This window comes from Petaurus breviceps, unplaced genomic scaffold (assembly GCF_028583685.1).
Source record: "Petaurus breviceps papuanus isolate PSGF00001 unplaced genomic scaffold, PetGlider_PUasm1.0 190, whole genome shotgun sequence".
In the NCBI taxonomy this organism is placed as follows: domain Eukaryota; kingdom Metazoa; phylum Chordata; class Mammalia; order Diprotodontia; family Petauridae; genus Petaurus; species Petaurus breviceps.
In genome coordinates this window covers 2,238,867-2,348,737 of record NW_027185810.1, presented here as the reverse complement: position 1 = coordinate 2,348,737, position 109,871 = coordinate 2,238,867, and the positions used below count along the sequence as shown (strand labels likewise).

Genomic DNA, 109,871 nt, shown 5'->3' with positions numbered 1-109,871 from the left:
GAGAGAGAGAGAGAGAGAGAGAGAGAGAGAGAGAGGAGAGAGACAGAGGAAGACAGAGCATGGGACCTTCTACTTCTGTGTTTTTATTTGTACCTGCTGTCCCTCATGTCTGAAATGCTCTCACTTATAACCACTCTCTTAGGTTCCCAAACTCTCTTAAGTGCTCAGTTTAACTGCCAACTCTAACACGTATTGAGGTCTTAGACAAGGCCTTTCCTCATCTCCCAAGTTGTTAGTGCATCTCATCCTCTGAGATTACTTTGTATTTCTTAATCTTCAATAAACATTTATAAGAGGTTACTATGCACTAGGCACCAGGAATACAAATATAAAAATAAATACAGTCCCTGATCTCAAAGAGTTTATATTCTCTTGGAGGGAAGCAATAAGCATTAATTAGGTACCCACTAGGTGCTGGCTAGGCACTGGGGATGCAAAGACCAGAATGAAACAATCTTTGTTCTATACAGAAAGTAAATGAAAACTGTATAAATGCAAAGTAATTGGGAAAGGGGAGCAGGCTAGATGGGAATCAAGGAAGGCTTCTCATAGGAGATGACGTTTGAGTTGAACCATCATGCGATCCAGAGAGACCAAAAGGTAGAGAATTTAATAGCTTGGGGAAATTTCTCCTTTTTATTAAGCCTAGTTTTTATGTCATGAACAACCTCTTGTTTTATCCCAGGAGAATGAAAGCTCCCTGAAGACAAGACCATTCCTCCTTCCTCCTCTCCTCTCCCCTCCCCCACCCTCCTAGTCTTTATATCCCTAGCGTTTAGCAGAGGTATCTTGCCCACAGTAGATGCTTAATCAATGCATATTAAATCAAATTGCATTGAATGCCTGTTCTCCAAACATCGAATCTCTAAGGTTCTTGGAATTCATAATTTGAGTAAAGTATGCATCTTTATGTTCTACCCTTAACCCAAGTTTTTGCATTTTCTGTCTTGATCAGAAAAAGGTAAAGGATGGATTCCAAGTTTGTTTTGCCTTATTGACACCCATCATTCCTTGCAGTGCAACTTCTTACATTGCGTCCCTGTCAATAGCTGATATAAGCAAGGATAGCATCTGCCCATGTACATATGTACATACACAAACTATGTCTTGAGCTGGAAACATCTTGAAAAGAGGTTCATTTTAATCCAGCACAGTTATAAGTACTTCTGAAAACCTCATAAGGGGCTTTTTGTTGTTGCTTCTAATTCAATGGAGAAAGTGTCAAGGAACTTTCTTCAGAGGAGCAGGGCAGCTGCTTTTGGGGAGGCATGTTGTCCCTTTTTCAGGCCCAGGATCATTGCTAACTGTCTCTCAGAGCCCTCAGAAATGCTTCCTGGGTAAGAAGGATGAGAGCCAACCCATGGCAGTCTTGATGCCACCAGCTGATAAAGCCAGAATGCAGACTAAATCTCCAGATCAATACAAATGCAGACGGCTGCAGGAGGAGACACAGCCCTAGCATCTGCTCTCATTTCACTTCCTCTCCAGGTCACAGCCAATCATTCCAGCCATTTGTGTTGGAGGAAAACTCCCCTGAATTCAGATGCATCGAGCAGCCGCCCCTAAGGAATTGTCCCCAACGTGAACCATTTACGAACAAGTGAAAAAAAAAAAAGTGGGACTGAAGAGAATCAGCCTGGAGCCAGGCAACACTTTCAAAGCAAAGACAAACCAAACAGCCTCCCTTTTGTTGGCATTCAGGCTGCCAAGACACCATACCCTTTTATTCATCACCCCTGAGAGCAGAGCAGGAGTGTTGAGGATTGCTTTCTTAATGCTCAATCAGTGTGTGCCTGAGGCTTTAATGGAGAGAGGAAAAGGGTCCAGGATCTCCACCCCACCTCCCTTCATTCTCATAGCTGCAAGAGGCTCAGACCCTCCCTCTATGCGTCCATCAATAAATGGTATTGGACAAGGGGTCGGGAGGTGCAGAGTTGAGGTCTGTGAGAAATCCTTTAGAGCAAGAGTCCGACTTAAGCTCTCAGACCTTGTTTGTCTTCAGATAGCATCTGCCCTAAGAATCAGTTAAGCTTTCATTTGTGTCCTGGGAGAGGGACATAGGGTAATTTTCCATGGAAGCTTGGGATACTTCCAGCCCCTCTTCCTATAAAATAGACTCCCTTTCACTGGTTTGGAAGATCTGAACTATGTAGTTGGACTTTGGTTTATTATTAAAGTTTACTAAACTTTAAAACAGACAAACCAAAAGTCTCTCACCTTTTGTTTTACAAAGACACCCTGAACTCCAAACTATTCTATATTTAGGCAGAGTGGAAACAAAGGCATCGAGACTCTTATTTACTTATCTTATTCACTGTAATATGCTATTTTTTCTTGGGAAAATGATGACACTTAAATGCCAACATTGTTGACCTTTCTACTTCTGATACTATGAAAGAAATGTCTACTTCAATTGTCTTTACATTTCCAACAATTTTCCATCAGTCCTATAGAGAGCTTGGGGGCAGCAATGGAGGAAAGATGATATATAAGAAGGAAAGGAATAAAAGTAATAATAGCAAATATTTATATTGTATACAGACAGTTGTCTCTTTACTTAGACCTCTAGTAAAGAGATTTTTACGTAATTTAAATTTGTCCCAAGGTGGTGAAGGGTAAAAGGAGGGGACCTGTGGAGGGAGGGTCTGGCACAAGGTTCAAGGACATGTAGGTGTTAGGGACAGAGAAGGGAGAGGGCCAGAACCAAAAGGATGAAGTGTGGGAGGGGATAGAGGTATGGTAGTCAGACATGGAGTAGAACACAGACCGGAGAGGACAGGGGACATGTGAGAACTAGGGACAGACAGATAGAAGACAGAGAAGAGTCAGATATGCAGGCAGGTCTCAAGTCAAGATCCCATCACTAAGTGGTGGGTCTCTCCTTGCATCTGTTATTCTGCCTTCACTTGAAGATTTTTTTTTAAAGTTAAAAAAATTTGTTGTTGGGTGGTGGGAGACTCCTGAGCACCAAGCAGAAGAACAGAAAGAGACACAGAGAGAGAGGGAGGGAAGGAGAGAGAGACAGAGACAGAGAGAGAGAGACACACACACACACACACAGAGGGAGGGACAGAGGGAGGGAGGGAGAGAGCACATAGTATTGTAAAGTTAACATAGGTCTATTTTTGGAATGCAGATTTCTTTCAGAATTCTTTATGCAAAGTCAAATTTTCATAATGTGAATTTTTATGAAGTGAGAACTATTTGAAGTGCTTTAAAGTTTACAAAGCATTATAAATGATAATAATAACTAATACTCATATAGCACTTATTATGTACCAGGGCTAAGTATTTAATAAGTTTTATCTCACTTTACATTCATAACAACTTTGAGAGGTAAGTGTTAATATTATCTCCATTTTACAGATGAGGAAACTGAGGCAAACAGAAGTTAAGTGACTTGACCAGGGTCAAACAACTAGTAGGTATGGGAGACGAGATTTGAACTCAGGTCTTTCTGACTCCTTACCTGCTACTTTGACCACTGGACTACCTTGTTGCCTCTTCCTTTATTAATAGGTCACGTTACCATATCTCTCTAAGGTTTACAAAGCAGTTTTTTTTTTCCCAACTCCAGTGTCATGTAGGTAGGGCAAATATCATCTCTGTCTGGTGACTTGCCTCCTGTCACACAGTTAGGGAATATCTGAGGAAGGATTAAACCCAGCTCTTCCTGACCCCCAGTTCACCTCTGCATCCACTGTGACAGGTTGCTTTCCTCTCAATCCACTCCCTTGGTTCTACTGATGTTTCTTACCATACTACATTTCCCCTTGACTTGGCTTTCTAACTCTCAACTCTATACTCTCTAATGTGGTGTTCCCTAGGGTTGCAATGTCTTCTGTTTTGCCCTACATCTAGTTCCCCAGTATTCTTTTACTTTCTCCAAGGACTACCTGAATTCTGTCTCTTCCATAAAAAACATTTCCCCACAAAGGCTGTGTATGTATCCATAACTTACTGAACTGAATTTTGTTTGAAAAAAATGCAATGAGTGATCAGGAGAACCCTCTCACTTTGATCTTCAGTATTAGGGCTAGAAACCAGTTTTTCCCTGTGGAGCCCACTTAGATGGGAGTCTCCCCAGTCAAGTGGATTAGGGCTTCCCTTGATTACCCATGTTGCATTAAGAGATCTAACAACAGATTTCAATAAAGCAAGATTTTTATTATATCTATATCATGTCAAATAACCCAGTTGACTAAATATTTCAGCGTTATATAGACACAAACTTGAAGAAATGTGAAGTATGATTTATTTCCTTATCTCCAAATATATTTCCTTGATCATTTACCTATGTCTAATATATCCCTTCTTGAGACTTTCTCCAAATATCGTAAAACTTCATTTACTTGGACGGTATAATTCAGAATTAATTCTGATTTGGAAGGGGATAGGTCAGAAGTTTACCTGTTCATCAGAGAAAGGGTTTCCAAATAATCTGAGGGTATAAATAAGATTCTAGATGAAATGTTCTAAGTATTTTAAGAAAATTACTGCCAACCAGCTTATTAAAAATCATCTTTTGCTAAAATTAAATTATTATTTTTTTATGGTTTCAATTCAACAAACATTCCACAAACAACACACAGTTCCAGAGAGGTAGGTCCTTGACGTACACAAACATTGCTCTCCTAGTGTTTACCTTCTATTAGGGAGATACATAGTGTCTAAAAATTAGAGAAGTACCATGAAAATTGAGAGGGAAAGGATACTGACAACTGGGAGGAAGGAAGGCTTCTTAAAGGAGGTTGTCTGTAAGTTAAGCCTTGGCAGGTTCTTACAGCCAGAAATGAGAAAGGGGTGCATTTCAGTTATGGAGAAGGAAGCAGAGCAATATGGTTAGGAAGTGAAAGTCTTGTGGTTGTTCATTCTTTGTCCTGGAAGAGGACCAATGATGTCACTTGTGAGTGAAGTGGATTTAAGTGAGGCAGAGGTACACAAAGATGTCAGCCTCACCCTTTTCTCCAGAGTCGTCCAAGTTTAGTGGCAAGACAAAAGTCAAGGCTGGTGATAGGCTGGGCTGAATGCAGTGGATGACCTTGGCCTGTCTAAATTAAGGTCTTTCCCAGAACTCAGTTTGTCTGAGACAACACCCATTCCATGGTTAAGGGCTAGGTAAGAATTGAGACAAAAGATGACTTAATTTGCCTTCACAAAAGTATCAGTCTGGATGGGGAAGAACAAGATCCTCAAGAGTTTCTGGTTTGAACAGAAAGTTACTGTTTTTTTTTCAAATGCTTTATTAACTTCTGGTATACACCATTCATTTCCTCCAAATTTTGAGTTACAAATTTTCTCCCCATTTTTCCCCTACCCACCACCCCAAAATAGCGGTCCCACATGATATCCTCTCCTCCACTCTGCTCTCTCCCCATATCTTCTCCCATATCCCGTCGACTTTTCCAGTAGGGCATGGTGGATCAAATGTTTAAATATACATATTTAAACATTTGATTTTAAAACTTTGAATTCAGGATTCATTCCCTTCCTCCCTTGTCACCCACCCTTACTGGGAAGATAAGCAATTCAGTATAGGTTGTACATGTGTAGCTAATGCAAAACATTAACATAGTAGAGATATTGTAAAACACTGACTATATTTCCCTCCCTCCTATCCCATCTCCCACTTGTTCTATTCTCTATTTTGATCCTGTCCCTTTTCAAAAGTGGGTGCTTCCAACTTCCCTCCCCCCAGCCTGCCCTCCCTTCTATCATTCCCCCTCTCATCCCCTTCCCCCACCCTACTCTCCTGTAGGGTGAGAGACCCTGTTTAGTGTGTATGTCATTCCCTCCCTGAGACAAATTCAATGAGAATAAGGTTGACCCATTCCCTTTCACCTTCCTGTTCTTCCCCTCCATTGTAACACTTTTCCCTTGCCTCTTCTATATGAGATAGCTTACCCCATTCTGTCTTTCCCCATCTCCTCTCATTATATTCCTCTCTCATCTCTTAATTTCACCTTTTAAGTATTATCCCTTCCTATTAAATTGGTCCTGTGCCTTCTAACTGTGTATACCTATAAACATATATACACACATTCACATATATATTAATACGCCCATATACCCTCCTATATAGACATACATATTTCTATTCCCTTCAACTATTCTAATACTGAGAAAAGATTAATCAGTTTCAATTATCGTTTTTCCATCCATGTAGGAATGTAAATAGTTCAACTTTGATAGGTTCCTTATGATTTCTTTTCCCTGTTTACCTTCTCATGCTTCTTGTATCTCAATGTCAAATTTTCTATTCAACTCTGGTTTTTTCATCAAGAATGCTTGAAAGTCCTCTATTCCACTGAATAACCATATTTTCCCCTGAAACATGATACTCACTTTTGCTGGGTAGGTGATTCTTGATTTTAATCCCAGCTTCTTTGAACTCCAGAAAATCATACTCCAAGCCCTTTGATCCCTGAGTTTAGAAGCTGCCAGATCCTGTGTTATCCTGATTGGGTTTCCACAATATTCAAATTGTTTCTTCCTGGTAGCTTTTAACATTCTCTCCTTGATCTGGAAATTTAGGAACCTGGCTATAATATTCCTAGGAGTTTCCTTTTGGGGATCTTTTTCAGGAGGTGATTGGTAGATTCTTTTAACCTCTATTTTGCCCTCTGGTTCTAAGACATCAGGGTAGTTTTCTTTGAGAATTTCTTGAAGGATGATTTCTAGGTTCTTTCTTTGATCATGGCTTTCAGGTAGTCCAATAATTTTAAAATTATCTCTCCTGGATCTATTATCCAGGTAAGTGGTTTTTCCCATGAGATATTTCACATTGCCTTCTATTCTTTCATTTGTTTGGATCTGTTTAATATCACCTTGATTTCTCATAAAGTCACTAGCTTCCATTTGCTCCAATCTAATTCTGAAGGAATTATTCTCCTTGGTGAGCTTTTGAGATTCTTTTTGCATCTGGTAAATTTGGCTTTTTAAGGCATTCTTCTCCTCATTGCCTTTTTGAGCCTCTTTTGCCATTTGAATCAGTCTATTTTTAAGGTGTTATTTTCCTCAGTCAGGCTGTTGACTCTCATTTAATAATTTTCTTGCATAGTTCTCATTTCTCTTCCCAATTTTTCCTCCACTTCTCTTATATGCTTCTTAAGGTCCTCTATGGCCTATAACCAGCTCATATTTTTCTTTGAAGCTTTTGGTGCAGGAGCTCTGACTTCACTGTCTTCCTCCTGTTCCATGCTTTAATCCTTTTTGTCACCAAAATAGGAGTGTAAAGTTGGGGTGCTCTGTTTATTTTGCTTTCTTTGCCTGCTCATGTCACCTCTCAGTCACTTGACCCCTGGACTTTTCGCCACAGTAGGACTCTGCCACCAGACAGGAGAGTGTCATCCCAAATGCTGGAGTTTTCTCAGCTGCCAAAGGTATTAGTTGGGTGCCTTCTCTGAAGTCTCCACATGCTCTGGCAAGCTGATCGCACACCCCAGGACCTCCACCCTAAACGCAATCCAGATCCAAGCAGGTTAAAGCAAGAGCAGTTACCCCTCAGACTAGTCACTTGGTCCCCCTACACTCTGCAGGCCAGGATCTAAAGCTGCTACATGGCATCAGCTGCACGGCCTCCTCAGCCACTTCTTGCCCCAGGGGAAGAGGCCGATGCTCTCCCAAGTACTGGATCCCAAAGTCCACATTGCACTGACCTCTCACTTTGTCCTTAGCATCTATGTGTTGATAATTCTGCAAACTGCCACAGCTGCTTGCTATCTGAAGTCCCTCCAGCTGGTGGTTGGTCAGGCCACCCTGTGGCTAAAACCCCTGGCTCAAGGGGGGCCAGGGTCGGCTCCCAGAGTGCTGCACTGGCTGCTTGCGGCCAGCCTGCCAGGCTGTCCTCGTAGGGATGTTAGCTTCTCTGTGTCATTTTGTGGGTTCTGTAGCTAGAAACAGTTACTATTTACACTCACTCTGAGCCAATGAATCTCAAACAACAAGCAAGTGAGACTTGCATTAGGACCTATTATTGACCAATTAGTGAAAGCCAGAGCTATTTGTATTTAAAGGCATAGTCAAGTAGCTCCATTTGAATCACAATAGATTTCATCAAAACTTATTTTTTTCAGAGCTATATTTCAAGAGATCATAAATGAAAACTACAAGAGACAAAAGAGTTAATTGTCCCAGTTTCTGAAAAAAATTACTGTAACAAAAATATCAATCTGGGAGGAGAAGTTTCAAGTTGATGGAAATGTTGGAATTCCTGATAGAAAATAGTAGGGCATTTCTTTCATTTCTCAGTAGGATGAACTCCTCTAGACTTTTCCATCATGACCCCCAAAACTTTTTCATTCTGGAAGATCATTTTGGTCCTGGAACTCACTATCTCATTCCTTAGAAGTACTGTTGCCCCACCTTGGCACCCTCTCTCTTCTCAGAGCCTTCATTTAAGGAGGGTTCCCAGGTCAATCATCTCTTCATCTCCCATCAGGCTACACTACCCTGAACTTCATCATGCCACCCCACCTCCACCTCTCCCAAAACACACACACACACACACACACACACACACACACACACACACACACACACAAACCACCCCAAGTAGCTTCTCTGAATCTTTCTTCCCATTTTAGCTTGATATGTTTTGTCTTCATTAGAATGAAACTCCTTGGGGTCAGGGACTATCTTTTTGCTAGTTATCAACAGTGGAGAGAATTAAAGGATTTTGAGCAGGGTAGTGACCTAGTCAACCTTGGGGAAATTATTTTGATAGCATATGGGTGTATAAGATGAATTAGAGAAGAAATATATTTTATCTATGACTATGTAGCAAGTGTTTTTTCCTTTCTGAGACTGACAGATCATGAGGTTGTGGCAAGTACTGAATTCAAAAGTAATATTTTACTAACTTAGTTCTAGATAATATGACTCAATGCAAGAAAACTATAATTCTTTAAAAAAAACTATTTATTATGAGCATGTTTTATCTCTCCCTCTCATCGCCCCCTTCCCCAAGTGAGCAATAATTTAGAAAAAGAATAAACGAAAACCTTCATAACAAACATGAATAGTCCAGCAAAACAAATTCCCACGTTGTCCATGCAAAAAAATGAATGTTTTATTTTCATTTTAAGTCTTTCAAAATGACAGTTCTTTAAGAGATTATACAATTCAGAAGTTCATCTATCAATAAATCAATCAACAAGCATGTTGTAAGTGCTCGCTCCAGGCACTCTGTCAGGCACTGGGATGCACACATGAAGACTGAAACAATTCCAGCTATATTAAAAATATTAAGACTGGCCTTCCCTTCAATTATCCAGATTTGTGTTTGTTTGTTTTTTAATTACTAGGGAATTTAGCTGTAACTGTTTTGCTATCAATGTGTTTTAATTTTGTCTCTCTTCTACCACTGGGGAACAAAGGATATTCTCATATTAATGTTTCAACTTTAGTAGATCCATTAATATGGGTACAATTTTGCTGATGGAAAGTCACCCATGCCTTCTTGTCTTGTGTGATTTTTGTTCATGTTCTCCCACAAATTCTCTGGAAAAGATCTCTGCAATGTGCTTGATGCTTTTCTCTAGTTCTTTTAACCAGTACCACCCTTGGGCTATCCATCTGTTCTTCCCTTGCTTTCACTACACAACCATCAGTCGACCTCTTTTTATGATCATACATTTCCTTGATGAGATCTTCTAGGTCACTTCTTGCATGCCAATCATTATTTGTAATAGTAGGAAGCCTATTACACCCACACCTTGACTCTTCATTCCCTGTTGGATCATCTGCAATATTGATTCCATGAGTTGCTTCTATGTGACACGCTCTATGCATTTGGGTGCCTATATTTGCTTAAAGGGGCACAAATGCTTTTCTGCCAGGAGTGAGGTTTTAGTAAAACTCAACTCTCTCCATCGGTGGACTGTGGTTAGGGAATTTAAGATCTAGCTTTTCCTGGAGAAAAGAGTGAGGGAAGATATCCATAAGCATATGAAAAAATACTCTAAATCATTATTGATTAAAGAAATGCAAATCAAAACAACTCTGAGGCATCATGTCTCACTGGTCAGATTGGCTAAAATAACAAAATGGGAAAATGATAAATGCTGGAGAAGATGTGGAAAAATAGGAACACTAATGCATTGTTGGTGGAGTTATGAACTGATTCAGCCATTCTGGAGAGCAATCTGGAACTCTGCTAAAGGGCTATAAATAATTGCATACCCTGTAACCCAGCAATACCACTTCTAGGGCTATAATCCAAAGAGACCATGGAAGTGGGAAAAGGACTTGTATGTACAAAAATATTTATAGCAGCTTTTTTTGTGGTGTCAAAGAACTGGAAATCAAGAGGATGCCCATCAATTGGGGAATGGCTGAAAAAGTTGTGGTATATGAATGTAATAGAATACTACTGTGTATAAGAAATGAGGAGCAGATGGACTTCATAATAACCTGGAGAGACTTATATAAATTTATGCTGAGTGAGGAGAGCAGAACCAGGAGAACTTTGTACACAATTACATACACATAGTATCTGTGACAACTAATTTTGATAGACTGGGCTTCTCTCAGCAAAGCAAGGTTATAAGATAACTCCAAAAGACTCACGATGGAAAGGGCTATCCACATCCAGAGAAAGAACTACAGAGTCTGAACACAAATTAAAGCAAACTACTTGCTCTCTCTTTTGTGTTTTGTTTCATCCCTTCTTTCTCACTGTTCACTCTATTGGTTATAATCCTTCTTTACAACCTGACTAAATGTTTAATGTGAAGGTATTTGTGGAACCTCTATTTGATTGCATGACACCATGGAGAGGAGGGTAGAGGAAAGGGAGGGAGAAAATTTGGAACTCAAGGGATTGTGGAACTGAATGTTGTAAACTAAAAGTAAATAAATACTTTTTTAAAAAAAGAGTGAGGGAAGATATAATGATAATGATAATTTTGGGGAGAGGGAGGTTATTATGAAAGATGCTAATCACTCATCTTCCATCTCTGTCCCACAAATGGGTCAATTGTAGTTGGAGGGATTTGAGTCTTCATGGACAGCTTACTTGCTGAGGACTCTGTGGTACATAGGATTGGGTTATAGAGGAAGATTTGGGAGTTTGGAGTTAGAGAACCTGGGTTCCATTCCTGGTCTCTAGGACTTGGAGAAAGTCATTTTACCTCTCTTGTCCTTAATCTCTTCATCTGTAAAATGAGAAGGTTGCACTAGATTAACTCCTAAGGTCCCTTCTGGATCTAAATCTAAGTTCCTATGATCTAAGGTGAAGGGACCAGATTTCAAATTACATAGAGATGTCTCTCCTCTTTATATACACACATGGAGTGACTCTAACCTCAGAAAACATCCTGATACTCGCCTGAGCTTTGTGGTGTTGTCAGAACCCTGAGGTATGTGTTTAGCCTTAATCACAGTTTTCCTCAGTAGCATTTAAAAATATATTTGATGAATTTAACAAGAAACACATGTTTTCATTTAAATTACAATTAGCAATTAGAGAGTTAAGCGTGCCCTAGATAGAACACATAATTGTTGTAGAGTTTGTGGTATAACTACTTTCCTGTTGCTGTTCTCCTTTTATGTTTTGCTTTATGATTTTATAGTAAATTTATGCAGGAGCTTTGAGGGAAGCCCAGGCTAAATGAAAGCTGCTAGGTTTGGGGTGAGCTCATTTCTGCTGTGTTCTTGGCCTGGATTCCACAAACCCATTGCTTCATGGGACCTTTTTTGTTTCTGAAACACAGGAAGAGAGTGGAAATCTTTTAGTCAATCTGACAATTCATTAGTGAGCCTACTGTGCAAATATTACTCTCTGAAGTGAGGAGAGATTGACTGGAGCTGTCCAGGGTGCCTGAGATCATTCTCTTGAGGACCCATAAAAAGGACAAGCCAAGATTACTGCTGGAAATTCCAAACCCTTAAAAGCCCAGGTTGTAACTTGGGAGCATGACTACCCTCTTCAAAAAGAAGACAAATAAGAATGTATCAGAAAATTGCTTCCAAAGCTGCCATTAAAAACCTACCCACAGTATTATCAGGAAGTTACAGGTCCCTTCTATTTGCTGGGGACCTGGCTTAGAGAAGAGCCATGGGAAATCCTTCAGGCAAGCCAAATATAGCCTAACTACTTTAGACCCACAAAAGGTCTCTGCTATAGCTGAATGAAACCAGGCTGCCAAAGGTAATGAAGCCATCTAATGAAAAAGTAATCCTAGTGAGGAAATTTTAAAAAGAAGAAGAAAAAGAGAAAAGTGTATGGTCAAATTACTGCTGGGGCTAAGTACAGAACTCAGCCAAGATAAGTAATTGCAGGTAGCTTGGAGAGCCTCATGTATGACTCTTTGGCACAGACTAAGGAACCACAGCAGTTTCTAAACTTTAGCAAAACCAGACACAGAGGTGAGGGGAGATTGATCCTCAGGGATGAAGAAAGGAATCCAGATTTTTGGCTGTTTACTTTAGCTGGCAAACTATCAGGACTAAATTGGTTGCACAGAACTGGTGAAAGCAGCAGAGTTAAATCACTTCTGGGTTTCTCTACAGGGGTTGGAACAGAAGTCATGTGGGGTTGAATACAATGAAACGATCTCTGGATGAGAAAACATGAAAAAAAAAATCCCTTCTGTTTTTCCTACTGACCCATAATCTGAGAAGACATGATTCCCTTATCGAACAATGGAATACAATCTGACAGACTCTTAGTTAACACCTACTGTGTGCTGGACACCACATTCTGTTAGACACTGGGGATACAGAGACAAAAAAAATAGCCCCTGCCTTTAAAGAGCTTGTGCTTTACTCAGGGGATACAACAAGAGCGCTACTAAGTGAATAAAAAGTAATTTGAGGAAGGGGGGAGAGAGAGAGAGAGAGAGAGGGAGAGAGAGAGAGAGAGAGAGAGAGAGAGAGAGAGAGAGAGAGAGAGAATTTATAGCTGGTTTCCTCTTAGCTCCATCCTTTCATCTTAACATCCAGGGTGTGTGTGCACTAACATGTGTGTATGTGCACATGTACATTGTGTACATACACGTGCAAAGAGGCATACATGTACATGCATGCCTACATTACCCAATCAGATCTTGGATCATACCCATGCCAACAGGAAAACTTCTTCCCTTCATTATGACACTGTTTGTATTTATGTTCTTTTCCTTTCACCTCTTCTCTTACAATAAATATGTGTTGGTTGATTGATTCACTCACAAAAAAATGGTATATAAAAACTTGAATCAAAATATTAAAAACATGTAAAATAAATAATACCTCTACACCCAGTACAGGTGTACCCCAAGCCCCTTGCAACCCCCATCATACCAGAAAGCAACCCTTCTGCTTAGAAGGCAGATGAGTATCAAAAAATGCTTCTCCCCTTCCATGTGTTCCCATGGGGAGCTGAGAAAACATTCACCCCTCTCCCCCTTTTCGGCCCCAAGGTCAAAACCTCCCATTAGGTCATTATCCAGTGGCTTTGGTGAGGGTGGTCAATCAGGAGCTCAGAGCATGCTTGCTCTTTTCAGAATGCCAAGCTTGTTAGTAAGGCTCTGTCTTATGTTGAGGTCTCATCTCAATGACAATTGACTCCACTCCTTGGTCCCCAGCCTTTTTCAAGTGCTTTTATTAAGGTTGCATCACTGTGGCTTTTACCTTTCTGAGTGTGCGTTGGAGATTTTCCTCTATGCGGCACCAAGCCTCACTTATCTAGTCTTGCCTTCCAAACAGTGAAAGAGGAAGAATAAACAGGCTAGGAAGAATGGAACCCTTCCTTCAATTGTTCTTCTTCAAATTGCCCTCTAGTCTGTCCCTAAAGCTATTGTCCCCCCTTGACATCCATCCCAGGTATGGGGTTCACATGGCCCAGTCTGGTTATTGTGAATTTGGTGTCCAAGAAAGGAGGGGAGGTGCTGTGGTTTGGTCACCTATATGTTGCTTTGTCCTTTTATCTTCAAAAATCAGTCTTCTTTGAGATGTCTCATGCCTTCAGAGCCTGGCACAGTACCTGGCACATTGTAGGCACTGAATAAATGCTTGTTGATTGGCCAACTAGCCCAAAAGCTTTGTATGGAAGGGTGCAAAGGGCCTCGCATTAATTCAAGGTAACTTGAGGAGGGAAAAGAATATTAACAACCAGATAGATCAGAGAGGAGATGGATGTTGAGCTAAGCCTGAAAGAAGACCATGTATTCATTCCAGGCAGGGGAAACTGCTTGTGCAAAGCCACAGAGCAGGGGATGGAATGCTCACTTCAGAGAATGTCAAGGACAAGTACTATTTTAAGGGAATTTTCTCCCTTTCTCTCATAGCCCCAGCAGCTCACTGGTGCTCCATACCTGTTGAAAACTTCTGAGCATCTACGCAAAGCTAGATTAGACATTTTTATTTCTTGCATTGTTTTTCATCCATTAGAATTGTTTGTCTTGAGCAACAGATACAGAGAGTAAATTTTCATGGATACACTGAAAGTCCTTGTGGAACATCTGCATAATGATGGAATTTATTTTGTTCATTATGACTGCTGGGTAGTGCAGGCCTTTATTTTACTCCTGCAGACTATTTTTGTTTTCATAAATTATCCAGTATGTTTCTCATCATGTAAATGATCGACAGCCCTTGGAGCCCTGGAAAATCACCAAAATAAAGAAACCGAAATGCATCTTTGAGATTATTTTGGCATCTTGAAATTATTTCTGTGTCATATCAGACAGAAGGGATTGTGGAAGCATCTAATAAATACTTTCCAGGGAGTTTGAGATGAACCTAATCATGTAGCTGGAAAGGAAGCTCTGAAAGGTGTGGACACTTCTTTCTTTCTGATAAAGCATGACAGAATGGGGTGCTTGCTGAAAACTATTTCCATCTTCGTGCTGAGGTCTTTGTCTTGTATGTGGTGAGAGAGGCTATTTGGAGAGCTCCCCAGTTACCTTTATGGTTCTTCACTTTGAATCTATTCTCTTGGATAAATTAACTGTTATAATTAGAAGTGTCCTTTGAGGAGGGAGACAGAGAGACACAGAGAGAGACAGAGACAGAGAGACAGACACAGACAGACAGAGACAGAGATAGAGACAGAGACACAGACAAACACAGACACAGAGAGACAGACACAGACACAGACAGAGACAGAGATAGAGACAGAGAGACAGACATAGACAGATGCACACAGTGGGAGAGAGACAAAGAGACAGAGACATGGAGGGAAAGACAGATTTGAACCTAGGTTATCAGACTCCAAGTCCAGTACTCTGTTGTGTTGCCTTACATTTAATAGGGACAAAAGGCAGGTTGAGAGAGTGACAGAAAGGTCACAAAGAAGGTGGCGTTCTGTAAGCTGAAGGTTCTGGAAGGGGGAAAGACATGGACATTATGGGCACTGAACTACTGGGATCTCTCTCTTCCACTTTCCTAATGATTCAACAAGTATTTGTTAAGTGGTAATGATTTATAGATTTAGGGTTGGAAGGGAAGTTAGAGGCCCCTCTCTTCAAAGATCCCATTACATCATCTTGGTCCCCATCATTCTTAGACTGTGCCCCTCTGGGATCTCCTATAGTCTGTCTGTCTGTCTGTATGTATGTAGTCTGGGACCACACTATAGTCCCTTTTTATTCATTCTGTCATGGCATCTTTCCTTTATAATGTACTATGCCTTTCTTTATAGGGCCTCCCTCTCTTAGTATAGTATCATGCTGGTGCAAGGTTACTCCAATCTGCCATTAGAGTCATAGAATCATAGATTTCCAGCTGGAAGAAAGTTTAGACATCATTGAGTCCAACCCCCATCAGGTCTTCCTGATTCCAGATTCATCTCTTCACTACATCATGCTACCTCAAGGTATAACGAAGTTCTTCCCTTTAGCATGATGCTATCTCATAGTTCTCCACTCACCAATAAACTCCATACAGATTCTTTTCCTGCCCCATCTGATATCACTTTGTTGTTGACTCCCTTGTAGGTTTGGTCATTGCCACCCTTATGTGTTTGGGTTACGGGATGCCTCAGCATGGTCTCTGTTCCTATTTTTACATAGGGATAACCACAGAATCACAGTTGTCAAGATAGAAGGGACCTCATCACCCCCCTACTGTAATCTATGCTCCAAAAGAATCTCTATCAGTGGTCATCCATTTTCTGCTTAAAGACTTCCCTTGAAAGGGAATGTACTATCTCCCAAGCCCGTTCCATTTTTCTAATACCTCTATTAGGCAAAACATTTTCCCTTACATCAAATTTAATGCATACAATTTAATTAAGTAACCATTTATTAAGTATGTGCAAGATACTGTACCAGGTGATGTGTATACCAAAACAAAAAAGCAAAAAAGTCCCCAATGGCAAGGATGCTGCCCAAGGCAAATCTAGAAGATGGAAAGAATCATGGAGGCTGTAAAACATAGTAGAAAAAAGCTGCTTTCAGAGCCAGGAGGACCGGCTTTTTTTTTTTGGGGGGGGGGGGTTTGGAGGGAGGAAGGCAGGGCAGTTGGGGTTAAGTGACTTGCCCAAGGTCACATGGCTAGTAAGTGTTAAGTGTCTGAAGTCACATTTGAACTCAGATCCTCCTGACTCCAGGGCTGGTGCTCTACTCACTGTGCCACCTAGCTGTCCCTGGAGGACCTACTTTTAATCCTTGCCTCTAGGACATACTGGCATGGGGAAATGGAGAAAACCTGCACAGGTGAAGTACATGCTCCATCCCTTGCAATAAAAAGATTGCTGGATTTTGAGCCAGAAGACTTTGATGCTAATCCTGGCAGTAGCACTTTCTACCTGTGTGACCGCAAGCAAGTCACGTAACCTCATATTATCATTTGTAAAATGAAGGGATAAACTATATCAGGGTTGGGGAAGCTGCATCCTCTGGGTCACGTGTGGCCCTCTAGGTCCTCAAGTGTGGCTTTTTGACTGAATAAAGATTGAATCAAATAGGGATTCAATTAAAGGGCCATGTTTGAGGACCTAGAGGGCCATGTGTGGCCTCGAGGTCTCAGGTTCCCCACCTCTGGACTAGATGATCTCTGAGATTCCTTTCGGCTACAAATCTGTGTATCTTTCATTTTAACTAGCTACACTGATAACAAGGTGCTTGGTGTAGTTGTTTCTATCCCTTTGAAGGAGTGCAGGACTTATTAGCAGCCCTGAAAGTCCAGAACTCTGGGCTGGAGCCCCAGTTGCCTTGCCCTGGTTATGGTTCTTCAAACCAGAATAGGTATCTGGGAAGCACCAATGTACAATGAGGGAGAGAAAGAGGAAGGCCACTTAAAGGGAGGTAGAGTTATATCATTTTCCTGGCCAAAGTCCAGGCCTACTTTCTGAGCAAAGTAAGTAAGAACTCTGAACTTCCAAAAACTAGAGTTCAAATATCAAACGTACTGCTTAAACTTAGGACTTTGGCAGGCTGCCTTAATACAGGTAAATAACCTTTTTATTTGCCTTGTCTAGCTTAGAATCTTAGAGGCAGAGGCACCTTACTGATCACCTCATTCTGGGCTTCATGACCTTCTTCATGCACCAGCCAAACTGTGCTGGAAATTACAGCAACAATTTTGTCCTGAATGGGAGAAGTCACATTCTATTCTGTTCCATTCCAGTGACATGAGACTTTTTTTTAAAAGTCCTTATTTTTGAAATAGGCAGCAATTCCCAAATTCTTTCTACTTTGTGACTGTCACAGAACCACACTTTTGATCCCCTTTCTTCAGGTAGTATGGGTTCAGTGACAGATAGCATTATTTATAGGTCTGTTATTTGAGACAGGGTGAGAGAATGGAAATAGCTCTGGACATGAAATAAAGAGAAAACCGGATTTAAATTTCACCTACCATACCTCAGCTTTCTCATCTGCAAAAGGTACAGGAACAGTCTGTCAATAAACACTTAAGTACCTACTAAGTGCCATGCAGATACAAAGAAAGGTAAAAGATAGTCCCTGAACTCAAAGAGTTCAGAGTCTAATGAGGGAGACTAGACTCAGACACCACATACATAGATGACATATATGGGATGAATGGGGCATAATCTCAGAAGGGAAGGCAATAACATTAAAGGGGATTGGGAAAGGCTTTTCAAAGGAAGATGGGATTTGAAGTTGGGCTTAAAGGAAGCCAGGTAAGCCAGGAAGTGGGGATGAGGAAGGAGAGTTCCAGGTATGGGGACATTAAGTGAAAATGCCTGAAGTCTGGAAATGGTGTAGGAGGAACGGAGGCTAGTGTTACCGGATCACAGAGTATGTTAGGGAATGGCTAACGGGAAGGGCAATGCTCTACAAAAGCTATTTTAGAATTTCTGGATACTTAGCATCAGAAGGGGAGCCCCTTTGTGATAGGTTTTTAAGATATTTTACTAATGTGAGGAGGGGACTTCATCTGATAAAATCACAAATCCTTGACTACTGGAGTGAAAAAGAAAAAATTGGCATACAGAAAAACAAGGCAGAATGGGAGATAAAACTGCCCGGTGACAAAGACTGGTCTTATAGCCTACCACAGGGTGATTGCTGGGACAGGAAGGGCTTTCTCTTTTACCAAATACTGTTTTTTTTCTTGTTTGATAACCGAAGTTTCTTCTTCTGACAACAAAGTCTTTTATTCCACAATTAGAAAGAAGCAAAGATTAAAAATTAAATATTCCTGGAGAGGTTGCACATTGCCTTAAATTCTCACAAAGGATTGAGAGCAGGGTTTTTTGTTTGTTTGTTTTCCTGAGAAGGAGTTTTGTTAGAGGTGAGAGTGGGTTAGATCACTGGACATGCAAGGGATGGTAAGGGACTTGGGGCTCAATGCCAAACTTCATTTATTTTCCAGTTTTACCCAAGCCCAGCCCTGCCAGACATTATCATTATATGTCATACCGAAGGAGTGAGTGATTGGTCAACAAAGCCAATTTGAAGGGTTTTGGCCCTGTCCCCTAATCTCAGAGTGAGAGCAGAGTCACCCCAGAAAAGCCCTAGTGTGGAAGCCCAAAGCTTTGGTTTCGCCCAAGGTCACACTCTTCTGACCTGCCCCAGGAAGGAGCAAGCTTTTTACAGGTTCTCTGAGCTAGTGTTCCTAGTTTGGTTCTGGCTCAGCCCTAGCACTTTGAAGTTGCTGGGAATGTTGCACCCTTTCTGGGTTCACTCCCCCAACTCACACTGGCATTGGCAGGTTGACTCTCCAAATGTACAGCTGCTTCCTCAGGTTCGAAGGGGAATCCTGCAAGTGCTTGGTCTAACAGAATAGCCCATGAACCCCCACTGGTATGCTTCCCCTTAACAATAAGCCAGTTGATTCACTTTCAGCAAGTGCATTTCCTCGCATGGCATGGTAAGAATGTTAGCTGCAAAGCATTTCACCCCCAAACCTAGAATGTATTCTCCCACAAAACACATGGAATCTGGGGGGAGGGGACAGATGGTTAGAAGCTTACAACACAAAGGTAATAAGGCACACATATGGACGAGGCAGCTCCCAGCTCCTGAACTACAGGGATTTCAAGTTCTTTCCTTCTCAGGGGGGTCATTATGAAATGCACTACAGGGCATAGCACTGATGAGGGACGAACCATTCTGCTGATCATGGGTGTTGCCTCTTCCAAGGGCATAATGTTTCAATTTATTGTTAGACTAGGTGAAGCAGGACACTCAGCTGTGAATCTGACCCCTCAGCAAGCTTGGGCTGCTGCTATATCCAGCCAGACAATTTGCTTGGGCCACTTGTCAACTCCTACAGTATTGGGATTCTTATGGTGAATTGATACTGCCAGACTGGGCTGAAAAGGCTTGGAAGAGACACCGGGGAAAGTGGGATAGTGAATTGATAATGGAGGTATAGCAGGACTGCAAAACCTTTTTAATTTAATGTAAACAAAATTAACTATTTCATATCCTGAAATGCTCTCTGTCTTTTGACTGGTCATAACTTCTTCCCTCATGCATAGATCTGATAGGTAAAATAATTTTCCATGCTCCCCTAATTTGTTTATGTTATCACCCTTTATGTCTAAATAATGTACCCATTTTGACCTTATCTTAGTAAATAGTGTGAGATGTTGGTCTATACTTAGTTTCTAACAAACTGCTTTTCAGTTTTCCCAGTAATTTTTTTTAGATAGTAAATTTTTTTGTACCAAAAGTTGGATCTTTGCATTTTTCAATCACTAGATTACTATGGTCATTTACTATGGTGTATTGTGTACACTGTAGGAGGCAGCTAGGTGACTCAGAGGATGGAACACTGGGTCTGGAGTCAGAGTCAAGAAAACCTGAGTTCAAATTCAGCCTCAACCAGCTGTGTGACCCTAGGCAAGTCACTTAACCTCTGTTTGCCTTAATCCATTGAAGAAGGAAATGGCATGCCAATCTATTATCTCTGGCAAGAAAATGCCATGAACAAAGTTGTTGTCTGTGGGGTCACAAAAAGTCAGAGACAGCTGCATGACTGAACACAACAAAAAGTGGGATTGCCTTGCGGCAGTCAGGGCCCAGTTCAGGCTGTGTAACATAAATTCCTCAACTCCCTCTTCCATAGGTACCCTGTTTCCCCGATAATAAGACCTATCCCGAAAATAAGCCCTCCCCTTACTGTGTAAGATTCCTCTAAAATAAGCCCTCCCCCGAAAATAAGCCCTCTGGTGTTTTTCTGTCCAAAAAAATTAATAAGACAGTGTCTTCTTATCGGGGAAACACGGTAGCTGCAGGCTTCATTACCTTCATCTTCTGGTTTGGATAGATGGATTTGGATGGATTTCTTTTATCTGTTGTGTTAGAGTTTATTCCCTTGCTCTTTTCAACAGATGAAACAACTCTTAACCTTGAATTGGCAGAAACCTTTCCTCTTTGACCTCTTCAGAGCTCTGACTGAAATTTTTGACCTCTAGAAAGGAGGAAGAAAGTACCTAGTCTTTCTAAACAGTCAGTCCTTTTGGTTTAGATCACGGTTGTCTCGGTGTTAGAACTCACCCTTACTTATGGTGAGCAGTTATATTGCCCATATTTCTATAGGGATCTCGTGCAGATGAATGACTTGGGACTAAGATATGGAGTCAGTCTATGATATGACCTGGAGGCCACAGGTTCCCCACCCCTGGACTATGCCCTACAACCAAATCCAGTTGCTTTGCTGGTCTTTTCATATACAGTTGAATTATTTAAGCCTCTGACTTTTTCTAAGGCATAGAATGTGTTCTTTATATCTGAAAGGGTTCTCCCTTTATATTTCTGGAATTCTGTCTTTTTCCCTTCCAATTTTAAACTTTACTGGAGTCCAAGCCTTATAAGAGTAAAGTTATTCCCTTCACCGAGAGACGCAGGCTACTTATAAAAGTATAAAAGGTGTCAAGTAAGAAACCAGACTTCCTGATTCTTAGGTCTCCAGATGCTGAGTGCCCTTACTCTCCCTGTGGCATTGAATCTATATTGATACGAGGAATTAAGGTAGAAAAACATAACTGTCTTTCATCCATCGTCATCAAACACTATTTATCCAGTGTCTTGGGGCATGTGGTGCTGTGCTATTTGGGATAGAAAATTAGCATATGTGCTGATTGACAGATTTATAAAATGTGTGTGTTACTGAGGCTTCTGGATGTCTTCTTGTAAAAACATGAGTTTAAAAAAAATAAATATTTTGGTACTTCTTTACCAACCCACTGGGCTGAGGCCCTTTTGCCTTGCCAACCCCAGGAAAGGCCCAACTGAAAAGATTTCTGCTCTCCCCCATCTGTAACCACACCCCTCCCCCTCTTCATACCCTAAGGCTAGACACACTAGGTTATTTGTCTCCCTAAACCACAGCAGAACTTTTCCAGCAATGACAGAGAAGGGTTTACTCCTATCCCGACTCCCTCCTTAGTCCCCTTCTTCAATTAGTACCAAGGGTTTCAATCATTCTGCAAACCTGAGCAGCAGTATGTTATTAAAACTCAGTTTCAGGAAAACCCATTCCCAAGCCCCCAGATTGTATAGAGATTTTCCAGGAGCTGCTGAAGTATGACTGCTATCTGAGATACTTCTCTGGAGGTGATTTATTTTCTTTCCTTTACTGCAAGATCTCTCCTATGAGGAAAAAAAATTCCTCCTGCGATGGGATGGGGCTGCCTGATAACTTGTGGGTGGAATTTTAGACTTTCCTCATTGTGCTATTAATAACACAGGACCTGGTTAGCTTAGGTCTCACCTGTCACTCTCCCATCTATCTTGACTGGTGAATGTGGTATGATCTTGTGCAATGGAAAGAATTGTGTTTAGGGGGTGAGAGGCCTCTGCCTTGAATTGTGGCTCCATTTCCTATTCCCTGTGGGACCTTAATTTATCATAAGTTACCTTATGTAAAATGAAAGGGTTTAGATGGGCTCTAAAGTCTTTTCCAGTTCTAAATCTATGGTCACTGCTGCCCTACAGTAGGGCTAATGGGCCATGAAACTGCATTGTACTCTTTATTCGCACCCCCATATCATCTGGGATACCTCAAGGGAATGGGTCACATCCCTGTACTCATATTATTTCATTTCATTCTTGGGCATGTAGCTAGGTGGCACAGTGGGTGGAAGGTTGGCCTTTGAGCGGGCAAACCTGATTCAACATCCTGCCTCAGACATTTGCTATCTTCATGACCCTGAGCACATCATTTAACCGTTCAGCCTCAGTTCCCTCATCTGTAAAGTGGGGATGATAATAGCACCTCCTTTATGGGGCTGTATTTAGATAATGTGCAGTTTGCAAGTCTAAAAGCACTTTATAAATGCTAGCTGTGATAATAATATTATTTGTCATATATTCCTAAGTGTAATAATAAAATGACTAAAACAACAATACATTGTTATTGTTCTATCATCCTGGGAAATAGGTGTGCATCCCCGTTGTACAGAGGAAGCACCAGCTTGGAATAATCACATCCATGCGACTTATCTAGACACTCACTTGCCCTGTGCTTCTTTCTACGCCCCATCGCTGTGACTTATAGAGCCAAACACCTCTACCCAATTTATATTGTTTTCGCCGATTAGAATGTGTGCTCCTTGGTGTCAGGCACTATTCCTTTTTTTTTTAGTATTTGTTTATCCAGCTCTTAACACAGTGCCTGGCATGTTCTAAATACTTAATAAATGCCTATTCATTCATTCATTCATTCATGGAATCCCTCTCTTCCCTCAACATGGAAGTTCTACACGAAGTCCTTACTCAGCCCAATGCTGGTGCTCTCCCCCTCAGACTATCTTGTATTTACTTGTATTGATTCTCCTTATGTTTATCTTGCATATGCTGATGTGAGCTACATGTGGAGTAGTGAATAGAAAACTGACCTTGGAGCCAGGAAGACCTCAATTCAAGTCCTGCTTCTAAAACGTATTTGATGTGTGACCCTGGGCAGGTCACTTAAGTTGCTGAGAGGGTACCAACCAGTATTATTAGAAGGTATTTCTTCTTCTAGGAGTTCCCTATGCCAATGAAATCACAGATTCAGGCCCTCTATACTTAAAGATGAACCTCATATCTTTTCGATTACAATGTGAGTTCCTTGCTAGTAGAAGCTGTTTCATTCATTGTATTCTGTATTTTCAGTGCCAGGTACATTAATAAATACCTATGAATTGCTTGATTCAGAGAGGTTTCCTAACTTGTTACTGTCAGAGGTAGGATTTGAACCTAAATCATCCTGCTTCCAGATCTGGGTCTTTTCCCACAACCCTCTGTTGTCTCTGGATGATGAGCATGAATCCTTTGACAATTTATAGATGTATTTACAATAAAAGAAGCCCACATTTGTATATTGCTTTAAGGTTACTGCCATCCTATGAGGTAGGCAATGCAATTATGAGTGTTATTATTTCAATAATGAAGACCCAAGTAAATTCAGTAACTTAAACTGAACCAAATTGTGATCCCCAATCTGGAATGCTAGGCATTGAATTGTTGAACATGGAACTTAGCCCAAACATATTGATTCCTCAGTGAACCATGATCTGAGCCAAAGTTTCACTTGTTACTTTAAAAACAATTGCTGAATGTACTAGTTCAAACTGAAATTGAACCTAGATTTGTTTTTTTTTCCTTCTAAAATGATTAAACCAAAATTATACCAGCACCCTAGCATCTGTCTGAACCAAGACCAAGCAGGTATAACAGTTGAGTGGAAAGACTGTTGTCCTTGGAGACTTGAGGGATGTGGGCTTGATTCCCAGCTCTGGCACTTCCTTAGTTAACCATGGGTGAAAAAGTTAATCTTCCTCACTCTGCTTCTTCATCTGCATGGAACAACGGTCTCCCCCTAAACTCAAACAATCCACAAGTCTCAGCTTCCTCAGCAGCAGGAATTACAGGTATGCACCACCACACTTCACTCATTCCCTCTTCTACCTGCCCAGAGAAAGGTAGAGAATGCCAGAGACCAGATTGATTGGAGTAGGCTGCCACTCTAATTCCTGAACAAAATAAATGCACGTTTTTGGTTCTACTAGATTCCATCCTCCTTTCACTCAATTCTACCAACAATGTCACCAAAATAATCATGCTGGTTACAGGCAAGTCTTTTCTCCTTGGCATTTGACTGGAAGGAACCATTTTCCTCCTCTCTTTTTCTTGTGCCCTTACCCCTATACCACCTGCATACCAGACTTTATGGAGTGGCCAGTGACTGTACTTCATTTTTGATCACAAGAAGCTTATCAGGATTTACATCTTGCTTTGTATGTTTTAAGTTAATGTAATAAGAACATAAGGTCCTTTCAACATGGATTCTAGATAGGCTGATACACCAGACAGCTGTCTTCTCCTTTTCCTACTTCTTGTATTATATATCTACTTCCTTCTTCTTCATCATTCTCTTGCTTCCTCCTGCCCTCCTCCCACTCCATTCCCCTCATCCCAGGTTCTTCAGTCCTGATATGATGGAAGCCATCAGAATTCTTCTCACCTCCACAGCTCACTTCTTTCTTCTCTCCCTTGTGGAATCTTATAATCATCCCCTTGGAAAGACAGATCTTCAGGATTCCCAATAGTATCACACTTTCTCCTCATAGTCCCACTCCCAGGGGAGAAATATGACCATCTGCCTGGCCTCTGAGGACATGTTAGTTTTCCTTGTCAAAGGACACTTGTGTCCTATTGACAAGGGTGAGAAGTAATTGGAAAACTTGATTCCCTGACTTGGCTAGCCTCAGAGCCCCAGAGACTTCCACAGAAGTGCTGATAGGACTATAAACCTCATGTGTAACTGATCACATCTATTATCTCAGACAGTGGAGAGAGAGACAGAGAGAGACAGAGAGACAGAGACAGAGAGAGACAGAGACATAGAGAGACAGACAGACAGAGAAGAGAATAGGGAAAGGGGAAATGGGGAAACATTGGATAAACATCTTTCTTGTTCTTGTCTTAGAGGTCAAATGACTATTTTGGGTTCTGAGAATGGGTCAGACAGGGCATCTCCATTCCAGCAGACCCATATGAGAGTGAGCAGAATGTTGAGAACATTCACCAGGGATTCTCAGCTAGAGGAGCCTCTAATCCATAGCTTACACTTTTTCTACTACGGATCCCTTTCTGAGTTCAGGCAGTGTTTGGCATTGCATGGCCTGAGGGCATGCACAGTGCAAAGTGTGTATGTTTTGTGTTCAGAACAGAGGTTATAGTGAAGCTGCATGATGCAACATGGGCAAATGCTGCCAGAAACACCTTGGATTCATTCTGAATTTGATTTTAAATGAATTTTTGGTCGTTGCACAATCAGAAACCTTTTGCTGTTGCCAAATTTTTCATGACCCCATATGGGGTCACAACCCATAATTTAAGAAGCTCTGCTCAAGAGCAGGAAATCTTAATATTAATTTTGTGGACTTGCTTTTAAAAGTATTTTGATAACTGTATTTTAATATAATTGGTTTCTTTCCTAATCCTAAGTATTTACTTTTTTACATTTTAGATAGTAGTCTGAAAAGTGGACCATAGGTATCACTAGGTTGCCAAATCGATCCCTGACACAATAAAGGTCTAAGAACCCTGGATCTGAGAGGGACACGACAGAGGTTGACCTGGTAGGAGAGATAAGAAAGGACACCTCAAGTTCCCCCACATGTAGCCAAGATGCTCCTTTTCTCTGACGAGACCCTTCTGTTTCAATCCAAAGAATCAAATTCCTTTAAAATTTGCATAGGAAAGCAATGGTGGCTAGCCAAGCTCATAGCCTAACAAATTAACATTTGACATTTTGCTGGATGTGTGATTCCATAAGAGTCGAGACTCCCTGAAGTGAGGCATTTGGAAACCTTTTGGTGACCTCATTTTATTTGGTTTCTATTTAGGTCTTTCCATAAACCTTGCATAGATGATGACTTAGCATTTTAGTAACTTTCCTTAACTTTCTTCAATAACTTGGGGGCACCAACCACTCAGATTGACCAATTGTCCCCTTTCATTCTCTCTATATAACTGACTGATGTCCTACTCCACTTGTAGATATTCTGAAACATCCATTTGATACCACTTCTCACAATAAGTCATCCTTAATAATACTGTATAGTCAACTTATAACCATATTGCATCTTGGCTATTATACTTATTATTTTGATTCTTTTGAAATCATGTTTTAGGACTCAGACACACAGAAAGCATCACAGGGAGGTTTTCTTAAAGAAATGACATGGATGTAATATTAACATTTATCTTTTAGAAATAAAATACAAATTAAAGAAGAATTCATTTTGTTTACTGTTCTCTTGACATTAATTATCATTATCTTTAGATGTAACAGATAACATGTTAGAATCCGTATGTGGAAATCTTGCTATTAATATGTGTTACTTAAGGACCCTCAGATAGCTAACTCAGGTATTAGATGCTTTGTGAGTCAGAATCTTCTCCAAACTATAGCTCACAAGCCCCCATCCATGTGTCTACCTTTACCTGTCAGCCAGATGACACAATTCATAACAAAACATTTAAATGCAGTATAGTAATAACTAAAAGATTCCCCCTATAATCCTTGAGTTCCCTCTCCCACAAATACACACACACATTCCTAATGGAGAGTGACTCTCCATAGAAATCATGTGTGGAAATAGTCACCTACATGAATGAGTGCCCATATCGGGGATATGTATTACTAGGGGACAACTTATATCTCCAATACTTCAAAGCTACAGATGTCTTCAACTGATGTTATCATGTTGCTCTCTGCTGGACCTAATCCCTAGCAAATGTTATTTTCCATCTCTTCTTTTTAGGTGGCATATCTAGCCTGATTTTTGTTGATACCCAATGAGTATCATATCTCTGGTCCAATTGGTTCTTTTAGCTACCACCACCATCTAATGGGAATGTTTCAAAGTTAATAAACTTCTTCCCTGAAGGGAATAGTACAGTTTGCTAAATCTGATGAAAGAAGAGCTGTAACTCTTTCAGTCTGACCTCTCTGCTTTCTGTTTCAGTCTCCTCTGTTTCTTATGTCTCACTTATCTGTACTAGGCATCTGCTTAGATAATTTAAATTACATTTGTTACATGAACTGCTGCCCTGGTCACAGAGCATGGCCTTATACTACACTATAGTGGTTTCAATTGTTTAACTCTAGCCATAGGTAACTTGACATTTTCATTTCTAGTATATTTATATTTTGGTTTATATGACCTCCAATTATTTCCAAAACTAATGCAGAGTTCACTTGGTCATTTATGTACCTATTTCCAGATGTGCTAATTTCTGCAGAAGGATCATTTTGCATGTGAGAAGAAAGAAGGAAAGAGAGTCAGAGTCAGAGCTAGAAAGAGAGGGTGAGGGAGAGGAAGAGGAAAGGGGGGAGGGGAAGGAGGGGAAGAGAGAGACAGAGATAGAGAGAGGGAGAGAGAGAGAGGGAGAGAGAGAGAGAGACAGAGACAGAGACAGAGACAGAGAGACAGAGAGAGAGAAACAGAGAGAGACAGAGACAGAGAAAGAGAGATAGAGACATAGAGAGACAGAGAGCAGACAAAGAGAGACAGAGATAGAGATAGACAGACAGTCAGAGAGACAGACAGAGACAGAGAGAGAATATGAATGATTGGCCTAGGACCTCAGAAGTCATACAGTTCAGTATATACCTGAAGAAGGAATCTTTCCTACAACATCTCTGACAAGTAGCTATAAAATTTTAAGGATTTTAAGGTAGAAAGGGACCTCAATGACCCTCTAGTCCAACACACAGCTAAAAAGAAATCCTCATTGTAACATCTTTGACAAATTATCCTCCATCTTATCTTCCACCCCCAAACACACACACACACACACACACACACACACACACACAAAACCCTGCTTAAAACCCAGATTTTGGAAAGACCATGAGACTCTGCTTTTGTAACCTGTAATCATACTGAATCAAATGACCTTTTTGCCTTTCTATTTCTTGGTAAGTTTCTGTCTTCTCTGGATTCCTCTTAGGACATGTGCATTCAGGTTTGACAGGTAGACAACCCTCGGTCAAACTACCCACTTGGTACCATCTCTGGATCCTTGGCAAAAGAAGTAAGAAGCATTTAGGGCTTGCCTCCTGGTTTCCCTTGGATAAGTGAAAAAAACAATGAGTAGAGAGATTTTTCTGGTGGCCTGCCACTGAATTGTCACGGTTCTGGTCCTATTGGACTGTAGCCTCCCATTTATCCTACAACCCCCATGCCTGTCCTGAACATCATCCAGCCTCTATCTGAGGTCCTCCCATGAGTGGGGAGTCTCCATGTCCTGGGGCAGCCCAGGCTCCTCTGTCCAGCTTTAACTGCCATGCATACCTAATATTGTTCCATTGCATTTCACTTGCTCTCATCGATAAGATGACAGGAGAACTTAGTTCTGGCTCCTTTAGTTTATTAAGTAGTTTTGTGAACTTGGGTGAATCACTTAATTCTTCTTCATTTTGAATGACAAGTAGGACAGAGTTGAACGAGATCATAAGCAAGGTCCTTTGGTGCTAATGTCATAAGAAATGATGATTATGGATATAAAGTTAATTTTTCATGAATATTATTCAAATGTTGGTTCTTTTACAGTGATGGACATCTTGCTTCCATCACTGACCATAAAATTCCATTACTGAATCAACTTGGTATATTTTAGCTGTGCAAGTAAAATGTATCGGGCTAACGTTAGTCCATTTATTGAAACAGCAGGTCCATCTGCTGTCTTCTTGATGGGCTACATGTTCAGCTTCTCTATAGTGGGCAACCTAGAAAACTTAAATAGCATCTGTTATGTGAACTGCTGTGTTTGCGATATAGTCATTAAACTGCTTTGTGCAGCTGTTGCAAAATACATATATCTGAAAAATATGTTCTATATATTTAGGTACTTGTTATACACACACACACACACACACATATAAATCATGTGGAAGGACGCCTGCCTTGTCGATTCAGGAAAATAAATGCATCCTTTCAATGTCACCACATCCACAGGGCGGGAGCATTTAGAAATGGCTAGTGTTATTGTTGGGAAATGCTTAATGCTATAGAGGCCAGAGAATCCAACATTTGCACTGAGGTCCAGTGTTGGGAGTGGATAGAGCTATGGAATCAAGATATATAGTCTCTTTCCTGATGGATGGCTCAGCCCTTGAGATGTACATTCTTCACCTATGAAAGGGGTTAATCATACCTACCCCTCTTTGTGCCTTTGAGGATCAATAAAATAAATGTCTGTGAAGCACACTGAACTCATTGGGGGAAAAGGTGGTATGTTACTACTATTATCACTAGTAGAAAGAGTCATAGTGTATACCTCTCTTCAGCCATGCCCCCCAGGCCTTTTTCTAAAATTAATGCATGTATGCCTGTCCAAGTCCATGAATGATTGTTGAAAAGAATCATTGTTGCTCTTCACTGAGATCAGAACCCAAGGAAAGAGGTAAAGTAGAAGTTAGATGACGAACTGATTTTTAAAATAACAAAAAATTATTTATGCCTGGTGTTTTTACATCATTTATCACATTCCTTTCTTAATATATTCCTCCCCCTCCCCACTCCCACAAGAAGATATGTCTTTTAACAAAGATTTAAAAGGAAAAAAGAAAAACAACAGTTTAATAAAACCAGCCAAGACGTTGATTGGATCTGACAATGTATATGCTATATCATAACTGTATACCCCCACCTCTGAAATAAAGGGAAGGATGTGCATTTTCTCAATTCTTCTCCAGGTTGAATTTAATCATTATAATTACATAGGGCTCAGGTTCATCTTTTTGTTCTTACCATATACCTTGTTGTAGCTGTTGAATCTATTGCTTTCTTGGTTCTGCTTACTGCTGTTTCATCAATTTAAATCTATATAGTTCACATATGCTTATGGGGACAATGCTGGAGTGGCACCTGGCACAGAACTGGGCACACATTCTGGCTTTGTGGGGATGGACTGTCATCCCTGAAGGACATATTTAGGTGGGGATGCACAATCCCTGTTGGTCCCTGTGACTGGAGAGCTGTGTCAAAGAAGACCGGTGACAGAACAGGAAGGACTGTCCCCTCATCAGGCTTTAAGAGCAGTAGAAAAGCTTCCTCTTCCTCTCTTTTTAAGTGCATTGCCTGGGACTCTGGAGGAAGGGAGCATTGTTTCATTTTTTGCTTTGTACCACCAGAGTCTGGCATTGAACCATGCCCCCCAAAAGGCATTTAATAAACATTTATTAAATTGAACTGAATTCTGAGTGAAGCTATATTATGAGATTGGGATTCTTCTTCCCTGAAGATTTTTGAGAAAAATATAGGAAGTCATCTATCTTGGACAGTATGATCCTGCCTTGGAGATGAGGGCCAGATTGGAAAGCCTGAATTTTTTTCCTACAACCAGTATAATTTCAAAATTACACTGCATGCTGGGATGTAGAAGGATAGACTCCACTGGTCCTCTTCTTCCCAGGCCTGGAGAGACTAAGGCTCTGTGGATGTACTGAGTAGGGCGCTTGGTCCTTTGGTCCCATGGGAAGACCCTATGGAATTGTCTGGGCTTCCTGAACATCAGTGTTGACAGACTTTTGGGGGTGGGGAGAGGGGAGATCTGCTGAAGCAGGGGCTAGAAGGGAAAAAAAAATATACTCTGAAGAAGGAAATCTCATTCCCAGACATTGAAGAGAAGCTTGTGGGGCCCCAGAAGAGAAACAATAAATAAAAGAAAATGCACAAGAATCTTGTGCTTTCCCTGTACTTCAGAGAGCAGGTTTTATATATATTTCAACACCCAAACTGCTCTCAAGAATGAAGCAGACATGCACGTGCCTGTAAAACCAAAACACAGCTGGTGGGTCTAATTTTAGGTCTACCAGTGTTGGCAATGTCCCTCTAACCAATGAGGACTGTCTGATTTCCCAGAGCCCATGCCAGGAGGGGAATTCAGCTGCACTCAACATACAGCTATTACGTGTGAGCTCAGAGATTGCACCTTCCTTGGTGCCCAGGCTATTACATATAGGGGCTACTATGGCTGAGGTGTGCCTGCTGAGGTTAGAGGAAAGAGAACCAGGATCCTTACAGGGGAGCTCTTGGCTCTCTCATTTCTAGTGTTTTCAGAGTCTGAACGTGAGACTTTCAATTCAAAATGGATCTGGCTTGTTGGTCCCCAAGTTAGGTCATCCAAAACTCAGAAGTGGTAAGCAGGAATACAGGTCAAAAATGTCCCAGCCAACAAATGATTTTCTTAGTTAATTTTTAGTCTTTGTTCTCTGGCATGGCTGAGGTTCTGCTTAATCAAATCTCTGGTTAATACAAACATTATCATGGATCCTGAAAATAAGTCATAATATTTTAGACTTTTAGAGCTGAAAGAAAATAAAACCATAATCTAAACTAATTTCATTTTACAGATAGGGAAACTGAGGCATAGAGCAGTTGTGACTTCTCCAAGGTCACACAATCAGTTAGTGACAGAGCTACAAACTAGAAACCGGTTCTAGTTCTAAGTTCTTTCTTTACTTTTTAATTTCTTTATTATGATGAACAAGAATTATTACATGGTGAAAAATGCTTCTTAAAATCACCTAAGTTCCAAAAGCAAGAAGACAACTTCCAAGGAAGCTCTCTTTTGGGAGCCTAAAGAATGTTTTCAGTTTTGCTAGTGTCTGAGGCTCAAAGAGGCTGGGGTTCTCCCAAGGTCAAACAGGGAGTGTCAGAAGTAATCTGTGATTACTGTGAGTCGCTGTGAGTCAATCAGAATTTAAGTGTATTGTATTTGGTTGTTTCAGTCATTCCGACTCTTCATGACCCCATTTGGGTTTTTCTTGGCAAAGATACTAGACTGATTTGCCATTTCCTTCTCCAGCTCATTTTACAGATGAGGAAACTCAGGCAAACAGGGTTAGGTGACATGTCCAGGTTCACATAGCTATTAGGTATCTGAGTTTGGATTTGAACTTATAAAGATGAGTTTTCCTGGTTCCAAGTCTAGTGTTCTATCTCCTGGACCACTTAGCTGCTTACTTTATTTGCTAAGCTCTAGGAATTCAGGAAAAGTAGAAACATAGTCCCTACTCTCAAGGAGCTCTCATTCCAATGGGGGAGACAAACACATAAATGAACAGTTACAGGATAAATGGAAGGCGATCTGAGAGAGAAGGCACTAGCAGCAGGGATGAGGTGTCTGGGAATGTCCTTTCGAAGAAGGTGTGATCTGAACTGAGTCCAGAGGGAAGCCAGGAGTCAGGGGCAAGGAAGGACAACACGCCAGGTATGGAGAAAAAGCAGGTGAAGAATCATATGAGAGGCAGTAAGGAGCCCAGTGTAGTTAGATCAGAAAGTACATGGAGAGGAGTCAAGCTCAAGAATACTTGAAAAGTAGAAGGGGCAAGTTGTGGACAACTTTACACACCAACAAAGGTCCTCTGACTTCAGAACCAGCACTCCTGTCTGTTACAACACTCTGCCATATGCCATCACACACCCTACCCCTCCTCCACTGCTGTTCACTTTTTATTATCAGAGGCAACGGGTTAGGGGAGAAGAGGACAGATCTGATAGTGCAATTTATTCGGGCCAGCAGCCTCCTGGGAGACCAGCATGGGAGTCTATGAAAGCCCCTCCTGAGGGATTGTTTCACTCTCTCTATTTATGTCTCTAGCACCTAGCAGAAGTACCCAAAGTCGAGTAGTCCCGTAATAAAGCCTTGTTCATTGTTAATTGATTGAAAGGCAAAGACAGCAGTAAACAAATGGAGGGTACCACCACTCTCCACCAAGAGTTGGTGCCCATATCCAATACCCCACTGCTTTCCCTTTGGCATAACCCCATACCAAGGTTAAGGCAGAAGAAAAAGTTTATAATCCATTTAAGCAGCCTTCTTTTAGGATTCCGACAGGAACCCTGGGAAGAAGTAGTACCTGAGGATGAAAGCCTGTGTTTTTTGCTCCAAAGTCCCCTTTTTCCAGCTTTTCCTCAGCCCCACCCCCACTTCTAAGGCAGTAGCCAGGGTAATGAGGCTTGCCCCTTATTCCTTCCCATTCACCCTCTTCCTCTCAGACCTAGACTTTTATGGCAAAGCTCCTATTTTGGAGAGAGGCTTACACCCCCCATCACCCATACAAAGTGTGAGGGACAGTGAACAAGGGTATGTCTTGCTTGGCACATGGGCGAACAAACTTAGCTCTGTCTACCTTGGGAGTGCACAATAATATGCAGCTGAAGGATTCTGGTTGTTTTTTTTTCTCCTGGTGGTTTTCTTTTCTTTTTTCTTTTTTAATTTTGAGGAAGCATGGTATTGTTCCTGGTTAGGATGTCTATATTCTCCTTCCTCTAATTCCCGTTTTTTCATAGCTTTTCAGAACCCTCAAAAGGGACCAATGGCCTACAGGGGCTTTGAATGTTGAGCAAGAAGGGAAACATTAGAGACAGAAAGACCTGTTAGATTGCTAAGACCATCCTCCTGCTGAAGCAAGGGGAAAGAAAAAAATTGCAAGGCTAGGGGATTGGACTCTTTCTCACTTAATAAAGAGAAGAGGGATAAGTGACCTCTGAGAAATATTCTCCCTCTCACTCATTTCCTTCCTTTGTTGGTTTCAATTTGAGTCAATTAGTACAGAAAACTAGTTTGTGAAGCCCGCCGCCGCCAACGCCTGCGGTTTTTTATTTATCTATTTATTTGTTTGTTTGTTGCGTTGTCTGGATGTTTTTCTCCATCCCCTCCCTCTTCCCGGAGCCTTGTTCTTGAATCTTGTCTGGTTCAGCATTTCACCGGCTTGGTTAAGTATCTTGTAAGGAAATCATTTATAATAAAGCTGGTATGCTTGGGTTTATCATTTATAAGTGTGGGTCAGGATTTAGTTCGCTATGTTAAACTCTCCATGCTGCATGTGATTTGTCAAGCTTTGTCAGGAACAAAAAGTTGTAGAGATGTGCAAAGCACGACTGCTTGGTTTCCATGGAGACACTGCTAGTTAGGCTATGGAAATCCTGAAAAGGCCAGAGGATGAGTGACAATACAAGGATTTAGCGGCTGATCTGAAGAGCCAGACTGAATTAATGAGATTTTTCACAGAGAGTTATTAGCAAGGCTAGCACGGTGTGGCACTAAGGCCTCTTTCGTTTTCTCAGCTGCAGTCTTGGAAAACAGAAATGGAAAGATTTAATTGCTGTTTTTTAAACCCTTTAAGATTATTTTAACCTATAACATTTTAAGGATGTAATGAAAAGCAGGGCTTTTTTTTTTATCATCCAGTTACTGTTATTACTGTGTTTTGGGTGGCAGTTGCCCTTTATCTGTATGGAGATGGGAAATTCAATAGTACTTATTATATTGAGCATTTAATCCCCACATACTGTGAACACGGTACTGTTCAAAGTAGGTTATCTGGAGCTCCATTTAGAGCCAAGGGAGAGATACCATGTCACTGACTTTATATGTCCCAGGGCTATATTAATTATTTATTATAGGCCACTAATACAAACTGTTAACTCTGCCTACTAGTCATTTGTTCATTTACCTACCTACTGTTGCTACTTCTTGGAGTTTGGTGTGGAGTTGTTTTGCTTTTAATTGGTTACTTGTGGCCTTACTACTTGTGTAGTGAGCAGGCCTGAAAATGACTTTCATCTATCAGGTGGCAATGTCCTTGACCTATGAAGTCCGTCAGAAGGAAGGTCCCCATGTCCCATTCCTGTCCACAGATGGAGGCTGGAACTCGTTAGGTCTTGTTCCTTAGCAGCAGCAAGGTTGCCTCTGAGAATGAAAATGGTGGCTGCCATGAAAGGTCCAGATGTCTTTTCATTTTCTCCTGTACATCTCCCCACCTCCTGTACATCTCTTTGGAAAAAAAAAAAAAACAATATCTAGTATCTCTTGAAATCAATCAGTGCCATGCGGGAAAAGTAATGTGCCAGGAGCTGCTCTTTCTTGCTGGTTTGCATAAGGGGCACATGCCCATATGCTTCTGGAAGATGTGAAACCATAATGTTGCCTGCTGAGTAATCCACAACAAAAGCACATGCAGCCTGCATTCCCCAGATTCCTGTACAGTAGGCTAATCCACTTAATCTCACAGTTAGATTCCCTGGCTGGAATTTCACAGTCTCTTTGGACTTAGTGGTTTTTCAAATCTCTGATTAAGCACACTTACCCCTCTGTTATTGTCTCTATTCCCTGAGTGATTTTATGGACAAGAAATCAGAAAAGTTGGAATGATGGGAGGTCGAGATTCCCTCTTTCCTTCTTTTAAAATAATTTTCTTCTGTTAAATTGCCTGCTTTTTTTTTTTTTTGCCAATGAGGCCTAACACATGGCAGCATTCTTATTCCCAAAGTTATAGAGTAATTACTTCCCCTTTCCCCTATCTGACCTCTAGCCCCACTCCCTCAAAAAAGAAAATTACTTATCATAGACTAAGGTTAAATGGAGGGGTCTTATATTAATGGAAGCACAGCAGAGTTGTGAGGTAGAGAACTATCTAAATTTGAGAAGTCTCTCTCTTGAGTCTTAGGTGAATTCTCTCAAGTAACAGAAAGAGCACAGGACATGAGATCAGGAGAAATTTGGGTTTGAAGATAACCTCTGACATTTCCTAGTTATATGTAAGCATCAGAAAATCACTTTTTTTAAAACTACTTTTAACCTCAGTTTTATCATCTATAAGGCAGAGAAGTTGATTCCTTACTCACCAGAGTAGAACCATTCCTAGAAATTCTTTTACTTGGTGAGGGCCTGGAGTGGATATTCTGGCCATGGCACAGAGGACAACCTGGAAGGAGATGGCATGTGTTAGGGGAGACCTAGGACAGTCTAACTCAGGTGCTGTTGCTTTAGGAAAGTGGGTGGCCCATTCACCAGAGAGATCTACCTATCCCCCTCCCCAGCCACCTCTCTAGGAGTTATTATGGGGTTATTCTTGGGAGTGGGAACTTGACAGGCGAGCCTATGGATGGAGCCAGGAGAAAGAACACATTTGTACCACACAGCCCAAGATTTGCAGGGATGGTGGGATCACCTTAGGGAGGAAGTATACCACCTGGATGTCATAGCCCTAGAGCAAACCCCTTGTGGCAATGCATGTGTGTGTGTGCATGTGTGTGCAGACACATGGTGTACACATAAGTATATTAATATATTGCATGTTTTATGTGCCTGTAAACTCATACATGTATGAATACACAACAGCAGAAGTTACCAAATGCTTAGTACATATAATTTACTCAATTCAAATGAATCATGGAAAAAGACAAAAGAGATGATTCATACAAGAAACTTATAATCTTCTAAGAATGAGCTGTAGACTTGACAAACATATAGGAAAAAACACAAGAACAAATGCAAATGCAAACTAGCTTAATGCAAACTATGCACCCAGTTGTTAAAAGGGTGGGAAGCAGTGCAGCCATTAGGGATAGGTGGAATCACCAAGGAAGGGTTTCATAGAATGGGGATTTTAGGATAAAATCACAAGGGCACTAGGACATTTAGTAGAACTGATCATTTTAGTAATAACAGCTGAAATTTATATAATATTTTAAGGTTAACAAAGATAGATAAATAGATAATATACATATGTACTATGCACACTATATAAATCACTTTACACACAAATATATAGCAGTATATATCTTTGTGAATTTTATACATGTATGTATAACATATACGTATATATATCACTGTGTAGCACTTTCATAAGACTATAAGCTTCTTGTGCGTGAGAATCATCTCTCCTATTTCTTTTTCTGTAGCTCTCAGTTGAGTTCAGTAAAACATACATACTTGGCACTCATTAAGTTTTGCTGTCTCCCAACTGACAATAATCCTTACTGAATAGCCTTTTTGCTAATTGAAGGTATAAAAAATAACAGTAACAAGTGCCCAGATGAAAAATTGATTCTATTACTAAGATTTTGACAGAAATGTAGGTGAATTTAATAAACGGCAATTGAGTTTCTATTTATCCAGATAAAACAGAAATGTGACTTAAGAGGACCAGTCTAATTTTTTTTTTAAGCAGTTGGGGTTAAGTAACTTGCTCAAGGTTACATGGCCAGGTGTTTCTGGGCGGGTGCTAAGTGTCTGAGCCCGGATTTGATCCCCAGGTCATCCTGACACTGGGGCCGGTGCTCTTACTCGCTGTGCTACCTGGCCGCCCCGAACCAGTCTAATTTTTAAAACTAAGGGCTAGAATTTTGGCACAGAATCCCCACTCAAAACTCTTGGGTCTGAAGTTATCTCAAGAGGCCATTTTACCAAGTGTCCAGTCTCTGAGCAGGTCTGTGTCTAAATAGTTGTCTCTCCTCTTCTCGAGTGTTTTCAAGGGAGAGGATGTTGAAACTTCTATCAGTAGATGTGTCTTTTGATGAACAGCTCATTGTCGGGGAAATCAAACCATCTCTAACTTCTCTCTCATGTGTGCTCTCGGATATACATTGCCCTTATGCTGCCCCGAAGGGGTCTTCCCTGGGCCTGCATTCCCCATCATGCTCCTGTCTTCCACCTCATCACAATTTCTCTGTCCTGTTTCCCATTTCCTTAGTGTCTTGTTCTCTACTTTCTGAAGTGACTGCTCATTATCTGATAAATTAATCTCTGTTAAGGTGTTAAGGACTAATAATGGTTACTGTACTTTCCCTTCCCCTATGGAGTATTTTTATTTTAACAAGGGACTCTTAGAGAACCTTTTTTTATTCCAAAATAACAGTTTGTCTAAAAGTAGAATCTGAGCTGCTGTAGCAAGGGAGTGGGGGAAATTGTTTTTGGACAGACCATGTCTTAGATGCCAATCAGACAATGCCACAGAAACAATTGCATATTCTGGCTATAGGTAAGGCTGCCTCAACCATCTCTCAGACTGACGTAAGGTGACAGAATAGATTAAGTGTTGTCTAAAGGTTTGGGTTTGGAGTCAGAAGACATGGTTCTGAATCAATGTTTTATCATTTAGCAACTTTGTGTTCTTGGGAAAATCAGTTACCCTCTAGGCCTCAGTTTTGTCAATTGTAAAATAGGGATATAATACTTGCCCCCATAAGAGTTATTGCAAAGAACAAAAGAAATGTTTATAAAGTTCTCTGTAACCATGATGGCGTTTATAATTGTCAATATATTATTATTATATGCCCAGCTATATCACTAACACAAAGATTTGACCTTGTAGCTAACATCTTTATGATTTGGTTTTTTTATCTCTAAAATGAAGGCGATAAGTATCTTCTTTACTTATCTAAGAAGAACTTAGGGCATTAGTTTCCATATTAGCCCTTTCCATGAAAAATGCTTATGTAGATAGTAATGGATGGTGAGATTGGAAAGACAAATAAGGTTCAGGTTATGTTGGGCCTTGAGAATGCCAGGTTAATTAATCAATCAATCAACCAACAACCATCTTTTAAGTACTTACTACCTATCAGGCACTATACTAGATGAAATAGTTTGGATCTTATCCTGTAAGTAATGGGGAGTCCTTGATGTTCTTTGAGCTAGGTAGCGGCATGATGAAAAATATATGCTCCTTCAAGATGCTTCTGCATCTTGACTCAGTGATCACTTTCCTAGGACCATATAAACCAGGGTCCTGTGATTTCCTCAGTATGAGAATGATGGACATCTGTCACTACCCACCTGGGTAATACAGGCTTGTTCTTATTTATTGTCTTAGATAAGAAAACAAGTAAAATAGTTTTGTTATTAGGAAGGTGGGTCCCAGATTATGTTACTTTTGACCACTTAACTTGATAAGAGGGACAGGAGAGATATTATTTAACATTCTCAAAGCCACAGTCCCAAGCTAGGGTCTCAAGTCTATGGGTGATACAAGAACTGAGGGCCAGAGTTTAGCCAGTAAAATACTTTGAATTCTTCCACTTTGGTTGCTGTTTTTTGAAGTGTTATCATAATGAATAGAATCTTAGATTTTCAAGTCAAAAGACCTGATTTCAAATCACAACACCACCATTTATTACCTTAGTGACCTCGGGCAAGTCACTCAACATCTTTGGGCTCCAACTTTCTTTATATAAGTTAGGAGGTAGGACTGAATGATCTCTAATGTCCTTTCTAGCTGATCTATTATCCTATTGCTCATGGCCTTCATAATGTGTAACTGTAGGGCACCATGTGAATATAAGCTATTGTTATTAAGTACTTTCTCATTCCTTACCCTTCTTGGCCTTCACAATAGCTTTGTAAGGCAGAAAAGCCAAGTATTATCCCTATTCTTTGATGTGACTCTGGAGTCTTGAAGGCTATGCCCTTTATCCATTGCCATTCCTCAACATAGTCTCTGTCTGGACCTATCAAACTGAGAAGGGTTGATTATACATAAGCACAGAGAGTTTTTTTTTACCTAAGTTAATGGATTCTCATCACTAAGGGGTTAGCCAGTAAATAATGTTTTTCAACCATAGGTATTTGTCCAAAAAAAATCTACCAATGTAAAATGTGTTTCCATAGAGGATATACCCATGCCAATGAAATTATGAACTATTAGATAAAATTTTTATTAAATACTTACTACAAGAATTTATTAAGCACTTATGTAAGTGCCTAGTGCATACTGTGCTACATATAAGGAGTACCAAAAACAAAAACAAAAATTAAAAAAAAAGGAGAGGGGAGAACAGTCTTTGCTCTCAAGGAGATTATACTCTAATAGAGGATTCAATACAAAAAAATCATACATGTGAGATGTTGTTTGTCCTTTGTTCTCAAAGAGGACTGTGACATCAGGGAGATGATGCCATGATTTTCAAGTAAATTGGACTTGAGTGAGGGAGGGTTGTGTGAAGTCATGTAGTGCCAATGCAATATTCACAGCACCAACGGTCACTATAAATATGCCTGCATAGTGCTCAATAGCAAAATATAACAGACTCTCCATACATAAGACAGAAACAAAACATTTATTCAGACACCAGAAAAAAAGAATCCCCAAACCAGTAAGCCAATTCTATCACCGTAGCAAAGAAGTTAATAAGACATAAAAGCACAGGGAGCCACAGCATCCTTTAGCCTTCTCACAAACCTACATTTACTCACAAGCCTAACTGTTTCCCTCAGATATGTCCTCTCCTCCCTCTGGTCTAGCTGCTCTGACTCCCAGCTTCCTGTGAGCTCTGTTCCACCCTTCAGAAAACTCCTCCCAGCACAGGCTCCATGTGATTATATTCAGCCTATTAGGAGACAGGGTATATCTTCAAAGCAGGGGAGGTCTTCAAATTCCCATTACCACTACAAGTCACCACAAGTCACTTTTTCCTCCAGAACCATCTGGGTTCAGTGGCAGGATCAGGACAACTAGAGATGGTCCCTACATGTAAGATAGAGACAGAGTAAATGGAAGATAACTTCAGAGATGCAAGGCATCAGTGGTAGTGACAGAGTGCAGGGGCATGATATAAACATAGCCAGGAGATAGATGTAAAGACTTGGTCCTAGGCAAGATAAGATATAATATCATTTATCATATCTCTTCATCCTAGGTATGCAGTCCAAGGTCCCCTGTGGCAGGGTAGGAAGGAATGATTAAAATAAGGATAATGGCAAGAGTCTAGGCAACGTGGTATATTGAAGTACAGGCCGAAAAAATGAGAATTAGAGAGGATAAATAATTTGCTTAAAGTTACCTAAAGCTAAGATGGGTCAGACCTGGGAACTGAATCCCCTTCTTTGTACTTTGAATGATAGGCATGCTTTATAAATCTTTACATTATTATTTCTTACTGATATGCCCTGCTGATTTAGGGCAGCTTGATGGTGCAGTGAGTGAATAGAGTGCAGGGCTTGGAAGTCATGAGGACCTGAGTTCAAATCTAATATCAGATACTTACTAGCTATGTGACCCAGGGCCAGTCACTTAACCCTCTTTGTCTCAGTTTCCGCATCCATAAAATGAACTGGAGAAGGAAAAGGCAAACCACTCTAGCATCACTGCCAAGAAAACCCCAAATGGAATCACAAAGAGTTGGGCAAGACTAATTGATTAAACAACAACTGATTAGAATTCTGGGGAAAGAGCCACACTCACTTGCTGCACTAAGTATGACTTATCTCTCAGATGTGGAAGTCTTTCCTGGTCCCCCTTAATTCTAGTGCCTTCCTTCTGTGGATCATTTCCAGTTTGTCCTGTATGCAGGTTGTGCGCAGATAGTTGTTTGCAGGTAGTCTTCCCCATTAGTCTGTGAGCTCCTTGAGGATAGGAGCTGTCTTTTTTTTTCTATCTCTAGTGCTTAGCACAATGCTTGGCACATAATGGGCTCTTAATAAATGTTTATTGATTAACCAACTCTAGCAATGTATGTGTTACTACAGTGCATCTGGAACAATTGAAATCCCTTACATATCTCTATACAGCTGAAATGAAGTGAAGGGTTAAAGAATTACATGGAGTTTTTAGTTAACAAATTTTTAGCTCCTCCAGCACCTTTTGAGCGCCTGAATACAATTTATTTGGAAGACACTGAGAAGATCATGTGGCCAGAATGACACTTAATGGAACATTTCACTTATAAGCAGGATCCCAAAGAGCCTTGATCAAAAGACTGAAAACTCTGAGAGATGAACCAATAATTTGGCTTCTACAAACATAACACCTATAGAAATAACCTTTATGTGGGGCAGCTAGGTGGCGCAGTGAGTAGAGCACTGGCCCTGGAGTCAGGAGGACCTGAGTTCAAATGTGGCCTCAGACACTTAACACAAAAACTAGCCATGTGACCTTGGTCAAGTCACTTAACCCCAATTGCCCTACCCTCCCCCTTTCAAAAAAAAAAGCAAAAAAAGAAATAACCTCTACAGGTGGGGTCCTCCCCCTGCCCCAGACAACCTATGTTGGATTCAAAATATTCCATGGATCTTCATTCACTAAAAAACATGCTCATCACTCATGAGCCCCCACTTATGGGTTATTTTTTACTAGTCAGTCAGAGGACACAATTAGTTCAAGGTGAAAAGATTTAATGAAATCTTATAGAGGAAAAATAGCAATAGGCTATTTTCCCCATAAAACTGACATTAGTGGGAAAAATTAACAAATTTAGGGAACATGCATGAAGGAGTATGCACATGAAGGTACAGCTTATACCTCTAATGCTGCAGGGCCACTGTTGAGGTCATTGCACTGTTTCTCTTGGTCTTATGCCCTGCTGGTCTTCTGTGGCCTATAGTCTCTGCCAAGTATATAGTTTGCTGGCATGTGGTTGTGATATGTGGTACAGCTCCCTGTGGTCTTGTGTGTCAGCTGCTTGACCATTTGCTAGATTGTAGGGGAGTTACAATCTACATTAGTGGAAGAAGCACTCACCTTGAAGAAATCATAGACCTCTGAAGCAAGATCAGAATCACACATCATGTGCTTTAACATGATACCAACAAAATCCATCGTCCTACTGTACTGAGAATTTCAATATTTTCTCTGCTTAGATCATGGCAACACCAAAGATTACTTGCCTTCCTTTTCTTCCCTCTGTGCCTTAGTTAATAAATCTGACCCAAATGGTAGAGAAAGCAACCCTGAATAATTTGAATAGCCCTACCTCATTGGCCCCATGGGGACTAGAAGGAAAAAATTGTAGTGGGGAATGACCCGAAATCAACCTGGCAATGGAGACAGAGACTTCCTTGGAGGCATGTGGAGGGTAGGGTAGAATGGATCCCTCACCATTTGGCAGGCTTCTAAGCAAAGTTTTCCTGGCATAGAGGCCTGCCAAGCCTTCTGTTCTAAAGAGGGAAGACACAGCAATCAAGGGAAGGCTTCAGTGTTGAACCATCTGGGTCTAGAGCTCCATTCTACTTTCTGGGCTCATGATGAAAAACTGGACTCCCTAGGAAAGGGAACTATTGATGCTATTTGGGGAGAAAGTCCAAGAGTTATATAAAAAGCCGTGTAGAATTGTAGAGGAACCACTAGGAGAATCTATGTCCAGGGGTTTCTGCTGGGAACCGAGGAGAATTACAAGTAGAAGTTGAGCAAGGAGGAATACCACCACTCAGAAAGGGCAAAGAATGGATAAACCCCTGCCCTTGGGATATGCTATAGGAATTTATAGCTAATGTAGCTTGCTAGGTAGCTAGGTGGCACAGTGAATAGAATGCCAGCCAGACCTGGGGTCAGGAAGACTCATCTTCCTGAGTTCAAGTCCAGCCTAGGATACTTACTAGCTGTGTAACCTTGGGCAAGTCACTTAACCCTGCTTGCCTCAGTTTCCTCATTTGTAAAATGAACTAGAGAAGGAAATGGCAAACTGCTCTGGTATCTTTGCCAAGAAAACCCCAAATAGGGTCACAAAGAGTAGGACATAACTGAACAGGAACGGTAGGGAGGATCTAGAAGGGACACAATGGGAACATCCATTGGTTTGTCATTGTAGGAGAGATGCAGCTAAAAGTTCTATTTGGTGTTTGACAGTAATTGAGGCCATAGGCTTCAAGAGAAGGTGTTTTTTTCTATGGGAACCTCATATGAATTCTATTTGTTTTCATTGATCTGTAAATAGGTTCATCACAGGATTATAGATTTGGAGTTTCATCTATCAGAAAACATCTAATCTATTTTATAGATGAAAGGAAACAAATCCCAGAGAGGTCAATCGATTTGCTCATGATTGCAGGAGTCAAGATTCAAACCCAAGATCTTTGTCCTTAATTAACATACTATTTCCAAAAGAATCTTGTTCTCCTTTGAATTTTGTGACCTGTGTGCTTAGAGGGAGAGTGAAGGAGCAGAAGGCACTTGAGACAGCTCTGAGCTGGGAGTAAGAAGTCTGAATTAGAATCCCACCTCAGACACTTACTAGTGATGTGACCCTGGGCAAATCACTTAACGTCTTTGGGCCTCAGTTTCTTCATTTGTAAAAAGAGTAGGTTCAACTCAGTAACTTCTAAGTTTTCTTGCAACTCTAAAGCCATTGTCTTATGAGCCTATGAGAGTGCTGCACAGTGTGAAATTGTCCAGGTTAGGATAACAAGTCTGAGAAATGATAAATTGCCCCAAATCCACCAGAGCCCTTGGAGCTATATGAGATCTTCTGACACAAGGTTAGCACTAGTAACCTCTCCTGGTTTTTTCTTCCCTATACCTTTTTGTACCCCACCGCAGTCTATAACATGCATCTTTGCAGGGAGAATGAATCACAGGTTGCTGGGAAACACCACTGAAAACAAACATAAGGCTGAGCCCACAAAGTGAATGGGCCAGGTACAAATACTTTTCCTTAGGGTTTTTAACAAGAGAATTCCAATGGTGGGATTCCATCTTATATTTTTCTATAAACAAAACTCACGCCTTGGCTCGTGGCAAGTTTCACTCTGAGTAGATAACCTGAAACCAATGCAGAAGAGTGTCTTGTAAAATTTACATGATAAGGAAGAATGTAATTTTATTTTCAGTCTCCAGTTAAAAAAAAATATTATCCTTCCAGCAATGGTATGGAAACAGACTATCTGTTAGAGAATTAGAATAAGGAGAAATGAAAAGTCAGCAGCCAGAATTAAAGTCCTCACTGCATTTTTCCAAAGCATGGTGGTCAGGGGAATGCTAACTAGATTCCACTGGGAAAGGGTTGGCTTCAATTCCAATAAACTGAGATGAATGAACTAGAGTAACTCAAAATCGGTAACAATGCTTCGCCAGACTAAATTACCTCGAGATTGACATTGGAAGTCTGGGAGATCATTTGGAAACAGCTTTTGACTGAGAAATTTGAAATCTTCCCACTAATAGGCTGACATTCATAAGGAAAGAGAAGTCTGAGATACTCAAGTTAAGGCTTATGATCATCAGGTTTTGGGTTTTTTTTTTTTTCACCAAGCACTCAATAATCTCTAAGGGTTCTTCCAGACCTATACCCTTATAGTTCTATGAAATAGTGTTTGTTTCAATAGGGAAGCTGTGTTTATCAAGGCGAAAACATTGAGTGGGGACACCAAGGTGTTTGGGGAAAGATTTGGTGACAGTATGTATACCTGCTGGAGTCATATGAGGTAAATGTCACATGTAGAGTTTGTATGTGTGTATATATATATATAGCATGTGCCAATGGATAACAATTTATACATAAAATATTTGTTTTGGGAGATAGGAAGACTGGGGCATGAAAAAACTGACAAGGACTGCTTAGTCTGTCATGTCGCCTAAATTTGGCAGCATAATTTCTGGGCTTAATACACTGAGTCCAGTAGTAAGGGCTATGCCCTTCCCCCAAATACCACTCTCTCTTTGTCTCATACATTTCCAACCAGTTTGCTCTGGTTAAATCTCAGAATATCTCCAGATAAAGGTAACAGGTCCCTAGATCCAAGATAATAATGTACAAGATAGCCTTTATTCCATCCCATAGAAAATCTCTGTTTCGGTGCCAAGCCTGTTCATTGTTACATAGTGTTCAGTTCAGTTTGGGCTTTTGTTATTGTGGTGGTTGTGATTGTTCTTTTTATTTACATTAGGGTAGTCATCAAGTGTATTATTTTCCAGGGTTCTGCTTACTTCACTTTGCATCAATTAGTATGTCTTCTCACGACTCCCTGTGGTCTCCTTAATTTCTTTTTTTTTTTTTTTTGCTTTTTGGAGGGCAATTGGGGTTAAGTGACTTGCCCAACGTCACATGGCTAGTTTTTAGTTAGTTAAGGCCAGATTTTAACTCAGGTCCTCCTGACTCCAGGGCTGGTGCTGTATTCACTGCACCACCTAGCCACCCCATCTCCTTAATTTCTTACAGTAAAATAGTATTCTTTTACATTGATTATAATTTTTTAGCCACTCAAGAATCAATAGGAGCCTACTTTGTGACACCACCTAAAAGTATTGCTATGAACATTTTCATATACATTGGACTTTTTTAGCTTTTTCTTTCTTATCTCTAATGTGATGGGATTGGGCTGGATAGTGTCAGAATCCCCTTGCATCTCTAATCAGCCAATCAGTAAAGATTTATTAAACATCAACTGTGTGCCAGGCTCTGTGCTAAGCACTGGGTATACAAAAAAAGGCAAAAGACCTCCATGCTCCAATGGTCATGTCTATGTATCAGTTTATTCTTCCTCAAAATGAAGGGGATTGGATCGGAGGACCCAAGAAGCAAGGCTACTGAAAAAGAGAGGAGAGGCAGCATGGGTCAGGTAGATAGATATAGGAGCCCTAGGGAGGGCAGTACCCCTACCCCCGCCCCAGACCACCATTCCTGCTTCCAGCCCAGCCCCCGAGCCATCATCCAAGGAAGCACCTCCAGTGAAGAAGGGGTCAGTCATTGCCTTCAACTGCCAACCAGCTGCCACAGACAGAGCAAGCCAGCCAGCCTAGCTGAGACAGTATTCTCACCCTAAGGGAGAGACAGGAGGCAGTGGGTACCAGGGGCTACAGCCCCAGCTACTAAGGACCCAGAAAATAGTAGTTCTTGCCCCCAAATCCTTGGCATTATCAAATCATTCATCAGAAAGTGATATGATTTTGTTGGTGGAAATGAAATTAAAGAAGAGGAATTAACATGTGCTTTCTTGCTACATCCTAAGCATCATGGGACTTTTCCATCTGATTTGCAATTGAAACCTTCTGTATTCTCCCCCACTAGAATGTAAGCTTCCTGAGAGTAGGGGCTTTCATTTCTGTCTGTATTCCCCAGTAAATTCTTGGTAAATTCTTCATTTGCTCATTTATTCACTCCAAATCTCTGTTCCTGCAATTATGAGCCTATTCATGGTTGCTAGTTGGAGGTTACTAACCCTTATGACTTTGAGATTTCTAAAGATTCTGCTATTTGTCACTCTGCTTCCCCACCTTGCAAAGGGCACACTGCCTTTTCAGAAAACTCTCTGGCTCTGACTCTCGCTGTTGTATGGACATCAAGCTTGTTTGTGGACTGCCCTTGCTTCCCAGCATTCCACAGCTCAGTTTCATTGCTTGAGGTCCTGAGCCAATACTAATAAGGTACAGTAGGAAAAACAGCTGGAAAGAGCCTTTTGTCTCTCCTGCAAAACTGAGCAGAAGCCAGCTGGTGTGGCTGCCATGGAGACTCCAGCTTAAGGTGAAAAGGTGGTCAGTCTCTGACTCCCTTTGCAGCCTACATTGCTATCCAGTAGATACTAATGGTAGGAATGTCTTAGAGCAGCAATCATCCTCTGGGTACAATCAGCATACTATTAGGTAATTCAGCTTAAGGAAAATTCAGGAGGGCCCCTGCAGTCTGAAAGTATTTCTCTATGGGAGATTACTTTCTTCTGGAAGTTGGCCAGGGAGCTGAAGGGAAGCTCTAGGAACTAAGATTACTTTGGCTGGGGAAGAATGGAGAAACATACTCCTACATCTCTCATTTCCCTGTTCTTTTTTTGCTAATAAAAAAGAACATTTTAAAGGTATTTCATACTGTTTAAATCAATACGACAAAAATGTACTTCTCAATAAAATCAGGTAACTTTCTGAAAAAAAAAGTGATCACCACTTAAAGGGGCAGAAGATTAAGAAAAAGAAAGCTTTTCTCCCCTGCTCTTGTACCTTATTCCAGAATCGCTTTTTCTGTACTTTCAGCAGTGAACTTAATAAAGATTGATATCAGCAACACATTCTGTCAACTTCCATGCTGCAAAACTTAGTCACTGTGCAAAATGGACCAGGGAAAATAAATAACCCAAGGAATGATGGAGTGTGTAAATATTGATGTGGACAGCCCAGGAAGTTGGATGAAGCAAAGGCAGCTTGGTAAAATTAAGTTCCCACTTCAATGCAGCATACATTTATTAAGTGCCTACTGGGTGCAGAATCCTTAACTAGGTGCTGGGAAAGAACAAAAGTCAAGTCAACAATTATATAAAAGGTTAATTAGCACATGGTTTCTGCCCTCCTGGAGCTCACCATTTATTGAGGAATATGAAACTGTAATGTATTCATCTTGTGTTATATTAGTTATTTATGACTTTGCACAGCTCTTTCTCACTCAAATCCAGTTCACATGTAAACCAAGACATCACACTTGTGATGTCATTGGTCCTTTTCCAGAATAAAGGACAAATGACAACAGGTTATTGAGAAGTATGATCAAAGTACCTCTCGATGAGACCTAAGGGAAATAAAAGGGGAAGAGAGGATAATTACCAACCCAGGGCTTCAGGGAAGGCTTTATGGGGAAAGGGGCATTTAAGTTGGTCTTTAAGGTATAGGAAAGAATTCAACAGATAAAGGAGGGAGAGTGAGAACATTCCAGACATAAAGGACAGTACGAGCAAAGGCATGCAGACAGAAATGTTCCTGTGGTGCTGCCAAACCTAGGGTTCCTGTACGTTTGGGGATCTCAAAAGCTCGAAAGCTCCCAGCATAGTCACTGGTTCTTAATAGTTTGGCAGTGTACTGAATACAAAGGGGGATTTCTCGCTATGATGTAGGCTCTCTGGTAGCTTGGTGTGATGGAGAGAATTCTGGACTTGGAGTGAGGATGATTTGGCTTTTAAGTTCTATCTCTGATGCTTAAGAGCTATGTGGCCACAAGAAAGAAAGAAACAAGCATTTATTAAGTGCCTACTATGGGCCAGACAATCTCATTTGAGTCTAATGACAACTCTGGAAGTAAAGGCTATTATTATCCTCACTTTTTACAGTTGAGGAAACTGAGGCAAACAGCAAATAAATATCTAAGACTGGATTTGAAATCAAATCTTACTGACTCCAGACCCAGTGCTCTATGCACTGTATCACCTGGTTGTCTCCATGGAACTTAATTTAATGGAATGTCACAGACTCAGTTTCCTCATGAGTAAAATGAGGATAAAAATATCTGCATTACCTTGTTATTAAGATCAAATGAGTAAACTCCTTGAGAGCAGAGACTATATTATTTTTGTCTTTCTGTCCCCAGTGCCTAGTTCATTTAAGAAATAAGGGGTAAAGAGAGAATTGAACCTGTGACTTCATTAGTAAAAAGGACTCCTGAGGAGGAAATTCTCTATACCAATAGTTGCTCTGAAACATGGTCTTTTTTAAAAATATATTTTATTTTTTCCAATTACATTTTAACATTCATTTAAAATTTTTCTTGAATTTCAAATTTTTCTTCTTCCTTTCCTCCCCTCAGCCCTTTCCTCTCTCCCGTCCCCCTCCCTAAGATGATAAATAATTTGATATAGGTTATATATGTGCAATAATGTAAAACATATTTCTATATTACTTATTTTGTAAAGAAAAAGCAAACCAAAAGAAAAAAAAACATGAAAAAAAATAAAGCGAAAAGACTATGCTTCAATTTGTATTTTGACTCCATCGGTTCTTTGTTTGGATGTGGAGAGTATTTTTTCTCATGAATCCTTTGGAATTGTCTTGGATCATTGCATTGCTGAGAATAACTAAGATATTTATAGCTGATCATTGAACAATGTTGCTGTTACTGTGTCTAATGTTCTGGTTCTGCTCACTTCACTTTACATGAGTTCATGAAAGTCTTCCCAGGTTTTTCTGAAATCTGCCTGCTCGTCATGAAACATACAGTCTAAAAGAATTGTCTGGAAGATGTAAATGTTCCAGGCAACATAAATGGAAGGTTAACTTTCAGGCAAGTTAATTTCACTTTGTCAGGGTAACCTGGCTAGTATGCAAAAGAAGTGTTTATTGAACTGGGGTCATTCTGACTTTGTGGCCTGCTCTCTAATTATTATGCATTTTTCCTGACACATGAAAGATGTTTAATAATTAGTTGTTGAATGAATGAGTAACCATATAAATTTAACCATACAAATGCTAACTTTTATTATTTTCTCACATTCTTTTTGGTAAACAGATGGGTATACTGACATAAGTCTACATCCTAAAGATCCCCCAAATTTTAGAGAATTAGTTGTCCTCTTGTTTTGTAAAATGAAAAAAATAAACAGATTTCTAATGTAGAATTTCCCATGATAGTATTCTAGTCCCAAAGGGCTACTTGGTTGATATACATATCTATGAGGTATAGAGAAGATGACTACAAATATATTTGATGAAGAGACTAGAAGTCAATGGTATCCTATCAGTCAGCTCCTGTCTTACGTCCTTTGGCTTCACCATCCTCAGAAGATACTTAACTTGGGAATGAAACATTTTAAAATTAATTTTCTTACTTTCTAAACTTCCTGTTACTAGAGGGAATGAAATATAATAACACATAAGTAGATATTTCACCAAATTGTTTCCTTTATCTATTAAGCCTATTGTTCTGAAGAATTCCCATATCCTCCATTTCTGGGTAGAAGTTAAAAGATTTTCCATGAGGTGTGTGGTACTAAATTAATGTATGTTATAAGGCTAAGGCAGCATGGTGTTAATTTTTTTTAATAATTAGCATATATTTTCTATTCCCACTGCCCCCAATCCCATTTTTTAAAAAAGAAAAACAATTCTTGTAACAAACATCCTTGTAGTAAAACAAACTCTCATGTTGGCCATGTCCAAAAATGTATATCTCATTCTACATCTTTAGTTTATCACCTCTCTATCAGGCTATGGGTCACATGCTTCATTATTAATGCCCTGCAATTATGGTTGGTTATTACACTGAGCAGAATTTTTAAGTCTTTCTAAGTTGTTTGTCGTTACAATGTTGCTGTTTTTAGACATATTGTCCTCTTGGTTCTGCTCATTTCAATAGGCCTCAGTTCACACAAGCCTTCCTGGGTCTCTTTGAAAACATCATTTTGATAATTTCTTGCAGAACAATAGCATTACAATCCATTCATATGTTGTAACTTTTTCAGCCATTCCCCAAATGATGAGAATCATCTCAGTTTTTCATTCTTTGCCACCATAGAAAGAACTGCTATAGATATTTTTGAACCTATGGGCCCTTTTCCTCTATCTTTGATTTCTTTGGGTCATAGATCTAGTAGCAATATCACTGGGACAAAGGATCTTTTGTAGCACAGTCCCAAATTGCTTTTCAAAATGGCATTACTAATTCACAGTTCTACCAACTGTGCACCATGATATTGAGGAAAATGCCTGCACCTGATGTCAAGTAGAAGCTCTGCCCACTAATTAGCTGCATGACTTTAGGCAAGTCATTTTTATCTCTTTGAATCTCTCTTTTCTCATCTATAAAATGAGGTTTGACAAATGAAACAGTCCAGTATAATGGAAAACCTACTAGATTTGGAGTCAGAATTCCTGGGTTTGAATTCTAGCTTTTCTAATTATTATCAGTGATCTCGAGACATTCATTCAATGAATCAATAAAAATTTATTAATTATGCCTACTATGTGCCAGGAACTACTTTAATACAAAAAAGGCAAAAGACAGTCCCTGCCCTCAAGGATCTTACAATGGGCTTACAATTGATTTTACTTTTTAGTTTTGCTATTTTCAGTGAGGGGGATAGACTTAATAATCTGAGGTTTCCTTCCAGTTTCATCCTAAAATGCTCCTCAAGCTTTCTGCAAACTTGTTCTTGCTACTATTTCTTGCTGCTTTCAGAGGAAATAATTACCATCATCTTCCACCATCTGTTTGACAGTTATGAGGCAGTTTCTCTTCTTTCTTGATTTACACTGGCTAACCTCTTCAGAAATGGTGATGATCTGTGTTGAAATCTGTTCTTTTATCCATTCCTCATTTTTCTCTGTCCACAGCTTATTTAAATAGGTCAGGTGGGAGCTGCCTCAGTCCCAAATTAGTTTTACTCTTCAAATCAATTAATTTTTGTCTGTTTGCCTATAATAAACTTCATTTTTCGTAAGATTATTTGGAGCTCACCATGTTCAGCACATTTCAACTCTCTTCTTTTAAAAATTTTAATTTTCTTTTTTTATTAGAAACTTAAAAATCACCAACACGGCATGACAATTTCAAAAGAAAAATAAGAAGGAAAATGGCTTGTATATAAACCATGAACTTATGTTACATAATTTTTAAAGTATTCATTTGATTTAACACAATAATAACAGAATTGGCCTACTAGTTTGTGTCCTCTTCTGAGCTCCTTTTTTGTTTTCTTCTAGGTATTTTAAAAACTTTTTTTATTAGTGCTCTTTTCTTTCTTTCATTTTCTTTTATTACTTTAGCTCTTTCTTTCTTTTGCCTCTCTCTGCTCATCAATTCGTTCCTCATCCCCACAAAAGATGCCCTTGCTTTTCAACACACTGATCATTTTAGAAAATGTAGGTCTCATTCTGTACCTCCAGTCCACCATTTTTCTTCCAAAAGGTAAGTGGTATCCTTCATCATCAGTCTTCTGAGGTCCTCATTGATCACTGAATCGATCATAGTTCTTTAGTTTTTCAAACCTCTCTTCCTTAATGTGATTGGGGTTGTAGTATAAATTATTCTTTCTCCAAATATTCCTGGATTTCTCTGAATTTGTCATTTTTGTCATTTCTTACAGAGCAAAGGTATTCCATTCCCTCCATACTTCAATTTGTTCATCCATTTTCTTAAATGAACCTCTCTGTACTTAGATATGCTGATCATAAGAAGAAGACCTAATCTCTTGCTAAGACCCTACTACAAGCCTTTCCAGCTTGATAAAACCTGACAGAGTTTGCCCTTCAGTGACACAGCCTTCAAGAACCCGGTTACCCATACATCCCAATCAAAGTATTAAAACGTGTCAAAAAAAATTATGAGCAATATGGAGTATAGGGTTCTTTTTTTTATAAGCAAAGCTATTCTAATCTTAAAATATAATAATTATTTATAGGGTATTTTTGAGGAATTGCTCCAATAATATATGTTTTTCACTGATATGCCTCAATCCTGCACCATGATATAACAAAAAATATACAAAAATTCGAGGCATATTTCCTTTGTATGATGACAGTAAGCTCCTCAACCTCTCTAAACCTCATTTGCTTTATTTGTTTCTGATGCACCCCCTCCCTCATGTTACATATGAAATAAGAACTATAGCACTAGGGTAACAGGGACTTGATCCGGGAGCTCCTGGTCAAGTGAATCCTATGTGGTCTGCCCCCTTCAACTCCCCCCAGCCCCTTGTCCCAAACCACTTTACTAATTTATTGGATGTAAAGGATAGTGCCAGAAAAAATGAAATGTTCATATTTTGCCCTTTTAGAACTTTAAATGTTTACATTCACAGTTTATATTGGATGTGAAACTGGAGTGGTTGACACCCTGAGTGACTTATTGGAATATTTAAATAGTACAAAATGAGAGTGCAGGGGAGAGAGAACTAGGCTTGGAGCCAGGATGACTTGAGTTCAAATCTGGCCTCAGATATTTCTTAGCTGTGTGGCCTTGGTCAAGTCACTTAACCTTTGTTTTCCTCAGTTTTCTCAACTGTAAAATGGGGATAATAATAGCACCTACCTCCCAGAGTTATTGTGAAGATTAAATGAAATAATGCTTGTAAAGTGCTTAGAGCAGTGCCTGGCACATAGCAGCCTCTATATAAATGCTAGCCATTATTATTATTATTATTATATGCAAAGGAATGTGTGAAGGAACTCCTTAATCAACATTATGGGACTAAAGGACGGCTAGCTGTTGGCTGGTTAAAACATTATCCATGCCTCTTATGACCTAAAAAGGCATCCTAGCTATCTCTGCAGTCATATAATAGAGTTATCACTGGCAGTTGCAAAGACAGTTAGCAATGGAGGGAGAACGCAGCTCTTTAGAGGGAATTGTTTGTTTCTCTCCTGTACTTTTTCCAAGATATCCCAAGTAGGAAGGGATTTCTCTCTCTTCCTTTTCCCAGCCTCACTTTACCAATGGCAATGGCAATCTCATCTGACAGTGGAGCAACTCATTCATAGAAGAGGTTGAACCCAGAAAAAATCAGATCCAGAGAGTCCAGGTGCAGAGTTGAGCAAAGAGGATCCCAGGAGCGTGGCACCATGAGAAAAGACATTGACTCTCTGAAGTCCTGGAGGTAGGAGTTGGCCTGGATATGTTTGTTCCCTACATTTGTCCTTCTCTATTATAATAATTTGTGTGTGTACTCACTCTTCCTACACAGTAGACAACTAGTAAATTGATAAATGGAAGAATGAACAAATATACATACTTGATGTGGTAAGTCAGATTCTTTACCTGTATTTTTTAGAACATATGCCCATAACAATGGATATTCATATAGGTACACACATTTATATGCACATATACATACCTACACATACATATGCATATATGCCCATACTTGCACATCTGCATTGCTGAATTGATATATGTATTATATTTATGAGTACATGTATATTTATATATATTTTTAAAGCCTAGGTTACCTCAAAACTTTCTTTCATTGCTGTTTTGTTTCCTAAATTCATTCCAGAATTTCCCCTAGCTAAGATTAAGAAGTTAAATATAAGTTATTATACCCTTGCAATTTTAACACCTTTGTTCTGGGATGACTTTTTAAAAATTCTTGACAATTCTCTCATTTGAAAGGCAATCCTCTCAACAATTCCCTGGCGGTAGTTATTTTATGGGACCTGAGTAGAAATGTGCAAACTTCATACCGAGTTTCCATAATATTTGTGAGGGAGTATGGATGTATAGATGTGTATGTGTATGTTGCCCTTCTTTCGCACATTAGTTATTTAATCACAGTTACTGAAGGAAACAGTTTCTTGGCTATATCCCCAAGAAAATCTCTTTTGGTAAGATAGTATTCATCTCCCATAACTTGCAGAGTGGTAATTAAGATAAATAAATAAATAACTGGCCTTCTTCCCTCCTTGGTAACCACCCTAACAACACCTATTAATTATGCTAGAATTTTCTAAATACACTTAAATCAATATTGCCAGTAGTATAGTTTTCTGCATTTGTTCAGGCAATGTCAGAAAACAGCAAGATTTTCCCCAAAGTCTTCCTTACCAATGTCTTAAGATTTCAGTAAAAGTCTACAGGTAAGTATCAGATGTACCCATTTCTTCCAATAGAATATGTTCTCTTTGAAAATAGTAACAAATTGGGGTGGCCAGGTGGTGCAGTAAGAGCACCGGCCCCAGAGTCGGGAGACCCGAGATCGGTTCCAGCCTCAGATACTAGGCACCTACACAAAAATAATAACTGGCCATGTAACCTTGAGGAAGTTACTTAACCTCAATGGCTTAAAAAAAAGTGACAAATTTCGTTTTTTGTGGCTTTTTTCCTTCGAATCCCCAGCTCCTATTGCAGCATCTAACACATAGTAAATATTTAATAAACGCTTTTTGAGTTAATGAATGAATGAATGGCTAGAGGGAAATATTCCCAGTAATTTTGAGGGTTTTTTCCTAATTTAAAAAAAATGAGCCTTCTGTATTTTACTCACCTTTTAGAAATATTCTTCTGTTTTCATACACCTCTTCAAATGAAACATGCTAGTATCATCCATTGATCAAAAGTTAGTCAACATTTATTGAGCACTCACTGTATTCTGTTGGGTGTAGAGTGGTAGGAGTTATGTTTCCATCCCTAACATTCTAAACTGGGCATACACGGCACATACATATGAGCCTAAGAGCAGTTATAAAACATAGTAACCACATAGAAACAGCCTCCTACCCCTAGCAAGTTGCCCACCTGTGTGTCTAGGATGAAGTTTCTAAGCTACCCTCAATACTGTCATTTACTAAAATGAAATCAGTAGCTTCCCTGAAGTTGTCAAAGGCAGAAATCTCATGACCTAAGCAGGGATATGGCCCACATTAGCACCTCCATTCCTAAAGCAACCATCATCTTTAGGATGTTACCTAATCAAGACAATTCTGAGTAGAACTCTAGCATATCAAGGCCTTCTGTCTTGGTAACTATACAGATAACTGTATATGTTGAGGTAATGGATAGTAATATTTAACTGTCCTGAAGTCAACTCATGAAGATGAAGAAAAATTCATGAAGTTTTTCTATTCGCTTTCCTAGTTTCTGTCTCCACTCCATTCCTTGACTACTCAAAACCAACCAGTAGAACAACCAAGAGGAAGATGAGGTATAGGGAAGGCAGGTTATGTAACTTGTAGGTCATACCTCCCTTACCAAGATAGTGAATTTGATGCTGTGGGTAAAACCATCTAGGAAAAAAAATCTTCATTGTCTTTGCTCACAGATTTTCTAGAAGCAAGAAAATTCTTCTGAGACCTTCTATAGTATAGATTTTCCACATGATATTTCAGACTGTTAGAGCTGGAAGAGATCATAAAATCAGAGAATCACATAACTTCAGCATTAGAAGGGACCTAGTTGAATCCATACCCAAAAAGGAATCATGTCTAGGGACCATCCAGTCTTTGCTTGAAGACCCCAAGTAAGGGGGGAACCCACTAACTCCTCCTTTTTGAGCATTTTCTACTTTGTGATTGTTCTAGAAGCAGCAGGGTGACCCAGTGTATATAGTGCTAAGCCCTGTCAGATAGGTAGGCAGGAGGAGAACTATGAGAGAAATGTGACCCAAAACTCAAAGTCTGCAGAGAGGTCAAGAAGGATGAAGATTGAGAAAATGTCATTAGACCTGGCAATTAAGAGAGCATAAGTAACTTTGAGGAGAGTAATTCCAATTGAATAACGAGTCCAGAAGTCAGGCTATGGAGAGTTAAGAAGAGAGCAAGAGAAATTGAAGTCAAGATCTTCTCAAGTTCAGTCACAAAAGGGAGGAGAGATATGGCATAATATCTAGTGGGCATGGATGAATCACATGAGGATTTTCTGAGGGTAGGGGAACACAGGATTGTTTGTAGTTAGTAGGGAAGCAGCCAGTAGACAGGGAGAGACTAAAGGGAAGCCAGAGTTAGGGTGACAGAAGGCACAATCTTTTGGAGAAGATGGGATGGAATGGCATGACTTTTGCATGCATGTAGAAAGGTTTGCCTTGGGGAAAAGAAGAGAACTTTATCATGGGAGACAGAGGTGAATATGAAGATCATGGCAGAGGGCATCTGAGAGTTGTGAGTTGAGGATGATGAAAGAAGAAGCTCACAGTGAATGGCCTCAATTTTTTCTTTCAGTGAAATATGAGGCAATGTTTTTACTTGATTGGGTAGAGGAGGAGCAGCTATGGGAGATTTGGGAAGGGATGAAGAAGTCTGGAGAATCCACTCTGGTAAGTGGCATGGTGACTCAATTAGGGAGGGGCAAAAGGATTGCCTTGCTACAGAGGGGGCATAATTGAGATTTCATAACATAAATTTGTAGCAGATCCAGTCAATGGTTCTACGATTTTTTTCCCATTCCACTTGGTAGCATGTGAGTAGATACAAAGGTGGGAGTATGGTGGGAGTAAGGACTAAGGACTGCCAAGATAACATCAGTGATATGATAAAGGGAGGAGGGATTCAAGAGAAGAATGTAGTGTAGAACTGAACTGGATTCCTAAGAGGTCAAAATATGGAAGGAAAGAGAGAGTAGTCAGTGTAGGGGTGATGGTGTGGGAACCAATTATGAAATCTAGGGATTGGAGATGAATCATGCTGAGGATGAAGAACAGGGATTGAGGTTGTAAGGCAGAGGGAAAAATGGAATGACAATAGATTGTGATGAGATAAGAGAATTTCAGAGTTCATAAACATCATTTTTGGATTATTTGTGGGTAATGGCAAGATAAAGAGTATGATCACCTTCATGTGCAGCTATAGTGAGGTAGAGGAGTAGGTCATGGGGAATGAGAAAATTGGGGGACTGGGGGTCAAGGATGTTTGAGAGGGTATCACTATGCTGAAGTACCCTAGTATGAGAGCAGGAATTGGGGAGAAGAGAAAAACTATCACCCAGAGGTTGAACTTGTCAGGGAAAAAAGGGGAATGTTCTGGAGGACTGTAGGAAAGAGCTACCAGAATTTTGATTGAGTAGGTAGGTATGATTAGAGTGAACCTCAAAAAAGGAGGGGTTACTGAATGATGGAGGTGAGCCAGGAGAATGAGTGAAAGCTCATCCAGTGCTAGAGAGAGTGACCACAGAGATTGTGTCATCAGGAGGGAGCCAGGTGTTAGTAGAAATTGGGAGATGAAAGTAGTGGTAAAAGAAAAGTTTTATAATGAAAATGATTTTATTATTTAACAAGCATATATTCCAGAGTGTACGGTGGAAGGTAGGGTAACTTTTGAGTGTGACATTTGTTTTGGAAGAGGGGAGGACATGTGGATTGAAGGGGACAGGAAAAAGTAAGCAGGCAGTGGGGGATGGGGGATGAGGTTTATATAAAGACAGTCAGGGGTTCAAGATTAATGGGATGGGTGAGGGCATGATTGGTTGGGAATTTGCTAGTCATTGTTGAGTGAGATCAGGAGGGTAGCCACAATCACATGTGTCTATAACCTATGTGTTTCTCTGGCATGGGCTTTGGTCCTAGGAGTTCCTTGTATATGATTCCACTGCACACACGTTCTCTGGACATGTGTTGTCTATGCATGTGCCTTCCAAACATTGTCCCTAGTCACACACGCACCCTTCATGTGTATCTTTCCATCTAGATTCCCTGGGTAGATCCATTCTTTCCATTGCTGTTGTATGTAGGTAGAAGATTATACCTCAGTTTATGGGGAGATGTTCCAGAGCCATTTTTTTTTGTTATTTTATTCCATTAAATGCCTTCGCTTTCAACTGGTCATATACTCTAGCTGACTAGAAAGGTGAACACACTGGTGAGTGCTTGTGAGCTATGATTTTGGTTTTTTTTTTTGGCTGTGGATATGCAGTGTACCTTGAACAGAGAGGAGTTTTGGGGGTAGGGCATGCATAAAAGGGGGTGCCCCTAGTGCCACACATAGGAGGTGGTACCAAGTTCTAAAGGAATATAAAACTTTTAAGAGGCTGCAATAAGGATGGAGTACATTCCAGATGGGGAAACAACCTCAGAAAAGTCAAGGATAGCAGGGGTGGAATGTTGAGTTTAGGGAACCAATAGTAGGCCATTTTGCCTGGAATGTATAATGCATGAGGGGTGTGATATGAATTACATCTGGAAAAAAGGTTGGAGCCAGATTGTGGAGGGCTTTAAATGCCAGACTGGGAGATTTTTATTTTATCCTTGGAAGCAATAGGGAGGGTTTCCAAGCAGTGGAATGATGTGCTCAGACCTATGCCTTAGGATGATTATTTTAGTAAATGTGTAGAAGGTGAATTGGAAAGGAAAGAAACTAGAAACAGGAAGACAATTTATAGGAGTATTGCAATAGTCCAAGTGAGATTTAATAAAAGGCCTGAAATAGGGTAGTGAACATGCAAGTGGAGAGAAGGGAATAGATGAGATGTCATGAAGGTAAAATTGACAAGCCTTAGCAACTGATTATGGGGTAGAGGTGAATAGAAGGAAAAGGGAAGAGTCAAGGATGGCTCTGAGGTTGTAAACCAGAATGAATGGAAAGGTCACAGTACCCTGAAAAGATATATGAAAGTTTGGAAAAGGAATGAGTTTGAGGGAATGGCAATGAATCATCTGATTAATTCTTCTGATACATTGAGTTGATGGTTAATTCAGGTAGAGATGCTTGGCAGGGACTTGTTGATGCAAGGCTGACTTTGAGGAAAGGTATTAGTGCTGGCTATGTAGACTTGGGTGCCAGCTTTGTAAAGATGCTAATTCAACCCATGTGAAATGTTAAGATCACCAGGAGAGGGGAGAAAAGAGACTGAGCCTTGGGTGGAGTTTATATTTAGAATCAGGAAAAGGATGATGTTTTATCAAGGAACCTTAGAAAAAGCTATCAGAGAGATTGGTGGGGTACCAGGAGAGAGCAGTATCATGAAAGCTGTGGAAATAAGAAATGAAGAATATGACTGATTCGAAGAAACCTGGGAAGACCTTATGAACTGATGCAGAGTAAGTGAGTAAAAGCAGCAGAATAATTATTCAAGAATGATAACATCATAAAGACAAATCTGAAAGACTTAAAAACTGATCAATGCAGAGTATATACACACATACATATGTATACATATATACAATAGCATACCATATACATATATGTATGTTTATATATATATACATACATATGTACACACAAGCATTTGAACAATGAATCATAGAAGTTGATGGGGGGTTGGGGAAGAGGATGTTTAACTGTGTCAAAAGCTACAGAGTGGTTGAACAGGATAAGAATTGAGAAAAAAAGTTCAGAGATCTTTGTTAAATATGTAGAGAGTAATTCTATTATGTGGTAGAATCAGAAGACAAAAATGAAAGAGATTGACAAGTAGGAAGTCAGGACTTGAAGGCAATGCATGTAGGTGACTTTTTTCTCTATTTTATTTTATTTTTTCCTCAGCTACATGTAGAAAAAAAATCTAATTCATTTTTAAATGTTTTGAGTTCCAAATTATCTCTCTCCCCTCCCCCACTTTGAGAAGGCATTTTTATATAGATTGTACATATAAAGTCCTACAAAATATATTTCCATGTTAACCATGGTGTAAAAGAAAATATAGACAAATAAGAAAAAAAAGAAAGCAAGTAAGAAAAAACATGCTTCAGACTTCATTCGGACTCCATAATTTCTTTCTCTGGAGGTGGATAGTATTCTTCATCACAAATCCTTTAGAGTTATCTTGTATCATTGTATTGCTGAGAATAGCTAAGTAATTCTCAGCTGATCATCTTATAGTATTGCTGTTACTATGTACAATGTTCTCCTATATCTGCTCACTTCACTTAGCATCAATTCATATAAGTCTTCCTAGGTTTTTCTAAAGGTATCTTGCTCATCATTTCTTATAGCACAATTCATCATAGTCATATACCACAACTTGTTCAGCCATTTCCCAATTGATCAGCATGCCCTCAATTTCCAATTCTTTTCTATGTCAAAAAAAGCTGCTATAAATATTTTTGTACATCTATGTCCTCCCCCTCCTCCCCGACACATTTTTTTCGAATCCCTTTGGGATACAGACCTAGTAGTGGTATTGCTTGGTCAAAGGGTATGCACAGTTTTATAGTCCTTTAGGTATAGTTTCAAATTGCTCTACAGAATGGTTGGTTCAGTTCACAACTCCATCAATAGTGCATTAGTGTTCCAATTTTTCTACATATCCTCCAACATTTATCATTTTCCTTTTCTGTCATATTAGCCAATCTAATAAGTATCATAAGGTAATAATGTCCGTGACTTTTTGAAGTAATCTTCTGTGAAAGAGAGAGAAGATATATAATTGTAGTTTAAGAGGAAATAGCAGGATCAAGTAAAAGTTTTTCAAGAATGAGGGTGACCTGGGTCCATCTGTAGTGGCAGAGTAGGAGCTAATAGACAAAGAGAAACAAAATGAGAAAGGGAAAAAAATTGAAGATGTTAAGTCCTGGAGGAGACAGGAAGGAATAGTATCAAAAGCATAAGTAGAGAGGTCAAACTTATCAAAAAGAACAGTTACCTGCACTGCAGAGACTGGAGTTAAGGAAAAGAGAATAGAGATCAATGCAGAGGAATTTTAAGATGTGGAAGAAGGGAGAAAAGGTATCTTATTGAGAATAACTTCAATCAACCACATTTAAGCTCTTGATAGCTATCAAGGACCCAGACTTTGACAGGGTCTGGACCTTCACCACTTGGGCACTCAGACTGAACCTTTGCCACTATAGCCCCTGGCTCAGTCCAGTGCTTTGGGTACTGTTCCCTCCCTGTCTCCTCCAGGAGCTTACACATTCACATTTTATCAAAAGGACAATAAAGGGATCAAGCTTATAAAAAAGAAGGGTTACATGTACTTCAAAAGCTGTAAAGGGTGACAACCAACTTTTACCCTCTGACAAGTGAACTGAATTCTAAAAGTTGGAGTTTAAGGCTACCTAGGTAAAGACTCTCCTCCCCTGCTGTCACTCCATCCATCTCAGCCCTGTCCCTCCTGTAATTGGAGAAGCAAATTTTGGAGTTTAAGATTAGGGAAATATAATGGTTCAGAGTGATAAGGTGTGATAATCTTTATAGGGGTGCTGAGGCAGCACTGATATATAGATTATAGGGCACACTTAATCTTCATAACAACCCCGGGAAGTAGGTGCTATTATCACCATTTTACAGTTAAGGAAACTGAGGCAAACAGAGGTTAAGTGACTTGCCCAAGGTCACATAGCTACTAAACGTCTGAGGTCAGATTTGAACTCAAATCTTCTAGACTCTACTCTAGATACAGCACTCTCTCCACTATACCACCTAGATGCCTCTTAGAGAGAGAAAATGACCTGAAGTCTAGTAGCAGATGGTAACAAGGTAATATAGGTAGATGGAATAAAACTAAAAAGAATGAGTGAATGTACAATGTTGGTGGCAGAGGGATGATGTAGAAGTGGTCATGTGCAATGTTAGTGGAATTTAAGCCCACTAATGGGCTTCCCTGCCCATTAATAGGCCTTAAATGGAGCCCATTAAGGGAAGCTTGCTTAGGGGAGGCTTGCTTGTAGGAAGGCTTTCACACCTTTTGCTAATTTCTAATTAGGCACTGAGTCCCAAGGGTTGTGATGCCTTCTGGCTCTAAGAAGTGTTTATATACTCTGAATTGAGTATATGTGTAATGAGAATATGAGTATATGAGAGTATGAGAAGGAGCTTATGATTCCCTGATCAAGATTCTGAATGACCATATGTTCAGAGCTCCCCAACTGCTCAGACGTAAAGGTTTTCTCGATCCAGCAATGTATGTAAAGTATATAGTTGATTCAGGCAGTCAGACCCCTGTCTGTTGGTCTTTATTTCTCTGCTTGAATTTTCTCTGTGTTTTCTCTGAAGTTCAGGGTGCTGAACTAATGAATGTAATTTTAAAAGATTGTTGACCCCTTAGCTATCTCTAAGAACCTGTGCTAGCAATCATCCTGGGTATACCAGTGTGGTTGCTGCTTCACTACAGAAAACAAGGAGTATGTAAATTTTTACTTTGGGCCCAGTTTGTCAAAAACATGAGAGAAAGAGCAACCAATACCAGAAAGCCAGGTTTCCATGAGCATAAAAAGAATGTCAGAGGAATAGATCTAGTAAAAAGGAAAGTGTGGGGGTGGCTAAGTGGAGCAGTGAACAGAGGACCAGCCCTGGAGTCAGGAGGACCTAAGTTCAAATGGGGCCTCAGATACTTAACACTTACTAGCCGTGTGACCTTGGGCAAGTCACTTAACCCCAATTGCCCTCCAAAAAAAAAGCGAAAAGGAATTGTGTTGATGATAAAGCAGAAGCTCTCAGAGGTTACTAGTGGTTGTTGTTTGTCCTTTCATTTTCTAAGAGGATCAATGAAATCACAGTGAAGTCTTGACCCCTGAGTGAATTAGATTTAAGTAGAAAGGGAAGAGAGAAGAGGATAGGGATTGGAGAGGAAGAGGACTGAATGAATGAATGAAAAGTAATTATTAAGTGGTTACCATGTGCTAAGATGATACTAATAAAAAAGTAAAACACTGTCTTTTCTTAAGGAACTCACATTGTTATCATAAAAAAAAATTCAGCTATAAATTAGATAATAACCCCAAAGTCCTAAAGCTTCAGTGATTGGATATAGGGTAAGGTCTAGGAGGTCCTTATGTTGCATCAGTAGGTCAGATGATAATATCCTCTTTGGGGGAGGACACAGAAGCAGGCACATTGGGGTAAAGAGGGCCTCAGAATTCAGTGACAATGCAGATGATAAGGCCTCATGGTCCTCCATCTGAGGAAGGGTGAGTCTCATCTAAATCCAAGTGATATAATCTATCATGTTGATCTTCTCCCAAGCTGTGCAATGGGATCTAGGTGTACCAGGGTAGGCCAAAGGAGGAGGCAGGGAAAAGGCATATTCCAGGCACAGGGGACAGCCTAGGGAAGGGCAAAGATAAGGATGAAATGTCATGTTAGGAACAGCAAAAAGACCGATTTGTCCAGAGGGTAGAGCACAGGAAAGTGCACATATAATACAATTGGAAAGGTATATCAGAGTCAGATTTCAAAGGGCTTTAAGGGGTTTGTATCTGATTCTAATGGTAATAGAGAGAAACTAGAGTTTTAAGCTTCTAAGTTCTAAGACCTTATTAGCTTGAAGATAGTGGTGTCTGTATATCAAATCCCTAGGTCACTGTTGGTTTAAACCCTAGTTCTATTCAGTTCAGCTTTCCCAGAATTGTTGCCATTGTTGTTGTTCATTTGTTGCAGTTGTGTCTGATTGTTCATGACCCCATTTGGGATTTTCTTGGCAGATGTACTGGAGTGCTTTGCCATTTCCTTCTCCAATTCATTTTGCAGATGAAGAAACTGAGGGAAACAGGGTTAAGTGACTTACGCAGAGTCACACAGCTAGTAAGTGTCAGAGGCCAGATCTGAACTCAGGAAGATGAGTCTTTTTGACTTCAGGCCCAGGACTCTATCCACTGTGCAACACAGCTGCCCCTTAGTCCTGAATTACATCTCTTTTAAAGAGACAAGGACCAAGAATTGGTTGAAAGAACTGGAGATGATTGGCCTAGAAAAAAGAGGTCTTTAATGGAGACATGAAAGTGATCTTCAAGTACTTGAAGGGGTGAATATCAAGTAAAGGAAGGATTAGATTTGTTTTGTTAGACCTCAGAAGTCAAAACTGGTACCAGAGTAGTGGTTTTCAGCTCAAAATGAAGAACAGCCTTCTTAATGAATGACAGTAGTGCAAAGTGTAATGGGAACAGTGAATTTCCTCTCAATGGATGGCTTCAAGCAGGGTTTATATGATCCCGTCTCAGAGATACCTGGTCAGAGAGGACTTCTGAAGTTCTTTAGGAGTCTCATCTTCTTTTAAGATTTTAAGAAGGACCTCTCAGGGGCGGCCAGGTAGCACAGCGAGTAAGAGCACCGGCTCCAGTGTCGGGATGACCTGGGGATAGAATCCGGGCTCAGACACTTAGCACCCACCCAGAAACACCTGGCCGAGTAACCTTGAGCAAGTTACTTAACCCTGCTTGCTTTAAAAAAAAAAAGAAGGACCTCTCAATTTAGTTACACCTAGAATCAAGGTAGGGATGAGAAAACTCACCCAGCAATACCAGAGGACAAGCCAGCTAATCATTTTGGGCATGGAGTATGCTGGGCTCTGTCAGTTATATTTTTAGTCTGTATAAAAAAAGATCTGGTCCTGAACTTCAGGGAATTTCTAGTTTAACATGGGAGACAAGACAACTTATAGTGAAGAAAAATTTGAAAATTAAAATACAATACTATTATAGAAGTGTTGTTGTTAAGTCATTTTTCAGTCGTGTCTGATTCTTTGTGACCCAGTTTGGGGTTTTCTTGGCAAAGATACTAGAGTGGTTTGCCATTTCCTTCTCCGGTTCCTTTTACAGATGAGGAACTGAGGCAAACAGGGTGAAGTGACTTGCCCAGGGTCACACAGCTAGTCAGTGTCAGAGGCCCCATTTGAATTCATGAATGAGTATTCCTGACTCTAGGTCCAGCACTCTATCTGCTGAACCACCTGGCTGCCCATTCTAGTATAGAATTGCTGTGCTAGAAAGATTGTCAGAAGTATATTGAAAAGTTGACTAAAGCTAAGTGTAGAAAGCTTCCTGACAGAGGCTTGGTGCTAGTTTGAGTGGGAGGGAAGAAGAGAATAAACATTTCTATAGCACTTACTATATACCAGGCACTAAGTGTTTTTTTCTTTTTTACAAATATTATCCCATTTGATCCTCAAAATGAGGAAACTGAGACAAACAGACGTCAAGTGACCTGTTTAGGATCACATAGCCAGTGAGTGTCTGAGGCCAGATATAAATTCAGGTCTTCCTGACTCCAGACCTCCTGCTCTTTCCACAGAGGCACCAGCTACCATGTTTCCCCGATAATAAGACCTATCCTGAAAATAAGCGCTCCCCTTACTGTGTAAGATTCCTCTAAAATAAGCCCTCCCCCGAAAATAAGCCCTATTGAGATTGCTACTGTAGTGAAGGTGATCCCCTGCGCTACACGCTACATTACGGTACCCTCTGTATGCACCGTCCCTCCCCTCCCCCCCCCCCCCCCCCCCCTTCCCGTGAAACGCACGCCACGCTCCGAGCTGCATCCAATCAGAGCTGCAGCAGTGAGCGCGTCATCCTGTTCTTCCCCAGTGATTTGCTTGCTGGCGCCATTGAGAGCAGTGCCGCGGAGGAGAGCTGAGGCAGGACAACATAACCCCTCCCCTACAAATAAGCCCTCTGGTGTTTTTCTTTCCAAAAAAAAAATAATAAGACAGTGTCTTATTATCGGGGAAACACGGTAGCTGCCACTTGCTTGAATGACAACACCTTAGGTGAGTGAAGGCACTGAGTGACAGGCAGAGAGCTCACAAAGCCTTCTCTCTGCCTGGGGAATGAGAAGTGGGAAAGTGGCAGAGGAGATTGGGAGAGAAGAAAACTTTAAAGGTCAGAGAAGATTCTTCTGCGTAGAAGAGGAGACTCTTAGTCGGTCCCCAGTGTGTATTTTGGAGCCTGGATTTCACCCTCTTCACTGCCAACAGAATTTCCTGACTTTTCCCTTGCTGTGATATCATCCCCTTTCTGATATGTATTCCATTTCATTCCAGGGCTAGTATTTGGAGCGATACCCAGCGTCTGAAAGTTTGGAAAGCATTTCTTAGTTTTATTTCAACCACTTTTATGAACTATGATATAATCTGAGGGAGGGCCATCCTCCATTTGACTTCCAAGCTCCATTTCTTTTTCCTCTTACTCCTCCCACTTCCCTTTCTTCAGCAGCTAGTCAAGCAGCCCTGTTTCTGTCTCATGTATGGACTTTGTAAATAAGCACTGAGTGATTTGTATGCTCAACTAACTTCAAGAAAAATCTGATAGCAAAGAAAAAAAAAAAACCCTGCCAAATGATGAACTTTTGGAAGAACGGGAGACTCCTCCTCACTTAGCATCTTGAAAATGTTATCACAAAGGAGGTGGATCAAGGTTCCATTACTATTTAAACAAGACTATTCAGGAAATTGACCCCTTTCCTTCCCTCCCAAGCCCAACTGTAGTTCCCTGAGCAATGGTCAATACACAGGACGCTCAAGTCACCAGATCATAAATCTGTGACTAGGAGAAACTTTAGAGGTCAATGAGTCCAATCTCCCCATTTTATACAGGAAAGAAACTGAGGCTCAGAGAGAAGAAGCTTGTCCAAAGTCACCCAGGAGGTAAATGGCAAGACTCACTCTGAAGCAATATGGTGCTTGGATTGCTTAAATTAGGAATCTACCTTGTTGGGTCAGACTGGCTTAGGGTATATGCCTACAATTGCCCTCATGAAAGTCAATTGCTGCCACTATTAAATCCAATTATGAATGTGAAGTGTGGTGTTCTGATTTTTTGTTGTTGTAGAGTCATTTTCAGTTATATCCAACTCTTCATGATCCCCTTTGGAGCTTTCTTGTCAGATATACTGGAGTGCTTTGCCATTTCCTTCTCTAGCTCATTTTACAAGTGAGGAAACTGAAGCAAATAGGGTTAAGTGACTTATAGGCACAGGGTTAAACAACTAGTAAGAGTCTGAGATCAGATTTGAACTCAATTCTTCCTGACTCTTGACCACTGTGCCACCTACTTGCCATGTTGTTCTCATTACCTAAGAGCAAAGAAGTTAAATTTTTGACTGGTTGTTGCAAGAGAAATGCTTTGGAAACTGTAAAATACTATATATAAGTGTAGAGGATTCTTCAGGGGAGTTCTCTGAACTACTCAGTGAGAATACTGGGAAGTGAGACTTTGTCAGGAGCTTTGGTTGCATTTCCCTATGGAGAGTATTCATTTGCCACTGAAGGTGTGTAAGTGAGCCTAAGTTTTGGGGATTGAAGCCATTCATTGGTTTGGACTGTTGTGGATCATCAGGAACTCTGGCTCCAACTGCAACATGTTAGAGCTACCCTTTTGTGCTAGTCAATTAAACAATCAAAACGCATGAATGTAATGGGAATGGGAATTTATTGTGTTGGTGCTACAATGAAGCACCTACTATGTGCCAGATACCATGCCAAGTACTGGGGATACAAAAAGAGGCAAAAGACAGCCCTTCCCCTCAAGGAGCTTACAATTAAATGGAGGAGCTTACAATTTATAAAAGTCAGTGTTTGGTCAATTCATCTCTTCCCTTTTTGCCCTGCCTGCCCCTACCCCCTTTTACAGAGATATTCTGAGAAGGATGTGAACTCAGACCAGAGAACAAAGAGCAAAGATTGGATCTGCTTTCAGGAGATGAAAGTCCTGGGTATGCAATAGGTTCCCCACCACCAACGGCTGCCTTCGAGTAGCAGTATTTATTATTATAATTTTCATCCTCAGTGTTGTCACTAACAATAACATTTCTATAACACTTTAAGGTTTATATAGGACTTTGCATATGTTATCTCATTTTTCACAGCCCCAAGAGGTAGGTGTTATTATTATATCTATTTTACAAATAAAACATTCTGAGAAAAACCAAGGCTGTGAAAGTTTAAGTGTCTTGCCCACAAGAGCACAGCTATTAAGTGTTTGAAGCAGAATTTAAACTCAAGTCTTCCTGATTCTAATACTCCATCCACTGTGCTACATAGCATTCCATATGTGACTCGTATGTCCTCTTAGCCAAAGTTCCTCAGACTAGAGATCCTAGCACTCATGTTTCTGAGCTCCAGCCTCTATAGAGAAGGTGGGGGAGGGAATGATTTCTGGGCAGCACAAACCAAGAATCCAGTCACCCCAAGGGAAAAAGGAGAGTTCAAAGTAGGCAGTTTGAACATCATAGAGAAGAGAGAATCACATGTGTGGTCCTGAGTCAGAAGAATAGCAAGGGAAAGAAGAAAGAAAAGGATTTTGTTTCTTCACTCCCCCTCGACTCCCACTATTGCCATTAATTACTCAGCCCTCACTCACTCAAATAAAAGTCAACTGCAAGTCATGTCATTTCCCTGATGCCATGGTCCTCTTTAAGAACAAAGGACAAACACAACAACATTAATTACCTGAGCAACAGGCAATTCCCCGAAGGGAAGGGGGAGTGCCTCTTCAAGAACACCAACCTTATTTTCCTTCTGATGGGAACCGAGGCTCCAAAGGGAGATCCCGTAAGCCTGGAGTCCTTTATGGTGACAAAGGAAGGGGCGCCCCAAAATGCCCTAAGACTGTATCCCTAGCAACCTCATTTGTTTCTTTTCTAAGGTGGTGTTTTGAGCCTGGGGAATGTTATAGAGAACCCTGCTCCACAGATCATAGATTTAAAGCTGGAAAGGCCCTCAAATGTCATTTAGTCCCTCTCTATCATCTTACAGATAAGGAAATTAAGACCAACAGAGGTTAAATGGCTTACTCACAGACATAGAGATGGTATGTGGATGTGATTCGAATGTAGGATCCAGAACCAATGCTTTTTCCATTGCTTCCAGGACTCACTAGAGAGCGAAGAGAATTATATATTACTTGTTTATGAGCTGTGAGTTTTTTATTTGTATTCTATATATTTTTGTCCTATAATTGATATATGTAATGTTACTTCAAAAAGTCTGCATGGAATCTAGAGAACCTTTTATGAGCCAACATCTGTACAGCCTTGGGCCTGGGCTAGATATGAGCTAGATTATGGGATTTTCCAAAATTAACTCTGGGTGATGGCAAAATAGCCCAAAGACTTGTTATTTAGAGAGCTGATGCTTAGATTGAATCTGGTCTATGTAAGACCAGAATCTAGGAGGTAAAAAATAGGCTATATTAAGGTGAGTTATTATGATTATTAGTCGATTCTTGCTATTGCTTCTAGGTGAAGCAGTGGTTTAGAAGAGGTTTAGACCTGGAGTCAGGAAGATCTGAGTTCAATCCAGCCTGAGATACTTACTGGCTGTGTGACCTTAGGCAAGTCACTTACCCCTATTTGCCTCAGTTTCCTCATCTGTAAAATGGACTGGAGAAGGAAATGGCAAACCACTCTAGGCTCTCTGCCAAGAGAACCCCAAATGATATCATGAAGAGTTAGACATGTCTAAAATGACTGAACAACAACTTCAGCACTCAAGAGCTATGGGTTTCATTTCTTTGTTGTTTTGTTTTGAGGGGTCAAAATAGGATATAGTAATGTGTTATACAAGTGGAGGTCGGGCACTTGTAGACATATGCTGCAGCTAGCTCAAATTGACTCTTGAACCAATTATTAAGTTTCCACTGTGAACATTTACACCTCAAAATCAGCAAACTACAAGTCAGGCCTTGATTTATTGCTTTGTTGATTGTCTAGACTTAAGAAAATGATGGAGAAAATGTTATAATGCAGACTAAACTTATAAATGTGCTGGGTGTATAATTTTCCCCCTCTGGAGAGTCAGTTGTTAAACATTGAGCAGCACATCCTTGGGACAGGAAGATGACCCAAAAGTGATGTTTACAATGTGTGACTTGGAGGAGAAAGTTCAGTAAAAAGTGGTAAATAAAGGGACTGGGGAGTTAAAATAGATCTGACAGGCCTTAACTGATAACAAATATACTCCTTTTTTCTATTTTGACCTTTCAATGTTTATATTATATTTACTGTGCCCTGGAGGGAAAAACCAGCCTCCCTGGCACCTCATCTTCATTCAGGACTCTCCTTTCTTGCCCCATTATTTCCTCAATAGGAACCCCAAGCACTGGAATTTGATATTTACTCTTAAATAGAGTTCCAGATGAGAAAACAAGGCAATGTGCAGTGGGATTGTGTTTCCATATTTTACTACTAAATTCTTCATTTCTATGATGGGGGTGAGGCAGGTAGAGAGAAAAGAAGACTTATTGGAAAGAAATAGAAATGTACAAAAAGAGATTTGGAGGCTTTGCAGCCCATTTTCCTTTTCATAGTATAAGGGATGCCAGCACTCTCCAAACATCTGTGGTTTGGGCTTTGAGCTGGATAACTTGAATGGACCAATAAAAGAACACTATCTAGAAGCTGTATGTGAGAGACAGGACATGGTACTAGAAGTTCAGATCTGGTACCTCTTCCCATCCCCCACCTCCCCCCCAGAGTCATAAGTTGCCTATTATGGCCAGTTCTACAACCTCTTTAACAGAAGCATGGTCCACAGCAGGATTATGAAGACTGACTTAGTTTTCTTTTCAATACTCTGTTGATTATCTCCAATTTGACTTGCATACATCTTATTCCTATGTAGTACTTCTATGTTGTCTCCCCTGTTAGATTGTGAGTTCCTTGAGATCAGGGGCTGTCTTTTTCCTTTTCTTTATCTTGGCATTGGCACTTAGTAAACGCATTGACTTACTGATGGGTGCCTTCAAATAGACATGGATAAATGGACATCACTCCCTTCCTATTCAGAAATACTCTTCATGACATCATCATCTACATGTGCAGGTCTGAGTGAAAACACCAATACTAGCCTGACGTGCAGGGGTGACTCAAAACAACCACTACAGACACGGTGACTTTCCTTTAATTTGCAGCAATGACTACTCTCGATGGAGACTCTTCCTTTAGCGTGTACCTCTGCTCTTGGACTTGGGAGGCTCATAGTCATCATTTTTGTTCATAAAGAAGCAGCCCCTTTCTTGTTGCGAGGGCTTAAGGTCATCTTCCTTCTCTTTGCTGTTCTCCAACTTTTCAGAGTTTGGTCACCCCTTTAGAATTGTACCCCAGTGAGTCTGGATGCTTTACTTTTGGCCTATCCTATCTATAATTGGCTTTCTTTAACTTGGTGAGGATAGAGGAAGAGGTAAGATGGAGGCCTTCCCTCTATTTGTAAGCTTTATCTTTCCCTAAGTTTCAACCAGAACATTCTTCATGCCTCCTATCCAATATTCTAGTCTGCGAAGGAGCACAGAAACGGGAAACAAAATCTCCCTTTTGAAGCCTTGACTCATAGGAATGGGCAAATGATCAAGGCCATGGAGACTCTGCATGTAGCCTTCTTCCCTGTCCTCTGACCCCCAGGCTTGCTCTACAGACCAGGACAGGTTCTGATACTGTTGTCAGCTCTGCCTCTCAGCTTTAGGGTTGGTCAACGAGGAACCTTGGTCTCTGGTTCCTTTAAAGAAGTTTTTAGAGGCCAGCTGCCCCTTCCTTGTACTATTATATAAAATCTCCCTTGCAGACTGCATACAATAAGAATTTTATACCTGCCTTTCACTATATTTCATCCCCTCTGGTTCTAAGCCATTATTTTACATTTTCAGAGCCTCATTATGACTCATTGGGCAGCCAAAGGAACATAATGAGTCCAAGATGATTGTACATGGCGGTGCTCCACAAATAGATATTAAACAGCTCATGAAATCTATAAATGTCCTTACCATCCTGGGTGCATTATAAAACCATGAATCAATAATTCAAGCAAGTTTTCTTATCCTTTCAAAAAAGTCCAGCTTTTTGGACTAAGGCTGTCCTCCTCCAGCTCCACCCCCTGAACCTCTGAAGTAGAAGCTGTTTTTACAAGGAAGCAGGAATGCACAGGAGGAGAAAGGGAAAGGGGGGAGGAAGAGACAGAAGTAGAGAGGGAGAAAGAGAGACACAGAGAGAAAGAGAGACACAGAGAGAAGTGACAAAGAGGGAGAGAGGAGAGAAAAGGAGGGAGAGAGAGAAGAGGGAAGTAAGAAGGGAGAGAGTGAGAAAGGAAGGGAGAAAGACAGAGAACTATAGAGAGAAAGGGAGGAAGGGAGAGAGACAAAGAGGAAGAGAAGGAAAGAGACAGAAAGAGAGAGAGAAAAAGAAAGGAAAGAAGAGTGAGAAAGGAAGGGAGAGAGAAATAGTGCTAGAGAGAGAAAGGGAGGAAGGAGGAGGCAGAAGAGAGGACAAAGAAGAGAGGGGAGAAAGAGAGTGAGAGAAGAAGACAGAGACAAAGAGGGAGAGAGAGACAGAGGGAGAAAAGAAAGGAAGGGAGAGAGAGCTAGAGAGAAAGGGAGAAAAGACGAGAGAGAAGAGAAAGAGACAAAGAGGAAGAGAGGGAGAGAGGGGAGAAAGGAAAGGAGAGAGATACAAAGAGAGAGAAGGAGGGAGGGAAAGAGAGGAGAGAGAAAGAGAGAGAGACAGAGAGACAGAAAGAGAGAGAGAGACAGAGAGACAGAAAGAGAGAGAGAGAAAGAGAGAGAGAGAGAGAGAGAGAGAGAGAGAGAGAGAGAGAGAGAGAGAGAGAGAGAGAGGAGTAAGAATAGAGTTTTGTTTTTCACATTTTAGCACTTCTCCTTACTTCTTTATAAGCATCCACCCAAGGAATAGTAAAACACTTTTCAGACCTTAAAATGCTATATAAATACTAGTTGTTATTTATTATTATTTAATAAGTACTTGTTGATAGAGTTGTATGAAACACTTGAGTCTCTTTGTTTTTAACACATTTGGGTTAGTTTTAGGGTTTTTTTCATCCAGCCTTATTATCTATTTAGGGAACTTTTATGTGCCCAGAGAGGAAAATTCTTCTACCAATAGCGATAGTAACTGTTTTAAACTTGTAACCCTAGCAGTTCCCTTAAGGATATTGAGAGGTTAAGAGACTTGCCCAGGGATACACAGTCAGTATATGTTAAGGGCATGATTTGGATCGAAGTCATGCTGACTCAAGCCTGTTTCTTTACTACTTCACTTTGCATTACCCACACATTGGACTTTGAGTAGGAGATGGACAAAAACCCAGGTACATTTAAACATTCTACAGATGGGACTGGAAATTAAATGTACTTTTTTTGTAGTAGTAAAGGATTAGAAGGAAAACAGGTGCACATCATTTCAGGAATGTTGGCACAAATTTTGGTATGTGAGCAATGTAATGTGATTGCGCTATAAGAAATAACCAAAAATCTCCATATGCATCACAATATCCACAGCAGCACTTTTGTGATAGCTAAGAATGTAATAGAATATTACTGTGCTGTAAGAAATAGTGAATATGATGAATACAGAGAAACTTGGAAAGATCTATATGAATTGATGCAAAGTATAGTAAGCAGGACCAAGAAAATAATATAAAATAATGACTGCAACAACATAAATGAAGAGAACCTCCACATGCCCCCCACCCCCCAATCACAAAGACAATATCACAATACTATAAAGTATAAGATGGCTTGAAAGAAGAGCAATGACAAGATATTCCCACTTTACTCCTTTGCAGGGGTGGGAGGTCCACAAGTATTGTACATTGTGCCCATTCTTAGACTTTTTTGATGCATTGGCCAGTTAAGCTGATTTATTATTCTTTTTCATTTTTTTTCATTTTTTTTTGTCTTAAAAAATTCTATTTGCTATATGGAATGATTCTTTGGGAGGTAAGGGAAAGCTGATCCATAACAGCTCACCCCAATCTTAGGATCAGAAATTTAGAGCAAGAAGTGGCCTTAGAGGTCATAAAGGCTAGTCACTTACTTTTGCAAATGAAGAAATTGAAGCCCTTGCCTAAGATCACAGCAAGGGACAGAGAAGGATTTGAACCAAAATCCTCTAAATCTAGCCCCCCTTTCCTCTGCACCATGATGCCTTCAAGGTTACTACTGATCACAGCATATGGTACCATGCCTACCCAAATATGAATATAGCAACTCATTGCTGATAGTGAGGGTGGTTTGCTTTTAAGTCTTGTCATTGGTTTCCATGCCTCTTGCCAATCTATGCCCACAGGTTTGTAACTGGTGGTGGGTGGAATTGAGGGTGAGTCAATGATGTCAATACCTTGACAGCCTGGTGACGGTAATGGTTCAGCAGTTGGTTTTGGCTGTCTCTTGCTGGATCTTTCCATTTATGCTTCTGACCTGAATTTCAGAGGTATTTCTGATCTCATGGAGCACAAGAATCAAAAGCAGAGGAGATGTACAAAATATGTTTCTATTTTAGAGGCCTTTGTAAATGGGGTAGAAGAAAGAAATGAAAAAAGGAGTCAAGAGAGCTAAGTTCTAGTACTGAGATTTCTATCACCCCTGACCTTTATTCATCTCTGTTTTCTCATCTGTCAAAAAAGAATAGAAAAGCCTGATCTACCCACTTCTCATGGATGTTGTGTGGCTCAGACAAGATCGTGTATATAAAAGGCCTTTAAAAAGTATGAAGTATGGTGTAAATGTGAGGTGTTTGGGGTTTGTTTGCTTTCAGGTTGGCCTGAGATCATTTGGTTTGGTCATCTTAGAGCCTGCTGGAAACTAAGCAGTTCTACCACTAACCAAGCAGATAATCTGGGCAAATCTCAAAGGAACTTTCCAGCTCTAATGTTCAAATCTATCTCTATTACATTGCTCAGTCAGCCTCCCTCATGTGGTGAGGTGGGCAGCCAGAAAAGCTGCCCTGCTCTATTGGCACTGAGAGAGGGCAAAGAATGATGGGGCAGAGAGTGTCATTCAAGGAAGAAAAAGCCCTTTTATGCTTCTAGCCTCTTTTACCAGTGCTGAAAGGATAGCTCTTGCACATTTTGGTTTCTCAGAGGACCTGAGAAGTTGACCCAAAAGTCTTCCCTCATTCTCTACTTAAGGATTGAGGAAGACTTGTGACATTCTCTGCCTAACTTTCTTGCTCAGAAAGGCAGAATCTTGAAATGTTTTTCATTCTATGAGATGTGAGGGAGAATTCCCAAAGCGGAGGAAGAGTGTCAGGAGGGACTACACTCAAATGCTAAGTGCTATTGTGAAACTGTGTTTCATTCCTTACACATGTGATTGATGAAATCATTTCCTCTCAAAATGAGCTTTGTGGGAGGCACAAGAAATCAGTAGTGGGTGGGGGAGTGTGTGGCAGGGAAGAGGGAAGTCTTCTTGGGTGCTAAATGCTGAATTGACTTCGTGACACAGTCTGTGTGGGATTCAGTGATGTTAAAATGTAAATTGGAGGAATGCTTGTCTATTAGGCATAGTGAGTCAGAATCATTGAGCTCCAAGGGACCATCTAGTCCAAGGGCTCCTTAATATTCTTTATGTCATGGATTCTTGGCAATCTGATTGAGCCTATGGACCCCTCTTTCTTAGAATGTTGTTGTTAAATGCACAAAATAAAAAAACATAGGATCACAAAGGAAACCAGTTATATTGAAATATAATAATTAAAATATTTGTAAAAGACCAACTAATTCACAGATCACAGGTTAAGAACATCTTAGGTTCTGGTCCCACTCTAACTTTCTACACATTGGATAATTGAGGTTCAACAAAAGAAAGTGACTTGATCAGGGAGTTAAGGACAAAGCCAAGGCAACACCCAACATCCATTCTGAGGCTTTCCCTGTCTTGCCCTCTTTCCAATATATTCTAAGACTTGATACACTTATTTCACCACTTAGCTTTTCATCATCCCTGACTAAACCCCACCTCTATTCATCAGTTTCAATTATGTTCTCCACATCCTTCCTTTTTTTTAAAAAAAAAAAAAGGTTTGTCTTATTTTTATTGATAAATTTTGATTCAGCACATCACACAAATGTTCTTCCAGAAAGCAAGTAAGCAAAAGAATACTAAAGAGTAACTATAATTGATAGTATATGCAACTATTTGTTAAAAGGAAGGAAAGATTGCTCTTCAACTTTAACAAGGTAGTTTCTGTTTGATGCTGTCTTTCTTTTTTTCTTATTAAAGTTTTGTTTTTTAGCTAACAGAAATCTATTTTCTCCCCTCCCCATCAGCCCCCTCTTTCCTACTGGAAAGAAAGAAAGAAAAAGAGAAAAAGAAAGAAAAAAAGAAAGAAAAAAAGAAAGAAAGAAAGAAAAAAAGAAAGAAAAAAAAAAAAAAAGAAAGAAAGAAAGAAAAAGAAAGAAAGAAAGAAAGAAAGAAAGAAAGAGAAAGGAAGGAAGGAAGGAAAGAAGGAAGGAAGGAAGAAAGAAAGAAAGGAAGGAAGGAAGAAAGAAAAAAAGAAAGAAAGAAAGAAAGGAAAGAAGGAAGGAAGGAAGGAAGGGAGAAAGGGAGGAAGGGAAGAAGAAAGGAAGGGAGAAAGGGAGGAAGGGAGGAAGAGGTCTTATAGCTTTCAAAGTTGTTTGCCTTCAGAGTGTTGCTTTTACATACATTATTCTCCTGTTTCAGCTCATTTCATTCTTCATGTGTTTATACAAATCTCCAAATTGTTTATTTTTACAATATTGATGTAATAGTATAAATTATTCTCCTTCTCTTGCTCATTTTGTTACTTTTTACTTTTCAAATATTTTTATTATTATTTTATCTATTATTTAAATATTTTTAATTATATGACACAAGGAAACTTTATTCTAAACAACAAATAACAATCTTCTTCTATAAACAAAGCATAGCCATTGATTTCGGACAACCTCAGTATAACATACTTCCAACTCCCGACTTCACTGAGTCATCATCAAATACAGCAATAGTTGCTAAAATACAATTGCAGCCAACATATTCAGGAAGTTTGAGAATGTGTATTCAAAAATCAAAGCCAAGATCTTGCTCAACAATGATAATTTGTCCTAATGCTTTCTCCCTGATTGTGTAATATTCTGATGTTATACTATCATTTGGCAAATCTCTTGACAATTACAACTTTGTGCCTAAAGCAGATGAAGCTCTTGGTAGTTGTACAGGTTTTACTGAAGTCCTTTTTTTTAAGTCTTGAAGAATATAAGACAGTTGAGTAAGCACTGAACTGAAAAAGTTCAATCCTTAAAAACAGCCAGAAAAGGGAATTCCATGGATTAGTATAAGACTGTGCAGCCTCCAGAATACTGACGGGCTCTGGTTTTGCAAGTCTGAATTCCTTTGGTGTATAGTTCTTACATTGACCCTCAGTTTCCGTTTACAAATATAAATTGATTATAGTAAGACCCAGTCATGCTCATTTCATTCTTCATCAGTTTATAAAAGTCTTCAAATTGTTTTTATAACATTGATGCTAGAATTAAATTGCTCTCCTGGTTCTTTCAACGCTCAGCTGATTAATAGCTAGTTGAAGACATTTATACATAAGTCACTGATGTGCCTCAGGACCTTACAAATCTCATCCCTCCTATACTTTCACAGAATGGTTTACACGAGTACTGACATAAATAGTGGTGAAGAAAGCAGATGCACAAATAGACATCCCATTTAATTTGTAATCATAATTATATACCTCATTTACATAGTGCTCTAAGGTTTGCAAAGCACTTCACACAGACACGATCTCATCTGATCCTCACAATCACCGTGGGAGGTAGGTACTCTCATTATCCCCATTTCACAGATAAGGAAGCTAAGGTTCAGAAGCTTCCATGCTTTGCCCGGAGTTACACAGTGAGAATCTGACAAGATTTGAACCCAGATCTTTCTGACCCCAAGTCTAGGTGTCTCTTACAGCCAAGACTAGACAACATCACAGAATGCAGTTTAACCATGAGATACTGCAAAAGTCACCAGTCTTTCTCTATTAAGCCTCAAAAAAATCACTATCCTGATTCAAGCAGTGGGTTGCTTAGAAACAAGTTGCCCACATTTCAAATAATTACTCTCTCTTAGAAAAAACAATTTCCCAGAGGTACAGTGCTGGCACATATCTAGTCAAGAAGGAAAACTGGGTCCAGAGAGAGAGAGGAGATGCAAAAATTAGTTCATGTGTCTCATCTCACCAAAAGACAATGTCCATTATCTCCTATTGCTAACCCTGGTCTTGGGAGTTGTTTCTTTCCTGCTTCCTTCTTCCTTGCCTCTATGTATAATTAAGTTATGGTGGGAAGAAAAGTGTCCTTCAGTGTAGAGCTGATTCTCTTTGCTATGTAGTTGAAGCATAGGTCTTTCCAGAGGCTGGACTAGATGGGTCCCCAAGGTTGCTGCCAACTTCAGGATCCCACCATATGTTCTTTCTAAGGATTAGAGTCACTACTCCTGACTCCTTTCATTTTTGCCTCCACTTCCTACAATAAGTGGGGTGGCAGTTTGACGTTTCTGATCAGTCAATAATCATTTATTTATTATCATTATTTTTAAAGCAATCAGAGTTAAGTAATTTGCTCAATAACGGCCAGTTATTTCTGGGTGGGTGCTAAGTGTCTGAGCCCGGATTCAATCCCCAGGTCATCCCGACACTGGAGCCGGTGCTCTTACTCACTGTGCTACCTGGCCACCCCTCAATAATCATTTATTGAGCACGTACTATGTGCCAAGCACTGTGTGCCAAGCACTTTGGATCAGACTTTCTCTATGAGTATGAATCACAGCATTTTACTCCAAGATGTAGATAGGACCATTTACCGCCTTCCTAGTTATGAACACAATCAGTGCCCTTGAATCAGAATCTGTGAGAGGACAGCTTCCCTTGCCCCTGTGAGTTCTGTTCTGGTTCACTTTGGTGGAAGAGGATATTATTCCAATTGATCAACAATTAAATAATTGGGGCGGTTAGGTGGCATAGTGAATAGAGCACCGGCCCTGGAGTCAGGAGGACCTGAGTTCAAATACAACCTCAGATAGTTAACACTTACTAGCCCTGTGACCTTGGGCAAGTCACTTAACCCCAATTGCCCTGCCTTCCCCCTCCTAAAAGCAAAAACAAAAACAATGAAATAATCCAAGTGACAAGACCTCAGAATTAGGGTTCTAAAAACTGAATTTGTGTGGTTTGAATAAGTAATAGGCATGTTGTTGAGAGGGGGTGAAGTGAGGAAGGGCAAAGGTATGAATGATTTTGACTTGGGAGATTCTCCTTCACTTGACCTTTACTCCCATCTCACCAGGTCAATCATCCACAGTTTAACTCTGTCTCTAGACCTAGTTACACAACCATACTGACTGAATACAGTATAAATAAATTTGGGGAAGCTGGGTGGCACAGTGTATAGAGGGCTAGGCCTTGAGTCAAAAAGATGTAAATTCAAATTTGGCTTCAGACTCTTCTTCCTGAGTTCAAATCCCACTTCAGACACTTACTAGTTATGTGACCCTGGACAAGTCACTTAACTCCTATTTTCTTTAGTTTCCTCCTATGTAAAACAGAGAATAATAGCAGTTACTCCTCTGGGCTGTTGTAAGGATAAAATGAGATAATATTTGTAAAGGGATTAGCACAGTTCCTGGCACTTAGCAGGCACTATATAAACGTTAGGTATCATCATCATCATCATTGTTATTAATGTTACATTATGCAACATCAACTGGGCCCTCACTGCAGCATGGTAGACTTTTTATCCCTCCCCAACTGATTCTCTTTTTCATTCCTCATGGAAGTTATTCCAAGGTTTCCCCCCATCTCCCATACCATCTCCTCCTCACTCTCCCTTAGCTGAGGATTTTCCCTCTTACTTTACTGGGGAAAAAAGGGAGACCATTCAACAAGCTCTCTCTTTTTCCATTCTCTTCATGTCAAAATTCTTTGACCTCACCTTCTCCTCATTTCCTTAAGTGTCTAACAAAGAGGTGACCCATTTCCTTGTCAAAGCCAACCCTTTCTATAGCCACACCTGATCCCCTTTCCCCATCTTCTGTAGCAGATTGCATTCTCAACCATTCACTCTCTCTCAAATCTTTGACCTCTCCCTATCAACATGTTCCTCACTAACAGTCTTCAAACATTCCTATCTCCCCCAATCCTTAAAAAAAGAAAAACACTTTGACTAGACCCTGCTTTGTCTTTAAGCTATACTTCTATTTCTCTCCTTTCTTTCTCAGCCAAACTCTTTGAAAAAGTTGTGGCTGCCTCCATTTCTGCTATCATTCACTCTTCCATCCTTTGTAATCTGTTTTTTCCCCTCATAATCAACTGAAATTGATCACTCCAAAATTATTAATAACCTCTTCGTTCCTAAATCTCATGGTCTTTTCCCAGTCCTAATTCTTCTCTATCTGGTACATGTGATACTGTTGGCTAGTGGTGTCAAATTCAAAGAGAAACAATCTCTGCAAGGGTAGGGTCAAATTAACATTGCCTATGTTGTATTATATTTTTAATTATTTTATTCAGTGTTTCCAAATTACATTTTAATCTGGTTCTGGCAGCACTCTGAGGTTTTGCAGCTATCTGTAGCCTTTGGCCTATGAATTTGATACCTCTGCTGTTGACCATCTTCACCTCTCTAGGTTTTTGTGACACGACCTTCTCCTGGTTTGCTTTTACCTTCTCAGTCCACTCTAAGGTCTCCTTAAGCACATAATTCTCATTAACTGTAGGTGTTACCCAAGGTCCTTTCCTAGGTCCTCTTCTCTTCTCCTTTTATACACCTGACATCATTGGTCCTCTTTGAGAAGGAAGGACAGTAGCTGAGTAGCAGTAGCTGTATCAGACAAACGGATATGTGGGAAAGACCTTAGCTTAAAAAGGCTAGGGTCTCCCATGGTTTGTGGGGCCATCCGCAGTAATCCTGACCTATATCTTGCCACTGGTCTCCAATGACTCTGGAGGAGAGAGTGAGGCTGGTGACTTTGCAGAGCCCTGCCTCACTTAAATCCAATTCACTTGCAGGTCAAGACATTACCTCCTGATGTCATTGGTCCTCTTTGAGAGCAAAGAACAAACAACAACAAATCATCTCTGAGTGCAGATGACTCCCTAATCTATAGATCCAGCCCTGCTCTCTCCCTTAAACTTAGTCCCAAATCACCAAATGGATGTCCCAGAAAAAATTAAACTCACCATGTCTAAAACTGAACTCATCTTTCTCCTTGAGTCACCCCACCCCCACCCCCATCCTGTGTCCAAACCTCTCTATTTCTGTCTAAGGCACCGCCATCCTTCCGAGGTCTCAAAGCTGTCATCTTGGCATTATCCTCAACTCCTACTCTTTCTCACCTCATACATCCTATATGATTGGTTGCCAAATCTCACCATTTCTGCCTGTGAGATATCTCTTCATTTGACCCCTTCTCTCTACTCACATAGCCACCACCTCAGTTCAGGTCCTCGTTATCTCTCATCTACATTATTGTAACAACCTTCTAATTAGACACTCTACCTCAGTCCATCCTTCCCAATTTTTCTTTAACTGTGTGACTCTCCTCCTCAATCAATGGCTTTCTAATGACTTTAACATAAAAATATAAATTCCTCTGTTTAAGCTTTTAAACCCCTATACAACCTGGTCCCAATCTATCTTTCCAACCTCAATGGATTTCACTCCCACTTTTTCACTCTGAGATCCAGACAAAATGGTCTCTCTGTTCCTCATATTCCATATCCTAACTTGGTGCCTTTTCACTGGCTGCCCCCATGCCTGGAATGTATTCTCACATTATCTCTGCCTCAAAGAATTCCTCTTTTCCTATACGATGCAGCTCATGTACCATCTTCTGCATGAAACCCTTCCTGACCTTTCTCTTTCCAACTACCAGTGTCCTTCCTACCAAATTACCTTTAATTTAAAATATATCTACATATATACGTGTGTACATATACAAAATTCATATTTAATCTGTATATATTTCTATATGTACCTTTTTTAGTTTTCCATATATTTTATTTTTCCCCAATTACATGTTAAAAAGAATTTTTGAACATTTTTAGAAAAAAGTTTTGAGTTTCAAATTTTATCCCTCCCTCCTTCCCCTCTTCCATCCCTGAGACAGTAAGCAATCAAATATAGTTTATATATGTGCAGTCATATACATAAACCTGTTATTTCTACCATTAGAATGTGAACACCTTGGGGCAGCCAGGTGGCTCAGCGAGTAAGAGCACCAGCCTCAGTGTCGGGATGACCTAGGGGATCAAATCCAGGCTCAGATACTTAGCACCACACCCAGAAATAACTGGCCGTGTAAGCTTCAGCAAGTTACTTAACCCCAATTGCTTTAAAAAAAAAAAGAATGTAAACACCTTGTGAACAGGCATTGTTTCATTCTTTGTACTTGTATCCCCAACACCTAGCATATAATACTGCTTAATAAATACATGTTGACTGATTGACCTAGATATGGGTAGTAAAAAGGTTCCCTCTATGTTGTGGGAGGTTTTTGTTGGTGGTGGCGCTGGTGGTGTTGGTGGTTTTTGTTGGTGATCAAGTTTTCTCATATTCCCATCACCTCACATCTCCTAACTACAAGACTGGAGGTTGTTTTCCCAAGCATCATCATTATCAACACAAAAGTGTTCAACACCTACTGAACAGCTCCCATGTTTAGGGCCCTGTACTACGCACTGAGGATAAAGAGGTATTGTAGATCCTATCTTCAGTCAAACACCACATCACTGGACTATGTCATCCAAGTAACAAAACCAATAGCTCATAGTTACATCATTCTTTAATGTTTATCAAACACTTAATATAAATTATCTCATTGGATCCTCTCAACAACCCTGGGAGGTGGCTTCTCTAATCACCCCCATTTTGGGAAGAGACAAAATCATCAGTGGAAAGAGTCCTGGACCTGATATCACAGAGCTTCAGTTCGGTTTTTAGTTAACTTTTAGATCCCAGACCTGAAACTTACTACTTGTGTGACCTTGGGTAAGTCACAACCTCTCTGAACATTTTCGACAACAATCCCCTGTGCCTGGAATTTTCTCCCTTCTCATCTTTGGCTTTTTTTCCCAACTGTCTTCAAGTGCCAGCCAGAGCCTGCCTTCTAAAAGAAGGCTTTCTCAATCTCCCTTAATGCCAATGTCTTCCCTCTGTGATTAATCCCCGATTTATCCTGATAAAGTTTGCATGTTGTCTCCCCCATCATGTTTTGAGCTCCTTGAAAGCATGGACTTTCTTTTGTCTCTTTTTATAAGCCTGGCACATAGTAGGCACTTAATAAATTTTTATTGACTAATTTGTAATATGAAAGTATGTTGTAGGTTATAATAGGAGGGATTATACTAGATGGTCCCTTCTACTTCTAGATCTAGAGTTTAAGTTATGACTTTACAGATGAGGAAACAGTGTCAGAGAGGTTAAATGATTTACACATTATCTTACCTCTAGTAAGTGTCTGAAGCAAGATTCGAACTCATGTTTTCTTAGCTCCAACTTTAACACTCTTATTTACTATGTAGTGTTGCCTAATACAGTAAACCATGAGGATATCCCCTCTGAAGAACTGAGCATTCGTTAACATGAAGAGGGTGCGTGCCCTGCATTATCCTGAAGCTTGGTGTCATAGGATTATAGAGTTAAAAAACCAGAAGGATCCTTAGAGGTCATTTAGTCCACTTTGGTTTTACCAAGGAGTAAAGAAGAGGTAAAATAGGTCATTAGGGGCAGAACTAGGACCCAAAGCTTAGGTTACTTGATTTTAAATCCAGAGAGGGAGGGAGAGAAGGAGAGGATATGGCACCTACTATGTGCTGGGCACTGCGTTAAGCCCTTTTACAAATGTTATCTCATTTGATCCAACAATCCAACAATCTTTCCATCACACTGCACTGTCTCTCAATATGGGGCAGCTAGATGACGGTCATAACACTCAGACACTTAAAAGCTGTGTGACCCTAGGCAAGTCCCTTAACCTTTGTTTGCCTCAATCCACTGGAGAAGGAAATGGCAAACTACTCTAGAATCTGCCTAGAAAACCCCATGGATAGCATTAGTGTTCTGTGGTCCTCGAGGTCACAAAGAAGTCAGATAACTGAAGGACTGAACAATGAACAACGTTGCTTCTCAAGCCCCTCCCCCCTCAAACTCTGATTCTGAATGGAAACCATCCATTCCAAGAACACAATCCTCACTTATGTTCTCAGAGGCCCCTCTGGCCTTGTTTTACCTAACACCAGGGTACTTTTTAAACAGCAAACATATTGTTCCTAAGTCCTGGGCTTAACACACTTGCCAGGAACAATTCATGTTCTTGCAGAGAATATTTTGCCTTTATTTAGCTGGTTTTCATTTTAAGCCAAAGCCTCTCTCTTTTTTTATCAAAAATTAATTAAAATGCCATGTAAGCCCAGATTCTAGCCAATCAGGCTTATTGGCAAGAAAGAAAGAAAAAAAAACTCAGCTCATTATTTTCCTTCCACCTGGGTTGGCAGAGGCCTCAAGAATTTGTAGGAGGGGGGCATTGTAGAGACTGTGCTATGGTCTTGAGCATGGGGTCTCTCAGAGGTACCAGCAACCCAGTCCACATGGTGATGAACAAAGGCAAAAGATAGCCACAGAGAACCCCTGAAGGGTACTCCTGGTGAAAATCAAATAGCTTACCAAGTACAAATGGCAGATTTTGTTCATTCTCACTGGAAGGTAATTTATTCTTGCCCTCATTCCCTTGTGTTATATTCTGTCAAGGAACAACTGCAGATTACTTAATATTTTCTACTCAAAGCAACCTGTGAATATACAGGTCCCAAGCCATCATTACCTATCTATAGCTAGGCTGCTATTTGAAGTCAAGAATGAAAACTGGGACATCTAGTCATTTGCTAGAACATCGTTTCCCTCTCCCTACTCCCCTGTCAAAAAATGGGTATGTTGCATTGGGGTAGGAGGCTGGGGATAGGTATTACCCCAGAGAAGGCAACATGTCCCAAAGGGCTGATTTGTGTGAAACATACTGTTCTGAGCATGATTTATTGACAGCAATGACTTGCCTCCCCCAAACTCTGCAAGATGGAATTAAAAAGTGGGAATTTCTTGGTCTTCTCTGTCATGACCATCCTACCTTGGAGATGAAAGTACAGCATTTTAAGGAAATGAATGGTGCTTGTGGTAGACCAGACTGTCTTAGAATTTATGTTTTGTTTTGTTTTTTAAGATGGCAGGAAGGAGGGATAGGAAAGAAATAACTTGAATTTTGCCAAATTGTACCAGTTACGTGGATGCTTTATCTCTTTCCCCCATCCTCAGAATGTGTATGAGGCTAGACAGTCTAGCAGAGATTCTTTTTAAGACATAAGGTACTTTGAGAGAAGAGAATAATGTGCTGTCCTTGGAAATGAGAACTATTGGTCAACTAAGAGCTTTCTGGAGAGTATAGATTCTCTCAAAGAGTCTTTGAATATCTTTAACTAAAGTTTTTCCCTGATGTCTCCTTGTGGTATTAAGATGACCTTGAGGTTTTCAAAGGCTAATACAAATGGAGCATAGACCTTAAACAGATCCTATCCAGCTATAAAGGCTTTGCTTCCCAGCCCAGTGACGGTCTGACTGCCCTTCTTTGTTGTCTGAGGACCAGTGTAGAGATTTTTCCCCAGAAGGTTGAACATCAGGTGCTAAATCTTTCTGGTTACAATTTACTGTCATATCCTTTCTGGGGAAAGGTCCAACATGTGCCTGTGATTAGGCAAATGCTAGAGAAGTACAAAGGCAATACCCTCCTGGGGAGAGTGCAAGGGCTTGAATTTATAGCTGAGGAAGCAAAAGTCTAGAGCAGGGGTGGGGAACCTGTGGCCTCAAGGCCACATGTGGCCCTCTCAGTCCTCAAGTGTAGTCCTTTAACTGAATCCAAACTTCACAAAACAAAACCCCTTAATAAAAGAAAAAAAAACTTGGACTCAGTCAAAAGGCTCCACCCCTTAATAAAAGGATTTGTTCTGTGAAACAAATTGAAAGTCAAAAGGCTGTACCCGAGGACTTAAAAAGCCACATGTGGCCTTGAGGCTGCAGGTTCCCCATCCCTGGTCTAGAGTTTCTTTAGAATATCAGATTTTAAGGGCTAAGACTAAGCTACAGGAAATTCAGTTCAAAAGATTACTACAGGATTAGGAGGCAAACAACAGGGTGTGCTGGGAAGCTGACTATTGGTCAGTCTCAACCTGTCTCCCCCAAACTTTGGAATTTTGACAACCATTTTTGCTCCCTGCCACCATCTTGTGCTAATTTGCTGGTGTGGTCATGGCCTGAATCTACCATCCATCCTTTTGACTCAGATGTGCTGGTAAAGATTGTGGGCTCAGACATTCAAGAAGACTATTGACTAACATGGCAAGAGAATGGTCTGCATTAATGGGAGGAGAACACAGAGTGGCAACCACAGATCTTCTGTCATAATATGGTAAGAAGTCTTTCACTGCAGAAGGGAATCCAGAAGAAATCAGACTGAGGAAAATGTGAAGGTAAGAATAACTTCGGTTTTGGGTGATGTTCTGGACCAAACTTCTGATTTTTGTGCTGATACTCTCAAAAACTCCCTGGATGACACTTGTTCTGCAACTTATAGCCTTAGAGAGATGCCTGGAGGCTAGATTTGAACCAAGGTCTTCCTGTCTCCAAGGCCAGCTCTCTCTCTCTCTGTCTCTCTCTCTCTGTCTCTCTCTGTCTCTCTGTCTCTCTCTCTGTCTCTCTGTCTCTGTCTCTGTCTCTGTGTCTGTCTGTCTGTCTGTCTCTCTCTCTCTCTCTCTCTCTCTCTCTCTCTCTCTCTCTCTCTGTCTCTGTCTCTGTCTCTGTCTCTCTCTTTCTCTCTCCCCTCCCCTCCCCCATCTCTCTGTCTTGCTGTCCGTCTCTCTGTCTCTTTCTTTCCACCTTCCTCCTTCAGCATCTCCAGGAACATATTACTAAGACCCTACAAAATATAAGAACTGCAGGAAGAAGTGAGCTTCCTAATGATGGTCTTCCTCTCCAGAGGTCTGAGAACTTTTGAAGCTAAGGAAGTTGATGGGTCAAGATCTCCAAGATAGCTAGGAGTGGGCTGGTTCGGTCAATACCTAGGTTGTGGTTTGTCCTCTGTTTTTGAAGATGACCTATGACATCACAGGGTGTTATCTGGACTCATCTGTGAAGTTCATTTAAGTGAGGCAGAGTTGCACAAAGTTGTCAGCTTCACTCTTTCTTCCAGAGTCATTGATGTCCAGTGTCAGGACAAGAGTCAGGATGACTGGTGAGGGCCTGGGATGCAGCATGACATTGCATCTTTGATGCCTGACCAAGTTCTTTTTTTTTAATTCAATTTTTAATTTATTAATTTGTTTCCTTTTAGTTTACAGGATTCAATTCCACAATTCCTTGAATTTCACATTTTGTCCCCCTCCTTCCCCCCCCCCATGGCATCTTATAATCAAGTATAGGATCTGTAAAAACTGCCTGACCAAGTTCTAAGTGCTCTACGGCACCTGCGTCAGTCACCTTCATGGCCATTGGAGCAAATTGGAGGAAGTCTTAACATGTTTGAGATAGGTACCCCCCTAACTCACCTACAGGTCTGAAGCCCATTGGTTCCCCTCAGTCTAGTTGAGCCCATCTGCCCAGATGGTTTACTGGGATGTGGCCGCTGCTCATGCTGCAGATTCTTGGAGCCACAGGTGAGAGTTGAGTGCCAGGTAGATGCCAAAAGTGGATGAACAGCTCTGAAAAGGGTTCAGGAAGCCTTCATACCAGAGGGGCTAGTCCTTCTTGAACACCCCATACACCCCTAATGCCCGGGAGCATAGCCCAGAAGGACCAGAAGAAAGCTAACTCTATGTTGCAGGAAATTGAGATCCAGAACCAGTTTACCTACTCCAAGGACTCAATTGAAAGAATGAGTAACATTGGCACAGCTAGGTGGAGCAGTGAATAGAGCACCGGCCCTAGAGTCAGATTCAAATGCAGCCTGAGATACTTGACCCTTACTAGCTGTGTTACCTTGGGCAAGTCACTTAACCCCAATTGCCTTGCCTCCAAAAAAAAAAAACCCAAAACCTTAAATATGAAAGAATAAGTGAAATCAATAGCCTTTGCCAAGGAGTCCATAAGCCCATGTTGCTCATTTTGCCTAGGGGCGAAAACTGCTAATTATAACATATGCCCCTGCTCTCTAGACCCCCTCCTCTTCAGACTAAAAATAAATGCCATTATCTTTTTTTTTTTATATGCCACAAAAAAGTTCACCTTCCTGTTTGGTTTCAACTGGTGGTTCAGAAGAAAAAAAAAAGCCTGTTGCTTGTCTTAGGAACTTTCCACCACACATTCTTGAGTTGAAGCCTCAGACGTCTTGTGTGCAGTGAGATTAGGATCTTTAACTGCTGTGAGATTTCTCAAGTCAAAGTTGGTCAGGGTCTTCTGAGGTTACTAGAGAGGAGTTGGAGGAAGCGACCCCAGAAGGGCAGAGGCTCCTTGTGGGTTGAGACCCCATTTGCTTCCTGAGACAAGGTTTTAGAAGCCTCAACATCGGATATGTTGAAAGGTTAGCCAATGGAAACCAGGAATGCTGCATTCAGCCAGATGTCTGCTATTGGCTTTCAGGCTTTGTGTAATATCTTAATCTAGGGTCAGATGCAAGGAAAAGGAAGAGAGACTGACCAGCTAAGATGAACTTGAGGGTTGGCAGGCTAAAATAACCGAGAAAAGCAGGTGACTTAAATGTGTGTATGTGTATGTGTGTATTTATAACATATATTATCTATACACATATACACACATACACATGCATATGTATGCATGTGTGTATACTGGTTCTTAACATGTATATATAAAATGAACACTTATGTAGTGTACTATTTGATAAAATGATACTTAAGTCCCCACAGATAATCTGATTTTAATGACTATGACCAGCTTTCCACACCTTATCTCTGCAATCTTCATACCCTTTAATAAATGACATTTACACTGAATGTCCCCAAAGTCTTAGAGAAGTTTAAAGCTAGCTTACATTTTATAGATCAATCAACAAGCATTTTTATGCACCTACTGCATGCTACACATTGAGCTACATGATGGAGATACAAAGACAAAAATGAAACATATTCTGACCTTAAGGAATTTAAAATTTATAAAAGGAAATAACATGTACATAAATAAGTATAGATAGAACATAGAATGGGGACTGAACCTATGATTTCATTGGTATAGGGAGTTATATCTCCTCCTTAACTTACAGGTTTAGGGAGTTTCTTAGAGTACTGAGTTAAGGGACTTATCCAGGGTCATACAATCAGTATACATCAGAGGCAAGATTTGAACCTGAGCCTCCCCAGCACTGAGGTCAGGTCTTTATCCGCTATGCCATACTGCCTTTCATGTGCATATACAAAATATACACACATTAATTTGTTGGGAGAGGGAAGCAGTAGTAGCTGGAGGGATCAGAAGTTTACTTTAGAAGGTAGCACTTGAACTAAGGAAACAGACTGAGAGAGATTCAGCATATTTGTATGACATATCAGACTTTTCAAAATAATGCCCATATGTGATTTCATGAATCACACTCTAAGTTAAAAAGGGGAGGGATTGTTAGTGTCTCTTTAAAATTAAACAGAAGCAGAGAGAGGCTATTTGTTGGCATGAGAGTTATCACTAGTCGAACAATGAATTCAAACCAAAAAGGAAGGTGAACTTTTGGGGGTCATGTTAGAGGGAGAGAAGGCGAGGAAGAGAGAAAGAGAGAGAGACAGAAAGAGAGAGAGAGACAGACAGATAGAGAGAGACAGAGAGAGAGACAGAGACAGAGAGAAACAGAGAGAGACAGAGACAGAGAGACAGAAACAGAGAGACAGACAGACAGAGGGACAGAGACAGAGAGGGACAGAGATTGAGACATAGAGGGACAGAGACTGAGACATAGAGACAGATACAAAGAGGGAGAGACAGACAGAGAGAAAGACAGATACACAGAGACATGGAGAAACGGACAAAACAGAGAGACAGACAGAGGGACAGAGACAGACAGAACAGAGACAGACAGATAGAGGGACAGACAGATGCAGGGGCACAGAGACAGAGGCAGAAGGACAGAGACAGTGAGAGACAGAGAAAATGCCACTTCTTTTTAGTCTGGAAAATAGTGGTACATAGTATGATTAGCAATTTTTACACCTAGGCAAAGTAAAGGTGTTGGATTCGATGAGCACTGAGGTCCCTTCCAGTTCTATGATTTCATGAACCAATGATTCTATAGCTTTTCAGGTTATGACATTAAATAGTACCAGAGTAAGGACTAAAATTCAGGTTTTTTGACTCTTAGAGAAGCATCCTTGTTACCATAACATATTTCCTCTCTTTTGTAGGTAAGAGAAAGGAAATTCAGACAGTTAAACTAAGCAAGACAATAGAACCCACACACCTTGAATTTAAGGATGTCTAGAGCCTCTGCTAAGGGGCAGGTAGGTGACAGTGGCTAGAGTGCCTGTCCTGGTGTCAGGAAGACTTGAGTTCAAATCTAGCCTCAGACACTTACTAGCTGTGTGATCCTAGGCAAGTCACTTCACCTCTGTTTGCCTCAGTTTCCTCATCTGTAAAATGAACTGGAGAAGGAAAAGACAAACCATTCCAGTATCTTTGCTAAGAAATGGGTCAGGAAGAGTCAGACACAACTTAAATGGCTGAACAACACCACCACCAACAACAACAAAAGTGTCTCTTCTAGCCTACGTTGCTATCTCTTTTGGGGAATGTGTGAGGATTTGGTTGATGTGGGCCTGCTAGACCTGGCTCAAGGTAAATCCTCTGCCTATGAAAAAGAGGGGTTCTTTCCATAAAGCGATGTCTCTTCATAACCCACCTCCCCCACCTTAACCTTGCCAGGAAGAGAACAAAAAGCAAGGGGGCTAGACAGATCCTGCCCAGAGATGGGATTTTGAGAGGTGAGGTAATGTTGGTTCTTAGTCTACAGTTGAAACCAGGGGGAACTTGGCAAGAGAATGTAGGGGGCGGCATGATTTTGAGACTTTCTTTGAATTTCAAGTTGGAAGATATCCAGACCAAACATTAACTGAGACTCAGGAGATGGAATGTCTACAGCCCTGAAGGTACATGTGTGTGGACTGCCACAGAGGGGAATTGTCCCATTGATATAGCTACAATTAAAAAGACTGTTGTATGTTCAGGCCCACGATCTTGTCATAAACAAAAAGGTGAGAGGAAATCCCTTATCTTAATCTCTGAGAACGCAGACATGAAGAAACACTGAACGAAGGTGGGTGGGCTCAGATATGAAGAAGGATCTGGGTTTGAATTTTAGCACTGTCACAAACTCACTGTATGTCCTCAGATGAGCACACAAATCTCTCTGGGTTTCATTTTCTCTGTCTATAAGATAGATGTTTCAGACACTCTCTAAGGAGGCACTGTCAGGGCAGGTAGGTGGCATGGACTTGGAATCCGGAAAACGCATCTTCCTGAGTTCAAATCTGGCCTCAAACACTTATTAGCTGTGTGACTCTGGGCAAGGCACCCAGCCCTGTTTGCTTCAGTTTCCTCATCTGTAAAATGAGTTGGAGAAGTAAATGGCAACCATTCTAGCATCTTTGACAAGAAAAAGCCAAATGGGGTCATGAAGAGTCAGATGTGACTCAAAAATGACTAACCAACAATAAAGATACTGTCTACTAATTACAGTCTAAGATTTTATTGCTGTGGACAGCATGTTATCTTTGTTATTTTTAATATATATATATATATATATATATATTTGGAGGGGGGAAGGCAAAGAAATTGGGGTTAAGTGACTTGCCCAAGGTCACATGGCTAGTGTTACATGTCTAAGGTGGGATTTGAACTCAGGTCCTCCTGACTCCAGGGCCAGTGCTCTATTCATTGTGACACCTAGCTGCCCTCTATTTTTGTTATTTTTAAGCCTTAAAGATGACCATTCTCTTTGGTCAATTTAATGTAAGCTTCTTGAAGGTAAGTATTATTTACAAGTTTTTCAGTTTTATACCCTCAGCGACTAACACAGTGTCTGCCATGTAGCAGGGGCTTAATAAATACATATTAATTAAATCAAATCTGAAAAAAAATTACAAAGAGGTACTAAATGCATTATCATTATTTATTACTTTGTCTCAATTCATAGATCTTTTCTGTTACAGAAAATTCAAATGGGAACTTCGGGGTGGTAAGCATGGATTTGCAAAACAGATGAAACCTTTGAATATAATAGCTCTTTTTTCCCTGTCATAGTAACAGAGGGAGAGACCACTTTTGGAGATATTTGACAATGGATTTTTAGGGGGTGTCTGTGAAATGGAAGTTGTAAAATTTGAAAAATTATCGAAGGAAAAAAAGTCACTATGGGATAAAGTTTGACCTTAGGGAAAATCGGGAGTCAATTTGCATGAGGGGAAAAGGCCCTATTTCTAAGTTTATTTCCATAGAATGTTAGTTGTTTGCTCATAAATACATAAAGTCAGAACAGGTTTTTTGATTAAAAAGGCTACTGTTTGTTATTGTGTTTGAACTGCAATAAAAAATGTTTTAAGTAATTAGATTAAGAAGAGATTTGAAAAGCAACAGTAGAGGAAATTTGCTGACTATTTGAGTAATCATGGGGCAGTCTGTGTGCATTTTTATTTTATTAGCAAACTATTAGTGCCGACTTTGGCATTTTATAAGTGATAGGCAGTGTAAGGATGTTGTTGTTGAAACTCATTTGTGTCTGCTGTCTAGGCTAATTGAACGACAATAATAAAACACTGTTTTTAGATAAACAATGCATGGTGCATGGAGGAGCCTGTTCCCCTGCAGGGAAGGGGTTTGTGCTTGTCAAAGAGAGCTTGCAATCCTGGGCCATAATCATTTCTCTGAGTAAAGTGAAATCACTGAAAACAACTACATTAAAGGCAATTCCTGAGATGAAAAGCAGTCATTCCAGTTGGGAGCTGCCTGGTTTTCGATGGAAGCTAATGGGAGAGATTTTCTCCCTTCATATCATTGGAAGGTGCGATGCTTTTTCTTTACATCCTTTCTTGCCTTATGCATGTTAGAGCAGAAGCAGTAAAAAAAATGAATAATGCAAATAACAGAAACATTTAATGCCATATGTTTTGTATACAGCATGGATGCCATATAGACCATACAGGGAAATATAATATTCAAAGCCAATTGTCTGTTTATGTCCCTTCCCCCAATATTTCACATATCCTTTAGACAGATATCTCTCTTCCTCCCTTCTAACCTTGCTTTCTAACCTGCCTCTCCTTCCCACAAAAAAAGAAAAAGGAAGGAAGGAAGAAGGAAAGAAAGAAGGAAGAAAAGAGAAAGGAAAAAAGGAAGAAAGAAAAAAGGAAGGAAGAAGGAAGGAGGAAGGTAAAAAGGAGGAAGGAAGGATGGAAGAAAGGAAGAAAGGAGAAAGGAAGGAAGGAAGGAAGGAAATTATGGAGCTATTTTCATCTTTTAGGTAAGTTGCTGCCACCACTCAAGAGATACTTCCAAAGTAATATTCTGAGGTCAATGAGCTTTGGTACCATCTTTCCCCCTCTCTCTCACCCTATAGGTTTGGTGATTCCCACCAACTAAATTTGGTCCTCTTTCATCCAGTACTATTGCAAAAGGGTCAGGTCAGGATTGCCTGTCCATCTTAGGGATCACATAGTTCTGCTTATTACAGAATGATCTTTGAATGACATAGAGAATAGCTAGCATTTATTTATTTCAAAGTTTCAAAGCACTTTACATGTGTTAGTGGATTTTCTTTTCACAACAACCCTGGAAGGTAGGTGCTATTATCCTCATTTCACAAATGAAGAAAATGAGCCTCTGAGAAGTTGTCAACTTGCCCAAAGTCACACAGCTAGTAAGTTTCTGAAGCAGCATTTGAACTCAGGTCTTCCTGACTTGAACATTAGTTGCCTCTAGGTGATTGATACATTACTGCAATTGTAATCTTTTTGCTTTTTCTGAAATGATCCAGAATGACAAATGTATTGTAAGGTGGTCAATAGGGATCTATATAGCCTTATGTGGAGGGATTCATAATAAGACATAAAAGGGGAAAGCTGGGTAAGCTATTTGAGTGACTCCAAAGGGCAGGCTTGTATCTGCTGGTCACGTATGTTTTGCCTGAAATGTAGCCCTAGAGCAGAAGTGGAACCCTCCATGTTGACTTGCATTCAAGAAAGACATCATCCAAGTCCCATAGTCCCTGAAATTTGCAGCTACTACTTCCTTAATCTCTCTTGCCTCCTGACTGACATCTGAATGCCAATCAGTATGATACATATGTTTGTTTTGTTCATCACACTTCACGGACCTCAGGTTACTCTGAAGACTTATAGCAAACACCTACCCAATCAGCTATCTCAAGAGCAAAAATTTCTTCACCACAGTAGGTGAGAATTTCAGGGAACATACCACATGCAAGTAGCTAATTACAAATCTGGTCTTATTCCTCCCTTTATTTTGGCATAAGGTGAACCAATCGGTAATTAAGCTTTTAACAGACAGAACTAGTTCTGCTTCCTAGTTCCCCCGATAGGGCATTCTATCCTCAATCCTGGGCAGAGTTATTTCTCTTAGCTCCCTTTGATCTTGAAAATACAAGGTCCTTTCTCTCTGGACTCCAGGACTCCTTAGTTCCAAATAGAAAGGTCTTCTTCAGTGGTGCCTGAACCCTGATTTGGTAAGTTTCCTGGCCTTCTCCTCATTCACATGTACATGGGCTCTTACCCAAGTGGGATGGGAGAGAAAGCCCAGTGCTGAGTGTTGCATGTAGAAGGAGATGTGATGCCTGAATGGTGACAAGAATGCAGACCTTAATGCTGTGTACCTGCATAAGAGAATTACTAGATTGATTCCAGAGACTCTTTAGGGAAAGACAATTTTGAGAGAAAAACTCTGAGATCTCCACAGAGCTGCAGACATGTAGGGAAAGACAGCACTTTAGCATATTGGACTCCCAGAACTTGTGATCCAGAGAGGAATCCCCTTGGATGAGGTCAGTCTCTCTTTCCTGGTTTGAGATGAGATATCATCTTGTTTCTAGTTGAAGAACTCATTCATTCTCATGAATTTTCTAATATATTCTATTTTACATAAATTCTCTGATTTCTGTTTACTCTTTGTTTGGATAAATGGGTTTACTTGCCATTTATGTTCAGTTATAGTCTCTGGTTATATCATTCAATGAGAAGGAGTTCCTGTAATTTAGAAGCCACTATCCTGTTTAAGAGCAACCAGGGATAATGCCTCTTTTGTTCTGAGCTTCATACCTCTGGAGTAGACAGATATCTGAAATGTTGTGGATAAGTTTAGTCTGAGACCTCTCTCAAAAATTGGAGAAAAGAATGTCCAGTCTCAGAGGTATTCTGGGGGCTGGCCATCCTGCCTCGACCCTGCAGCTAGGGTGCTGAGGATGCAGCACAGCCCTTGGCTCTCACTTATTTCCACAGCAGTAGGCTGTCTCACTACAACATCTATCCATACCCCTCACGAACTGTGTCCATACACTCAGACAATCCATGTGAGTATATCTATCTTTTTTTTTTCCTTTTTGGAGGGCAATTCCGGTTAAGTGACTTGCCCAAGGTCACATGGCTAACTTTTGTGTTAAGTGTCTGAGGCCGGATTTGATCTCAGGTCCTCCTGACTCCAGGGCCAGTGCTCTATTCACTGCACCACCTAGCCTCTCCCAAGCATATCTATCTTACACATAGAAATTCCATTAAAATAGTTCTTTTATTTTCTGACCCCAAGCCAATAGCAAATGTTTAAGGAGGTTTCTTTATTAAATTGTTTTTTTCTGTCCTTATTGACATCTTGTTCGTGCTTTCTCAATTCTATTTTTTTTAAAGCTTCCTGTTTACACCTCTCCAAGCGCCACTGTAGTCAATTTAATACAATTCAATTCAATGAGAATTTATCAGTACCTACTCTGTACCAGGTGCTAGGGACACAGAGACAAAAAAAAAAATGAGACAATCTCTACCCTCAAGAATCTTGCATTCTATCAGGGGAGGCAGTGTGTTCACAGGTAAGTAAATACAACAGTTTTGTTGTTGCTCTGGACATGTGCAGGAAATTTCTACTGAGGAAATTCCCTTTGCCTATACTGACAGCTATTCTACAAATTACCTCCATAGAGAGTTGCCTGGGGGCACTGAAAAGTTCAGTGAATTGCATTTAGGTATCAGAAATAGGATTTGAACCCAAGCACTTTCTTGACTCAGTGACCAGCTTTCTATCTGAAATACTATACTGCCTCTACAAACAAAATAAATTAAAAAGATACAAAATAATTTGGAAATGAAGGGAGCAGGAAGAGTATTAATAACAGATGAGACTAAGGAAGGGTTTTGGTAGGAGGTGGTGGTTGCTTTGAAGGTTGCTTAGAATTCCATGTGGCAGAAGTGCATTTCAGGTGCAAAGGACAGCAACCAGAGTCACCTTCAGGAATATGTGGGTAATCACCCTGAGGATGACAGTGAAAGTAGAGATATTGAAGATATGATGGAAGAGAACTGACAAGAAGATACAACTGGCCCAATATGGAGACTTCTAGGATAGAGCCTAGGGTTACTGGCATACCCTTCCCTCTCCCTTCCTTTCATCAGTTGAGTCCATGATGGAGAAGTGTGTAGCACAACCTTGATTATGGAGGGTGGGTATGTGTCTCCTTCATTATACTGGAAGCTCCTTGAAGCAGGGACTGTTTGTTTGTTATTGGGTTTTTTTTGCCTCTTTTTGTATTCTCAATGCTTAGCACAGTGCCTGGCACATAGCAGTTCGTACTAAAATGTTTATTGATTGATCAAAACTTGGAGTCTCCTCTAGCAGCTAGCACCATACTCTCTGGTGCTTAATAAAGGTTCCTTTGCAGACACTCATCGCCATCTGCTAGTAGTTTCTCTGCTGCCCAGCACTTCCTTCTTACTTATGAAGGATGATGAAATGGGTATGACCAAGCCTATTCAGGTTTCCCTGTAGTCAGCAGGAATCAGGACAGCTACAAGCAAATGGGGGATGGTGAGCAAAGAGGGAGCAGGGGAGGAAACCTCTTACCTCAGCAGTCATTCCTTAGTTTAAGGAGCCAGTCCTGGTCAGTCTTGGTGGCCAAATCCTCCAGCACTGTTTGGTTCTACTGGTAGATTGCTTCAGCTACTGTTTACAGGCTCAGTGAAGTGGCTTTGAATAAATATCCTTGCTTGACATGGATCCCTTCCCTTTGTGGATAGGGCGATTAGTAGACAATGAAGCTATTACATAAGAAGAGAGATGGAGCCAACAAATCTTGTACTGTGCGTTTACAGGGCTATAATTATCCAAAGTTTTAAAACACAATGGTATCTGCTGAAAAGAAACATCTGGGAGAGAACCAAGCCATCCCCAATTAAATAAACGATGAGCATCCCCTGGATTGGATGATGCTCCAAGTTAATGGGATTGCGATTTAAGAAATGTCACTCAAGTTAACAAATGTGCTGAAAGGTTTAAGCAGAACAAATGTACAGGGAAAAAAAATTAGATCAAGAGGGAGGGGTCTGTTTTATAAAGATCAACTACAAATTGGCCAGAGAAAGCATTCCAGGCAGCTGTAGTGAGCACAGATCAAGATAAATATGTGCTCTGTGAAGGTTTTTCTCCCTCCAAATAAAAAATCATTTCTGAGTTGTCATTGCATTTCAGAACAAACTTTCAGTATTTAGGTATTTTACCCTTAAGGGTGTGTGTGTGTGTGTGTGTGTGTGTGTGTGTGTGTGTGTGTCTGCTTAACCACAAGCTTTGGGAAAACAGGAGGTAGAATAAACACTCAATAAATATATGCTAAATTCAGTTGAATTGAAAGACTGAAGAGCTTTTTCTTACAAATACACTCAACCCAGGCAATAACTGCAGCTCACCTCTGAGATTGTAGGTAATAGGATTCTTTAAATTGTCCAACCCAAAAGTGGAATTTGATCGAACAGCCTGAGGGAGCTGGCTGTTCCTGGGCTGACATTAGCCTTTCAGGTCTTTGAAGATCTGAAACAAAGGATCACTTATGTTTTATTTCATGAACCCATAGAGAATACTGGCTCTGAAGTCAGAGGAGCTGGGTTCAGATCCTACCTTTGGTGTTTAATGGATAACTTGGGCAGGTCACTTAACTAACTGGTCCTTTCCAGCTCTAGAACTCTGCTGAATATTCACCTGTGTGAATATTCTTCTCATTCATGCAGATGCAACACCCTTATGCTTTCAGGTACTATCTTTGTGAGCTTCTGGGACCAAAACAGTTTATTGTCTGGTTACTCTCCTTCCGGTGATAAACCCTCCCTCCCCCCACCTCAAACATAGACTTGGGAGTAGGTGAGAAGCCAACACAATATCAAAAAACCAAACCATCAAACTCAGATAACATTAACCATCTGGCTGATAAGAATAGCTAGCATTTATATATGGTTTTAAAGTTTGCAAAGCACTTTACACATGTTATTTGATTTGATCCTCACAACAACCCTGTGAAGGAGGTATTATTTTCATCTCCATTTTATAGATGAGGAAACCAAGGCAAGTCGAAGTAATATGGCTTGCCCAGGGTCGCCCAAGTAGTAAGTGTCTGAGTTTGAAATCAGGTCTTCCTGAATCTGGGTATGTTGTTCTATTTACTGAACTTACCTAGCTAGATACCACCTAAGTTGTAGCTCACCATAATATCTATTTCAGAAGAAGGATACAATAGTGAATCAAGAACCAACCTTGTAACAAAGAAGATCTGGGTTCAAATTGTGCTTCTGAGATATAGTAGTTGTCATAGGCATGCCTAGAAAGGTATATTCATATACCGGATTCCCTTGAGGAGAAAAGGGGAGAAGGCGGGAAGGACCACTGTCAGGACTCTACTGTATAGAACACCAACCCACCCTTCTAGACAGCAGCTAGCTGACACAGTGGATAGAATGCCAGACGTGGAGTCAGGAAGACTCATCTTTATGAATTCAAATCTGGCTTCAGATACATACTATGTGACAAGTCACTTAACCTTGTTTGCCTCAGTTCCTTCACCTGTAAAATGAGCTGGGAAAAGGAAATGGCAAACCACTCCAATATCTTTGCCAAGAAAACCCCAAATGGGGTCACAAAGAGTCAGACATGACTGAACAACACCAAACATGCTAGCTGGGTGGCCTCGGACAAATTGCTTGACTCCTTGATGATCTCATATAACTCTCAAAAGACAATAAGTTATACCCAAGTTCCTAAGAAGAAATCAAGGGTCTAGACTCCTCCCCCCGACTTTAATAGGGGAAAAAAAAATTACTCCCACTCTTTATAAAATTTCTTGCTCTCACTAGTTAATTTATCTGGACTCCTCTCTGGGATGTTGTTTCTGGTGATATTGCAATGATGCTGAAAATGTCATGTTGGTGGTAGCTCATGATGCTCAGAAGAAGCCTGGGGCTCTAGAGGCTGGCCCACAACTCAAGAGTTCTGCTCCCTGTCTTTGATTCCCCATGAATGGGGCACAGGAAGCCATGCACTTCTGCTTAGAGTTCATTTCTCTAGTCCCACCTCTCCTCAAACTCCATGCAGACAGAGAAAATGGCTTCCAGTCAACTGTGTCAATTCATGCAAAATATTTTCAAAATATATTTGTTTTATTTGACTATAATTTCTTCTATCTGTGCAAATGAAGTTTAAATACAAGTAATTACGAGTAGATAATATGATTTTACTTTGAAATAAACATTCCATTCTATAATCTCTATTTTCTTTGCTGCATGGATTTTTTTTTAACTGTGCTTTAACAATTGAGGCACTTTGGTCCTTTGAGACAATCTGAAATTTTGGTCCTTATAGGAAATATTTCCTAGTAGCATTAAGTCACATCACTGATCCAGGGGTGGAAGGGACCTCAGAAACAAAACTGAGAAAGAAGCAAACTTTGTTAGGCACCATCCAACCCTTCTCTTTCTGGCCTTCCCTACCTCCTCCCCACCAGCAGCTGTCAGCCACCCAGTGTCCTCCCAGTGTCTCCCCCAATTCCCTTCTGCAAAGAAATGGTTAGGAACCAATATGTTATTGGTCATCTGTGGCTTGGAGATAGTGTATTCATACAGTGTAGCACCTTTCCCCAGTGTATTTGCCTGTTAAGCTTTATCTTTATTTGTGAAAAGACTTTCTTCCCCTGGGGAGGATATAGAGCCATTTGGGAAAGGGAGTGAGGTAGACTGCGATGGTCTGCTTCTCCTACCTTTAACATTAAAACATCCAAGGTAGGAGTCCATCCTTCTACAGCCCCAATCACGACCAAAAAATACAGACTTCTAGAACCTAGAAAGACCTACCAGAGACCACTTCATCTGTTTCCCAGTCTCTAAGCTAAACCCGCACCAAGATCTTTATAGATAAATCTGATTTCTTGCCTGAAGACCTTTGAAGCTAATGCCCTACAGTCTCTTTGGGTAGTGTTCTGGTGTGTTCTAGAGAAAGTCACTTAACCTAACCTTGCAGATATATTTTAAAGTGCTAATATACCCACAAGTATTTTAGCCACCTGTAGTTTCTACAAGCCTACATTTATTATTACTAATTATAGTCAATCTAATAGTGATGAAAATCACTGGTTAGAAGAAACGCAGTACCAAGTATTTTAAAAATTTTAACTAATGTACCACCTTCCCCAAAGGTTCTTTCTCTTGGTGACTCCCAGATCCATGTTCCCAATCCACTAATCAAAATATCTAGCAAATATATAGAACTTCAAAATTTGCAAAGCACTTTACAAATATTAGCTAATTTTATTCTTACAACAACTCTGGGAAGTAGATTTTTTCGTTATCCCCATATTACAGATGAGGAAACAGGCTGCAACTTGCCCATGGTCACACAGCTAGTAAGTGTCTGAGGCTAAATTTTCTGAACTCCGTTCTTTCTGACTTTAGATCCTGAGCTCTACCCACTGCACCCCCTAGCTGCCTAATCCATCACCCAGTTCCACTGACTATTCCCAGAACAAACCAGAATAAATCAAATGACAAAGGGAAGAATTGGGATGCAAAGTAAGTAATGAATAAAAGCAAATAGTGCATCCTTGAGACACTCATTTCTCAAAGCAACACCTCCCCATCACTGTTCTGGGCTTCTTCTACCATGTCCACAATACAGCAGTAGCAACATACATCAAGTTATCTACAGTAGGGTGCTTATTAGGTCAGTATCTGTGGCAGCAGATTTGGGTGAGCTCAACTTGTTGGCCGAGGATGCAGCTAAGTACATTTTTAATACAGTATTTGCCCAGGAACTGAAAAAACACTGGAGAAGCGTTATTGCCTCCTATCACAGCATCCAGGCAACAGAAAACCATTATTGCTTCTGTGTCTCAGTCTCTCACTTTGCCACCCAAATGCCAGTCCTTGTCTCAGAGATTCTTTTTGTTATTGTTGAGTCATTTCTGTTACATTCAACTCTTTGTGATGAGATTTGGGGTTTTCTTGGCAAACATACTGGAGTGGTTTGCCATTTCCTTCTCCAGTTCATTTTAGAAATGAGGAAACTGAGGCAAACAGGGTTAAGTGCCTTGCCTAGGGTCACACAACTAGTAAGTGTCTGAGGCCAGATTTGAACTCAGGAAGATGAGTCTTCCTAGTGCCAAGTCCAGTGTTCTATCCTCTGTGCCACCTAGATGCCCTCTCAGAGATTCCTATCCATTTAAATTTGGCCTAGTGAAAGCTGCTGAGCTTCTAGGGAATGCAATCTCTCTCTGTCTCTGTCTCTCTGTCTGTCTGTCTGTCTGTCTGTCTCTCTCTCTCCCCCTTCCAAATAGTGTTAAGTAACTTGCCCAGGGTTACACAACTAGTAAGTATCTGAGACCACATTTGAATTTGGGTCCTCCTGACTCTAGGACTGATGCTCTATGCACTGGGCCACCTAGCTACTTCTGCAATTCTGAAAGAGAACATGAAATAGACATATCTTTTCTTTACATTAAAAATTATTTCTCAAAGTCTAATTTCTTTCCAGGACTTGGACATTTTTTTTCAGGCTCCAGACTTGTGGGTCCATGCTAGTTTTCATGCTTAGCTTAAGTGCCTTTTTCCCCCTCTATAATAAGGAGAATAAAGACCAGGATCTTTTACCTTCTTAATTATTGAATAATTACCTTCCAATTTATTGAAAGGGATGATACACAAGCTATTGCTAGAAACTTTGCAAATATTCAGCCATGTAAATGCAAAGCTATGCCAGAGAGTTAGTTTGACAAAACTTTTGTGACTGTTCAGACTTAACTTTCTATTTTTAGTTATGCTTCTCCCCTAAACTGATGGTTTACCCTTTTCTTCTGTCCCATGAGCAACATGATCAGGTACCAGAAACTATCAAGTGCTAACTCCACTTGGGTCTCAACATCATTGTCTAGTCATGGTCGGGATGGAGATGCAGTCTGGAAATTATTCCTGTGGATGCTTTAGTCATATCTTTCATAGATCCCAAAAAGAAATTCTAATCACCAAAGTCTTTGGCAATGTCAAATGGTTTAATATCAGAAACTAATATGATTTTTTCAATAGGAAAGACAATTAAAAAGCTATATCATTATCCATTTTGCCACTGTACTGTAAGGACTATGGGACCTTTCCAAGTGAGTTGCAACTGAAACTTTCCATATATGATGTCTTTCTTGGGATCAAGGACCGTCTTACTTTTCTATCTGTATCTTCAATGCTTAGCACAGTGCTTTTCATAGAGAAAGCACTTAATAAATGTTTCATTCATTCATTCATGGTCCCGTGTTCTCCTCTGTTGAAAGGTAGTATGGGAAGTGCTATATGACCTTGGACAAGACATTTAACCCTGTTTGCCTCAGTTTCTTCATCTGTAAAATGAGCAGGAGAAGAAAATGGCAAGCCACTTCAGTATCTTTTACAAGAAAATCCCAGATGAGGTCACAAAGAATTGGACACAACTAATGTACAAAGCAACAGCAACATATGAGAAATACTGATAAAAGATACACTGACTTGCCTCAACTTTTCCTTTGTCCTTGAGGCATCTGATAAGTGGATTTGCCATGTTATGGAATTTTTTAGACTCGAATTCTTTAGATGATTTGTTATATGGGGAAAACTCTTAGTGCTTAAGATAAGACTGACCTGAGAGAGATGAGGCCATTGACTCACTCCAGCCAAACTAACCTGTATCTTAAATCTTGGATGTTGTGTCATCTGTGATACCTTATGGAAACCCAGTCTTTTGGTTAAGATGCTTTTCAGATTTAAAAAAAGAAAAAAAACATTGATGGAAAATATTGTAGCAAGTAGGAAAAAAAACCAGAATTTTTGTTTGGTTTCTACCCTGTTTCCCCTTCCACCCTGGCCAGGTGTGTATGCTGCTTCAGTCTCCACAGTCACTCAAATGCTTGGGGACTGCAGTAATATTTTCCCATCTTGAAAGTCTATGGGAGGATGAAGCCTCCCCCCCCAATTCCAGGCATCTGCATATGGCAATTAGCACCCTTCATATTCCCTCCCCACAACTCCAGCAGCTTTCTGCCCGCATTGCATCTACTTCACAGCTCCAAGCATGCCAAATCACACACTTTTGAAGGACTTGTTGCTAGCAACAGATCTCTCGTTTTCAATGCCCAAGTACAAGTTATATTTGGAACAACTGTTCACCTGCCTTCTCTTTCTCCCTCTCTCTTTGGGTAGTCTGGTCATCTCAGGGTTTTTAGGTAATTTATTCCATGCTTCCTTGTGTCCTACTTCTTAGTAGAACTTCCAAAAATAAGCAATATATTAGTACAGCTTGAGGGGGGAAATGAGATTTACTTCCTCTTTTATTTTCCTGTCAGTAACCACAAAAAAAAAGATTAAAATGCCCTTACTTAGAGTCAAAGGTCAAAATTCTAATTTTCATCAGTAGTCCTTCTATCCCCATCAAGAGAAATCTAAGGATCCAAGTGTGTGTGTTTACTTTTTACTTGGATTTAAGAATTCCTTTTTTGAAGAATCCTCTCCAAAACTACTTGAGAGTCTCCAAATATGGCTGGGAGGCAACATTTCTGAACTGACTGGAAGGCCTTGTTAACAGGAACACAATTCTGCTTAGATTTCACTCCCTCTTCCTCCTGGGTTTATGACTCTTGCCTCAATTCCCCATGCTGACAGAGAGAGTGTCTACCTTACCATTCTTCTGTAATATAAATATGGATGCTTCACTAGAAGGATTTGTTGTATCAATTGATGCGAACATTTTCTTGGTCCTTTGAGGCATTCTTTCTAATACCAGTCCTTCTAATGTTACCTTCTATTATATCTCCTAGTTATAAGCCTTCTTATCCTTTGATTTTTTTAATTTAATAATGATTATTTAATGTTTTTGATAATAATAATAATCTGTCAATGTCAATATAATTGTTTCCTTTGTGATCCTGTGCATTTTACTTTATGTATTTAAGAGACATTATTCTGCAAATGGGCTCATAGTCTTTAACAGGTTAGTAAAGGGAACAAGAACACAGAAAAAAGGTTAAGAATTCCCATCATAGTATCATATCTTAGATCTAGAACTGGAAAGGACTTCAGAGGACATCTGGTCCAACCTCTTCATTTTATAGATGGGCAATCTGAGTTCCAGAGATGGTTAGTAGTTTACCTAAGGTCATACAGGTGACAGGTAGAAGGAACAGAGTCAGGATTTGAAGTCAGCACAGCCTCTGACTCCAGATTCATTTTCTCTTATTCTCAATGCCTAAATACAAGTTATTGTTGCATATGATTAGGACATGCCAGTTGGCAATGCCTGACAGGGCTGGCCCTAGACAGAAAGGGTAAATAGGCTCCCTTTCTTTTGGGTCCTTCCTCTCTGTTCCTTTTGGCTTTCCTCTATGTTCTAGGAGCCTTCAGCATGCCTAATACACCCCTCCCCAGCCCAAGGGCACTTGAAGACTCATAGAATGTTGGATCCAACAAGGCATCTTAGAAATCCTTGCATTACAGTGGTTTAACAAAAAGAGAATTAGAGTCAGTGGATCTGGGTTCAAGTCATTCCTTGGATGTCTGCTATGTGTATAACCTTGAGAAAATGACTTAACATCACAAGGCTTCATTTTTGTCCTCCATAAAATGAAGGGTTTGTACCACATAGTCCCTGAAGTCCCTTCCAACACTGATACTCAGTTTTAAAGCTGGCAGGGACCTTAAAGCTCATCTGGTCCACTCTACCTGTCTCCCCCCACTGCCTCCCCCTTCCCATTTTGCAGAAGGACATAAGATCCTATTGTTCATTGATGGTTGAGCTGAATCTACAACCCAAGTTACCTGATTCTCATCTCCATGTTCTTTTCAAGGTGCCTTAGTGCCTCCCAGAGTCAATGTAAACAGCAAAAGAGGACCACCGACAAGAGCGTTTGCCCATTTGTTCACAGCAAAGGGATTTCCTCCCCTGCATTCATAACGTCCAAACAGCCCGTTTGCTTATTTGGGCACCTAATCTTGTCCTTCCATGTTTGGTTAGTCATTTAATCCCAGCTTTTCTCTCCCAACAAAATTTCATGATGCTTGAAAACAGAACCTTTCTTTTCATTCCCTCATGTATGAGGACACATAGAGCACAACGGTCAATTAATAGCTGTCAAACCAGACTGAACCAAATTTTAATTCACTTAAAATCACAACACCCCTTCAGGATGGTGGAAGGGGATACAAAACAGTGGGGCTTCCAGCTCCCCACTCAAGGTCTGGCCCATAATTCCCTTCTCATCTCCCCAATAGACAAGGATTGCCTCAGCATAGGGAGAACTGAACCTTGTGTGCCACACATGGTTGTTATACAAAAATACTAAACAACGTGACTACATTGTGCTAATGAGAGGATAAACATGAAAAACCTTTCCATGTAGTACATGACTAATGAGGTAATGCAGCTTCAAATAGGACCTATCTTACATAAGCTGCCCTACACGCTGCCTGCAAATATGACCTGTGGTGGAAAAAAGAGGGATGTGATAGTATTTCAAATCAAAACCATCATTTGCATATACACCACACACAAACACACACACACACACACACACACAAACAGCCATTCCTAACAAGAGGTACGTGACTCTGTTCTAGGAGCAGTATCACATAAATTAGGGACCCTGTCCATGTAAGAATGGTTCACTTAGAATCACTGTAAAGACCTTATAATAGTCAAGGCTGCCATTTGTTGGCAGGAGAGAAACCTAAGGGCAAAAAGTACCAAAAATTCTGGTAACAACCTCGCCCATGAAGTCACCTCCTAGATCCCTTCTGCCAACAGATGAGATCTCTTCCAGGAAGCAATTTTTGTTTTTGTTTTTCAAAATGGCAATTTTATAAACCGGCACTGGGAATTTCTCATTGCTTAGGACTCTGGCCACTTCCCAGATTCACTGGAGAAGAGGGATCTCACACCAGCCCAAGGAGCTCCACCTCCACATTATCTGGTATTTGTCCATTTATTTAAGTGTATGTGTTTTTCCTCTGGGTCAGCACTTAGGCACTAGGCCAAGGGAAGTCCCACCTCCTCTATTATCCTCTTGTCTGAATTCTTTCCCTTGGGATCTTCCCATTAAGGAGTAGGACCAGTGAGGCATAGCCTGTCTTTGTCTTCCCTAGAGGATTCCCCTGGATCCTACTAATGTAGGTCTGTCTAACGTAGGGAATAGGTCTGACTTGAGATTGCTAGGGATGGCAGCTGTTAATAGGAACTGGTGCCCAAGTAGGCTCACTAGGCTCTTGGCGAGTATATAGTTTTAATGACTCTGCCTTTATTTTCCAAGTCTGACATTCAGGGATGAAGGGAGCAAAGTCCTTATACTGGGAGAGTGTGGATGCATGGTGGGGTCCTATTGGTGTTTATATGTCTACAGGTGGCAGGAAATGAGAAGGCTGGACTAAGTTGGCCAGGTGGTCAGGGCAGTGTTCTGTGATATGAACTGGGCTCAGACAAATCCAGTTATAATCCTGCCTGGACAGTGGTTCTGGAGCTAAGGTGTGGGGTTAGGAGTAGGACCTGAAAACAGGATGCCATCCAACTTCTAGGGGCAGCTGGTAGGTGGCACAAGTCGAAAGAACACTAGGCCTGGAGTTAGGAAAACCCGAGTTCAAATCCATCTTCAGACACTTAATAATTGGCAAGAAACTTAAACTTTTTTTGTTTTTGCTTTTTGGAGGGTAATTGGGGGTGACTTGCCCAAGGTCACACGGCTAGTTTTTTGTGTTAAGTGTCTGAGGTTGGATTTGAACTCAGGTCCTCCTGACTCCAGGGCCAGTGCTCTATTCACTGCACCACCTAGCCTCCCCCAACTCACTTCACTTCTGCCTCATATTCCTCAACTGTAAAATGGGGATAATAATAGAATCTATCTCCTAAAATAGTTATGAGGATTACATGAAATAGTATTTGTGAAGTTTTTAGCACAGTGTATACATAGCAGGAATTCTATAAATGCTAATTCCCTTCCTTTCCCTCCCCCACACCCAGTCAGAATTTGACTCAGATGCTATGAGTCAGAGGCAAAACATTTGTCAAAACAAGAAACTGGACAGCAATAACTGCAAGAGACCAGCTAGCGTCCAACCAGGAGAAAGATCTGTCAGCCCAGAAGTAAGTTCTTTCACAAGTCAGAGAGTAATACCGAGCCAGGCTGATCCTCAACCCAAACCCAGGGCACCATCACAGGGCAACGACAGGGTGAGGTCAAACAGATGGAAGGGACTCTTCCATCCCTTGGCACCTCACTCCCTCCACCCTGCATTTGCTGCCCTGAGTGACTTTTTCCAGCTCTGCAGAACAACGTGCCCACTTCATCCCTACCTGCATCACTTGGTGACACCTTCTCCCCCAGCCTCCTTTCCCCTCTCATAAGAGGGCTACAGGGAGGAGAACCAAACTTCCCCAATGCCTTCCTTTCGAGAGGGCAGAAATGATCTTTTGTTCTCACTTCACTCTGCATCTGCTGCCCTGGTTTCTTCCAACTCCATGGAACAAGATCCTCCCTGGTGTGCCCTGACTTCTTCCACCTTCCCTGCTTCCTTTTGTGTGTTCTCTTCTTGAGACTGCAAACTCCTCGAGGGCAGGGACTGTCTTTTTTTATTATTAATTGTATGCCCAGAGCTTAGCACAGTGCTTGGCCCATATTGGGTACTTTATAAATGTTTATCGGCTTATCCTTGGGGACTTGGCACATTCCAACTAGAATCCTACTTTCTCACGTACATATCATGTCCTCCTCACTAGCCCATAAGCACTCTGAGGAAAGCATCTGTGCCTTTTTCCTTCTATCATTGTACTTCATCCAGTCTCTAGCCCAGTGCATACAACAATCACTTAATTAATGCTTGTTGAATTGAAATGAAAAGGACAGAGTTTACTGATTTTAGCTGTTGTTGGCATTAAAGTTCATAGAAGACTAAACTGGTACAAATCCTTAGAGAGTCCTAGAGTTCTTAACCTGGGGTCCATGAAAATATTTTAAAATTTTGATAACTGTTGTTGTCCAGTCGTGTTGGCTCTTTGTGACCCCATTTGGGGTTTTCTTGGCAAAGATACTGGAGTTGTTTGCCATTTCCTTCTCCAGCTCATTTTACAAATGAGGAAACTGAGGCAATCAGGGTTAAGTGACTTTGCCCAGGGCCACACTGCAAGTGACTGAGGTCACATATGAACTCGAGTCTTCCTGACTCCAAGTTCAGCACTCTATCCACTGTGCCACCTAATGGCACCATTTGATAACTATATTTCAGTATAATTAGTTTCCTTTGTAATACTTTGTATTTCATTTTATACATTTAAAGACACGATTCTGAGGAGCCTATAAGATTTACCTGGCTATCCAAGGGGAAGGTCCAGGACACAAAAGGTTAAGAAGCCCTAATCTAATCCATCTCCTTCACTTTACAGATAATTAGTCTGATGCCCAAAAAGTTAAAATGTTTTTGTGTCTTTGCCAAGATTATAGAGCCAATAAGTGACTGAGGCAGGACTCAAACCCAGATCTTCTAACTTTAAGAGCCCAGAGTTGTTCTCCTTATACAAGTCTTTCTCAAAGTGAGGTTCAGACACTCCTGGGACACTTGCAGGGGATCCTCAAGTCAAATACTTTCTAATATGGTAAATATTGAGAAGTACAGCGAGTGTTCTGAAGCCAGCTCAAATTGAGTCATGAAAGCTGATTGTTAAAATTTCAAAGTGAGCATTTTTACCTTGGAAGTAGGCAAACCTTTTAAGTAAGGACTAGTATTTTGTTGATTGTATAGATATAAGAAAGTGATAGAGAAAATATTAATGTAAATTAAACTGAAAAGTGTGTTGAGGTTGGTTTTAAAAAGCTGGTTGTTAAACATTTATCAGCATACCACTGGATATAATCTAC

General features: G+C 40.4%; 1 long non-coding RNA gene across 1 annotated transcript; it reads right to left on the bottom strand.

Annotated features, from left to right (window-relative positions):
- Positions 1-33,513: 33,513 nt before the first annotated feature.
- Positions 33,514-97,778, bottom strand: LOC138164522 (uncharacterized). The gene is made up of 3 exons (XR_011169100.1): positions 97,550-97,778; positions 36,035-36,114; positions 33,514-35,183 (listed from the first exon to the last, which is right to left on the bottom strand). It is a non-coding gene; the product is annotated as an uncharacterized lncRNA (long non-coding RNA).
- Positions 97,779-109,871: the final 12,093 nt, after the last annotated feature.